This window comes from Sparus aurata, chromosome 3 (genome assembly GCF_900880675.1).
Source record: "Sparus aurata chromosome 3, fSpaAur1.1, whole genome shotgun sequence".
NCBI classification, from domain to species: Eukaryota; Metazoa; Chordata; class Actinopteri; order Spariformes; family Sparidae; genus Sparus; species Sparus aurata.
Window position 1 is genome coordinate 8771773 of NC_044189.1, and position 144179 is coordinate 8915951.

The 144179-nt window shown below is 42.3% G+C and overlaps 5 protein-coding genes across 6 annotated transcripts; 3 read left to right on the plus strand and 2 right to left on the minus strand.

Annotated features, from left to right (window-relative positions):
* Positions 1 to 922: 922 nt before the first annotated feature.
* Positions 923 to 13612, minus strand: clspn (claspin). The gene is made up of 24 exons (XM_030411515.1): positions 13354 to 13612; positions 12348 to 12465; positions 11433 to 11866; positions 11146 to 11298; positions 10854 to 10925; positions 10683 to 10755; positions 10419 to 10521; positions 9720 to 10300; positions 9416 to 9604; positions 9151 to 9314; positions 8879 to 9060; positions 8596 to 8648; positions 8239 to 8432; positions 7614 to 8151; positions 7099 to 7132; positions 6854 to 6935; positions 6634 to 6776; positions 6382 to 6543; positions 5799 to 5920; positions 5428 to 5555; positions 5167 to 5287; positions 4264 to 4340; positions 3236 to 3397; positions 923 to 1485 (listed from the first exon to the last, which is right to left on the minus strand). Exons 1-24 carry the CDS (start codon positions 13378 to 13380, stop codon positions 1360 to 1362), a joined length of 4038 nt encoding a protein of 1345 aa, XP_030267375.1. The 5' UTR covers positions 13381 to 13612; the 3' UTR covers positions 923 to 1359.
* Positions 13613 to 15051: 1439 nt separating this feature from the next.
* ago4 (argonaute RISC component 4) lies at positions 15052 to 42693 on the plus strand. Of its 2 annotated transcripts, none has more exons than XM_030411516.1 (19): positions 15052 to 15246; positions 23509 to 23680; positions 23812 to 23932; positions 24491 to 24672; positions 25736 to 25872; positions 26818 to 26952; positions 28036 to 28123; positions 28305 to 28452; positions 28594 to 28713; positions 29547 to 29708; positions 32746 to 32894; positions 34048 to 34232; positions 34331 to 34490; positions 34808 to 34991; positions 35344 to 35487; positions 35753 to 35887; positions 35996 to 36097; positions 36830 to 37029; positions 38603 to 42693. In XM_030411516.1, the coding sequence occupies exons 1-19, from the start codon at positions 15228 to 15230 to the stop codon at positions 38709 to 38711; spliced, it is 2652 nt and encodes an 883-aa protein (XP_030267376.1). In that variant the 5' UTR covers positions 15052 to 15227; the 3' UTR covers positions 38712 to 42693. The 2 variants fall into 2 exon arrangements, with proteins under 2 accessions (XP_030267376.1, XP_030267378.1); XM_030411518.1 differs by having other exon boundaries at positions 32761 to 32894.
* A 2277-nt stretch (positions 42694 to 44970) lies between these two features.
* Positions 44971 to 47241, plus strand: cldn35 (claudin 35). Its single transcript, XM_030412908.1, has one exon. It carries the CDS (start codon positions 46125 to 46127, stop codon positions 46812 to 46814), a length of 690 nt encoding a protein of 229 aa, XP_030268768.1. The 5' UTR covers positions 44971 to 46124; the 3' UTR covers positions 46815 to 47241.
* On the minus strand, positions 47220 to 49880 carry airim (AFG2 interacting ribosome maturation factor). Its single transcript, XM_030412909.1, has 4 exons — positions 49402 to 49880; positions 48942 to 49121; positions 48745 to 48863; positions 47220 to 47597 (listed from the first exon to the last, which is right to left on the minus strand). Exons 1-4 carry the CDS (start codon positions 49668 to 49670, stop codon positions 47560 to 47562), a joined length of 606 nt encoding a protein of 201 aa, XP_030268769.1. The 5' UTR covers positions 49671 to 49880; the 3' UTR covers positions 47220 to 47559.
* A 57-nt stretch (positions 49881 to 49937) lies between these two features.
* On the plus strand, positions 49938 to 55323 carry cdca8 (cell division cycle associated 8). The gene is made up of 11 exons (XM_030412907.1): positions 49938 to 50053; positions 50380 to 50469; positions 51760 to 51888; positions 52099 to 52139; positions 52250 to 52325; positions 52492 to 52559; positions 52656 to 52738; positions 52835 to 52930; positions 53873 to 54002; positions 54244 to 54330; positions 54457 to 55323. Exons 2-11 carry the CDS (start codon positions 50382 to 50384, stop codon positions 54484 to 54486), a joined length of 828 nt encoding a protein of 275 aa, XP_030268767.1. The 5' UTR covers positions 49938 to 50053; positions 50380 to 50381; the 3' UTR covers positions 54487 to 55323.
* Positions 55324 to 144179: the final 88856 nt, after the last annotated feature.

Here is a 144179-nt window from a genome sequence, read left to right on the forward strand (position 1 = left end):
AAAACCTCGATGTCTCCCCACAAACAGGAATGAAACCGGTGAAATTCTCCGTTCTTTTAAATGTGTCTTAATGATCCAAGTTGTGTTTCACACTTGTTTCCAGTAACTTTGGTGTGTGAGACACTTTTCACTTTTAAACTGAAGTGGGATCAGAGGAAAAGTTTCATGATAAGGTGACAGAAGGAACATCATAGAACTCTTCTACCTGATAATAACAGCTGAAAAATCCTTTCTATGGTACACCGATTCGGAATTTTTAGAGTGGGGCCTCAGATGCCACCTAAACTGTAGCCGCTGTTACTAGCTCAGTTAGCCATGCAGCTAGCTGACTCTGCCTCAGATCACACTTGGTTTTGGATCACCAAGGGCTTTTTGGTATTTTCACTGCTAGAACAGAAGCTGGAAGGAGGACACAGGTGGCCTCTACGAACGTCATGACAGAAGCAAGAGACCGAAGATGCTGAGAGAGGAAGCTAAGAAGAGGAAAAGCGAAAGGGGCCGAGCAAGAGGCGAGAGCAACTCTCAGCGTGGCTTTTAGTTGTTGGATTCACAAAATAAGTTTTGAAAATAGAACTCAATACAGGAGAGAATGAAAAACACTTTGGCACAGTGATGTTTCGCAATGCAAAGGCATCTTAGTTTGGTGTGTTAGCATGAGAACATTTCAGAATCGACATGTAACAGAGTGCAGATAAGGCTGATAGGAATGGCAGGTATTTTGTCATAAAAGAAAGTCGTCAGTGAGAAATTTATGACCAGCAATCTATTGAATACTTCCTCTCAAAACCACACTTGTCATCCTTTAAACAGTGCTAGAGAAAATCAGGAAAACACCAACACTTTAAATACATATCAGACCGTTTACACGCCTCCTGACCAGCTTTAAGTGCAACTGACAAGAGAATACAGGAAGCAAGGAGAGCGATGTCTTAAAATACACTTTTATTTACAACGTAAAACAAATACATTTCAATCATAAAAAATATCCACTATCATTAACAACCAAATCAATCCTATTTACATGATAAAACATTCTTAGTGGACGTCTGTCAGTCCAGGCAGAAAGGATTAAAGATTTAGACACGAGTGAGCAGCTGATGTGTGTGTGTGTGTGTGTGTGTGTGTGTGTGTGTGTGTGTGTGTGTGTGTGTGTGTGTGTGAGGAAAACATCAGCAGATGAGTCAGTGGTGCTCTTAGGTCGCCATTTAAAGGCAATGTAAACATAGAAGTATCTGTATTTGTGTTTCACTTTATCATTTCTCCCCCTCCACCTTCATCTTGAAGTCTTATTGGTGAAACATTGGTGAGGTCAGTCAGTTCTGATGATGATTATTATCCTTCCGTTTGTGTGTTTTGACCTCAGTGGCCGAGGAAGTTGAAGATGCTCCTCTGGGGGCCTTTAGTCTGTCCAGCAGGTGTGTTCTCCCTGCAGACCCTCTTTGCTGCCGGGTTCACGGCTCCCACCGGCCCCCTCTTCTTCATCATCTGAGGGGCAAACACATCCAAAAGTTTCAGACAAATGCAAAACTGTACAAACCTGATGAGCACTAATAAAATGACATCCGGCAATACATGTGTTCTGTGGTTAAATTAATAGTGAAAACTAAATTAAATGCTGTTAATGGTGAATCCTGTGATAAGACAAACTGCCCAGCAACAGTCACTCCTGCATTTATACTTCATATCATCTAACAGGAGCTGTGGGCTTTGGCTCCATCTAGTGTCGTAAATGTAGAAGACATTAGGATTGATAATGTCACCCTCACATGACTATCACACTGAGCAAGATCTTTGGAAAATATTTTGTTTGTGTTCCCTTATTTTAGCACAGAGATCAGAGATGGCCAAAGAGGCACGACCAGAGCGGATTAGGAAACCAAAACATATGACTGATCATTTTCTACTCGCGCATTAGCTTCTAGAAATATGAAAAAAGTTTTAAAGAATGTCAACACAACATTTAGACAACATAGACTGAAGAGATGAGAAGGTAAAGTTTAGAGAGTTAAGTCGGCGGCGTCAGCAGCACCAGGAGTCTATTGAGATCAGCGCAGTTTAATTATTTTCACATACTCATGGGTTTAACATGCAAGCTGTGATTTGCAATATAACATCATTCCCCTCTTTCACTCACTATGAAACAATTATCTAATCATAACCATGATAATCATGTCACTGCCAGCATTTGTCACTTCATACAGGTTTTTAAGAGTCAACTTCAAGCACTTTAAAGGTACCTAAAACAAAGAAATTCCAGACTCTCAAAGCCTTTATCATCACATCTCAACTGTTACAACAAAGGAACTACAGTAAATAATGTTGACAGCAATACATGTATATCATCACTTTATTTATCTACTGGCTGTTTAATTAACTTTGTATGTTTTGATAGCTCACCAATTTTGACAACAGGAGAACAATAAATATGCCAACGGGATTATTTCATTTCTAATATTTTGATGTTGGGATTCCTTGAGAGCTTTCCAATAAATAAGGCATTTTTGAAGGAGAATATTCAAATGTAGGGCTGCACAATATGGCCAACAATAATATATTGTCATTAATTTGACAGATATTGCAGCTATGATATGATTCATGATAATGCGACATTTGTTGGAGTCTATAACCAAAAAACAATATGTTCCCTTTGATCTGGAGAACAAGATTTGTACTCTTGACGTTTTTAATTAAATATTTTGACAGCGTCTGCGATTTCAACTACATCTCAATATATTGTGCAGCCTCATTAGGATTCGAGCACAGCGGTATTCCCAACCTTTAAAACGTACGTATCAGTGAAAACACTTCATAGGAGTTGAAATGTTTTTTAAAGCCATATTAAAAACACATTTTTATAAGAAGAGTGTATCTCGGGAGGAGACTACTTTTACATCGTTTTTATACTTCTGTAAAGTTTTGGCAGACTTTCTTTCTTTGTCTGATATTTCATTGTTTTCTTTTACATTATTCTTTTATGTTCTGTACCCGTTTCTATTTTCTTTTGGTGTTATGTTATTGGCTTTTATGTGGACAGAATAACAATACATTCTACTTCGACCTTTCTTTGATGAGCGAACATCAATATTTTAGTGAGATAATATTTTTACAGAGCCCCTTGGTGCATTAAAGACATTTTGTATTTTCAGCTTTAAAATGTCTTCGGGGATTTAATGGTTTGATTGTGATGCTTTGAAGCTCGTTCTGCCTCTCTTCAGTGAGTCTCATTTCCCCTCACCTGTTTCTGGGGAGCGTCTGAGGTCGAGCTGTCCTTCTCGGGAGACAGAGTCTGAAACAGGAATCCTCGGCTGTTTCTGGGCGCCAGAGGATTCCCCTCTGAGATTGATGCCAGCTTCTGGAGGACGGAGTGAGGCTGACTCAGTAGCGAGCCTCTTCTCACCTGGCAGGGATAAATAAAACATAAGTCTCAGACTGACCTTGTTCACTTCACAGAGAATATGTAATGAACTTTGCTGGTTAAATATTTAAGACGCAAGTGGACAAAATCTCACTCTGCACCATTTTGGATCATTTTTAGTGAGGGGGTTTGTTTTATAGAAGTCAGTACCAAGCACAAAACTGATCTTTATGCTCCACTGGCCACACTAGCTGGCAGCTAAAGCTTTACACTTGACGGCTGCCTGTCTGAAAAATGACAATGATAGAGTAAACAAACCTTCTGATTGTAGTATTTTTTTTGCTAGGTATGTTACAACAAGAATGGGTATTTCAAAAGAAAACAATTTAAAATCATACTGAAAAAGGTCTCAATATTCAGTCGTTTTTATCCTTGGACGTGACCAGCGCTCCAACATCCATCATCAAATTCAAACATTTTCAAGGAGCATTTTAAAGCTTTTCCAGCAGCTAACATCAGTGGTAAATCACATATTATATCGATTTATACACTCAAAATGATTATTTCCCATCATCACATTAAAGAAGTTGTTATTGCTCAATTTAAAAAATGTTTCATGATGAAAAAGAAAACAGAACACGACTTATCGTTGCATTTTTTCCCTGTAAAACAACAGTGAACACTGTCATTTCTTAAAAGTGTCTATTGATTACCAAATGATCTACTAATATTACAGCTAGGATTGCAAAGATTGAATGTTTGTCTCAAACTGGCCTGAAGCTTAAAATGATGTGACAAAATGAGAAATCCACAATAAGTAACTGACCACCTATAATATAAACCAAGTCAGAAAAGCAAATGAAACCAAGATTCACAATTTGTAATTATTAGGGGTGGCAGTGACGTACCTGTAAGGGCTGTGAGGGTTTCTGGAAGGGGTTGAGAGCTGCTGAGGTCTTCTTCTCTGGTGGTGCCACAGGAGGTTCTGGTGAGGAACAGTTGGTAAGTTAGAAAACAGATAAAAAAGAAAAGGTGCTCCCCTAAAAACTGCAATCGGGAAAATTGGTGACAACATTATCAACCTTTATCAGGTTGTTTTCTGTTCAGTGATTCTGTACATTTGAATGAAAAAGGACTTTCAGACTTTGTTTTGAAAGTGAGAGGAGTTCAAGTGGTTTAAAATGAACTAACTTCCTGTTGTAGAGCTCTGTTTATCATTTGGATCTGAGGATGTGAAGTGGCTGCTGACATCAACTCATTAATATAACATGTAGCGACTCTATATTAGTCACATTTCTTTTTTCCGGGAACACACAAGTGCCACAACTGCCGGGAAACAAACGCTTGTCGTTTAGCAATGACAGTGTTGGCAGCACTTTCTGCTCTGTGTCCGGGTTAGTTTAGTTTAGTTCACTGGGACACATGCCAGTGTTTTGTTGCAATCGCAGTGTTTGAGTGCGAGTGTGTGCGTGTCTGTTTTATCTCCTAAGCTCTGCTGCACATCAGGTGGAGTTACCAGTGGCCTTCTCAACCCTCAGTGCTGAGCAGAACAAGAAGCACAACACTGAGTAACTAAGACTTTAAAGACAAGACGCTGCTAAAAATCTGTGAACTGTTAATCATACCTTCACCTTCATCTAAAAGCTCAAATAGTTTGAGTAGTTTCAGATTAAGACATGCTCCAAAACTTTCAAAAGACCTGCCTGGTGTTTGTGTTTTGTTTCCACGTATTTGTTTGCTTTCTAAAACTATTATTATAACTGGACGAAAAAAGAACACAGACTTCTTGTGAGGCCTCGAATCAAACAGACCTTTTCTCTGCAGAGTCTTGGCAGTGAGCTTCTTGGCCAGCTTCATGAAATGACTGTCCTCCTCTCCAATCTTCTCATCATCTGCATCCAAATCTTCCCCTTTCTTGGCGCTCTGTTCTGACTGAGAGGAGAGACAGAAAGGAATGAAGACAAAACAACAACAACACCCCCAACATCAGAGGAGAGGGGACAGCTCAACCACACATAGACTTCCATTAATGGCTCCTCACTGTTCACTGTGTGCAGGTCTCTTAATATTACCTGTTCTCTGAGCCACTGTTCCCTCTCCAGTCTCTCCTTCCTCCTCTGGACCTCAGACTGGTCCACGTCATCTTCCTCCTCATCTTCCTCGCCTTCTGCTCCCGTCCCGTCCATGTTGAAACCATCATCTGGAGGAAGAAGTTAGAAAAACTCAATGGTTTGTTGGAAGTTTAGTAAGGTTTGAGGAATATAAAGACAGGATCTGATAGACTCAAAGCTCAAAACATACACCTCCTAGCCATTCTTTTTTTGATTTAAAGCCAATTCCAGATGCTTTAAGCTCCCAGGATGAAATTACTTGTGAAAAACACTGTTTTATCCTCCATTTTTCTTGTAAGTTTCCAGTATGTGTTTTTTGTCTGTAAACTCACCTATATTCTTCCAACGGAAGCGTCGAGCTCGTCCCGGACCATCAGAGTGCAGGTCGCCATCAGCGAGGTAACGCTCCTGGTAGAGCCTCAGACGACGCTTGTCATCATCCATTATCTGCTTCCTGTAGGAACATTTCATCTCAGTTTAAAAGATATCCAAGTTTAATTTTAACTACAGGACATTCCTGTTTCGATTAGAGCAACACTGGAGGAAACTCTCTGACGTGTATTAATGCAATTTGAGCTCGAGACAAACCTAAAGACCAGCTGAACCATGCAGTGGATAAACCACACATCAAAACCCATTTCCAATAACATGACCAGATTTTTAAAAGTCTTTGACAGTCATAAGGAGTGTGAACCTTACGACTTAGTAAAAACTCTTGACAACACGCTTAACGACTGGTCAGTAACTACTAGACTCCAAACTGTAGGCCTCCTGCAAACTCCCAGGGAACTCCAATTCTGATGTGTTCTTGTACACCATTCGTTTTCTTTTATGTATTTACTGGTTATACAGGTCTCCAAGTGTCAAATGTGCTACTGAAGGAAAGCACCAGATGGAATAAGATCCATTACTCACATGTGGATCTTGTTGACCTGGTCCTGCAGCTCTTCATCAGAGGGGAGCTCTTCAAGAATCTCCTCTTCCTCGTATTCGCTCTCTCCGTCTCCGTCCTCATCGTCGCTGCCCAGGTCGCTGCCTGACAGCTCGGCCTCCGAGTCCAAGTAGTCAGTCAGACGCCTGTGAACAGAATGAAGAAAACCATTTAAAACCCTGTGTGGCAGCGTGGATTTACTCCTATGTAAAAGTTACATTTGATTCCACACTTACATTTTCTTCTTCTTCTTCTTCTTTACCCGATGGGATGGGAACACTCCCTGCATCTCCTCCTCCTCTACATCATCGTCATCCTCCTCACCGGCTTCAGCCTCGTCCCCATCTTCATCCTCTCCATCATCGTCATCATTGTCCTCCTAAACACAACTTATTTGTCACTTGCATTATAAAAGACACACTGAGTGGAACCTTAGTAGCTATGTGTTGATCTTACCTGTTCACTTTCGACATCTGACAGAAGTCGGAACTCACAGTCCTCTTCCTCCTCCTGCTCTTCCTCCTCTGGCTTCGTTTTACTTTATACAGACAAAAGCACTATGAGAATCTTGCAATTTCATACAAAATATTCAAAATATTATGACTTCACGACTTTATGAAAAGGAGCTGCTGGAGTCAAGAGAAAACAAAGAGGAAATATAGATAAGACGTAGGATATAATCCAAGTTCTGTGTACCGTACCTGTCTTTTCCCTGCGAAGCTGAACGAGCAGAACCTAAAAATGGGAGCAAGAGAAACAAATCTAAATATTGTGTAATTGGAGGGAAAACAATTAAAAAGAGATGCTCCAAACACTCTCAAACCTCGAAATCAAAATGTTGTTAGACTTTCATACGTCCTTGAGCTTCCTCATAGTTAATAGGCTCTTATTGACAATAGAGCTGTAACGATTTGTCAGTCAGTTAGTTGCTCTATTAATCTTCTCATTCAAATAAAAAAAAAAAAAAACCTCTTAAATGTGAGGATTTGGAGTTTTTCTTTGTCATTTATGAGAGTAAATAAAGAGTCTATGTTTTGGACTGCTGATTGGACAGAACAAGCCATCTAAAGCTGATACATGGACTTTGGGAAATTGTTATTGGCATTTCTCACAATTTTGACATTTTATAGACTAAACGTTTAATTGATTGATCATGTAAATAATTTCCAGTTGCAGGCCTACATAAAAAATAAGGGAGGTAGCAGATTTTTTTTACCCGGACTTGGAAATTTCCCTGAGCACAGGCCGAGCAGCTGATCCATGGTATTATCAGATTCTTCATCCTCTCCTCTCTCCTTACTCTTCTCCATTTCCATCTGTTCCTCTCCAGCCTGTGTTGGTGGAAAGGCTCCCGAGCACAACCCGAGCAGCTCATCCTCCTGTGTAGACCCAAGACCTTTGGTCTGACTCGAGCTGCTCTCCGCTGTCCCGAAAACGCCCGAACACAACCCCATCAGCTCCCCCATGTTGGCATCCATTGCGTTTTCATCCAGGCTGTCCAGGATCAACTGTCTCTTGTGAGAGCGAGGTGCACCGGGGCGCGGCCCCACATTAAGGAAGCCATCTGCGTCGAGTAACTGAGAATGGGTGTCGTCTTCCAGGGAGAAGCGACCTTGGGAGTCTCCTCCCAGACCAGGACCAGATGCTGCTCCACCCAGAGGTCCCGAATCTGCTCCTGGAGATGGAGGTGCATATAGGTCTTGGGAGTCCTCGACAGGGAGGCAGAGAGAGGGCTCGGAGAGTTTTCCTGAACTCTGAAGGGAAAAGAGATTAAAAATTAAACCAGTTCATTTTGAAGAAAACAACAGTAATAAAAGGCTGAAATATTATTTTTATCCCACCTTGGAGGCAGAGCCGAGGAAGCTGGGCCTGAAGAGGCAGGGCGATGGGGAACGGAAAATGGAGGAGTTGGGGATGTTTCTCCCTGCAGAGCGCTGATGACTGACAGGCTGGTAGGAGGTTATCATAGATCCTGCAAGCTCGAAGCTGCTGTTGTGGCTGTTATCCTTCACCAGGGACAGAGAGTCGTCCTCTTCTAGAGAAGAAAGGGATGACAGAGTGAGAAAAAAAACATACAAACTTTGCAAAAGTGTCACATTTTAGTGGAGCAGGTATTGTCATCACGTAGTGGATATACATTAGTCTTTGGAGTGTAAATAGACTTTGATGAACTGAGTGGGGTCTTTCACTTTACTCACCCATTTTATTGCTGCTGTCCTGTCCAGAAGGACCAGACTTTCTTACACCATCACTGAAAAGATGAACAGAGCAGGTCAACCTTTAATACCTTTTTTATTCAGAGTAAACATACAGAAAATATAATATAAAAATGTGAAGCTACAAAAATGACTTCAAACAAATTTGGCAATGATTCAATGAGTAATGTTTTCACACTTCACAGATTACTATTTAGGAAAATAATCAGCAGATTATTGATACTGAAATGTTCATTAGTTGCTTTAAAACTCAAGTCACAATTACCCTGTGCGAGAGCAGGAACTGCCCGGGAACAGCAAGAGTGTGCCATCTGTGCTAATGGGGTAAGGAGTGGGCGAGGGTCCGCTCAGTGCTACAGGAGAAGGGCTCCTGACACTCTGGGCCACACTGCCTTCCTCCTCCTCTTCCTCTGCCGCACCATCACCTCCCAGTAAGTCATCCAGACCCTGGTAAAAGGGAAGGTGTGTTTGATGTGAATACACCGAGATAAATGTGAAGATGGTTGTTCCAAAGCAGCAAGAAACAAACATTCTGACCTCTTCTTCCTCAGACTCATCTGTCATATCTTCCTCCTCCTCCTCGTCCTCCCCACATTCTTCATTGTCAAGGCGATTCAGCTCGGCCTTGCGTGCCCTCTCCTCCCGTCTCCGTTGGGCCATGGCGAGCTGCAGGCGCTGCTTCAGAGTCAGCAGCTTCTCTCCTATGAAAAGATGAAGTTAGTCATGTCGGGCAGTCAACAATCGAAATTCGCTTATTTTTGATAATCGCTGCCCTCTGCGTGCACGTCATGTGTATGCATACCTGGTTTGGTCACCACAGGCTCCTCTCCTCCCTCTTTAACAGTGACAGTAACTGACTCAGTGTGCAGCTCTTCCTGACCGGATGGCGTGCTGTCTTTACGGATAATGTTAACCTGCAATGTCCGTTCTCCCTGAGGACGCGTGGGTGCCTTGACATGACGAAGGAAGCGGTTCTTCAGGGCCTCCAGACCTAGTATAAATAAAAAAGGTAAATAAAAGATCTAAATGCAGTAGTAGATGGGTTTATTCTGACTCATGACACATTCTTTCTGTCAATCCCTTGTTCTAAAACTTATAACACTCACCAGGGTTGAGCTCTGGAGGCTCAAGTCGAACAAAAGCTCCATCATCTGGGCACAATTTAACGACAGGTGGGGGGTCCAGTCCAAGCTTTTTAAGCATGGCAAATTTGTCCTTCTTGGGTTTAGTGTGTTGCTGTGGTGAAGGCTCAGCTGGATCAGTGCTCCCACACTGAGTGGCTAAAGGCTCATTCACTTCCTCAGATTTCGCCTCTTTTTGCAGAGCGTCAGAGTCAGACGTTACTGCAGTCTTGATTTGTTCTAAGGATGCAGGAGAGGTTTCTTCTCCAGAGTCAGGTCTCACTACCGCATCTGTTGGGAGCGACTCCTGAAGACTCTCAGAGAGATAAAGCATTGGTCCAGATTCCTGGTCGGGATCTAGACTCTCAGTTGCTTCTTGGGCCTCGTTGAGTCTCTCTTTCTGTGGGGATGAGGTGGCGGCAGGATGATGTATAGGCTGGATCTGAGTGGAGGACAGATCCAGGGAGGGGGATGAGTCTTGCTCTGTGGATGGCTGCACAGGCTCACTGGGTGGATCAGTGGGAGGTGTCGGTTTCTCCAACATCACGGCTGAATACTTTGTGGATCTGAAGAGAGATTTTCATTCATTAGTTCTTTTATGTCAGCCTTGAGTTTGACAGAATTAAAAGATGCAAAGGTTGTTTGAAAACAGATAGTAACATTCGGCTAGCTTTTATAACTTACTTCAACAGTGCCATGGCAGAACCCCCTGGACGGGCTCTCTTCTTGAAGAACTGGTCGATGGTCTTCGGCTCAGGGATGTGGTACGGCAGACCAAGTTCGGATTCTACAAAAGTGTCAAAGATGAAGACATAGGGTTAATTTTTAAAAAGGTCTGAACCACCGTTTTCAAGTTATGATCCATAACTTAATAAGCCTGAGGCTTAATTAGGTAGATCAAAAGAAGGAGTTGCTACAATAGAATAGAAGCGTTTCTTTTCAACTGACCTCTGACCAGCCTCTGGGACTCACTGTGGAGCTGCTTCATTGCCTCTTTGCTGGCTCGTGCAGCTTTCCTCTCCTGCAAACATCAAACACGTTGAGCATTAAACCACTTTTTGGCATTTCATATAAATCTGACAGCACTTATAATACATTTAAGAATCTTAAGCTGCATACCACACGGTGGGGCTTCTCTGCTGCCTCTTCATCATCCTCCTCCTGGTCATCTTCCTCATTCAGGAGAGGATCCTGCAGCAATTTTTAACACAGATTACAGAAAGAACTGTCTAGAAAACATCTGCAAAACACTATTCAACTGTATTTCAGCACAAAATTTCACTAACATTTCAATACTTTTAACAAATTCTGAGACAAGGAATACAGAGCTGTTTTGATTTAAGAAATCTGATTTTTAGAAATCTAAATGAATAATATAAGTTACAAGAAAAAAACAACAACTTCTTTCTACCTTATGTTTTTTCATCCTCTGCTTGACAGCAGCTCTGATGGCCTCCAGAGACTCTTCTTCCTCCTCTTCCTCGTCACCCAGACCAGTGTCAAACAGGTCGTTGTCGCCCAGCGGACACCCACTGTCATTCAGAGCCCGAGCAGGAGGCGTGTTCTGTGGAAATGTTACAACGTTGTGTTCAAATATACAATAAAATCCACATACTGGATTCATAATCTATACAAAAATGTCCTTGATGTAACACCGTACGCAAAGAGTTATAAAAAGAAAAACATAGCTTTACTGACCTCGTTCGTTTCAGAGAACCGGTCTTTCTTCTTTTTCAGCTTTTCCACAGCTTTGCTACGCTTCTCCTTTTTCTCCCGATGCCTCTGACTCTTCTCCCTCTTCTTCTGCTCCTTCTTCGATTCCTTCTCCTTCCTCACATCCCCCTGTTGTTCTTCTATTTCTCCACATTTCTCCTGCTCAGGCTCACTGTCTTCGCTGTCAATGGGAGCGTGGCGTATTCTCTTACTTTTCTTTACTCCCTTCTCTTTACTATCACCCTTCTCTTCGGCCTCTCCGGTCTCCATCTCATCTCCACTGGAAGCGGATAACACAAGAGCTTCGGCCATGTTAACACTATCATCTGCAGCTGCGCCCTCTTCCTCGCTGTCACTGTCTCGGATGGCGTTACGATGTGGCTTTCTGTGAACTGTGATATCTTCATCGTCATCAGAATCTGAAAACAAAATAAGAATTTAGAAAGTCTTGTTGTTGCTGTTTATCTTTGTATTTATCTTGTGTTTCACTTTTGTTTGCTCTATTACTACCCAACGAAAGATATAACTTCAGTCTTCCTTTACCCTTAATTGTTTTCTTAATACACTTGTAACGATTCTTCAAAATAACTGGAGCAAAAGTCTTGTTATCTTTAATCTGTAAGCACATGCAGTCAGGTCCTTGAGACACCATTTTTGTGTTTAACATAGCATTTATTTTTTCACACAGGTCTATGTCACAATTTTTCTTTTAAGTGAGTATGAAGGATCATGTGCTGCCATTCAAATAGTAATGTGACTGTTGCATTCATGTTAAGCATTGTGATTAAGTGTCCACTAATTGCCCAAACTCTAAATTTACACACTCTCATTTACACAGCCAAAGTGCCTCAGTCCTGCCTGTCTGCGGCTGGATTGTCATCTATTGTTGTGTTACTTCACCTGGAAGCTCTTCTCCATTGTTGGCTGTCACCGTGACCATCTCCTCTGCTGGAGAGCCCATCCCGCTGTCTGAATCACTCTCTTCTGCAGTTTGGGGCACAACTGGGAGCCCTTCCGCCTGTGAACAATAACACAAAACAGAACTTACACTTTATGACATTTATTTTCTATAATACTGAAGCACCGCAGTCTGTTTTACTGGGGATAAAACACACTGGAGGATCCAAAGTTATACAGCCTTAATGTAAGACACACACTGCTGCCAAATATTAGATTCCAGGGCTAACTATTGTGCTAAATGTGATTAACTTCTATATCTTTATATTTTCATTAAATCCAAATCTGCTGGGTATCACTTCATGGTTAAAGGGAAAGACTTACTCCAACTGACTGTTGCTTTTTTCTAGGATATCAAAGTTAAAGTTTGTGCCTCTATATGTCAGAAAATACACGTAGGAAAAAAAGGTTATATCTCTGCAAAGTTATCTTTAAAAGTTATGGTTCGATTGTGTGACTTTCTGCAGGGAAATGGCTGTTAAATTACTGCAGTGGCGCCTTGCAATAAACCAAACAATGAGCACAAAACGTTAGCTAACGAGATCGCTTCCGTTGCTGTGTTTGCAGTTAACTTAGCTTCATGTAACACCAGCACACATAAAGAAAGACAGGAGACACAAGTGAGTCATCCCCAACATCATAATCTGTTTAAATATAAGATTTTAACAGTGGTCGACAAAGCCAAATGCCAAACTAACAGGCAGTTAATCGACGTGACCAGGCCAAAGCACAACCACCATTACAGCTGGCTAAACCTAACCGTGCGAGCTAGCTAGCTGGCTAACGCTAACAATATCTGCACCTAGCTTAGCACATTTAATTGTTTTGGAATACTTTTAATCTTTCTAGCCTTTCCCCATAACTTCTAACTAACGGGTACTTCATTGACAGCGTGTTACTTTCATGTTTGATAGACTTTCGTGTGAGATATGTGGAAGTGTTTCCTCACCTGGTGTTGAGAGAGGACGAGGCTCATCTTTGTCCGCCGGCTAGTTTACGCTCTTCTTGTGGAATAAACCAGCGCGGACAACTCTCCGTCGTATCTCAGCAGCCACAACAGACGTCGAGAAGTTAATGTCCGTGCGACAGAAGCTATTTCAGTCTTTTAAAGCACATTTATAAAGTGTTTAGCCGAGGTGCTCCTCTTCCTCCCGCCTGTTCCTACACACCGAATAGAAAATTTGATCTTTCGCGCGCCGTGACAGCTGGCCCCGAGTCCTTCCTCACCGAGGTGTCAATCGCCCCGTCCTCGCTCTCCCATTGGTGCATTTGGTAGCGTTTGTATCCGCCTGCTGTGACGACACAGCTTGGCGGGAGCTGATTTTAAATACCGGCGATGCTGAGGCGGGCGGGGCTGGAGGGTTTTAGCAAAAGTGAGTGTTAAGAGGGGAAATATCATCTCCTATCATGCATGAAGTCCGTAAATATTGTACTTGAATTTCTTGAGTTTTGACTTTATGGTCACAACCAAATCAAAAGATCTGTATGTTATTCCTACCACTGACCTTTCACCAAACTAATTCCTTCATAGGTTATTTCATTGTCTTTGCATCTTCTTCCTGATGCCTCCTGATCATCTCTGTGGCAAACACAAGTTGAGATACTAACACGTTTTGTTCAGCAAGATACTCTTCACAGAAGACTTTTGGAATTCTTGAAGCATAAATTAAATCACTAGAAGTTAAAGCTAAGGTTAGGCTATAAAAAGACAACATTGCCGTTGCATGATTAAAAAGTCACCACCACTAAGTGTCTTACACTACAATACATTGACAATAAACATCTATTCTATCTATTCTATTCTAAGCTCGATGAAAAAAATATTTCCATCGGAAGTCAAAATTATGAGATAGAAATGACGAAGTTACGAGATAAAAAGTCAAAATGATGAAGTAAAAATTCAAAATTATGAGATATAATGTTGAAATTATGATGTAAAAAGTCAAAATGATGAGATAAGATGTCAAAATTATGAGATATAATGTCAAAATTATTAGATAAAATCCACATTATGAGACAAAAAGTAAAAACTATGAGGTAAAAAGTCAAATTATGATGTAAAAAAGTCAAAATGATGAGATACAAAGTCACATTATGAGATAAAAAGTCAAATTATGAGGTAAAAGTCAAAACTATGAGGTAAAACGCAACAATTATGAGGAAAATATAGATAAAAAATAGATAAATATTCTCTATTATTATTTATTATTAATAATTGATCTCATAATTATAAAGGCAAAATGTTCATCGTTTTTTTGCCTTTACCTGACAGAAAATATCTTCCACAACATCCTCCTCCTCTGAGATGCCCAACTGTGTGTGTTGTCAGGTTTGGTTCTGTAGGAAAACATGTTTCTAAATCTCATTACACTAAAATTATGAATCATCTGTGATTACAATGATGGTTGTTGGTAATGTATTATTGACCCCCACTGATGGATTATTTAAGTGCTTTCATGATGATGATGTCTATTCATGATTTCCACTGTGTCCTGTCATTAATATGTTGAAGGCACCGCCCCCCCCTCCCGCCCCTCCACCGACTGCGATCATTAAAATTTGATCTACCAGTGCGGTACAGCAAATTACGCATGCGCACAGCGAGCTGCTAGGCTTCTAACTGGCGCATGCGCACTTACAAATCCCCAGAACCAGCAGCACCAGCGGTAGCTCAGGTCAGTCAGTCCAGTCAGCAGTCATCCACGCAACTATATATTCCCTTTTCTTAAATTAGCCACTTTAAGCTTCGCGATACCGCCCCCAATTTCAGCGTCGGTACGGAGCCGTCAGGCCGGGACAGAGACGGAGAGAGAGGCCTCGGCCATGGAAGCGCTCGGACCCGGTAAGACATTTAAAAAAAGAATCGAAGAGCCGTTAGCAGCAGGGAGAGCGAGCCGTGTGTGGGGCGCGTGTGCGCTAATGCGTCGCTTCACTGGGGGCCGCGGCTGCAGCGAGGCCTCGACGTCCTGACGGGAAAACAAACCGAGGCCCAGCCCGTGTGTTTGTGTATATGCGTCTGTGTGTGTGTGAGTGTATTTACACCGAGCGGGGAGCCACGTTTTCCGACTCTACGCGGACGGTTGGGGTTTTAATCGGGTATCCAGTCATGTCTGCGCGGTTTTATTTATCGGAAGCACGCACAAGCCCGTCGTGTCGGGGCTGGCATTGTGTGAGTGGGGATTTAACTAGGACCTTCCTTCCTCCTTCCTTCCGCGTCGTGGTGTGTTTACGTTGATGTTTGTTCGCGACGCGCTTTTTCTTTTCGACCACCTTACCTCGACCTCTTTTCGACACCGAAATCGCTCAATTCTGTCGAAATGTGACAAAATATCGCACCTGTGTCAAAGCCGAGGCACCTACAAAATTTTGTACCATCGCCATCAGGAACAGCGCGGCTCCTCGGGGCTGCCCGCGTCCAAGATGACAGCGATGGGTGGGAAAAAAACAACATAAACGCCAATAAAACACATGTTAGTGGCGTTGAACGAGCAGACGTGCGTGTTTTGCGGCTGTTTTTTCACGCGTGTGTGAGGCTTCCGCAGAGATGAATGGCGCTTTTTTTTTTTTTTTTTTTTTTTACAGATCAGATTGTGCGGGCCAGCTTCACACTATTCATCTCCTATATGATAACAAAGGCACTTATATTGCAGCGATGCGGTGATAAAGCATGCGGAGGGGGGTAACCCACCACACACCTGTACACCCACTGATACGATGCCTTTGTGTGGTCACAGCACGCAAAATGTATGTTTACCTCGTTTTCTTCTTTATATTTGCGAAATGCACCTTTACATACACGTGTAATTGAATGCAGCTTGCAGAGGAATCAGTGAAGCAGTTGTTTTTTGTGTGTTGAATCCAGACACATGCGCTAGAAACAAAAGGTGGTGACATTAGGGGAAAACGTAGATGCATAATTTAATGGGGGGAATTTGCCCAGCTGCAGTATTTAAAAATAAATATTGGACATATGCATGATGATGGTGTGTATGTGTGTGTGACTGCAGGAATGATTGGAGACGACAGTATTATACAACCATCCACAGGTGTGTCTGTGTGAGTATGTGTGTGTGTGTGTACACATGAGCCAAGACAGCCTTATTGTCACACTTAATCAGTGTAAACCTTGATGACAGCAGCTGCAATATGGCCAATTTTACCCGATACTAACTGATATTCACAATGTTTAATACATGCGTATAGAGTTTTGGGATTGCAGACTTTGATAATGATAAATGGGGTGTTTTTTGTCTGTCCAGCACCAATGTCGGGCCTTTTCCGCTCATAATAGCCTGCAGTAGCATGCATCTCTATGAGAGTCTTGTGCAACAGCTGTATTAAGTGATTTCCACGCCGACAAACAAGATCATGCAGTTTCAGTTCTTCAATCAGTAGAGTAGCATCAGGAAACTGTTGTCGTTTTGTTTTTGTTATTTAAACCTGATATTTTACATAAAATCCAATCCTGTATAAGTAAGAAGTCTTCACATTGCAATTCTTAATTAAAAAAGTGTCATTTGTTAGCTTCTTTTGGTTGAGTTGCACAGGATTTCTTTTAGACACCCACATACACACAACATGACTTCATTGTGGTTGGAAATCTTTAAGCAGAGCCCCCCCGGAAGGTTGTGATGAAAGACGAGGGTCTTCACAAAGAAGCTTGTTTGAGTGGTTGTTTTGATTCTTTCTCAGTTCATGAAGTGCGACTGTTCAAGTGGTGTTCAGATGCAAACCATGGGTACTAGAGCCCAACCAGTTGTCAAGTTTCTGGGGCAAATTTGAGGGAGTGAAAAATTCTGATTGGGATATTGGGCAATAAACACACTTTTTTTTTTTTTAAGTAAATCCTCAAATGTTGTTGTCAAACACTTCACGTGTGACAAAGATGCGTAACAAGGCAGGATATTTTAAAGTTTAAGAATACGATTTATTATCCAACATGATTAGAGCCCGACCAATATATCAGCCGATGTATGTTGTCTATCGCCCCATGTGACAACTTTTTGTGTCAGAAATCAATGCTTGAAGTGATTTATAGTTAAGTATTGAATGTAGTTTACTGCTTCAGTTCAGACAGTTAAGTTATTGTTAAATTATCTGTAGTTGTAACATATTTTGTCATGTGTATCAGTCGATATATCTATATCAGTGTTTTACTTCCCAATATCAGTTTTGACATCAACTCAAAAAACTGCATATCGATCGGGTTCTAAAGATGATATCAGGTCACTAATACTGTAAACCCAACTGGAAATTTGAGCAACCACAGGTATCTTTTTTCAGTATTCTAATCTCTGACATAAAATTGTAAATATCAGTGTGTAACAGGCAACATATACACGATACAGATATATCTTTGATAGGCCAATATCAGCCGATGATATGCCATAGTTGGCAGAAATTGAAGCGGCACGATATGGCAAAACAAATGCCATTATTTTGACAGATATTTCAATATGGTTCACAGTCGGTGAGGATTTTCATTTTTAAGTAATTTCCACTAAAAAAAAACTGTTCAAATCACGACAATGTGATATTTGTTGGTGTTTTTACCAAACAAATATGTTTTCTAACATCTGGAAGACAAGTTTTGTAGTGCAAGGCATCTGTGCGACAGCACTACAGGACCTCAGTGACGTCTTTGTCACACATCATACATTTTTATCAACATTTTTTGATGTTGCACTCGGATATTTTACGATTTCCATATTATTTTGAATAATTGTGCAGTTTTAGCACACAAATGGTCACAGGAAAGACGTGTATGTACAAGTCAGGTCACACTAGGTGGTGTGAACTGAGGCAAAGATGAGGCTACTGGAGTTGGAAATGTTTCGCCGTCCGTGAGAAATACGTAATCATCCTGAAACACATGTCTCCACTTAGTGAATATAGAGAGACGGGGGCAAACACAATCTCTGTGTGTTGTGTGTTATTTCACCAATCAGCTGTACTGCCAGTCATAAAAAGCATCCGTTGGCTGATTAACATGGACGTCACAGGTGAAATATTGCTTGAGCCGTGTTTTAACTCGGCTATTAAAGTCAAAATAAGCTGCTCCTGGTGAGTGAAATATTCTCTACACTGAGGGTGGGATATTCCCTCCTTGTGAATGGTCTTTTCTCAGTACTGCTACTTTTCCACACTCGAGTGTTGTACCTTAATCCAGGTGATTTGCTGGTGTGGGCGTCAGTGTGCTCCCTGCTCAGTGCAGTTTGTCTCTGACTCATCACCAGGCCAAGCCATCATCCTCATGCTTAGCTTAAGCCCAGCTGTCTCTCTGCTTGATCACACGGTGGTTACCAGGGACACGCGTAGCATTAGTGGGCGCCACGGTGCACGAGTAGCAAACCGTTAACTATGAATATGAGTGCACCGCTCACGATATATTATATTAATGGCTATAAAACATTGGATCAGTGAAGAGATAAATCAGGAAGGTGATAATCTTTGTGCCGTGTTGTGTTTCTCCGTGAAGATGCTGGTGGTCCAGAAGGAGCCAAGCTGGAAGACGCACTCGGACTACTTAAGGAGCAGAAAGACTTGTTGGCCTCTGGTGTGTCTGTCATTTTCTGTGCCAGGAAAAGCTAATTTCACTTCCTCTGTGACTCAAACTAGATGCAGCTCTGTCTGACTTGGAGAAGAAGCAGAAAATTATGGAGGAAGCATGCTTGATGGGTTGTTTAAATTGGGGCCTGCATGCCACATTTGATAAGTCAGTATCGGACCCCTTTGTGTGATATTTTAGCTCAATTTAACATGTGTTATTGATTAGTTGTCCTGTCAGAAATCAGACTTTTCATGCCAAAAATTAATACTCACATACTTCAGTAATGCACAACAAGGACTGTGTAAAACAAACCATTTGCATAGAAATGATACATTTAAATTAGATTAAAAAATACATTTTATTAATGAACACTGAAATATACTTGTGGCATTCATTTAGATGACAAAAATTGTCATATTTATAGCTTTCATTCTGTAGTACTCGGAAATGTTGGTAGGTCGTGATGTTTTTCTTGAAATTTCTCATATTAAGAGCTTTTTGTGAATTTTTCATGCCCGCTCCCCTGAGACCATCTTGTCCAGGTTGGGGCACAAAAATATCCTCATTTACATGAATTTAGGCCAAGCTGTGTGTTTTTTTTTGTTGTTTTTTTTTTGCTAAGAGGCGGTATAAAATACTGAAATGACCTCATGTTTACCCAAAGCACTACTCTTGTTCCTTATTTCTGTACCAATCCCTGTTGGTTTTTGTTTCCTGATTTTGTAAAAAAAGATAAATCATTTACTTGATTTCTACAAGCAAAAAAGTGTAAAGGCCAACCTGTCTCTGATTTCAGCCTCTTGAAAGGAATTTAATGTGTTTCTATTTCTGAATATCTTTTAGTTTTAGACTGTTGCTCCAGCAAAACGACATTTGAAGAAGTTGCCTTTGGCTTGTCTTCTCTGTGTTTGATGTTTGACTAAATGTTCTAATCAAAATAATCCTTGGTTGCAGCCCTGCTTTTATCTTCTCCACTGTTTGTGCCTTCACTTTCAATCAGCCAAATACATTTGTAGCCATTCCCAAATTCACTTGTTGCCATTTTGGTTTGCACGGATAAAATAAGCAGAGACGTTGCTGAATGAAGAAACTCATTTAGAGCTGAAAGGACTGGTATGTTTATCATGCAGTTTATTGAAGGGAAGTTAATCTGCAACTATTTTGCTAATCAAATTAATCATTCCAGTTTCCCGTTTGTTGGAATGTGTTGCTTTTCTTCATCTTACGTGATAGTAAACAGAATGTCTTTGGCTGTTTCTTTTGGCTGTTGGTCAGACAAACAGGCAATTTAAAGACACCAGCCTCGGCTCAAGGACTACTTTCTCAAGGACATTTTACGCAGTCCAGTAATTGAGAAAATAATTGTCACCTGCAGCCATAAAAACCTTGTGGTTTGTGGTGTTGACTGTGGTAAGTAGTGGAGGGAAAGATGGGCTCGGGCATCTCATGTTGAGACACACATTGCTAAGTGTAGTAGTGTGGCAGCTGAGGAGGTTTATATATAGGTACCGCTCTGTTTTTGGTGAAAGTGGGAGAGGAAGAACTCGAACACGCTGAGCCTCTCACACATTAGGGGGTGGGCGATCAGGCCAGAAAGCAGTATCACGATCTATTTAATCTCAATCATTATCCACAATTTAAAATGCACTCAGTGTTCTCAATGTTTTTTAAATGGCCTGTAGACCATAGCTAGCTTTGAGAGAGCCTATGAATTTCTCCATTTGTACCATTTTTAAAACAGAATACAGCATTAAAGATGGTTCTTTTTTGATGCAGTGTAGTCATGTTGCATTGTTTACAATTCGTTGCCCAAGGAAGAAGTAATTGGTCCAATCAGCGAACACGTTTCTTTTGCTATATTGCTCTTTTGGGTTGTTCATGTGGTGCAGATCTGCTAGCTAATAATAGGACATTAAAAGTAGATTCCTAAATGATTAACGCTATCTAAATCACTAAATGAACAGAAAGTCAAACACAGGCTTAAAAGTAGTTGCATTTTGTTCCCTCAAAGAGGGTTTTGAAGGTAATGAATGGCCTTAAGTGCAATTTAACAAAGTATTTTTTTTAAACAAAGATGCCAAATGTTCTCTGGTCTGTGCTTTGCCAGGTTGAGCTGCTTTTGTCTGATTTTTGTATCCTTGTAAACGTAATATTTGTCGGCTTTGGCTTGTTTAAATTTCAATATTAAATCGATTATGAAAACAATTTTAAGTTGCAACATGAATAACCTTGTAGTCATCTTGTGAGATCGGATGAAAAAGGTTTTGACCTGGCTTTGTGCTAATTGTTGTGATCATAGTTGGCAGTTGTGGTATTATAGCCCGATTATTTGTCCATCCCATGTACAAACAGTGGACAGTGTTTCATGTAGACATATCTTCCTGCTTCTAAAGCTCACTGCACGCACCATTAACACAATGCACCAAAATGGAGGCAAATGTCTGCACTTGAATTGCTATTGAATCGCAGTGCACTTGAAATGCTTTACTGTGGTTGTGAGACATAATGTAGAATAAGAGACACACACACACACACACACACACTCTGTTCAGCTCGCAGCACAACGTAGAACTCTCGGTACGCCTTTTGTTGCCATCAGTAACAAGGCCAGTAGGACAAAGTGGACTGAATCATCAGATGATTTAAATCCAAGTCGTGACAAAGAGAAGCAGACGTGCAACAAATAGCTTCTCATGGGACGTAGCTTGAAACTGTATCATATTGGTGTAAAAAATAAAGCTGAATGATGGTATAGTCAAGCTTTATTTGTATGATGGAGGAGGAGGAGGAGGAGGAGGGAGAAGGGAGAAGGGGAGGTGTTTTGGGGCCCAGGCTAGATGAGGGCATGTTAGGGAGCGTGTTTTCAGGAAGCGATGGGGAGGGTCCCGATTGTCCGTGCTCTCGCGCTTCACTTGTTAACTGGAGCGTGTGGGTGCATGGAGTTCAGGAGGACCCCCACAGTCTCTTAGCTGTCAGTTGACAAAAGCATTGAGCAGCCTCCTCCAACCTCCGTCAATAACACCAACTCAGTGTTATTTTAATTTCATTTATATATGCATTTCTTTTCCTCTCCATTACGAGCTCAGTCTGCTTTTGTCCTGATGTAATTCAGCACAAAGATGATTGTTCTTGGAGCATTTCTCTGACGCTTTGTCAGAGATCAAATAAAATATGACCGACAGAGCAGCCATCACAGTGCCTCCTTCCCTCCATGTCAATGTCAATAAGTAGTGTTGTTATGTGAGAGGTCCATTGCAGCCTGAGGTCCTTTTTTAACTGTTGGAAAAACATTACGTTCCTCCATTGACTGCACCTTTTTTATGCTACCACACCTGCTTTAGTTACCTGTGTACACGCGCGTGCATATCCTATATAAGATGCATGTGTGTGGCGTGTACTGTGTGTAACGGTAATCCCAGACTCTGTGCAGCACCCCTCCATATGGCCCTGCTGCTGTCTGTCTGAGAGGAGCTCGGTCTTTGTCTCCGCATGAGGGGTGGGCGCCCCGTGTGTCTGGGTGGAGCTGGGGGGGCGGACCGACAGATAATTGGAGGTCATTGTTTCGCCAGCCCCTTGTTGACCCATGTAGGTCAGGGGCCGGGGTTGCCGATCAATCAACGAGTATATGCGGGCCTGAGAGGCCATTTCAGTGCATTCAAGCAGGTGTCACTGATGAGATGGTTTGCTACAAGCTTGGCGTTACGCCGCGCACATTCATCTTTATGATTTGACATGTAAAGCAAAGATAAGCGCCACCCTTTTGTTCACATTAAAATTGAATGCCAAACATGCTTTATTTGAAGCTTGAACCCATGAATTTCTTTAGAGTCTGATGACTGAGAGGGAGAGAGTGGCTAATGCAGGATTCAAACATTTTGACATGAATAAATATGCTGATATACTTACCCAAAGTAGTGACTTGTCAATAAATGTCCTTATAATTAGGGATGCACGATACGGATTTAAGCAGATACCGATATCTGTAACATGTACTTCTCCTGGCTAATACTGATAAATTAGCAGATTAATTTCACATTTTCTATTAAAAAAGAAAGTTTATAGTCTGTAGTTCATGCCCATCTGAGGTTAAGAGAAGATGGGATGTAGTGAGCAAAGTGGCAAAGGTTCTAACAAGATTTGTTAAAACTTGCAGGCTTTCTCTCCTATTCTGTGAACTGCTGTAGAACATGTATTGCACATTGTAATTGTGTGGTCTTCCTCTGCAACTTTGAAAAAAACGTTCACGTCTGCGACCACATGTTTGACTCTCATACTGCGCTTGTTGCTTTTCTCGATCTTCTCTGTATTTATTGTTCATTCTCAAACCAACTTTAAAGACGCATACCACCACCTACTGTGTCAGAGTGTGGAGATGCAGGGCTCATATTATCTGCTCCTCTAATTTGATGATATAAAGTTCCCAATATCGAGCTAAGAAGATGAAATTCCTATTTAAAAACTCTAAGGTGGTGGTAATTCACATGTAGAAAGTCATGTAAGTACTTGAGGCAGATTTTCACAGTCCAATCACTGTCCTCTCTCTCTTCTCTGCAGGCCCTCCTGCCCCGACCTCTCTGTTTCAGCCTCCGCGGCGTCCCGGCCTCGGCACGGTGGGGAAACCCATCCGGCTCCTTGCCAACCACTTTCAGGTCCAGATTCCCAAGATTGATGTCTATCACTATGATATCGACATCAAGCCTGAGAAACGGCCTCGGAGGGTCAACAGGTAAATCAACTGGGCCTGAAGGGTTTGAGCAGAAAAGGAAGCATTTTGTTTTACTGTAGTATTATATTGCATGATCCCTTTTTGTTTCTGTGTATTTTTTCGCTTACAATCCTTTTGTTTCCGTCTTGTAGGGAAGTGGTGGACACCATGGTGCGGCACTTCAAGATGCAGATCTTTGGAGACCGACAGCCTGGCTACGATGGGAAGAGGAACATGTACACGGCACATCCACTGCCGATTGGAAGAGACAGGGTTGGTATTTCAAAGACGTGACCATGTAATCAGCTTGTATGCAGATTAATTTGTGTCTTCTTGAAAGGTCTGTAAATGTTTTTGTCATGTTGGAGAAGGAAAGAGCTGTAATGGATTCATAAATGGAACAATAGTTGGCATTTGAAAACTTAATTTTAGGAGAGCAAATTTGTTATCTGTTTAAAAAGTGTTTCATTGTGAAATATTAATTTAAACGTTTTCTTTGGTTTTCCTAGTTTGGTTTTGAGTAATATAAAAACAACCATGCCTGCTTTGTTTAAAACAAGATCTGCATTCATGGCAAAAACCTTAATTGCATGATTAAAAACTCATGATTATCAGACTTTCATTCACATTGCAGCTTGTGCAGTAATCAAGTTTTACATCAGAATGAAGTACATTTTCACCCAGTTTTTGGCCTCTTGGTGCTGACTCATCTTTTTGTCATTTAAAAGTCAAACTGACTCACCAAAGACTCTTTCTGTGCTGCTGCTCTATTTCAAAATCAACTTTTTCACAAAGTACTTATTTCTCATCTCTGTTCTTCAATCCCTCCAGGTGGATCTGGAGGTGACCCTGCCAGGCGAGGGGAAAGATCAGACGTTCAAGGTGTCTTTGCAGTGGGTGTCTGTGGTCAGTCTTCAGATGCTGCTCGAAGCTCTTTCAGGTCACCTTAACGAGGTCCCTGAAGACTCCGTTCAGGCTCTGGATGTCATCACACGGCATCTGCCTTCCATGAGGTACCCACACTCATCACCTCTGCCTCTTCACGAATGCACATCTGTTGACAGTTATTGCTTTTCATTTTTTATTTGTCTGTATTTCTCAATTTCCTGCTGTCTTGTGTCATCCTGATCAAATCGTATTGCACAATATAATTGCACTGTTTGATGCCCTACTCTGGTCCAGTAATGTTTGATGTGCAACACTCTAACAGCTGAACCAAAAGACACGCCATTCCTGACTTATCTGTCCAACTCCTAAATTAAATTTGAAATGTCCTGAATTTGATTTGGATATGACATCACACCAACAAATTAATAGCTTTCTATGGGTTTAGTTTCTAAAGTTTTCCTCCTGTGCTTTGGTTCTAAAAGGTTTGACAAACAGACTAAAAACAGACTAATTAGTATCATAAATTGGCTGATTATAGAAAATAATCCTGTGGACAAGTGGTGTAACGGAACTTGTTGTAGTTGATCCGTTATCCGTATGCGGATCAGCACGCGTGTGAACTGTAGTTTAATTGCAAAATGTAACCGTCTTAATCAGCTTAATTGTCTAAGATCTTAACAGACAATCCATGGAATATGTTCTTCCAGCTGGTAGGCACAACAGTGTAAAACAAACAGATATTTGAATGAAGTCTGGTGTGCAAACCAGAGGGCTAGTCTAACAAAATGATGCTCGTTGGCTTAGCATCCTAAAGTGCTTGTTGAAAACTTGATGGCACATTTCTTTGTAAATGAAATAGCCTTAAAGTGTGGAAAGTCAAACAGACATATTCTAGAGGTTTTTAAAGTAACTCTACCTACCTCTTCCAAAGTCAAAAGACACTCAAGTTGTCACTGTCTGACGGCATGTTTTTACTACAGCTACGGTAAAAGGAGAAAAATAAAATAAATGGCCTAAGGGTTTGTCAGTAATTTCATTAAATGTCATCTTTAACTCAAAACGGTGGTGCAATCCAAACCTCACCAGTTGTGATCCATTGCAGGACTCGGCATTTCAAGAATTGAGGTGCTTTGAGTGGTGATTATTTGAGTCCCTTATTCGTCTGCTGTGTTTTTTTTTAATCAACAGGTATACTCCAGTGGGGCGTTCATTCTTCTCCCCTCCGGAGGGCTATTACCATCCTCTGGGTGGAGGCAGGGAGGTGTGGTTTGGTTTCCATCAGTCTGTCCGTCCTGCCATGTGGAACATGATGCTCAACATCGATGGTAAGACTTGATTGGAGCTGATCTACCTCAGCTGTGATATATTACATTCACGTACATTTTTCTGCTTCAGGGTGATATTTATTGTGGGTGTAAAATGATTAGAAGAGTTATTATGTCTTTATGTTGTGAAAAACAGGTTTATTTACACCATCTGCTGCATCCTTCTTTGTCAAGACTTTAAGAGTTGTACATTCCCTGTTAAATATGGAAGCTGGCTTAAGAACTTAATCTTTTTCCAGCCAAAAAAACTTGAACCCGTCTCAACTTTTTGCTGCACTTCTTTCCTGCTGTCAATCTCACGATTGCTATCAAGTAAAGGATGAATTCCTCAGAGATATCAGATTCCTCCCTCATACTGAAATATTATAAAACAAGCAGAGTTATGGAATTTGATAAGCCTTTAAACTCCTATCTATTATTCAAATCAAACTTCCAGGAATGCATAGTCTCTCCTTTACCTGAAACTAAACATCCCCAACAATGCATACATTGGCCATTGCAGGTGTGCATTTGTCTTTTGTCTAAACAGCAGTTAAGTCAGTTGAAATTGTAAAACTCAGTATTTCACAAGGCGTTGTTGTGCTAAAGCCAGTTCCTGAATCCAAGAGTGAAGCAGTGGTTAAGATGTATTCTATGAGACGAAGACAGTAAACTTACTGTCATATGATTAATAAACACAACATCTCATGTGTTATCTGGACATAAGTGGTTTGCATACTTTGTTTGTATCCACTGATACTGACAAGTATCAGTGTATAGTTAGTCTTCTGGAAGGTTTTTGAGCAGATGATAGCAGCTGCTGATGAGATAAGGATTTTCATTATGGCTTCAAGAAGGTGCTTCAAACCTTCTTTGATCACTGCTTCAGCCTCATTGGCTTGTTTTTTATGTGTTGTTCTATGTGACTGATTTGCCGAATAACATCACATCTATTGTACCCCTCAGTGTCAGCAACTGCTTTCTACCGTGCTCAGCCTGTGATAGAGTTCATGTGCGAGGTGCTGGATATACAGAACATCAACGAACAGACCAAACCCCTCACCGACTCCCAGCGTGTCAAGTTCACCAAGGAAATAAGAGGTGAGCACTCAATACCAGCAGTAATGTTGACATTTACCAACCAGCAAAGCCAGACTAACATTAACAGACATGCACACATTAGATACACAATGTCTGTGAGTCACTGTGTATCAGATTCACCAGAGAGATTACAGAAAGTGTGGGCCTGAGGGCTCATGCATGTTGTAAGAACTAAAGAATCTACACCCACTGCTGACACGTTATGCTGGATACCCACTGCACATACACAAGGTTTGTAAGGGTGCTGGAAATCCTTGAAAATGCTTGAATTTGAATGGCTGAAAGGTTGAAATGTGCTTATAATAATCACCTGTTTTGAGTGAATTGTCTCTATTAGCGTGGCCAGGTTTTATAACTTGAAACATGTGAGGCAAAAACTTGAAAATGCTTGAAATCGTTTTGAGTTTATATGCATATGTAATTTACCTCAGCTCTAAGGTGTTGGAAAAGCTTGAAAACCCTTAAATTGCTTGTATTAGACAATTGAGAAGGTGCAGGAACCCTTCATTTCTACATCAATGCAGAACACCGCAGGATTGTGTTTCTGCCTTTTGTACAGAAACTAGGCTGTCTCAAATAAAAAAAATACGACCATGAGATTCACACACGTATTCATGACGGATCTCCTCAGTAGACCTGTGCTTTTTTCATGAGTCAATTTTTATATGCGAGGGGGGAAAAAAAAATATTATTCCAAGTGGCTCCAGTCTCTGTTTGCCCTCTTCAGTTCGGTTACACAAAGAACCTCCAGATAACCTTGTAAGACTGAATGGCATTTTTCAGATTTGAACCATACTCTACATTTTCTTTGACACGTGTACGCTCTCTCGTGTCTGTTTTTAGTCTGCGTTTTGAGACGGGTTGTGACAAACGTGTTAAGAGGAAGCTGCAGAGCTGAAACACCATGAACCCAATTGTCTGCCTTGTCGGCATTTAACTTTATCACAGTTCTCAAAAATGTCAGTAAAGTAATGGAGAGTGCAATTTTAATTCGCTCAATTTAATGATGTCAAAATACAAGATTGCAGTTGGTCTTATAATGTTAATGTTTCATCACATTATTTTTTGCATGTATTTAAACAGGCTTGAAAGTTGAGGTCACACACTGTGGTCAAATGAAGAGGAAGTACCGTGTGTGCAATGTAACGCGCCGACCTGCCAGCCACCAAACGTAAGTGCCATTCACTCATCAGTTTGTTCACCCTTTTGCATCAGCAAGGGAAACAATGTAGGGTGTTGTGTAATGTACCAAAAAGTCACAACATAAGCTTTTAAACAATTAACCTAGCTTTGGTTATATTTTCCTCTTTTGTTTTGCACAAATTTCGCCGACACTTTCCATTTCTTCACAGGTTTCCCTTACAGCTTGAGAACGGCCAAGCCATGGAGTGCACAGTTGCTCAGTATTTCAAGCAGAAGTACAATCTACAGCTCAAGTATCCACATTTACCCTGCCTGCAAGTAGGGCAAGAACAGAAGCACACCTACCTTCCCCTAGAGGTGAGAAAGAGGCTATTCTGATGCATGAAAATCTTTTAGTTTTATATTGACCAAAAAAAGCCTTTTCATCTCCTTTTAATCCAATGCTGTTTCTCCAATTATGTGATTCGTAATGAAATGTTTCTTCTGCTCCTCCTGTAGGTCTGTAACATAGTAGCCGGCCAACGCTGTATCAAGAAACTGACAGACAACCAGACATCCACCATGATCAAAGCTACAGCTCGCTCAGCCCCCGACAGACAGGAAGAGATCAGCAGACTGGTGAGTGCCGTTTCCCTCTCGAGGTGGCAGCTGTAAGGCTTTCCACATTTGATATTGCCATCACAACCTTAAACGCATCAATTCACACCTTGCATTGCATTGGTCACAACATGCTTCTCGAGTGTCGTCTTGTGATCGGATATCACTTCCCATCTCTATATGCAAATGTACAAATGCATCACTTGAACTAAGAGATGCAACATTTTAAACACAACGAAAGACATTTCTTCGTGTATAACATTTGCCGAATTAACAAGACGGACTAATTAGTTAAGACTGTGCTGTAGATAGCACTTCACAGAGATTATAAAGTTTCTCCTAATGCAGCAAAACTCAAATTTGACCTTTTTAAGGGAGTCTGGGGAGTTCTCCACAGACGACAAAAAACTGGCCTGTATTAGTTACTGTGTAAAATCTGACGTATTTACTGTCAATAATGTTTTCTTTCATAAATGTTGTGTAAATGGTCAAATCGGTGTGTGTTGGGAGGTTAGACACACTTTGACATGGAGCAGGCAGGCTGGTACAGCTTTGCCTTGACACAATGACTCTTTTGACATGGAAAGAAAAAAATAAATGTTTTGAATTTGATGCCAAATTTACATGAATGCTAGAATGATTTAGATTTGCCAGAATGATTTAGATTTGGTATAGCTGTTTCACAAAGCTTGTCCTCCCTCAGCAACTCTTAAAATCACACAATTTGTAAGGGAGTCTGGTGATAATGGGGTGAAAAGTTCAGTGGTTAGATAGAAAGCTCAGTCCCATTTTTGCCTCATTCCTTTCTTTACAATTCTAATTACATCATCTGCCCTTTACTTTCTTCTGCTCAGGTCAAAAGTAACAGCATGGTCGGGGGCCCAGACCCTTACCTGAAGGAGTTTGGCATTGTGGTGCACAATGACATGACGGAGGTGACGGGCCGTGTTCTCCCAGCACCCATGCTACAATATGGGGGCCGGGTGAGTACAGACACCGGAAGGGACTGTGGCAGGGTGAGTACTGGGGCATGGGCTGCACTCTTGGGGGCGCAAGCCAACTGGGGCCGCACAGGGTGGAGGGCATCACAGTGTGGATGCTGGGACATGGGGGCAAGATGCAGGTTGACTTCTGAGAAAATTTGAGATTTAAAAAATTATTGCTGTTTCAAGCTCATGCTTTTTGACTAAATGATATAGAGTTGCAAAGTGGGAGGAGGTATTTTGGGCACCTTGTGGTTGTGAAACAAAAGTCCCATTCATATCCCCCATAGACCATATTAGATGACTCATAGTTTGAGATTCTACGGCTCAGATGGAAATCACATTCCCACGGTTGAGTCACCAGGATAGAGGATTTTGGAGCGTGTTTACTTCTGACATATTTACGGACAAAATAAAGGAAAACAAGCCGTGAAATTAAAGGTCAACTTGTACGTGCATTTCTCAATAAACAACACAAATAGTTCAAAAAAGGGTGTAGACAGACTGAAGCCACAGCGTACAATGCCTGCCCTTTTAACCATCCACACAAATGAACAAATGCGTTAGGGTTGCTTTGAAAATAAAGTTAAAAATACCCAGAGCCCTTGAGGAGAGAGGGAGAGAGTTAGCTGCAAATACCAGCAGTACTAACTACAAACTGCCAAACATCGTACTTCTGTCTCTCTGTATTCATGCATTTAAATTGCCCACTTAGAACTTCCTGGAACTATCTGAAGTCTCTGTGAATCATGTGACAATCAGCATTTTGAACTTCCATTGTCGCTACTCTCTCTACTGAACGGCTCTGGATATATCAAACCATGTATTAACCACAACTCCCAAGGTGCATTTCTGCATGGAACACCCAATCACAGGGTTAAATTCTGATAATACAATCAATGTAAATGAAGTTGTTATATAATTTCAGGTAAATTTTAAATGAATTCAGCATCTGACGCAGTGCTTTGCTCTCAGCTGCACCGACAAAGGGTTTTAAACAACTCTGATTTGTGCGTCCGACTGGCTTCTTCTCCCTAGCAACAGTGGCTGAGGCTCATGGGTATTTTGAGCGTTTGAGGAATTCTGAGTGTCTGCCGTGCCAAACTGATGGGAAAAAAACACGACTTCTCAGAAATTTTGTTGTTCGCCATAACAGAAAGCCCAAAGGGCGTCAAATTATCCTGATAAGAGTCCCCTGTTTCTATGTTTAGTAGAATAGAGGATGACGTATAAAGGAAAAAAAATCCAATGGGGGGAAACAAGTACAGAGCTACAACTCCTCTGATTTTGCATCTCTATATCGATTTAAAGCAGTTAATTCAGGTGCTGACTGGATGTAGCATTTAACTTGAATACATGGACACCTATAAAACCTGGAACTTGCCCTGAAGTATAACCCTGCAGTGAATCTTTGCGGTCTGTAAAGTGCATCTCTTTAAATACTCTTCCTTCACTGACACATCTTCTTCTAAGTGTATAAATATGTGAGTGCACGAAGATGAAAGCTCGGCCTTTCAACTGTTATATTCAGTAGAGCATTGGAGTGTTAGTGGAGGAATTTGAGATGAGGAGCAAGTCACTCCAGACTGCTGAGATTCATCCTCTGAATCTCAAATCAGCTGTTTAGAGAAATCTGATTGGACGGTACCTACGGAGGATTTTTGTGCAGGTCCTGAAAGAAAATCATTTGCACCCAACTTGTCAAGAGAAGACATAACTAGGTGCATTTTTCTTTCAGATATTATTTAAATTTCTTTTACATAAATACATGTATTTTACTCCTACATTACAGCCTGGATGTTAGGCATAAAAAGCTGATTTGGGATTCAAGGATTGTGTAAGGAGAGTGAATGTGCTGCCAACAGGAGATAAGACTCGGAGCCACCCAGCATTAACGTTGGTCTAAAAGACTAACTTTTAAAGCCCTTGGAGTCAATGTGACTTTATCTCTCATCTGAAAGTGAAAAGGTTAATATAAATACCGCAGGTGCTGAAATAAAACACCCCATTCAGAGGCAGCGAATGATGCTGCAAGGATAAGATGAAACTTTAATGATCCCTGTGGGGAAATTTGGTTCAGTGTATGGGGCAGCCTTTTCTTATACTCTCTGCTTCATTTACGATTGTGCTTCTCTGAAATGCTCTTATGTGCCGGTGCCAAGCTTAAATCCCTTTATTGGCTCCCCGAACTATACGTTGGTTAATTTACCCAAGATCCTATCACAACAACTCTCTCTTTCTCTGAACGGTTTGGCCTCTTGCCTGCTGGGATATCGGGTCTAATTGGCTTCCTCCGAAATGCCTTTAAATGTAGACCGCAAGCTTTTCTCATTCGAATGAATCGAATGCGCACACCTTCCATTTTAAAACGACATGATGGTGTTTGTGGACACAAAACTACATCCAAGTATTTTATAGATGTGTGGGATGGGGAGAAGCAGCAGCCTATTTCAAATGAAGCATGCATGTTGATGAGGTTTTCATATTACTGACAAACCTGTAAGTCATGTAACTGTGATTATTTTGAAGTTATTTTATTTTAGACAATCTTACAATGAGACAGACGCTTTTAACGTTTCTTTACGTCTAGCTCTTGTGTAGTTCATTGTGGTCACTTGTTTTAGAGAATAAAAGCTCCTAATGGCCTTTGGCAAATCTCGTTAACTTAATTGAAAGCCACTGCTCTTTGAATTTGTATTCACAACCACGCTTGAAGTGGGAGCACTCACCTAATGATGTGCCCTTGAATAGATAGACTAGACTTGTTCGTTGTTCTGTCAGGACTCCTGATATGGGAAGCTATAAAACCAAGAATAATGTTCAAAAGACGTCTCCACAATGCTGAGCATAGAATGTGTACATCCAGTTAAGATGACCTATTTAATGAACAGAACATCATTACAAAGTGAACAGTTTTGAATGTATAAAACCACTTTGAAGCCTGTCAATGTTTAGAATTTGATATTTGTAGGCATTGTGTTTGTATGTGGTAGAAGAATCAAATGTGTGGGTTGGACTGTACTATCTGTTGTATTGGCTCATCCAATCGGTGGGTTGACTAAGAGAGTAGGGACTCTCTCCGCAGAACAAAACCGTGGCCACGCCCAATCAGGGCGTGTGGGACATGAGAGGGAAGCAGTTCTATGCCGGCATCGAGATCAAGGTCTGGGCTGTGGCCTGCTTCGCCCCACAGAAACAGTGTCGAGAGGACCTGCTCAAGTGAGTTGTGGCATCAAAATGTTTTGAGTGTGTACGAAAGAAGGATGAGGGATCCGTGGCTCCAGGTATGCTGATGTCAGTCCCGCCACACTAAAGTGTCAAAGCATTGAATATGTTCCTTGTTGGATGATGTATCCCACTGACCTTCTTGATCCCCGGATATTTTCCATAGCTTCCACCCTGAGGTCCACACTTGTGGTTTTCACTGACCCGTAAATATTAAATGGCCTGTAATGAGATTTACTTCTGACATTCATGTCTTCCTCGGGAATAACTTTGGTGTTCCCTTACATTTTTCTTCTAGCCAAATCGTGCATATTTTAAATTTGTACAATACTTGAGTTTATGATTGAATATGTGCAGCCTCAGATGTGCCAATTGGCAATTGTTATGCAAACACATCAAACCACATTTTAAACGTGAAAAATCATACCATTAACACTATTATTTTGATGGAGTTGCGTAAATGTTCACTACAGTGGACACCGTGCATCAACGGATAAAACATGACTGTTGGATCCTCTCATTCTGAGAAAAACACAGTGGACGTTGTGCACCAGCGGATATATTCTGCTTATTAGGCCTACACTTTGATTCAATTTGAAGACCATGTAGATATTGCTGTCTCATAGAACTAAGTTTAGATTATGTATTTAATTTAAATAAATAACACAAAATAAGGCAAAATATACCCCGTGGTGCATTTAGTCAGTCGACAGATTTGTTGTCATACACAAAAACATTTATTCAGCTGAGAAATAATTATATTTCCTGTCTGGTTTTCTGAGAATAAAATGATTTAACAGTTATTCTAGAGGGACTTGGTGCATCTCCTCTTTCTTCTGCTGTTTTGAATTTATGATGCCATATCTGGAAATGACAAGGAGATACAAGATGAAATTGAGGACAAGGCTTTGGGGGTTCTGCCATTTGGTGGTTGGGACATGGTACTCCATCTTAAAAGGTTAAAAATAGCTTTAAAATATAATTGTACCCTCACAGAGCAGTTAGTGAGGCTGTAGACACTGCAGTGTCTGTAGTTACAATGGTCTTTCATATGTTTAAATAGATGTTTTATCCCACTTTACATTTAACTTGATTAGATGTTGCTACTCATCCTAACGCTGCTGATTTGTCTAATGATTTTCAACAGGAGTTTCACTGACCAGCTTCGAAAGATCTCCAAAGACGCCGGGATGCCCATTCAAGGCCAGCCATGTTTCTGTAAATACGCCCAAGGAGCTGACAGCGTGGAGCCCATGTTCAAACACCTCAAGATGTCTTATGTAGGTCTGCAGCTGATTGTGGTCATCCTGCCTGGCAAAACACCAGTCTATGGTAAGAAATCCATAATTATAAATGAGGAAAAAAGGTTGAAGCTTTTCAGACATGACGATGAAATCTTAATCTTTGTTTGTGTCTGTTTTCGTCTGCAGCTGAGGTGAAGCGGGTGGGGGATACTCTCCTTGGCATGGCAACCCAGTGTGTGCAGGTGAAGAACGTAGTGAAGACGTCCCCTCAGACCCTCTCCAACCTGTGCCTCAAGATCAACGCCAAGCTGGGCGGCATCAACAACGTTCTGGTGCCTCATCAGAGGTCAGAGTGGATTTTGTTATTGCTCCGCTGCATACCAGAAAAAGAGTCTGGAATGCTTCTTGGCTTTGAATGGTGTTGATTGGTCAGATGTTTTCTGAGTACAAATGGTCCTCTGGTAATCATGTGGTGAAGACCAGTAAAAGTTTAAGTGATCATGTGAACAGTTTCATAAAATATTTTATTTTATTGGAATATATTTAGTGTAATCTTGGATCTTTTTTCACACAATTTCAGTTTCTTCACTGATAAATAATGATTATGCACGCCTGTGTTGTAAAGTCTTTTTTCTGTCTTTTGTGTCCCTGTCTGTGGTTCAGGCCGTCTGTGTTCCAGCAGCCTGTCATCTTCCTGGGTGCAGATGTCACACATCCTCCAGCGGGTGACGGGAAGAAGCCGTCCATCGCTGCAGTAGTGGGCAGCATGGACGGCCACCCCAGCCGTTACTGTGCGACAGTGCGTGTCCAAACATCCAGGCAGGACATGTCGCAGGTAACATCGACTGTATGTACATTTAAATTTTCCTTCTATTGACAAACTGTGAATTTTTAACCTGTATTAATTGTGTAACTCATTTAGAATTTGTCTTTTATTCAAGCTTGAATACATAAATTTGACTTTGATTTATACTTGGTATTAATAATTTGAATCTGCACATGGACTTGTTGGTAATCTCAGACAATTGTAATGAAGTAAAAAGTACAATATTTGCCTATGAAATGTAATACACTACATGTATAAAATGGCATAAAATGGAAATACTCAATTACCTGAGGAAAACACTGAAATTCCACCACTGGTTTTAGACTTCCCTCCTGCTTTTTGAGTCTACATCAGTTGTTATTGTCTGTTCCAGGAGCAACTCTTCAGCCAGGAGGTAATCCAAGACCTGACCAACATGGTGCGAGAGCTGCTCATCCAGTTCTACAAGTCCACGCGCTTCAAACCCACAAGAATCATCTATTACCGTGGGGGTGTGTCAGAGGGACAAATGAAACAGGTGAGAGAATTTAGCAAATTTCTACCAGTTGTTTTTGTGCTTGTGTATCTTATTTCTGCAAAAATGTTGCCATTTTGTGATTTAATAGGATGGAAAAAGCAGCTGTGGTTCATTATGAGAGGAGTCTTTCAAAACTTCCATTTAAAAATGAGTCTACAAATCATCAAATTAAACAAATATGTGAAACAAACTTTGGAAAAATATCTATGCAGTAGATAACCATTCATCTGAGTTTGATTTTATTTTTTTGTATTCTATCTATCAGGTCGCGTGGCCGGAGCTGATAGCCATCAGGAAGGCATGCATCAGTCTGGAGGAGGATTACAGGCCGGGCATCACCTACATAGTGGTTCAGAAACGCCACCACACTCGTCTGTTCTGCTCTGACAAAGCTGAGAGGGTCAGTAGGAGTTCACTCCACTAAGATATGTGGTATTTAACCTTCCTCTAGTTGTACAAGACTGTACTGTGCGAGTCTCAACATTATTTTATTGATCACTGTCTGCAGGTCGGTAAGAGCGGTAATGTCCCAGCAGGCACTACAGTGGACAGCACCATCACACACCCGTCCGAGTTTGACTTCTACCTGTGCAGCCATGCTGGAATTCAGGTGAGAGAGTGATGCTCACACACTTGACAGAGATGAGGTTTGAATTTGTACTTTTCTCACCCCAGCTCTCCAAGTCTCTGGCAGATTTACACCAAAATATAGAAATTATGGTCACAACTCATTATTTCAGCGGAAATTTTCCTCAAGGGTACGGCAATTTTGCTCCATGGTTACAGTGATAATGATGGGTAATGACTCTAAATGCCATGATTTGGATGCTTCTTTGTCCTATTTTTGGCTGTTATTTTAAAGTGAGACGCTGACCACAAACAAATTCAAAAAATGGCTGTAAATAGTGAAAACAGACGTGGTATGTGCACATTACAGCATTTGTTTCTTGCTCTTAAGTTTTGCTGTAAGAAATGTTCTGTCTTGTGTACGAGTGAGTTTGATACTGCACTTTAAGATATAAAAACTCCTGCTTCTAAAAAGACATTAAGACCGATAAAACATGCCGCATGCTGGTTTGTCAGATTAGCCAATTAGTGAGTCTGTATCACAAGCTGTTTGAGTTTTCAGACGTAAGCAGTGCATTTAGCTATTGTGAATTGGCTCGTAGTGTTCTGAAAAGGGAGAATTAAAACATCCAGTGATGTACTGTATCTGAAAAGAGCCACTGTCAGTCTATTTCTGGAAATGATTAAAAGATGGAGGCTGTATGTGTCATCAAGTAAATGTAGTGCACATGGCATGATTAGAAATAAGAACATGCTGTGTTCCTTCTCCCCTCAGGGAACCAGTCGTCCCTCCCACTACCACGTCCTGTGGGATGACAACTGTTTCACTGCCGATGAACTGCAGCTCCTCACCTACCAGCTGTGCCACACCTACGTCCGCTGCACGCGCTCCGTCTCCATCCCAGCACCGGCCTACTACGCCAGGCTAGTGGCTTTCCGAGCCCGCTATCACTTGGTGGACAAAGACCACGACAGGTGAGGCAGCACCGGGACTCTGTGGGTTCAGTTCAAGAGAAACAATTGACGTAACCCGTCTCTACCTGAGTCGGATCAACCTTGGAGCGTTGTATTGTCACAGCTGTCAGGAATTAAACGAACACCAATTGTGTTCCTTTGGTGTTGTAACACATGTTCAGATCCCAACTTGCCATTTAAAACAGAAATTGCACAATGACACAAACAAACTGATTGAGACAGCACTAGACCAGCAACTAACTAACTAAAGTGTTTGTCAATGGAGTCTGGAGGCTTAAGAGAGAGCCATACAACAGCTGTTTCTGGTTTAACAAAAAATATTTTATTCCTTAACAAAGACGGCGATCCCATTATGGAACCTTTCCATAATGCTGTCAGACACTTGAATAATCGTCTGAGTCTGTCAGTGTCAGAACCACTTTAGTTTCACTTAGTTTTGTGTTGAGTTGTAGCCACTGCAGCCTGTTTTCATGGCAGCAGACTACGTTGATCTACTTAGAATGACTAATAGAAACCAAAGTCTTGAATTTGCAGAGACAAAAATATGTGAGAATACAACACAAATGTAAAGATATTCGCCAGAGAATTCCACGGAAGAAATGTGATGCACCTTTACTTTCCAACTCCTGAGTTCTGAGAGGTTAAAAGTATTATTGACTATTATTGTCAATAGTGTCTTGTGGCTTTGTACAGCGATACAAAGTCTGTTTGTGGTTTGGCTAAAAGGATAATATTCTTTTACAACAAGGTCTGTCTCTGTGTGGATCCGTTCCATAATGTTGTCAAACACTTGAAATAACAATCTGAGGCTGCTGGTAGCAAAACAAGCACATTTATTGGACTTCATATGACAGGCGCTTCGTGTCTTCAAGGATTATGTTGCAACCAGTCTACTGAACTGGTTCCAACACCTTTTGTACATATTAGTCATGTAGACATCAAAACGTGAAAATACAACCCATATTCAGAAATGGATGCCACTAAAATCCCACACGCTGGTCTTTTAAATGTTTCAAGCTTCTGTGTTCCGAGAGGTAAAAATTGATATTTTTATGAATGGAGTCTGGTGGCTTTGAACAGAATGTTACAGCAGCTGTTTCTGGTTAAGCACAAAGGATCTTATTCAGTGTCTGAAAATATTTAACTGTTTCTAACTACAAATCATTAGACAACAACATACATGACAGTATGACTGGGTCTGAAAATACCAGAATTGTCCTTTTTAAAGACCCTCTTTGTCATTTGTATTTAAAAAAAAAATAAAAAAATAAATAAATAAATAAATCACATAATAGAATGTGTACTGTATTCTGGTTTGTATTTATTTGTTGAGCTGGGTTTCTGGTCTAGTTTTTTTGTCTCAGCAAGCACTTTATTTTTAAAAGTGATAGTATAAAATAAAAAGGCCAGTAGAGGCACATGTTTTTCCAGAGGCAAGAGATTAAACCCCTCACCCAACAGAACACGGCTCATGATTCCTGTTTTCATCCCTGCACCCTCGATTTCCTGCATTTTTGTGATGTGATATCTTCCCTGACAGTCAAAGTAAACTCTGACTCTCTCTGTCTCACAGTGCTGAAGGCAGCCACGTGTCGGGTCAAAGTAACGGACGGGACCCCCAGGCGTTGGCCAAGGCAGTTCAGATCCACTATGATACCCAGCACACCATGTACTTCGCCTGAGCTCGCGAGCACGTCAGCCAGTCCACCCGCGGATTCCCTTTTCTCTCTGTCTTTTTATCTCTTATTTGCCAGTCTCTCTCTCTCTCTCTCTCTCTCTCTCCTCTTCCTTCACATCTCTTTCCTTGTAGTCTGTCTCTTTCTCTTCACACTCACTCTACTCATTTTTCTGAATCTGCACCAAAGCGGCTCTTGGACGGGAAAAATCTGCTGCGACTCAAAGTCCAGCAGGTTTTTGTTTTTAAAGGAACAATCTCCAACCAGCGTTCCCAATTGAGCCGCCTTTCAAACCAGCAATCAAGCACTGCGAACCCTGAGGGTTTCCAGTGTGCAAAAGAAAAAACAAACCATACACGCATACTACAAGTTGAGCCATTATTTTAAGTTTTTTTTTCTATTTGAATGTCTGCACTCTTGTGTTTTGTAAGATACACTGAGCAAGGGAGTGGATTGGCACAGTCTGTGTCAGCGCAGCTCTTTAGCTCTCCCAGCTAAGCAGGACTCTTATCTACTTTTACCTCAAAGCCCCTTTGGGCAAAATCTGTCACAAGGTCTTGGGTTTATTGGGTGGTGGGGAGGGAACTCTACAGGAAAAGAGACGAAGGGGAGTCGACCTTTTGAGAATGATATATATATATATCTATACATATATATATTTTCCTTTTTATGAACGTGTGTTTTAACTTTTCTCCTTTACCGTCTTTTACAAGCGAGGTGACCTGGGTGTCATGCCCATAAACTACTTTCCTCCCATCATAGCGAAGAATACGCAAGTCTTTGTGAGTGAATGTGTGTGTGCGCGCGTGTGTGTGTGCGTGTGTGTGTGTGCGTGCGCATCTCTGTATATACATGTACTGCTGTATGAGAGTGTGTTTGTGTGTGTGCGCATGTGTTTCATGGCAGGCCACTGAATTGTAAAGGGAAATCAAGGAGATAACTGCTGTAAATGCCTCAGATTTGTTGTTTTTATATTCACACATACAGTACATATAAGCATATATTTACATCTATAGAGCAACTCTGAGACATATGACTTAAACAGGCCTCGTGGAGGCTGGTGTGGGTATTTGTAGCAGTCCTGGTTTGCTTATAGATTGAAATGTTTTAAATTGCATTTCACTGCGAGCGTGAGTTTAGTGGGATTTGCACCTTTGTGCCTCAGAACTCCGTTTTAATCCCAGAACAAAGGTGATTTAAATCATTTCAAGTGTAAGTGAAGTCAGGTCTGATGTGTAGCAGTAGTAACCGTGGTCTGGCCTGTGACTGGCTCAGCATTGGGACCTGTTAAAAAGGCAGAAGGCATTAAACACAGAGCATGGTCTTATCAACCTTGCTTTCTGTGTGAGAAGCAGGATCTTATTTTTCTTTGGACCTGATTATCTGAAAGATTATATGATGACACGGCTGGACGTTGCTTTTCTTTTTTTTTCTTTTTTTTTTTGTTTTCTTTTTTTAGTAGTTTCAAGGGCCGGAAACCAACGTAGTTTTTTGAGGTCTCCCTTGTTAATACTGGCCAATTCATTGCACTGACCCGGGACGCTAGGCAAGCAACAGAGGGCACTCTCAATCTCTCGTACCTTTATGCATTTATACATACGAATCAACAAAGCAGATTTGTAAAAGTTTAATATAAGATGTTTTGTGGTTATCTTAAAAAAAAAAAACTGTTGTTTAGAATTAGTAGTTTACCATTGATGTTGTTGTTGTTATCGTTGTTGTCAATGTTGTTACTATTGTGATGAAATTTTACGGTTGGCAGCAAAGCCAGTTATAGTTACTAGTGCGACTTCAGGAATAGACTTCAGTTGTTGAGCTGCAGGTTTAACGGGGTTAGAGCTTTGGGTTGGAACTTTTTTTTTTTTTTTTTTTGTAGCATTCTGGTTAATGGTGAGAAGGAGCAGTAGGCCCCAGGATGGATGAATTCATGCTTCCTCTGTAGGTTTTTGAGGTAATGTGTAGCACTCCGACTGGTAGGACAGATCTGCCGCTGTGTACATCACTCAGGTGGTTTGGATCAGATAGATGGAGACAATCAGGGATTGTAATCAGAGTGAAACTAGATTAAGGGATTGGTTAAAAAACGGTCTGCGAAAGGCAATGAGTTGAATTTTTAGACTTTTTAAAAACGGTTTCTATTCCTCTGTGTGTATTTGAAGTATACCCATCTTAAAGTCTCTGCTATTTACGGTGTTTGTTTCATATTTTTATGCATTTTTAACACTGGATTAAATGAATTGACAATAAGCATAAGCACTGCCCTTGGACCCCCTGTACAAACACTCAGCACACTGTCCACCATGAAATCCGGTGGCAGTTGCACAAATGGTGCCCCCTGGTGTTGGAGGGAGAGTTTTTGGAGGTAGAGGTCGACGTGCACGCCTCATCAGGGGGGGACAGCTCAGTGGAAGCCCTTTTGTAATAAACCACCCGTAAAGCAACAGGTTTACTATGAAATGAGTTTGAGCACCTGCCTGTTGGAGGCGTGGGCGTTGGCATCGGGGAACAGAGAAGAAGGAAATGAGGGAGCAGCGGGGGGGGATTGGGAGGGTGTCGTCGTGGCATTGCATGCAATAAGTTTTACTCTTTGCAGATCAATTTTTAAAAAAACGTGCACTAGTTTTACCAAGCCAAGCGGGCTGTGATTGAATATTCATCTGGCATCTCTAACGGGGAATGATTTGTTTTATATCCTTCACAATATTAAACTCCAGTCAGATCAGTGATCACTCCCTGTGTTTTGTAACATTGCGAAGCAATATTAACCCAGTTCTAGTTTTCAAATGTGGAAAAACAAAGCTATAATTCTACTCATTGTGGTTGTTGGTCTACTCTCGCAAATTGTGTCTCTGTACTTTTTTATTTTTTTGTTATTTTTAGTTTATTTTATTTGCTTGTATCAATCAGTGGGAATGTGCATTTGGTGGAATAGTTATGTAGGCTTTAGACAATTTTTCTTTTTAAAGTAACAAAATGTAGACTTTGCTCGCCTGCATGCCAGAGTATTGTCCTTTTTAAAAAGAAAAAAAAAAAGAAGAAAAAAACCTTTTTGGAATCATATTTATTATGAGAAAGAAAAAAATATTAAAAGCTTTTTTTTGGTAAATGTTTATCAATTTAGTGGGACTGTTTTAGGCTAGCAATATTTGTCCAGTCTCTCTAAGATACATTTTAACGATTCCTACACAAATGTCAGTAATTTGGGAGGTACACTCTGTTTTCTGAGGCAAGGGGGGATCGGCTCTTTGCGTCGTGTTCAAATTCAAACGAGGTACTTTCTTCAATCACGGACCCGTCAAAGACCCGGCCCCTCTCGTCTTCCCCAGGTTACTGTAGCGAGCGTCCATTTTGTCTCCTCGTTCCTGGTTTGTACCTGTGGCCACGCCTCTCGGTGGGGGCTCTCCTGTCACCATGGCATCAGTGGAGCAGGATTACCTCTTTTTAACCTTTTTAAAAAAAACGATCCATAATTCTTTCTGTGCCCCGATAGAAAGAGAGCATGAATTATTTTTAAATTCCTCTCACTTTGATATATTGTTATATCTTAACGGATTTGTAATTTGACATTGTGTATTGTGTATTTTTATTTTATTTTGTTTTTTCCTTTTTTTGGTTCCTTATTTTCGGGGGGTTGTTATAGCTCTGCTCTGTTTCTTTTGTTGTTTTTTTCTGCTAGTGGTCTCTGAAGCTGTGTGTGATTGTCTAATAGCAATAAGAATCACAGAGTTGGAACATTCCAATTTCTGTGAATGGAACGTTCCGATTCTGTGAATGAACGTAGCCCTTTCTGAGCGGTTGTGAGGGCGGGGCATGTTCTAGCCCCGCCCCCCAGCAGAGGGCCATTCACTCGCTGTTATTGCTATTATGTGACATGTTCAAATACCTTTTTTTTCTTTTCTTTTGTTTTTTTTTTTTTTTTTTTTAGCCTGCAGGGAATTCTTGTGTTAATGTGCAAAGTAATAAATTGGTATTTTATGCCTATAACACATCTGGTGTGTTCTCCTCATTGATGACAGACGATATGTTGAAAACTTTCCTCACAGAGCTGGTTGAAGGATTAACACCAAAGCCTCAACGTGCACATGTTTAGTCACTAGATGGCATTCTTTACCCAAGTAAATGAGGCCACATGATCACTTGAGAGCAGTAAAACATATAAATGATCTGCCATATTTCCTCACCTCCACACTTTTAAGAACAGCTGATGCTTTTTATCACAACTTATTTTCATACAATGTGAAGCAAATTTCCTTTTTTAAAGGGTAAGTCCATCAGTTTTACACATAAAAGTGCGCTTACATGTCTTGGGGAGAACTACGTATGTGGAAAAAGTAGTATAAAGCCTTTAGTGGCATGTAGTCTGATAAACTGCCTTCATTGACATCACTTAGTTGCTAAATTGCATTGTGGGTATTGGAGGCACATTATCAGATTACACGTAGCTTTCTCTGGAGCCACAAAAGGCTTTAGTACTTCTAATAAAAGGTAGTACTCCCAAGACCTTTTTTAAACACTTCAGCATGTAAAATTATTGATGCTTACACATTAAAGGATATCTCCAACCAATTTTACAGGTAGATATTCAGTAAGTATATTACATTAAGTCCAGCTCGTCTGTCACTGGTGCTCTCCCTCTAAACTCTAGAGAGCCAGCCAGGTGAGAAATAACTTTATAAATCAAAATACAGTCAGAGCAGGTCCTCACATAGCTGTTCAATATTCAGTAGCGTGAAAAATATCTCTTATGATCAATTCTATCTACTAAATATCTAATGTAAGTGGACTACTACCAGCAGTCCACTCGCACACAGAGGTTTCAGGCTTAAGTCAGAAATCGCAGTGCTTCCCCTACTTGATGCTTAAAAAAAGTGATCCACACGACATCATGTACTATGAAAGATTGAATTACAAGAGCAAACTGTATAAAATGAAAACTTGAATAACACACTTTTATTATCAGTATTTCAGAACATTTAGTTGCGAGTAAACTTCTGTTGATGGCCGACCTTTTCATGGAGGTATTGAGAAAACAAAGAATTGATAAAAAAACACTTTATCTTGCATTTTCCATATGTGTGTTAATATTGACATCAGACATCAACATTCAAGTCTTGACACAGTTTTGAAATGAGGTTTTTTTTACATTACTTTTTTATGTCTGTAAGGCACCACTGAATACCAACAAACCCCCATGTGGTGACATGACCACAACAACATGGTGTAAACAGCTCAACAAGACTCAACCATTCCTCTCTTTATAACCAAACATCAGGCTGCCTGGTGTAACCTGTGCTGTAACTTCACTACAGCTCTGTGTTGTGCCTCTACAGGCAAACACCTTTCTGTTTGCTCAGACTGGTCGGCCATCATTGGTATGTGTCACCTTCCTCTGCTCCCCCCCTTTTGTGTATCACCCCCTCTCCTCTCCCGTTTCCTGTTTCCCCGGCCGGTTGTCATGGCCACAGTTACCAAGGAGAGCGGAGGCTACAGAAGAAAGGAAACCTGAACCACAGATCTTGATGCCACGATATTTAATTCATCGGCACAGTGGCACACCAAGGTTCAGTGTAATGCAGATGGAGCGAGAGCGGCCTCGGATAGAGGGGAGATTTCTGAATATGAAGACAAAGAGCTGCTGTCAGATCCTTCTGTTACATTCAGGGGCTAGGGTTTTTTTTCTTTCTTTCTTTCTTTCTTTCATTGCTCCTTTGGCTGTTTATTTAACAAGATATTAATAAAAAATCATAATAAACCTCCTAACACCAACCATGTTTCAGCAAGAATTTGTGGAATTTGTTTGAAATGGAAGAATTCTGGGTTTTCAGGGATTTCCTTTGTCTAGGTGACACTGTTTGCGATCACACAACACAAGTGACTTTTATTTTTCACCTGTGCATTTTTCTGCCCCCTGGCTTTTCAGCGTTTTAAACCATCAACGCTGTTAGGGAAGAAAAAAAAAACACACAAACCCAAATGCCTCCTTTTGTGAGGCTGTTTCTCCCTTTTCACTGCAGACAAAAAAGAGCCAAGTGAAAGCTATTTTTTGTGAAAGCTCCTTTAAAAACACACACGTGCGAGTTTGTGCGACACAAAGTGTGTAATCCTCATTGTAGAGGCCCCCCCCCCCAATGTTGTCTTTGTGTTAACTGATCCATCTACGGACAGCTCTCCATCCTCGTCCATCCATCCCTCCCTCCCTTCTTTTGTTGTCTCACCCTCTTTTGCCCTCCTACCCTCCCTCCCGCCCGCATCGCTGGGGGATTTTTTTTTTTTCCTGGGGTTCAGTGTTTCTCTCGCAGGTTTGACTGTCAACAACCGAAGATGGAAGGGAGTGAACCGATGCTCTATTTACCCAGAAGTCTCATTACGCAAACCTGATTTGTTATTTATACCCTCATTGGAACTGCACTGACCCATTTGGGCTGCACCGGAGGAAGCGGTTTGGGGGGGGAGGGTGAAGTCTGAAGTGGCCTCATCAAGGCTTGGACCTCAGCGCCGTTTTATTGTCAACAAGGAGACACTTCAGGCAGCAGCAGCAGCAGAAGCATCTGATGACGAGTCCTGCCTGCTGTTTTCCTCTGGAAACCTGCTCTTTTTTTCGGGATTAGAGGCACAATTAAGCCTTTAAAATCTGCTCTGGAATAACCTCTTTTGAGCTGACAGGATGTTCGTTTCATTTACTCCACGAGGACTAAACACTGGATTTCTGTCAACCAAGAGGTAAAAAAAAAAAAGCTATCGTGTCATCACTATTTTCAACCTTGAGGTGACAGGGTACACTCACAGCAGCTTCAGTGGCCTCGAATCCAAGTATCAGGTTCTATCGGTCTGATCCATCTCGGTAAGGCTACACCGAAACCAGGAGTGTGACACTGACAGGACTCCGCAGCTCAGCAACAGTTGATCCAGAGCTGAAGCCAAGGAGCCACTTCCTCAAAGAAATTTGAAGAAAAAAACCTGGCTGAGATCCATTTCATTCACTGGGCCCGGAACGCGAAGCCCGATCGATCCTGCCTCTGCGGGGCTGCCACAGGTGGCTGCACAGCTATCGGGTACTCAATAATGCATTGACTCGAGCTCAGGAATGGAAAGCAGGAGAAAGTGTGCGAGCGTCTGACGCTTTTGGAAAGGTGGACGACTGCCGCGAGAAAGCCAGCGATCGCTTCTGGATAATCGAGGACACGAGGAGGTGAACAGAGCGAGCAGATGTTGAAGAGGAAGAGGAAAAGAGAGGAAAATGGCTGCTGAGAAAGTGACATTAGGGCAAAGACTGTAGGAAGCTTGACCGAGGAGTAAAGGAAAGGGGGGCAAGTAAACCAAAGGAGTGGACTTTAAAGACTAAAAGAAACTTAGAACATTAGATATCCCATAAGAGGCGCCCGTTGCAGACAAAGAAGAGGCGCACAAAAGGAGGTCATCATGGTGAACACTGGCATGCAGCTGATCAGCTTCACCTGCGCGGTGACTGGCTGGATCATGGCGATCGCCGTCACTGCCTTGCCTCAGTGGAAGGTCTCGGCCTTCATCGGCAGCAACATCCTGACCTCGGAGATCAAGTGGGAAGGCATCTGGATGAACTGCATCTACCAGACCACAGGTCACATGCAGTGTAAGACATACGACTCCATGCTGGCCCTGCCCCCGGACATCCAGGCCGCCCGCGCCCTCATGTGCCTGGCCATCTTCATGGGCTGGCTCTCCTGCACCGTGTCCTGCTGCGGCATGAAGTGCACCACCTGCGCCGGGGACGACCGCCGCGCCAAGGCGGGCATCGCGCTCTCAGGCGGGGTTCTCTTCATTCTGACCGGCCTGTGCGTGCTGATTCCCGTTTCCTGGACCGCCAACACCGTCGTCCAGGACTTCTACAACCCCAACGTGCCCTTGATGCACAAAAGAGAGCTGGGCCAGGCTATTTATCTGGGCTGGGCGTCTGCGGTCATCCTGATGATCAGCGGAGCCGTGTTGAGCAGCACCTGCCCCCTCATGGAGAGGGGTGGCCGGTACCGCAGGGGCTACATAGGCCGGAGCTTTGCGAATTCGCCCGCTTCAGCGCCTGATCCCCCAAAACCCATCACGTCTAACAGTCTACCTTTAAAGGAGTATGTATAAGAGGAGGATAAGGAAGTGTTAAAGCTGTCAAAAACTCTGATTTTTCCTACATTAGCCCTGTCTTAAGTTTTAAGTCTGTGAACTTTGAGCTATAAATTGAAATCTATATATTTATGAACATATTTAACGTATATTTTGCTTATTTTGTATATCTCTTTGTCATGTTCAACTTGTATTCTGTTTTGTTTGAAATTTTGACTTTTACTGCACTGTAATTTATGGTAGTGCCTGAAGAAAGCCCATTGCCTATGATGTCCAATCATCAGCATTCACAGAAAAGTATGACTGCTACGATGGCTCTTATGATGGCCTCTGTTGTGAAGATTGCGGTGATTTCTCATGCAGTTGTTCTCCGACGATGTCATTACCTCGAGTGTGCCTACATCGAAAGTGTGAAATAAAAACAAGTTTGTCAAAGTGTGCTTCACAAACTCTTCTACAACGCTCTCTATCCTTGTCTGTGCTGGTTGTTCTTGAAAACACATTTGGTTTGGGCAATTCTGACCACCACAGTGATGCAGTGATTTTCATGTCATCAATCAAGTGTGAAATATCGCCACAGGGTCCTTTTTTTGTGGAAAAGAAAGCATCTTCTCCATCCACAGGAATTGCGTCCATCTGAGGTATACATGTACGTCTATTAACCATCCCGCTCCTCTCGTCGAGCCTCGTCGCTGAATGCGGTCAGATTCACAGGATGGATCGTGGTTCCACTTGAGTCCACAGTTGCTTTTTACTTTCTTCACTAGGACTTGATGAAGAAGGAAACTTTGCAAAGTGTATCTGAAAGAATACACAAAAAGTCATTAATTTTTCTACAAATCTTTGGCACCATTTATTTAACATGCACCCACAAAACTGACCAGGGATGTTAATTGTTGTTAAGAATTTAACCGGTTTAAAAGGGATTAACCGGCAATCGGAGGCGGGCACAAATACATCAGAAAGTATCTTTCTTATCAAACATATCAAAATAAAATAGTGGTATGAAATTTTTTTTTTTTCTAAAAATCAAAATAGAAGTAAAAACATGTAATAAAACTAAAAACACATCCCACACAAACTGATTTTTTAAAGATTTTAGCCAATTAGTATAAAAATAATACCTGAAAATGGAAAAAGTAACATTTCTGATTTCTAATAAAAGGATATTGCTGTCAAAACTTCCCACTGAGGCACAGTCTTTACATGACTTCACATAGGTTGGACTATTATCCACGGTAATGAAAGAAATTTAACCAAAACAGAATTGCCTGAAAAACCCAAGATGAAGTGTCAGTTCCTGATGGTGGCGAAACAATTCTAGTGTGGGCCATAACAAATGGTTCTTAAAAGTCACACAGTTTTAAAGGTCCCATATCACACTCATTTTCAGGTTTGTACTTTCATTTTGGTTGTCTACTAGAAAATGTTGATGAAGGTTCTCAGTCATCCAGGTCATTCATGAATATAACACTACTTGAAAATGTTTACAAGCTTAAGTTCAAAAACACATTACTCATCCAATACTATGAATTGCTGCAACACCTTTATTCACCGTCTTCACAATGCTCTTATTCAGTGCCTGTCTTTTTAAGACCCATCTCCAGAAACGCTCAGTCTGCTCTGATTGGTCAGCTCTCACAGGCATGAGAAAGCTCCGCCCACCTGTGTTTCTGCATCAGCTGTGCAGGTGTTTTTACAACCACAACTGTCCTAGGGAGCAGTGACTGTATATGTTGTGTCGTCACAACCTTAGGCAGGATTTCATGGCTTGTTTAAAAGCACAGTTTCTGAATTGTTGTGCTTAATAAATCCAAACAGACATAAAAAATCTCACTTTCCACCATATGGGACCTTTAAACTGAATTAACTTGTCATATGTAGTAATCAGTTATTTGAGGAGAGTGACATGTCAGTGAAGGTATCAACATTATGTAAGACATTATACCTGTGATGCGGTCTTCTGCACTAGGAGATTCAAAGGATTTCCATCTTTTTGGAGCAGACTCTAAAAGGGAGAGATCGTCTGCTCTCAGTGTCTGCAGCAGAGTCTTCCTCCTCAGAAATCTGAACATGACTTGAGGAAAAACAGACCCTGAATAGAAGGAAAACCCAACCCAATGTGAACATGAACAGAAAGGATACTGTTCTCGATAGTGCCGCTCGGCGTCCTGCAGCCACTCCAGCATGTCAGAGAGGGACGGGGCGGTGACCGAGCGCTCGGTTACTGTGAGCAGATCCAGACTGTCTGTGTTCTCCTCGTAGAGCTGGAAGACTGCAGAGACCTGGTTACTGATGGAGTCTCTGACAGACTGGAGAGAAGACCTGAAGGGAGGAGGGAGGATGGATAGCATAGGTGAAACATCTTGTTCTAAACTTTTCTTCACATGGAGCACATTACTCAATAACTGTGTCCAGTTAAATCATCACACAAAAAACTGAGTGATAACCAATCACATCAGCTAAATGCCAAAAAACAGAAGTCACGTTAATGTCTGTATTACAGCACATCTCATTGAGGTATTGAGAACAATCAGAGAGGTGAGTCTATGCATCATCACTACAGTTAAACAATTTAACAATTTTTGCTTGCCAAGCTACTTACATCTTCCCATTGAGTTTGCAGAGCACTGTATCCGTGGCTTGTACGAGCTTGAATCGCAGCCGTTCCTCCAGGTCAGGGAAGTCTCTGAGCGGTGTGTTGGACAGCTGGACGTTGGAAAGCGCTCTCCACTGCTCTGCCAAATTCCCGAGAGACACCATCAGAGGGCTGCACTCCGCCAACACGTCACTCCATACTTTCTGATTGCTTTCAAGACCCTGGAAGCTTTTCCTCAGGGCTTGATGAAGTGATAGCAGGGCGGGTTTTGACATTTCAGGCGCTGATTTTCAACATAAGTTGAGCAAAATATGAAAACCACGCGTGCTAAATAATTGGATACTTGTGTTAAAATTATTTCGGTTCTTTTTCGCGCAACACGACCCCTTAAACGGTTTCTGTAATCCTTCAAAGTGTGGAAGCATCCGCTGCTAACGTGATCACATTGCTACCATGTTGCCTGGACTTACTTCCGCCCTCCTGATGTAAACACTGACGTTCTGTGCTGTGATAGGTCGAGAAACCTGTTTTCGTGGCGTAAGGCAAAAGAGCGCTCTGATTGGCTCACTGTGCGTATGGCCCCTCCTCGCGCGGATTTTTGAAAACGGCTTTGTAAAGGAAGGTAGTCCGGTGTCCCGAGGAGGAAAAACATTATCAGGTATTAAAATGTCGATACAATACTTCTCGCCACGGTAAAACGGGAATATGAGAGAGTTGTGTTAAATGTGTGTGTGCGTGAAGGAAACTGTCAGTAAACAAGTTAGCCAAATTGCGGAGCAAGCTAATGGTCTGGCTAACTAACTAGCAGAGCAAGTGACGTTAGCACTAACTGTTAGCTTGCTAACGTGTTGGCAGTTTCTTCTTAAAATGGTGGATGGATACAGTTAGATCCTAAAGCAACAACGTGTAAGCCGATGATATAACTACAGTTTTGTATAGTGTTGATAAATTGACTTGTATTCTGTCCTTTTCCTATCCATGCAGACATGGCTCCCAGGAAGAGAACAACCAAACGGAAAAACGACCAGAAGTCGGCCAAGCTGGAGGCTTTTCTTCAGGACTTCGACAACGAGGGTAACGTTAACTATCATTTACTTATGTTTTAAGAAACAGTACACTGCAGTATAAACACATAAACTTGGTAAACCAACTAAACCAATTTCACCGACCGCCAGTCCTAAGTAAGCTTGCTGTATGTTACTGGGCCATGTTGCCAGATCTCAGGGGACAAACAAGCAAGCAGGTCTATGGAACAGGCGACTTTATTGTGTTTGTGTGTGTGTGTGTGTGTGTGTATACACATTTGTTCATGTTTAACTGTATTTACAGTCTATGCATGAAGTACAGGGTTGTATTCTGTGAAGTATCAAAAATAAAAAAGTTCATATTTTTGGCCCCCCAAAACAATCCAACACATTTCATTTGACTTTTATTGCATGTCCATGCACATTCATATACTATATCAAGTAACCATTATTACCCATGTAAGCTGGCACGTTGAAGAAGATGTGCATGATGTGCATGCATTGCCCATTTCCCTTACAGTATCTGCAGAGTGCCTTTGTAGCAGCTCTCACTTAAGGTGAAATCTAGCTCTTCAATACAGCCTCTTTCTCTCACCCTTCCTGTATATTTTTCCTGAATTTTTCGCCCACTTTGTCCCTGGCATTGTGCACCAACTAGCTGAAAACCTTTCATAAATTGTACTGTTCTGATTTGAAAAGTCACCTGTGTATGTGTTGTGCATGGGGAAAGGGGCCTGAAAAACTACGAGAGACAGGTGACGGAGCAATACTTGAGAATGATGCCCAAAAACAGGCCACCCACCACTTCCAATATTTGTTAGCAACTCTACAGAAAAACAAACTCAAAGTCACTTATAACAAGTGGACTTGGAAACCCTGGATATACTATTAGGACTATACCATCGGTGACCCCAAAGTATGAAAAAGGGCCTTTCAAAATGTTGTATTATTACAGAGGGAGACACATTAATTGGCATTTGAGAGTAAAGAGATTAGAAGGATACAGAAATAAAACTACCAACGTTTACTTCATTTGTGTGTTGGACCCTTTCAAATTGGTTGCATTGTGACCAAGACACACACTGAGTCTGACATTGTATAGCTGCAAAGTGAACACATCAGTGTGCTCTGTAATGGCAATACTCTCTTTAAAATATGTTTGACCCTTATGTACAGCAATTTCTTGTAACTTATTGGTAAACATCGGGTGGGGGTGGGGGGGTCGTGCTAATTATAATCAGGTTGTGATTATTACTGCTCAATCATGTTTTGTAATATGGAGCCACTTTGGACTATCTGTCTGCTGGCATGAACGACAACGGCTGTTATGTTTTCACAGTGGAGACAAGGGTTGTACAGCTGAAAGAGAAGATCAACCAGCTGCTGAAAGATGTTGACAACAGCTACAACATGGCGCTCATTAAGCTCCCCAAGGCTGTCAGGCAAATGTGCTGGCTGGAACATATTAGTAAGTTGACACAAACTCTCACTCAAACCCCCAATTAAATATTGCATGTATGCCAAAGAGGCTTCTTCTGACATTTGGACCCAGTCTCATAAATAAATAACAGTTTTTGTTTTATGTAACATTTGAACATTCTTGAATAAGTTTCATGACTCCTTAGGCATGTTATACGTAGTTGTCACTAAATGAAAATCATGTACCGTCCCTGTGTAGAGCCTGAGAAACCAAAGTCACCAGAAGTGGATAACACAAAGGTGAGTTGAGGATCTTTCTGTCTCATTTCATAATTTGCAGTGTGCCAAAAACGATGCCAGAATGTCTTTGGCTCACGCGGTCACACATTTTCTGTGTTAAACATTCACAGAGAGAAGAAGAAGTGGCTATTGTTAACAGCATCATGGCAGAGGACCACGCAGTGCTTCTTAAATCAGTCAAGAAAAGTATGTTAAAACGATTGTTTTCTGAAAGTATTCTGAAATGAAACAAGACTATAGATACAGATTAACAAGTCCCAATTCTTATATCAAGTCAGGCATTTCATCTTTAGTAAATGAATAAAAGGTAGAAGAGGATTTCATAACATTTATTCTCTCCCTGACCCAACAGCCACAAAGAAAAAGGGTGGAGCCAAATCCAGTTCAGAGGATGAAAACACCCCGAGCACAACAAGGAAGGTAATGTCAAAACACAGCTGAGTGTTTGAGAGCATCATTGATCATAAATATACATTCAGTCACTGTACACTACTTAACTGCTTACTTCTAATTCAGGCGAGAGCAACAAAGAAACCTCCAACTACGTCAAAGAGAGCAAAGGCTCTGTCCGTCAACAAGCAGAACGCCTCCATCAGAAGGTACGACCGCTCTTTTTCTTTGTTTGCTGCCTATTTACATCTTTCTCATGTTCAGTTGCCTGATAGCATCATGCTAACGTGTTTGCCTGAATTCAGATCAACCAGGAAGCCACTGGTCACGCCTGCCAGGAGTATGCTGGATTGTTCTATGATGGGCGCTACCCCTCTCGTCACCCCACGCTTCGACCCAAGGTTAGCAAACATTATACGGTTAAAGCTCCACCACTTCTGCTACTCTCACTGTCTCCGCAAAAACGGATGTCTCATCCGTTGTAAATTGGGAAAGGATTTATGATGTTCTTTGCCATTTAGGTTAATACAATTCTGGAGCCAGAATGAATTTTGGCAATGCACATTTCTGCAAACAACGGATATGAAACGTACTTTTTTTTTACATTAGGATCAGTTTCCCATTTTATGTTGTGACTGTTTTGTTTTTACTCTGGTTGGGTTTAGGCACAAAGACCACTTGATTAGAGTTTGGAAAAGATGAGGTTTTGTTTCAGAATACCTGTTTTGGTCACCACAAACACAACTGAAAATTATCCTGAGGTCTCCTTTGAAATATGCAGTGGTGTCACGCATACACATGTTGAGATGTAGAACTGGCTTGAAAGTCTTGTCGCCTATATTCACCACCATCTCCTTGATCTCCCGACAAGGAAGTCGGGTCGTAAAACTGTAGTGTGAACGTGCTATCACACATATATTAGAAATGTCAGCATGGTAGCCTACGGATGACTCGTACAGATATAAACATTTCAGCAACATTTTATTCAGTGACCTGGCTGATAAAGCAGGGTAGTCTGCTGATTGGGGTTTAAATTCTCCACCCACATAAAGTGATTTTTCGTCACTTTATGTGGATGGAGAAATTCTACAGAGAGATAGGTAAATACTTTTTCAGTTGATGGTGATAAAAGTATTTAAAAATTGTTAGAAAAAACTGTATAGATCCGCAAGTGGATCTGTATGAGTTTTACATTATTTGGGCACCGGAGGCTAGTTCGCTTAGCTATCTCTAGTGTTCAACTCAAATAATTTACTCTCTTGGATCTTGTATTTTTTCCAAGTCTGAGCTATAATACACAGTCAGGCATTCATGATATTCACCACGTTGCTTCATCTCCTCAGGCTTCCCAAGACCCCCGCTGTGAGAAATCCCCGCCACAAGGAGAGAGTCTACAGCATTTCGGTCAACGGCTCTCCCATTGCAGCAGGAAATGAGGACATTATCATCAACGTCCCCATCGGCAACGGAGAGGTGAGCGCACAGTTAGCTGGGCTCAGACTTGTGGATCCTATAGAACAGTATTTTATCACATTGTTTTTACCAGCAGTGTCAGCATCTAAAAGTACTAGAAGTATTTTTCATCTGTAATCTTTGTGTTAGATCTGTATTTGTTTTTGCATCAGATTATTGTGTTCATTTATTCAACGACAATTGACAACACTTTGGTGTAGGCTGATGTATTGACCTGATGTCTTGTAATGTGTTGATCCAGAGCGTTCAGCTCCTGGCCAGTCAGATGGACTCGGTGGACCTGTCGTCACTGGACGAAACTGCTCTGAGGAGCATTCGGCTGCTGCAGGTATATCGATCACTTGTATAGGACAACATTTTGTGGAGAAACTCTTTAGCTCCTGTTCAGGTGTGAAATATTTTGTGCGTGATTTATTTCTCATCATTTCTTTCTTTTGTTTTTCCTTCCTGACAGAATCGCCTCACAAATCTGTGTGGGATCTGAGTGACCAAACCGTCGGCTGTCAACATTACTTTTAAGAAATGTATTCTTGTATTTTAAAGCTGTTTTTTCTTTTTTCTTTCTTTTTACCTATATGTGAGATTCTAAAAGAGTAGGGAACTTTTGAAGTTTGGTCCTCGGAGCTAAATTTCATAATTTGTGTGATTCTTTGTATGTACAAAATTGCCTATTTTTCACTGTATCGTTTTGAATATTTCCTGAACATCCAAGAAACCCTCAGGATACTTTTCAACATTTATTAAACTAGTTGTTGCAGAATGTTCACAGTAATCAAATTAATAACTCTAAATATATATATTTTTTACCCTTACAAAGACTCAAACATGAAAACACTTGTTTTCCTTTATTTCTAACCAACCTTTGATGTTGTTTAGTATTCATATTTTATTTTATTTAATAGTTACTGTGTAACTCAATTTTTATGCAGGACTAAAACACTTCTAGATCTGACAGATTTAAGAAAACTTAGTGAAGTAAGAACAAGTTGAAAATGAAAAACCCTCTATTCAGGTAAAAGAAGTATTACTAGTTTGATTACTGTAAAGGTTCTGCAACAATTATCTGAACTTATACATTTTGAAGATCATCATGATTTTTGAGACGCTGAGTGAGTTGTGTGAGTCTGTAATTATTCTTGTAGACGAGTCCATCTTCACCTAGCTGTACCTCTGCATGGGGACCAGTAGGTGGTAGCATTTCACCACAGAAATGTCTGGAGAAGTCAGATCCTCTGAGTGTTGTCTTCTTCCTGTGGTTGTAACCCGTCCTCAGTGATAAAACTGTTGCTCACCTGACAAAGTAAAATCTACTACAGTAAAATCTGTTTGTGCTCTGGCTTCTTCTTCAGCTTCTTATGATGATGATGATGATGATGATGATGATGATGATGATGACTTGTAATCTTGGTGTTCATTCTAAGAACCATCAAAGTACTAAACCTGTGGCAGCCCCGGCCCTTTTGCTGCATGTTGTCTGCCCAATTCCTAGCCTGTCCTATTAAGATAATGCCAGAAATTCAGAAAATAATCAAACTAGAATGGTACCTAGTAGCGGCCCAGCAGGTTCCCTTTAATTCAGTCAAGCCTGATCCAACATCAAACTCTATAGCAGCGCTTAACCATATTTCAAGCTTGTTGCTCTCACTCACAGCCACATAAATACGCCTGCTTTTTCATGAAGATCCATGAATTATTCCCTGAGAAATTAACATAACTCCAAAAATGCCCCATCGCTCAATGTTAAAGAAAAAAATTCCTGCTTCTTTCTTTTTCTGCACAGACACACACACGCTCCATCCAAATCCATTCAGTGGTTTTTGTGCTATCCTGCTGACAAACCAGCCAAACAACAAATAGACACGGGTGAAAACATAATCTCCCCGATGGAGGAAACGTGGTTCTACAGTTGCTACCAGTGATTCCCACTCCGCTTCTGTGTGTAACTTTCTTCTATAGGTTAACACAAACTTGATTTTGCTTATGTCAGAAGTTCCTCCTGTCCTTTCATGACTTTGTTTACACAGAGGGACATTAGCGGGTCATGTGACTTGCTGTTGGCAGGAAGTGGCAGCCTGTCCCGCTGCTGGCACACAAACCTGCACTCTGACCTTCGGGGACATCATAATGCTGCCAATTAGAAGCTTGTTAAGCTTCGTTAGGCCTGATGAGCTCGTTAAGGGTTTCCACCTGGGATGGTGAACTGGGTCAGACCGGGCCTCACCTTGGGCCCGTACAGACATGCAGAACTCTTTGCTATTCCTGCTGGATTCTCATGCATCATATGCTACCCAGCCACGGCATGGGAACTCTGTGCCCCCAGCTCAAACCGGGCCCGGTCCCATCCATCTGTATCCATCTTTAAGCGCTTCATCATCTGCTGTCTCTCGCTGTGCAAACTGTGTTGCAGAGGTAAAACCCAAACTCCGGATCCCTGCAAACGACAGATGTTGTGGTCAGCGGTGCGTGCAGTTCAGCTCCCTCGTTAGCGGAGCACTGAGCCCTCGCGCACCTGCTCTACATATCATAGAATTTTCCTAGTTTTGCCTCTGAATGGATTGAATCCTTTTTTTTTTTTTATTCTCTAGGTGGGTGGAAAATTGCCATTTTGCACGGATGGCTTGGTTTTCAGTAAGCACGCAGGCAGCGGCGCAGTGACAGGTGCGGTATGGATGGGGCGGATTTTGAGGTCACAGAGCAACACTGCTACATAAATCATCCGCTGAGATGTTCAGGATGAGGGACTGGAACCTGAGATAGTGGGAGGGAGATGCAGTACAGCTTCAACACTTCTGTGTAGTTTCATATCCGCCTGCTTTAAGGCAGTCCAAAGAAAATTAGAGATTTATAGCAGCGCATTCCTGCAAAAGCTGCATTCAATAGTACTTTTGAAATTACAATAAATCACATGGCTGCATGGAATGTGTCGTGTATCTCGGAGTGATAAATCCACTGAATATTAATGAGCTCAACAAAGTGGTTTAGTGTCTTTCAGCTCATTGTTTTGGTTAACTCATCAAAATCCATTTTCATATGCAGCACGGCAGACAGATTAAATAACTAGCTGGTGAACATCATGTGGCATTTAGTTGCTGTAAGAGCCAGAAATGCTGAGTTAAAGATATAATATGTGGAACAATTCTGGATTAGAATGTCTAAAAATGACAAGAACTTTGTTTTTTTGTTGAGTTGTGTACTTAAAATAGTCCAAGTGTTTCCAATGTTCACATGAGGGAAATCCACGAGTGTACTCGAAATAATGGTGCGTTAATTTTGGTAGCCTGTCGCTATAACTTCCAGGAGAGAGTCGGTGAGTCTGGAAGGAAGTCTGCAAATGTGTGAATAAAACTAAAATATTACCTCAACCATGAACATTCGAGTCACGTCCGTAGATTTTCATCAACAATGATGGTTGTTTAATAGTGCGTTTGATAATTTGTGTTTGTTCACGTAACTTTGCCCCAAACAGCCAGTTCACCTATCTGTACATTAGCTGCATGCTAGCAAGCAACATATAGTGAGGGTGTGAGTATCTGTTTGTTTGATTCAGGTCAACTCTCACTAAACTCAGCACTCACCAGAGACTTCTATTCTCTCTGTAATGTTACGCTCATGAGGTGAATTACATTTCCCCCCTGCGTCAGTCATCAATCAGCCTTACAGAACGTAAAAACCTGACAACGGATGTCACCTCCGCTGATCACTGCTGCAGTCGGGTTGATAAATAGGAGTGAAGATAAATCCACTTTTTAATCCCAAAAGTAATTTCTGATCTCTTCTTCTGTTGGTAAACACTCCTGGATCAGAGAGGAATCAGAAAATGTGACTCCAGGTGTTTATTCCTCCAGAAGTTCCGGCTCTGCACTCGACTCTCTCCTTTTGAGATAGCTTTGTTGCGCTAAACAGTGGCTATGCTGCTAAGCGAATGAAAATTGCTGTTTCCTCAAGTGAAATTATGGATTCCTCCGAGTTAGAACTTTGAAAAGATTTGGGATAATGTAAATAACTAAAAGTGTAGTTGTTCATAGACATTTTGATACAGAAATGCAACATATTACAGTTTATCTTAAAGCTTCCTCAGCGTTCGATGAACCATTTCTTTATCCCTTTGTCTTGTTGTTCCACAATAAGCCCCCGCCGATCCCTTCTCTAACCTCGCCATCCCTCACACTCTCTCTCATTTTGTATTCCCAAAATCTGTTATCATTAACACAAGTGTCTGATGCATGAATGTGGTGTATTTCTCAACAAAGCTGTTCCCTCCCCAAACTGCTGGATCCGTCGGTTAATTGAGCCCCCAGACCTGGGGAAACTGCCAAATTTCCTGCCAAGACGAATGAACCTGGCAGAAGCATGTTCTCCTAGAGAAATTAATTCTCTGGTGCGTCGAGGCCTCCTATAAATCCCATCCGTCAAGCGCCCCGCTAATCGATTTATTCACATGCCCACACCTCCGTCTGCCACTGTCTCTCATTCAATTCATACCGAGCCATCCAGGAGGTCAGGACTCATCTTTCGCTAAGTCGGTTTGTCAGCATAAACCACAAAAAAATGTCACTGAACGCTTTGTTCTGTCCGCTTCGGTGATGGAGAGTTAGGTGGACGCGAGCTGACGGTAAAGTGAAGTGACAGACGGGAGGAAGAGTTAAATGGGACTGAACGGCCCCCACATGACGCATTCTGGGCATGTGTTCGTCTGTTGGCCAGCAGGGTCCTGATGGCGTTTTGATGGGCGGCCCCTCTGTCGCTCAGGCACCCTTGATGATGGGGCGGGGTGGAGAGGAACATCTGCTGCCAAAAATTCCTGTGGAAATTAAGGCCTGAAAATAACAGGCCGGGGGAGAGGCAGGAGGTTAATGCCATTTGCTGATTGCACAGAGATAAACTTTTGCTTTAGAGGCCCCTCGGCGGTTCTGAAATACAGACATTTGTGTGAGAGACGTGGCAGCATTTGTTTGCGCTGGGTTTCCAAAAGAAGTTAGACATGAAACCTGTCCTGGGATTCAAGACAAGTACATACATTTCTGGATGGCGTGTGTATGAGATGTATTGATTTGAGTGACTGTTAGGATTCTGCAGATGGCGTGGTGCAGATGGGACGAAACACAAAAAGGAAGAGCTGTCGCTGAAGCCTAGAAAATGCAGGTTTAAATGTTTGCCAATGGAGCTGAAACTGAAATTTCAACCATAATTAGTGAAAAAGGTGTAAACATTGGAAGGAGCTGAGGTGTGACTGGATTATATGTAATAACGATGATAGTTACGACGAGGAACTTTTAGGTGTTTATGAAACAGTCTTGTGATTCCTCTGATGATTATAAATGACCTGTAACAGCAAATAAGACCATCAGCAAAGGCCTGACTATTGTTATTATTCTTTCCTGTGCTCAGGTCCGATCACATACATTGCATATAAAATAACGTATAAATACATGACCTCATTGTGATCCATCCTGTCACCTGCTTCCAAGACAAATGCACTTACCACTGGCACGCCCACGCAAATATCTTCACAACAGATCAGACCGCTTTTATCCAAAGGTGTGACCGCAAGTTCCTCAAAGTCACTTAAAGACTTACAGGTTGCTGTGTTGTGTGTACGCTCTTAAAGGGCCGTGTTTCGGAGATCTATGGCACGTTCACCTAAAACTCAAGATAAGATGATCAGTTGTTTCGGAGAATGCTGCAACACTGGTTTGCTGGGAAGCTCCACAAATGCTGTTTGGACTACGAAATGTGGAGCTTTTTTTTTTTGCACCTAAGCAAATGAGCATTTTGAGAGTCAAGGGCACAAACCTACGCTTTCCTAACAGGGCCCACCACAGCCTGCATGCAGAGGCTTTTAATGCGGAAAGCATTAATAGCGTCGGCACTCTTTTTTTTTGCGCCGTCATTCATTCCTATGCCGGACCCGGCTGAAAACAAGCTTTTCTTATTTGGTTAGACGAATACAAAATGCAAATATCAGGAAGGGGCGAACAGAGCAGGGATAAAATAAAGTGAATTCTCACCCCATTCATTACCTCCTCCAGAGAAAGAAAAAGGAAAGTGACCATAAAATGAGCGCGGGAGCAATGGCCAGGATTGCCTTTGAGAAATAATTAAAGCCTCTTTGCAATGCTCCCCAGCCTCCGGGAAAAATCCCCGTCTTCTGTACGGTCTACAATTGATGTTTGGTTTACCAGCCTCTCTGTATAAAGCAGACCTTCAATAAACTATATCACCCTATTTGTGAGAGTAATACAGCCCAGTGCGGTCCTCAATTAGGTATAAATGACACAGCAAATTGGAAAATTAGGAGGAGAGGGAAGGATAATGTGCTGCAAAACAGGCTAAAAACCAATTCATTAGGAGGCCAGGAAGGAAGGAGACAAAGGGTCCGTCTGTGTCCTCCAACAGAAGAATCCCACTTTAAGTTCAGACGCCTTCCTGTTCACCTTGTCACATGCTGATCTTATCCCTTAATATGACTTATATGTATGGTGTGGAAGCCAGTGAAATCCTGCTTGCTAATGCAGCGTATTTTCCAAGAAGACAAACGTAAATCGCTGCAGAAGATAATACACAGTGCTGTGAAAAAACAAAAGGTTACCACGGGACAGCGATGGCGAACACGTGCTGCTCGCTGAGCTGCCATAATGCTGCTGACAGCTGAGACAGTTCAGACGGCTGCGAGGCTGAACGTCCTTCAGCTGGATGACCCCGTTTGAGTTCGCCGTCTCTGCTTTGCTGTAGTTTCCTTTTTATTGCCTCAGAATTACCGCTTTAGTACAATGAAGACTGCTCATAAGAAGAAGAGAGGTCAGACTCAAGAAAAGCTATTCAAGGGCGAAGTACCTGTGCACACGAACAGAGCTCAAACTAGACTGAAATACATACAATACAGCATTTTTTCTTTCCTCCTGCTCACTAAACAATGACTGGAAAGTGGGACCTGCGAGTTAAAGGTGCAGAGAGTGATTCTGGAGAAAAGGGAGTTGATTTTTTGTTTTTTGAGTTCCACTGATGTAAAGGACTGCTGCGCAAACTCTTTAGTCTTGTTTTAATGAGCAGATTCTAAATGGAACTATAAGAAATGTGAGTCTTTGGTCAATAGCGGAGCTGTCGTCCCACCCTTCCACATCATGGCTCGGTTGTTCAAGTTACAGTTTGAACGGGGTGAAATAAAAATGAAAAGCCGAGCTGACAGCTTCTCGTTGAGTTTTTTTTTTTTTTTGGGAGCTCTCGGTGGTATTTTCATTGACGGACCAACAAATGAACGGAGCCGATGCTCTCTGCGCGGAAGGTTTTTTTAGCTTTGTTGCATGAAAACACGTTGTAATACTTCAGATCACATCTAAAAGTCCGCATTTACTCTCACGCTCTGCAGCATTCATACAACAGGTCCCTTATGAGTGATTTTACAGGATGTGTTCACAAACCTGTGTGCCTCACCTATACGAGCCACATGTGTAGCGTGTTTGTCTTTAACCATCTACCAAAGACAGCTGCTCTTGAGGCTGTCTGCTGCCAAGGCGGTCAGCCCTCAAACAAACCTCCTGCCGTCGCTGCGTCTTGTTTACTCGCTGAACATGGCGCGGCAGCGGCTCCCCATCCAGGTGTGCACCCTTGATTCTGGGCACAAAACAACGCAGAGATGAAGTTAGCTGCGATTATATCGGCGCCTTGAGACTGCGATCGCACACACACATACGCATACACACACACCGGCTCTTGGATCATTTGAGAAACACCTGTCTCTCTTGGATTCACGGCAGGCACACCGAGACGATAAATCAAGTTGGGGGGATCAATTTGTCTTCATTTCCAGCCTCTCTTTTTATTAGATGCAGTGGTGAGTGATATGATTAGGACGGAGCCTGCTTCAAGATCTGCCGAACAATGGGCCCTCATTCTCCACTTCACATAACACACGTTACAAATTTCAGAGCGTGAAACAATAGCGTCTCTTCACAGAAGAGAAAAGGATGTAATCTTGGTAATTAACATCCCTTTCTATCACTGAAATGTGCTGTGAATATTTAATAATTCTTTGCTTTTCAACAATTCTGCTGATGGCCGGGCTCTTTTTTTTTTCCGTCACCAGTGAGACGAATGAAACAAATCTCATGCAGTAAAGTTTTTTTTTGAGTCAAGGAATATACACTGTTATTTTAGGGTGGATACTGTGCTTGTTTTTTGGACACATTTGTGGAAACGGCAGCTACGCCTCCTGTCAGGATAAACCCCTCCCCCTTTCTGTTTCCCCGCCCCTTTTTTGTGTTCACCTGTGTCCCATCAGGTAATCACCCCTCGTTTATTAATTCCTGTCTTCCTGTCTCATCATCCCTTCATGTGTTTCCTGTTTTTGTTTCCTGATTCCTTGTGTTACTTCTGGTTTGTACTCTTTTTTGCTTCTGTTCTTGGATTTCTTGACTTTTGTTAGCCGTCTTTTGTGGCTTCTATCATTCGAATTTTGGATTGTCTCACTTTTTGTTTAAGTTACCTGCCTTCCTGCCTGTTTGGCTGACCGCTAACAACCCACCAACTACAGTGATGTACCAACTATCTTACGGGCAGCTGTTGCTCAGGGGGTAGGAGCCAGCGTCTTGTTATTGGAAGGTCCCTGGTTTAATTCCCCTGGTCTGCATGTCCAAGTGTCCTTGGGCAAGACACTGAACCTCAAACTGCTCCTGATGTGCTGGCCGGCACCTTGCATGGCAGCCACTGCCTACTTTACTGATTCCTCTGCAAAATGTGTTTAATTTCTTTTTTTTTAGATGAGCTACAGCGATTTCTTGTACGAGTGCAAACTTAATAATCAGAGACGATAAAGCCCTGCATAAGCCAGCATCTGTTTCAATGTAACTGAGAGAATATAGTATTTGTGATAATAAACATTAACACCATTGTCTTTTTAGTAAACAGCTGCACTGCAGATAAGGAGATCACAATGAGGCAGAAGTTGAAGGGATGGGTGAAAACAGTTTGGATCAGGCAACTTTTGAAAACTCCTTCATCGTCCTTTAGAAAGCAGTTTTTCTGGTACAAGTCATCCTGTCAATAAATCTCTCCCCATGAAAAAGAGGGAGGTGTTTGACTTTTTTTTCACTTTGGGTGTTTTTCAGCTGAACACGGCGCACCTATTGATTCAGTTTCTTCCTTCGTTACGGTTGTTCCCTCGCTGAGAGAGATTGAGAACGAGGGGGAATGAAGGGGGATGTCAGAAGGAATTTTAATAAACAACGCCTCGCTCGCTTTAAGAGTCGGTCAGAACCTGGACAAATAAGAAACCCAAATTGTCGACTTTCCACTGGATGTAAATGAGAGAAGTTTTTGTGACTTTCAAGACTTTGAAACTGCGGCAATTGATTTTCTTTTTTTGCCACCAAACAAGCCGAACATTTTAAGTGTGCTGGGGGTATTTTATGTAGATGGGAGCACGCTGACGGGCTGGATTCAAACCGGGGATGGTTGTATGGTTCTGCAACAGAAGAAGCAACAGGAAACTTTTAGTCAGAAGAGAAAGATTTTTCATTCATAAACAAACTAAATAAACAAACTTAATAATGAAAGATGTCTTTGTTTTTATGACTGAATGAACAAACTGGCCTTAAAAGACAACACAATTTCATACTGGTCTACTTTGTTTATTTGTTGCGGACCCCGCCACCTTTCTAGCTTCAAACAGTGTTCTGTGTGCCGTATTTTCCTCTGAGAACAGCTTGTTTACTCAGTTATGGAAAAAAAATGACATCTTTGTTTTATGACCTCATTAATACTGTAAATATTAAGTTTTAATTTCTTCTCCAAACCTACATAGTGTCTCTTTAATATCATGGAAAAAGTCTATAACATGTCTTTAACTCGGTGTACATTTAAACCTGCGTGAATAGCAATGTACATCTTCTCTCTTTGAAAATAAAATGGATAAAAAAGGAGACTGTTGAGAATGTTTCGGCTTGAAAGACAGAGTTTTGTTGCCACAAAGACAGCCGCGAAGTGTCCTGACAATTGCTAAAATAACCAGCTTTTGTGGGTTGAAGCTACAACAACTTTTTTTTCCAAACTTTGTCTGTCTGAGGGTTCAGACGGTTTATCAAAGCCTTTCTGATGAAAAACTCTTACTGGACACAAGAATGATGAGAGTGGAGTCGGACAGCAGAATAAAATGTTGGATGCTAACGTTCCTGCAAACCACAGGTACGTTCACATTTGCACGTCTCACACATACAGCACATACCATATTGACAACATATGTTTTTGACCTAACTTTAGTATCCGGTGGAGTTAGATTAGAAGTCTACCAAGCTAGTGTCTGCAGTTTGAGACTGCGATTTTACATCTGTTATGCGAAACCACTGGATATTTTTTGACGAGGGACCATAATGTTTTCAACCTTTCCAAATGTTGGATGATTTTAAGGAAACCTTGAGACAATCTCCTGCCTTGTTTGTGGCGACAAAGAATATATTTTCGTCAAGATGTCGGGACTGTGGCAACCAAAACGGGCAATTTTGGCCAAAAACACAATCTTTTCCTGACGCTAACCAAGTGGTTGGTGTACCTAAACCTAATCAGATCATAAGCACAGTGGTAGTTGTCACAACAATTGAAAACTGAACCTAAAGAAGCGTTAAGTTGCATAAAGACGTGAAGTTGAAACACATCCACAGTTTGCAGGAACACTGGCTTGCTGAACACTTGAGGTGATCTGCAGAGCTGAGTGATTTATCTCTGTGGGTTTCATCGCTAAAAGGTATTCATGTGACACTGTTAATATAAAAATATTGATTCATGCAGATCCGGCACGTCCGTACACTTAGCACGACGAGCGAGTTTACAGGCCTACACACACAAAAACACACACACACACACACACGAGTGAAGACAGGCTGCTGGCCCATCACTCTGCCGACGTGTCTGTGGAGCGGAGTGAGTAAAACGCTGACCTCGCTGTAAGCAATGCCGGCGCGCTGTTAGCAGAGAGCCCGGCTCCCCTGTCATGCATCACAGGGCTGTCGACCTCCAGACCTCGGCGTCTGTCCGCTCAGTCGCAAAAATGTGCAAAGCGTTTTTAAGTGCTCGACCCACAAGTCTCTGGTCGCAGGTGCCCATTTTCCTCGCCTGTTTTTTTTTGTGGAAAACATTAAATTCCGGCAGAAGCACATCATGCCTGTTAAGTTGCTGAGTTGCTGATTTTTTTTCTTCTTCTCCTCCTTCCCGCATAATCAGTACATCACATTAACAGTGACGGGTTGGGTGTGTTAATTTGAGTATTCTCTCCTCTGTGGCCTCTAAGAAGGACAGCCGCCTCTGATGGAATGGAGTGCCGGCAGCGTCCCAAATGAGCGGATTCAACAAATGGATTTGAAAACCTGGCTCGAGCCGACATTTCCTTGCATTCACACGACACTTGTAGCCGCGCTTTGCGTCTACAAGGTGATTCTCCATCTCCCACGTGTCCGCTGTTCCCTTCAAAAAACAACGCGGCGCTGCGAGAACATGTTGGTTATTTGCATCACGATTGTTTTGTTTTCTTTTGACACGACGGCGTCGACAGATTCAGCGTTCCCCCCGGCGTGCTATCTGAAGTTTCACGGTGATCATAGCCACGCGGAGCTTATTCAAACCGACTACACCGTGGCTGCACCTGCCAACGGCCTCACTAATACAGCAGCTCAGCAGGTTTAACACAGATTATTTGCTGGTATCCCTGCCGAAAAAAAAGATCCCTTCTCTATTTTCCCTGTTCTCTTTTCACGAGAGCCGACAGTTGACATGCTCGGCTTCATGTAGAACAAGCTCTCATATCCGCGCGGCGGAGCCCGAAAGAATCAAATCGTTGAGGAAAAAGTTGAAGTAATCTTTTTTTTTTTTTTTTTTTCTCATTTCAATTTAGCTTTTGGGAAAAGGGGGGTTGTGTTGAACGGTGATGTGATTTAAATTGACTGAGGATAGCGAGGTCTCTGGCGTGTCCTGCTCAGAGGCTCTGCTCATCTCTCTGCCTCGGCGCCGTGCAGCCAAACTACAACCGGATCCATTTCTTAAAAAAAATCTCATTCTGTGTTTTTGCCTCTTTTTATCCAGCAGCACCCGCTCAAGTAAAATATAAACGTGCATTTTGGTTTGAACATTACGAATGAGAAATGACCTCACAGTTTCTATTCCTGCCGTTCCTTTATCGAAAGAGGGTTTTTCCGAAACGTCTGGAGTTATATCGTCCAATGAATAAGAGCAGCACAGCGTCCCTCTGTCTGTCTGTCCCTCCTCTGAAACATGTTGGTTTTTATTGGGCAGCTTCTGTTGCGGTGATTAGCTGTGACTTATTGCCTCAACTGTTAGTCTTGCTTGCCTTTTTTTAATTTTCTCACCGTGGAGTTTAAGATCGAAAAGTTCGCTCAGTTTCTACCTGATGAAGCGGAGGCCTGTAGCTGTACATCTGGATCACCTGTAGTGCTCACATCATCCTGCACCATGGAAGGTGCTCGACGTCTTCCTGGATCCATATGTTTTTCTCTCCACATTGTAATTTGACTGCTCCTATGTCTGTTTTGTATCTGTTACCTGTCTATACAACCTGGAAGAGAGAATCCTCTGTTGTTCTTCAGGTTTCTTCCTTTTTTTCGGAGTAGTTTTTCATTATACCCACTGTGAGTCTAAGGGTAGAAGGTGTCCTATGCTGTCCTGGGTGAAGAAAGATAGACAGATAGATAGATCGATAGATAGATAGTCTCGCTCTGACATCTTGTGAGGTGGGCTGTTCCAGTCGGTGCTTCATCTAGATTCACAAAACTAGTTTAATACGCAGCAATGACTTTGGAAATTAATTCTCGCTGGCAGTACTTCTGGGCAACCTCCCAACTCCCATCTCCCGACTCTGACTCGTATAGCCACGTATCCACCCACATGTAGGAGCACATTTGAACAACATTTTCAGATCATCAGCAAAAAGAAAAGTGTGAGTGTATGTGTGTTCTCATCCTCTGTTAGGCAGATATTCAGCATTTGTGCAAGACAAGCAGCAGGTGGCGGCAATTCTCTCGTCAGGAGAGATGTACTAAAAGGGATATTCCGGCGTAAATTTAATCCATGGTCTGACACAGAGTAAGACCCCCCCTCGAGAGATCAAGTTTTCCGACCGCTAGCTTATGTAGTTTTAGCAACCTCAGAAAAGAACGCACGATAGCAATACACTGCAGTCTATGCCTCTAACAAGAAACCGCCATCAAAAAGCCACTCATATCCACAAATAATGCTCAGAACAGCACCAAACTTCAGCAACAGTACAAACAGGGACCCAGCACGTAGTTCGAGGCATCAAACATCTGCTAGCTTTGCCAGATTTCTATTGAAAAGACAACACAACTCATCACTCTCCTGCTGCAGCTTGCTCGTTGCGGGGAAGCCCTGACGAGTCGATTACCGAGTGCTGTTAGAAATGCTCAGTTCCGTTCTTTTCCCTGTCAGCTCTCGATAATAACTGTTATAAACTGGTAGGCAAGACACATATGAACTTTGATTGCATTTCCGTGGAGTAATAATCATACATTTTCATTCTTGAGCTGCAGAACTCTACTGCACTGTACTCGACTCGTCATGGCTTCCCCACAACGAGCAAGCTGCTGCAGGAGAGTGGTGAGCTGTGTGAAATCCGGCAAAGCTAGCGGATGTTTGATGCCTCGAACTACGTGCTGGGACCCTATTTGTACTGTTGCTGAAGTTTGGTGCTGTTCTGAGCATTATTTGTGGATATGAGTGGCTTTTTGATGGTGGTTTCTTGGTGGAGGCATAGACTGCAGTGTATTATTATTGTGCTGTCTTTTCTGAGGTTGCTAAAACTACATAAGCTAGCGGTCGGAAAACTTGATCTCTCGAGGGGGGTCTTACTCGGTGTCACGGTGTGTTAGACCATGGATTAAATTTACGCCGGAATATCCCTTTAAAGGTACAATTTGTAAGAAAAGTTTGTTTTTGAGGCCCATTCCCAACTTGTCTACTCTGGGGTTTTAGGACAGGTCGGCCAACATCCCAAAATTTCAGTTTTTTTTTTTTACGAATTGAGCAGGTTAAACCTCAAATGGTGGAAGAAAATAATAGAAAATACTGCATGTGTGTTTCATGAATTCATCTGAGGAACGTTGCGTTACATCATGGTGTATTGGCTGAATATGTTTCCATTTAACTTCATTGCATTTTCTGTTATTGACACAACAAGATCTCTCTTTTATTTTGGGGTCTTTTGAGCCTTTATCTGACCGGACAGCTTAGAGAGTGACAGGAAACGGGAGGAGAGAGAGTTCGGGAAGACATGCAGCAAAAGGCCAAGAGCTGGATTCAGTTGGACTCCCCCAAACACAAAGAACAAACATAGATAGATAGATAGATAGATAGATAGATGCATGTTTGTGTGGTCTGACTCGTATGAAAGTGACTGACTCCCACCCAAAGATATGGAGCTGACTGGAAAATAAGTTCTTAAACCGATGCAGCACGTCTCCGCGACCTTGCTCTCGAGTGACGGGTCGTTCCGCTCTCCGCACTAAGGCACCGCGTCGGAAAAATTGCGAACGAGTAAAAAAAAAAGGCCGAGCTGGGAAATAAATCACTGCCATATTATCACATAACTGCTAATAAGACACAAATAAAAAAAAAAGTAATTTCGGGGGGCATTCATCTGTGCCGACGAGAAATTATTTAAACCACTTGAGGACTTGATGTTACAGAAAAAGGAATTTTCCGAGAGCCGGAGAAGTATTTGTGTATTGATCGGAGGCTGAGCCCTATAGCAGTCACTCGATCGATACGTGTCAGGGCTACAGTATGTGAACAGGCACATTAGGTGTCAGGCGGAGGTAATGAAAGGAAACTGTTTGCTGTCAGATATGACCTTATTACCGAGGCCGAGTTTAGATAGGTCGACATGTCTGCAGGTTATGAGTTAAGGTGTAATCATTAATCGTAGCTCCGCCTGAAAGAGGGGGAAAAGCAGTTTTACTACAGGAAACACACCTTTATTACACGAATAAATGCACTTTTAATCTGCTGATGACACATAATCTTGTTACAGGGGCACAAACAGGGTTAGGTGCAGCCTCACGTCCACATTTCTAAAGTAAACTGAACAGAGAAGAGCTGATTTCTGATTTGTGGCCTCAGGATTACAAAACAATATTCGAATATTGCTCGCAAGCTATTCTTTGCATGTATTTTATAACCAGGCGAATGAAAAATCTTTCATATGATGTATTCCTTACCTTGCTCCCATCCTTATTTGTCTCCAATCCCCCAGTATCTCGGTGGCAATATTACACAGCTGAGTCTATCTTCGAAGGAATCGAGGCAATAAAAGCTTTTATTTACCCTCATCTGGAGCACACACCCCAAAAAACTCCACCGCATAATACAGACGGAGACACTTTCAACAGGCAGCCGGCAAAAGGTCCCGTCTCCTGGCAGGATTTTCTTCTTATATTCGTTTATTAAAAAGTCTTATTCCTTGTCACTGTGCATTGAACATTATTGCGGCAGATGTCTTGGAGGCAACCGTCTCCCACGAGCCGCCGCAGCTAATGGAGGGAAGGCATAGAGAAAAAGAGGGAATGAAACTTCAGGTTGCTAAATCAGGTCTCGCCTTTGACCACTTAATAATGAAAAGCAATTACAGGCAGGCTCAGCAAGGGAGTTAGTTTTTTTTTCTGTCTATTTATCAAAGGACCCCAGTTGTCCTGGATCTGTAATGCATGCTGTCAAGGATAGTTTTGAGCGTTACTTTTCTGTTTTGGAAGTTTCACTGTATTCAGTCTCAGGTTGCTTTTTTTTTTTTCTCAAAGCGTCTTTGTGCAGCGATGATGTTTCCTCTGTTGGTTTCTTACAAAGAAACAGACGCACAGTCACGTTTTTTCCAATTTTAAAAGGACTTTTCACTTTAGTTTAGCCTGTTAACTAAATAAAAACACATGTTTTCATCTGTCAACATTTAAACAATGGGGGTAACAACACCTCGGATTTCGAACATGACTCCCAGCTAATCAAAAATAGGTAGAGGTGGAGCGAGGGCGGAGCTGAAGCGAGCTCCAAACATTGACTTATTTCCGCTCACTGGTTGAGAAGCCAGAGTGAAGATCAATCCAGTTTTTATTCTCAAAGAAAACTCTGTTCAATCCTCGACCCCGGGTTTTTATTCCGCCAGAGGGTCAAGGCTCTACCGGTGGCTGTCTCCACCAGAATTTTAATGGTTTATCATGTTCACCATCTTAGCTTATTGTGTAAGCATGCTAATATTTGATTATAAGCACATTTGCATTAAAAAGGTAGAGCTAAGTCTAACGGGAATATTATTATTTTTGCAAATTTGTGATAAACCAAATAACAGGACGGACAAACAAATGTCGACCTCATGGTGTCGTTTGAGACGGAGTCATGATGAAATCTCTAGAGTCAGTAGGATTCATCCTCTGGAGATCAGGAACGTCTCTAAAATAATATTTCAGCCTGGAGTAAACCTCTAGCATGACGGGGGAAAAAAGACAATCCTGATGAGAATTGGTACTTTGTGTTGCGTTTCTGATTCCACCACTAGAGGGAGTCGATTTTGGTGTAAAGCCCAATTCTGCCCCCAACTGGTGACGTTTACGGTTAAAAAGTCATTCACAGGTTAAAAACATCATCAGTGAGCTGTGAGGACAACTTTGGATTTGGAGATGCTTCAGGGCTCCGCAGAAAGATCAGAGAGTTCGTCCTTAACACAGACCGGCAGCTCTGCAAAGAAAGTGGGCTGCAGCGTCGAAGCCCCCTGGGTGACCTGTGTGTAGCACCTGTCTGTAGCCCTGAGTATATTGCGTCTATAGTCATTAACACTAAGGCGATAACTCCACCTGGCATTGTGTTAAACTGTACTACCCCTGCTGTTATCGCTGCGAACCTTCGCTGCGCTGCATAAATATTTAATCCCACTGTGAGAGACGCCCGGGGTTAAAATTCTTGGATGAGCGACTTATGGCAGACGGAGCTTTTGGCATATTGCGATGACGCGAGGTGACCTTGTTGCTTTTGGCATTCCTTTACAGAGATAAATACATTAAAAAAGTGAAACAAGCCACTAGAAATCGCGTGACAGCCACCTCGGCGTTTCCTGCGAGGTGTGATGGATGGTGCGAGCCCCTCGCAGCATGCCTTTTTCTCGAGCCTTCCATGGCGGCTCGCTGGCGAGGGTACGTTGTGAGGCAGCATGTTGGGATGAAGGTCATTTGAAGCTGAAGTGTCTAATTTACTGTGTGAAACACGAGTTAAACTGAGCTCTTGTCAGCGGAGCAAAGACAATGTAAAAATGCTTGCAGCGCCGCGGCCTGTGGTACAAACCACCTATCAAAGACTCAGTCTGCAGGAAGGGAACAACACCCCCGGCTGATGTTCATCCAGCGTGCCTTCCACACAGCAGCAACATGCTTCGCTTTCTAGGTTACGCCTCTTGAACTCAAACACACGCTTTACCTTGATGGCACATCCTCTGTGAAGTCACAAAGCTGCAATATAAATAGAGACGATCGCAGTGCTCGGTCCCACCAGAGGCCTCCGTCCGAATATAACCTGCAATTTGGTCCCTTGAAAATATCTGTTATCGCAGCCTTTTATTGTCCTTGGACTGTTTCCGCGAGTACAGCCCTTTCTTCCCCTCTTTTAAGCCCGGATGACTGGGACCCGTGCCCTTCATGTAAATATCCCCCCGCGACGCGGTTTCAGAACAAAGAGGAGCCGTATCTGGTGAGCTACCCTTCCTCTCAGCCTCGGGTTGAGACGTTCCCAACGGGGCCAATCTATCACCACGTGATTTATCGGTTTTAGAGTCGGGAGGTGTAAGAGAGATTGAAAAAGACAGAACGTGAAGGAGCGGAGGTGGGAATGGGAGAAAAAGGAAGTGGGGAACGACTGTAAGAGAGATACGCAGTTTAAGAATAATAATCAAATGTCTATCTCCCCTCCATAAGATGCTACCGTAACCTCTCATTCGTTACCGTTGATGATGAGCTTCATTATAAATGGATCAACATCTTAACGTGCGACTGTGAAGGAATGACTGCTGCAGGTGAAATGCCAAACGGGCCTCACATTCTCAAAGTTTAATTGTTGATGGCGGTTTGATTAGTTTTATAACATCACATGCACTAATAAATAACATTATCTAGACAGTCAGCGATAAGGTGCTAATGAGAAAGGCTTTCACCTTTTGAATTTCAGTTTGTTTTATTTTTTTTCATTTATTTTATGTTGTGACAATGTTGTGTTCATGCTCTGGTTTAGGTTTGAGGCACAAACACCATTTAGGTTGAGAAAAAGATTGTGTTTCAGCTTAAAATGCCTGTTTTGGATGAGCAGTTCGTCTCGTTAAAAACACATGCTATCTGTCGCTACAAACATGGCTCAAATTGTCCCAGCTTCCCCTCAAAAATATCTGTTTTTAGTCACCTGAAACATGTCTGGAAATTGCCCCAAGGTCTCCTTTCAAACTTCTCGTGTCTCATGTCTCAGCATGCTCCTAAACGCACTGTGTAGTCTTTCTGTAATCATAAATACAGACAAAAGATGTAAGAAAGTGTCGTTTTATGTGCTTTATATCTCAGACATTGCAAGGATAACAATCAAAATATGTCCTTCCCCCCCATCTCCCCTCTTATCTCATTTTTGCAAGCTGAAGTAGGTAAGATTAGCATCTTTAGTTGAGAAACAGAGGGCATTTCTCTTGAACTAGATGTTCCCTCACTGCGAGTGCATTTGCTCTCCAACTCTAAATGCAAACACACTGGCAGACTTCAGTTTATATAAACACACTCAGAGCAGCAGTCGATACCGTCGCCCACATAATCTGCTGTCCTTCCATCCTGACCTCCTACACAGAGTGCAGACCGCCCGGCTGTGACCCAGAATGATGGCGGCGCTGCTATCAGTCCCTGTCAGGCCACACAGTCAGGCCCGTTTCCACTAAATCCCAGTCAATCACTGGCCTCTGTATCACTGCTCCCAGATGGCAGTCAGCACCTCAGAGCTGTCCCAATCCATCATACGTCTGATTCCGTGAGGCGGGATGTGTTAAAGGTTTTGTCGCGCTTTTTACTGCTCGGCAAACCCACAAACCTGCCAGAGAACAGGTTAGAGGTTACTCTGCCTGGAGCTGGTGACCTCTGACCCGGCCCACTTCACTGTCCATTACTCAAAACTACCTCTCACTAGGCTATATAACCTCTGCTCACCCCCGATGTTACATCCCCTCTCGGCATGTTCTATCTGTCCTTCTAAGTGCCTGCACATTCAACCATTCACACACACACACACTGTACGTACACATTCTCATACACACTGCTCGTTCAGCCACTGTGGTGTGGAATAAGTTTTTTAATTTATTAGAGAGAGTCAGTGGCATAAATAATAAAATAGATGTGCAGAAGTAATTGTTAGCAAAGATGTTCAAATGGAGATAAACACTTAAAATGCATTTTAAAGAGCAAGTGCATTATTTAACGGGAAGGATGTAGCCAATTGGTGGCACAGCAGGGCGGGTCAATGCCAAGCAAGGTAGCGTGATCTAAAATAACGCCGCTACAGCAGTAGCAACTGTATGTCTGCTGACTGACTGGAGTGTAGTTTATAATTAATACATAAAAAATATATATTTAAATAACGGCTGTTACATAGTGATGCACATAATTTATGGAAGTAAAGTGCTCGACTCCAAACCAAACGTTTCTGGCAGGGAAGGAGCAGTGTTGTCTGTGAGAGAGAGTTACTCCCTTTGGCGTACATGCCCATAAATGTTACACAACACAATAAAGGAAAGGCAAAACCCCCAAAAGAATAATATGACCTCTTTAAGAGTTTTTTGTGCATGTTGTATGCCAGTTTCAGTTTGTTGAGACCATATTTTTGATAGGAAAACAGTGAAAAAAGAGTTTAAACACAACAAAACTACTTAGAGCTAAGGAATATTAAAGGAAACATATTATGCTCTTTTAAACGTTTATGATTTTATTCTGGGTTACGATTAGAGGAGGTTTGCAAGCTTCAATGCTCAGAAAACACATCAGTTTTTCTCAAACTGAATACAGCTCCAGCACTGTATCCCCCTCTGTTTTAGCTCCTGTCTCTTTTGCATAAACTATAGGTACTTCTTTAGATAATATGAAATGATTGGTTATCATATCGGTATCAGGCATAAGAAGCAGGTACTTATTGGTTATCGGTATAGGCTGTAAAGAAAAAAATCAATGTTGTACATAGACAGAGCCAGGTACGCTGATTCTCCTGCTTCCTGTCACCGTGCCAGGCAAAGAAAACAGGCTGCTGGTCATAGCTTTAAATTCACCGCACAGAGAAAATGAGTTGTATCGATCATCTCAACTTACTCTCGGCAAGAGAGCAAATAAGTCTATTTCATAACTCCAGCTATCCATATTTCTATAAATCTTTTACAAATTCTGGTTAAGCACAAGGTAGCGTGGCTGTGTCATTTCCATACGAACAGTGAGAAGTTATTCTGGCTCCATTACTCGTCGCCTCGTCTGTATATATGAAGGCATGAACCAATAATATGAGCAGCAATGTAACACATAAGTGACGCCTAAAAACATAAAAAAATATATAAGCAGTCAACCTACACAGAAATGCAAACATGTGCAAGTGTTGCATGCATTCATGAACGCGCAGATTTTCCATCAGCGCCTCATATCATTAACCCGGATATGAAGGTCCCTCTCCTCAGGCCATTTATTATTTTAATAAACGACCAACCTGACCCTGCTGTCACCATCCTTCCCCCTGTCCCAGTTCACCACATAAATATCCCTGGAGTCGTGCCTGCACACAAACACAGGAAGTAAATCATCTGTGAGTGAATAAGGTTGGGGACTGATGGCCTTTCAACTTTCTCTGACCTTTTGTTTTTTGGGCAGGTTGCTGTAAGGGCGTCCTCCTGGGAACTCGACGCCCTCTGAGCATGAATTAAACACGGTCCCATAATAAGACGGATAGGGGATACAGAGGGATGTGCGGGGGAATTTTTATTATTAATTGGATTGGACGGTTCTCCACGCGTCAGCAAAATGTCTGCGTTCCTGTCGTCTCATTACTGTCCAGCTATTTCAGCAACTTCCTCCAGATGCTGGAAGTTTTCCGTCCTGTTCTCTCGCTGTCCAAAAAGTTTGTCGGAGATGATTAAAAGGATGTTTTACCTAAACAAATCAGTTCTGCCAAAGTTTTAAAGCTCTTTTATAAACTTTTTTTTGTCAGTTTCAGAGTTGCTGTGGGGCTTCGGGCTGATTAAAACGCACGCTGGTCTCCTGTGGTACACCTGAAGAACCTTCTGCTCTTTAGCTGAATAAAATAGGCAGTCTGTAGAGTCAAGTGAGAACAGGCTGGAGTTAGAGAGACACAGTACATGTAGAATACATTAGCTGATATATGAATTAATCAACAAGTCAAAAAAAAGAGAAAACTACTTGGCACAACAAGCACAAATGCCATCTAATTTGTAGTTTTAGCTTCTCAAATGTGATGATTTGAAAATGAATTTAATATATTCAGAGGAGTAAAATTTAATTAAAACGATCAACAGAATATGAAGAAAAACTGTTTTGATGTCATGAAGTCTGCGTATTGTGTTGCAGAGATATCTACGGAAGTTAGCATGCTAACTAGTTTATGATATCTTATACTGTTATTGTGATACGTGGCTATATATCTCCTTAGATTTTAGATGTGATAACATCGCGGCACGCCAGAAGTGTTTTCTTTTCCCTGTTTCAAAGGTGCAATATGTAAGAATTATAAATAATAAATAAAGTAATATATAATAAAGTAGACAATAAAATAAAAAACAGACAATCTCAAGTGTTGTACTGTGTACTGTGTTGCAGAGGTATCTTCTGAAGTTAGCATGCTAGCCAGCTAGCCCCGTCCTGTCCCAATCCAAAGCTCCTGTTCTATGCAGTGTAAACGCTGACTGGCCCCTGAGCTCCAAACTCTTACCACTAGCTGCATGGCTAACTGAGCTAAGTAGCTACAGTTAGCAGCAGTTAGCGGTCACACGGTTGATAAACTGCCCCCTATTTGTGTTGAGTATGAATTCGACAGGTGGTCAGTTCTTACATATTGCACCTTTATTTAGCTGATTAGTCAGTCAAACAAGAAATGATTTAGTTGATCAATAATGAAAATAAGTTAGAGTTACAGTACAGGCTGTCATGTAATCCATGTGAGGACAACGTACATGGTGGACATGCAGTCATGTCATTAACGGCCTCCCTGTGGGATGCAAGGTGACCCAACAGCCGTGCAACAAAAACCATCTATGTAAAACTTCTGCTGTTAATGTTTATAGTACTTTGTCGTGCTGTTGAACTACAAAGAGGGACTTCTTTTAATTCGTCTACAAAATTAGGGGAAAAAGCTTGCCTGGTATTAAACTTATAAAACTACTTGATATATCTTCTGTGACGTTCTACACAGCATTAATCTCTACTGGAGCATATTATTGGTGTTTATATTGCAACGTTTATATATTCAACATGTTCTGCAGTCCGTTACGATTGGGACTACAAATCACTTGATGTTTAGCCACACAAACTCAACTGATTGAACAAGTGATTTCACCTGGTGCATTTTTCAAACCTTGAATAAGGTGTTGGAGCTTGGACACAGTTAACGGATTCTTACACAGATTGAGTGTGTTGAGTGACTTTTCCTTAAAAATAAAAGTGGGTGTAGTAAGTGGTGACTAGCGGCTTGGTAGCTAGCTAACAGCCATGGAGGAAGAAATGACGAAGAGGGCTGTCAGCAACAACCAAGCTAGAGTGGGACCTATCATGACATGGCTGTCAAGCAGATCACCACCACACAGCGATGGAGATGAGCTTCAACCACAAAAATGTAAGTTAGTGTTAGTAAAATGTTCTATTTGTATGTCTACTAGCTGGTTTTGCTGCTGATGGTTAAATGTCCTGCACTGCTTGCATGCAGTTGTGGTTATAGTCATTATGGTTAGCATCTCAAATGTTGCTTTTCTTGGTTATTCCATTCACCAGTTGATGGCAGAGTCATGTATCTTATACATGCATCAATACCGTAATATATAGTATAGACTTATCCTGTAGTGTATGTGTTTGTTTTCTAAGAGGATGGATGAGAGAAAGTCGTGTGTGTAAATCATGCATTCACTTATTTAATAATATTTGGTGAGGAATTTTAGGTTTTAATGTTTAAGAAAATGATATGCTGCACAAAGGAGCGGTACTCAGAATATATATTTGTTTATTTTCTTGTTGTAAAACCACTCTACATGCATTATACCATATTCTTCTTTTTTTTTTAGATAAATTGTCGTTGCTTCCTCAGTTTTTGCTTTTTTTTTACCAGACCGTAACGCTGATAAAAAGAGCATAAATTGTCTTTTCAAGGCGTGAGTATTGTGCTGTTACTCCGCCCCGCCATCTGTACAACAGTTACAGAGGTGGCATGGCGGGACTGCTTGGTTCCAGCTCTGATCTGCCAGCCGAGGTAGTAACTGCCCGAACAGAGGTGAGCTGATGTCTGTGTGAAAGTGTAAGCCGGCAGCGCTGAACAGTGGTGTGTCGGTGTGATGGTGTTCACAGTCTGACAACTAAACAGATCCTTCACTCATCACGTAGAAACGAAATATTCCCCACAATTCAACCCACAAAGCAAAGTTACAGGACGAAACAACAGTAATGTGGTAGCAGGTCGTGTCTCTGGTAACTTATATGTGAAAAAAAAGCAGAATTTGTGCGTGGTAAAGTTTTTGTCATCCTGTCTGTCCTGCTGACTCTTCTCACACTTCTACATGGAAATGGCATCTGTGATTATGACGTGAGTTTTTGCAAAGAAATGTTGAGTTGCCTTCCGCTATTGTGTCGTTGTAGTTACTGTCTTTGGCAAAAAACAAACAACAAATTTAATGGGGAGAAGTCACAGTGACCCGGTCAGCCCCTCCCTGCCCCCAGGAAATGAACCATACCTCTCCTTCAGACGGAGCTCGCCATTTACTGATGCTGATTATGTAAAAAAAATATATATGTTTGTCCCATTCTGCAATACATGGTGGGTTAGGAACTCAATCACAACACAATATAACAGCATCCAATATGATGATGAACAGTTTGCTGAGTCATTTTTAGATTGACATGCTGAGAAACACGCTAAAAAAACATTGCACATATCTCAACGTTATGATGTGTACTGTCAGGCCTCTTTTGGTTTCTTCAGCGGCAGCATGCTGTATGAAATGACACGCTGGAGCGGCTCTGTGTCGCGGCATTACTTTGGTCCTCGAGTTTTAAAACCGGACCAATTTTTATGGCGTACTTCTGCACAGAACACTATAATCTTCCGTCCCGACCCGCCAGTTTCACTGCTCGGCACTAACAGGCCTCGATTAACATACGGACGAAAGACAGCGTGAAACTTTCAGCCTAAAGAAGAACATGATATTCTGCGTCGAAAATAAAGAGTGTAAAGCTGAGAATGTGTCAGTTGGAGACAAGATGTACGAGCGTGGAGTGTAAGGAGGATGTGTTGCTTTTTTTTTTTTTTTTTTTCAGAGGACATGACAGATTGTGGGAGTTGTGTGAAAATCTGCTGCTGGAGTGTGAAGATCCATAGCTATAGTTGAGATTCTTTTTTTAATACAATAATACAACTTTTTACTTCATTATACTAATGCGGTCTCTGTAAACAACAGATGTGATTTGTTAGAAGTTGTTGTCTCGAGAGGGTTTTCTCAGCTGCGCGCAGACACAGAAGAATAAACGGCCTCATCTCAAAATTTTGCCTCTTTTATGAACGTATCGGGGGGGAACAAATGTAATAGGCACCAAATGTTTGAGGAGTCATTAAGTGGCCCGATCACAAAAACTACATAAGAAGAACAAAGTAAACAAACGGAAGAAAAAGGCCTTCGAGGGGGAGAGGAAGAGAAGTTCTGTCTGTCCGATGTATTGATTTGCATCAGTACAAAACGATTTATTACCTGCCTGTTGGTCTCGCTGCAGTGTTACATCAGTGTGTCTGAATCATTCATAGCGCAGCACTCAGTCCATCTTCAGTCGCAAAGCCTGCCAGCTCTAACAACACCTCAGATTCTTCCCTTCTTCAGCCTGAACAAAGACTTTACTTCCTGTGAAACAACCCCTGACAGCTTACTGTCTGTCTGTTACTGTACAAAAAAAGAAAAACTGTACTTGAAAATAAACCACAATCCACCCCTCCTCCACCTGAGTCGCACCTGCCCGTCTGACCTCGACCTTTTTGATCTGCATTGGTGCAGGAGCTTCGTCTTCTCTACGGTATCAGCTGTCTCGCCTGTCTCACTACGAGACGAACTCCTCACCTCTGCCACGAAGAAAAAAAGCACCCCTCAAGTTTGTCTTTGGCTATTTTTTTCAGAAATCCTGATTAGCTAATACATTCCTCTGCACCTGAGTAACACCTGCCCGCCTGACCCCGTCTTCTTTTTATCGAGCCGCCCACACACTCGCTCAGCCCGTCGGTGGACGGAGGGTGACAGCTATCTGCTCGTTTATTCTTCATCCTTCCATCACGGTAAGGAGGGCAGAGGGCACCGGCGTCGGCATCCGCGCTGTTGATAAATAAAGAAAGGCAGCTTGTCTTTCTGTCCGTATCTCTTGAAGCCCACCTGAGGACTTCTACATATGTATCTATTGATCTGCCTGTCGGGATGTTTTCGTGCTTTTCTTGACTTTATCAGTCCGACTTTCAGACCCTGCCTTGCTATCTTTCATTTTTTATTATTTTTTTTTTTTAGAGATGCACCGATCGATCGCTCTGTTTTTTGGCATGACCGGCGACTCGCCAATCAGGGTCAAATATATCCGACTCCTCGTCACTCACATTTACACGCACGCTGCCCGAAACTCCCAACGGAACCTAAAAAACCCATTTCTTGTCCTCTGCTGCTCGTGCGTTTCAACACAGATGTCAACGCAGATGCAGAGCAGAGCGGAGACAGAAACATTGCTTGAGTTGACAACAAGGCTGAGATAGATTTTTCGTTCGGGAACATTTAACATCATAGCCAAGGGTTATGAATTCTAGGTAACGTCAGAACCAGAGCTGACTGCAGTACTTGATGATGATAAAACAGCCTACAGGTTTGAGGTGAAGCAGGGACAATGTCCTGGTCCTTAACACCTCTAAAACATAATAAATGATCATCGACTACAGAGGAACTAGAGGCAGAGTACACAGTCGGAAGTGTTTGGATGTTCCTGGGAGTCACCATGTCTACTGACCTAACATGGACCACCAACACCTCACTGCCGGTAAAAAAGGCCTGACAAAGGAAGCTGAAATAGGTCAGACTCCCACAGAAACTGCTGCTGAACCTCCACAGGAGCACAGCTAGAACGATGCTGAAGAACAGCGCCACAGTGTGGTAGGCCACAGATCAGACGTGCATCGCGTGGTAGTGGTGCCCCAGCGCATTGTCGGGAAGGAGCTCCCACGACTGGACACCATCTTTGACGACAGATTTAAAAAGAAAGCAAGCAGCACAACCAGACACAACACACAACCGCGGCCAATCCCTGCTTGACCCACTGCCGCCTGGCAAACGTTCCAGGTCAGTAAGATCCAGGACAAACAGCCTGAGGAACAGCTTCTATCTCAGAGCTGTGGCCTTTATCAGGCATAAAGTAACTCAAACAGAATCAAACATTTATTTGTCTCTCCCTGTCGAATACTGTACATATTTTTTTTAGAAATCATGTCCCAGGAGGTCCACTCAGGGGGGGCGTAACTTTGGCTCTCTACGTCAATATTGTGTTCAGAACTTTAAGGTTAAGGTCAGGACCAATGTTTCTGATTGGGTCTTCTAACCTGGGAGCCTTAAAATGTCAAACACAGCCTCGCACCTTTGTTCATGGAGCCTCTTGTGGTTTATTGACCTTTTAGTTGGGATATTAGAATATTGACGTGTGTTTTTCTTGATGCATTGTCAATTTTTGCTTGACATGAATGAAGGATAACAAATTACTCAATATCGTTCTCTTTAATATTATTATTTTTTCCTGCTGCGGTGCTTTGTTGGGTTCCAGGAACTCTTTAAGATTCAAACCACAAACTGTTTTCTAACATTTCAAATGTTGCTCGATCGCACTCCCTACATCCTTTATCCCAACCTCCAAACAACATTCCTCCTCTATCTCATCCCTCTTCCTCCCTCTTCCCTCCTTCCCCCCATTTTTCCTCTCGTCTGTCGCCACCTCCAGACTACTTATTTACTAATGATGTGCTGTAAACGCTTACTCTTGTGTTTTTTCGCACCCCACTCTCCATCTCCCCTCTTCACCTCTCTCCCCTCCGCTCCCTCATCCCCCGGCACCCACCCGTCCTCCTCTCCCCAACCCCTGACTCCACCTCCCCTGACCCCCCTCAAGGTGAAACCTGAGCGGCTTTAATTGGCCGGTATCAATTAAATTCTGAAAGCACAAGAACTCACAGGGGACATGTAAGTGGAGTTCGCTCCAGCCTAGTTATCTCCGCTTCCTCCTCCTTCCTCCTTGGACTCCCGGACCTCGGCAGGAATTGATGTCTCTCGCTTCCCCTCTCCAGCCAAATCTTCCCTTTCATTACATAGCCATCTCTTTCTCTCCCTGTTCCCGCTATCTCTCTCTTCCTTATCCATTCCTGCCGCCACTTTTAAATAGATCCCCGCGGCAGTGACTGAGCCAGGCACGGCCTCCATCATGGGACCAAGAGGAGGCTAATGCCTTTTTAATGAGGCCTCGGCCACAATGTGACACAGTAAAGTGGCAGGAATCGGTGGCTGGTGAGCCCTTGGTCCAGGGTATTTATCACCTAAAACCCTCTGATCCACTGTGCCTGTGGGATGGAGGGAGGAAGAGGGAGGTAAACAGAGAGTGGGGGAGGCAGGCAGAGGTTGAGGAGGAAAGAGAAAGTTACGGAAAAGCCGGATAAAGAGATGGAGAATGGGAAGTGGAAGGACACAGAAGAGTAAGAGCCAAGTAAAGAAAAATGACTGGTCTTCGAAAGCATGCATTCCTTATTTCACCCTCTTCTCTCCCCTACTACTCATCATCTTAAGTGGCTTGCACATGTTACGCATCCAACCACTGATTGCCCCCTGGAAGCCGCATAATGTGAAATCATAATAAAAGCCATAATGCTTCGACAGTAATTAATATTCCTCCATACATATCGCAGCAGAGCCCGGGAGAAAGGCACCGAGAGTAGTTCGCCTCCAGTGAGGGGAATTCACATTATTATATTCCCACTTCATCCAATATTAATGCCCATTGGGCTCAGTATTCTAATATGAGTTCTAGTGAAATGGCCTTAAGTGGCTGAATGGCAAATAAGATGGATTAGCAACAAAAGAAAAACCACCTATTTCGTTATTAACGCGGATGATTGAAAGTAATGGGCAGGATAAAGGTGTGAAATCAAAGAACCTTTGAAATATGAACTGGTGGATTCTCCTTTAACTCCACCGGTGTGCTCACTTAGGACTTCAATGACGATCTAATATGGCTCCGCTCCACATAAAAAGAGTGTGAGGTCCAATAAAACGCCTGTTGTAAAAAAAAAAAAAAAAAAGGTCCATTGTAGTTACTTTCCAGCTCTGAAGCGGCACCAAACGTTCTCTCACACAACCTGTTCATTGCAATTCCTCTGCAGTTATATTTCTTAAGATATTTTAATATATCAAACCCTATATTTAGGTGCTATTGAACCTGTGGATGCTGTGTTTTTTTTTTTTTTTTTAGCAACAGCCATTCAGTGTGTTTTAAAATTGTATAACTGCCTCTAAATGTCATAGTTTCATTGTTATCATGAGTCTGACTTTCTGTGTTGGACTCAGACTTTAAACTGAATACCCACGTACTAAAGAAATTCACAGGAAAATGATATATTGCTGTACTAAATATAGGGGAGAAAATGCCAGATATTTTCCCAACCTGATTTGTCTGCATGCTGATGAATATATTTCAAGCATATTTCTCCCCCTTTACTGCAGAGAGCATCAAGTCTCCCTGGTAGTGTCATTAACAACATACTATTACTCATATTGTGATGCAGACATATGATGCGGTTCAAAATGTCCACAAATGTCCAAAACATGGATTCTACGTAGTCAACTGCGTACAATTAAAGCATCATCTAACTGATTTGAGGTGGGACTCTACAGTAACTTACAATATGATAAGATTTACGATGTGTTGCATCCTGATACAGAGAGTCTGTGATGATCAATGCTTTGCAAGACAATCATCCAACTATAAACATCGATATCAGTCTAATAATAATAATAATAATGTGTTGTTCATTGAGTTGTGGGGTCGATTTAACAAAATGTGACATGCAGTAAGATGAAACAATGTCTAAAAAAAGGCCAAACTGCAGAACAGTTCTGGAGTTCAAATGTTTAAAGGAAGGATACAACTTTCATGGCTCAGGGTTTTTTTGTTGAGTTATTTCCTGTTTTATTTTGTAGTTACATCCTCATGTGTCTTCTTAGGACTTTCTACTTCCTGTCTTTGTCTCTTTCCTGCCCTTTTTCCATATATTCCTGTGTGTTTAAGCCCGTGTTTTCGTCCTGTGTTTCCGCGTCAGTTCCTCAGCCTGGTTTTCTCCTCGTGTTCCTTGTTTCACCTAGTTTGTTACTTTTAGTTTCGCTCGAGATTTTAGTTCTCAGTCCTGTTGTTGCCTGCCTCTGTTGTTTGGAATACAGCTTAAGTTCATTAAAGCGCGTTTTTTGTTACATCTTCCTGCATTTGGGTGTTTCTTTGATGAACCATGACAACGACTCTGGCTATCTAAACTCCTTTGTGTAAATTGAGTTTATAGAATTGCAAAGTCACACTGCCAGGGGAATCTGTTGAGAGCCGCGGCATGTTTTAATAAAAACATCGATATTTGGCACCAGTGTAGCCATAATCGTATCACAAGAGGAAGCGATATGATATACTGCTCTATCCATATTTTGTTCTGGCCTACTAATCGGCCAGCCACAGCCTCAGAAATGTTAATTTTGAGCGGATGTCGATATTTCATTTGATAGCCCTTATCAGCTAATATCCATGAAGTGCTGATCTTATCTTGGATCCATAAATGGAAGTGATGCCAGTGGCGAAAACCGATGCAGTGCAGTTGGGGAAAAAATGCTTAGTTGTTGTTGGCTTCTGTATCCTGTCAGCACTGTTTGACTGTGCTATAGATATATAGAAGTTGCTCTTAATCTGTTTAATGTCTGACATAGTAGCTGCTCAGGGCTGCAAGTATTAATAAAGTCAAATCTCAAGATGAGAGTAACTTTTAGCCAACAGGCAGTTTTTGATCACCCAAAATGTACATACCCTCCAACTTTACACCTTATAACGTCGCCATAAGATTTCTCCTACGCACCAACAAGTTTATATTCTATACAGTTATATCCTCTAACTACTAAAATCCAAAGCTCCACTCCCTCTGACTCCTCTTAATCTCAACTCTTATTCAACTTAAATCAGGGAGCTAATTGATTAAATTAAAACGAAATGAACTGAGTAACCTTCACAGCGAGGACATAAAGAAAATGTTTTCACAAAGCGAGGCGCCACGCTGTTACTGAGAGAGAAGCAAGTGGTGCAGAAACAAAAAAAAGGCCAGGAGGGCGAAGAAATGGCCTGTGACAGTTGAAGTTGTTGGTGCAAATCTCGATGTGAAATGACTCAGCAACGACCATCAGGATGCCCTTGAGCAAAGCGGTGAAGCCGCTCAGCGGTCGACAGTAGACTGCTGTGATTGTATTAGAGGGATCGTAGGTGAGAAAGTTTGTAAATGTGCTGCTGGGAGAGCGATGGAGAAAAGAAATAAAAAGTGAGGCGTGCATAGATGCAGCGCTGTCGCTCCACCTTCCATCGTGCTTTCTGAGGGACTGAGAGTACACTGATTTAGATTCACATGCGAGGTAAAACCAACTAGATTAGGTTGGCGCCCTAAATTTGTCTCAGACTGCCGATTACATTTGCTCCAGCTAGAGTTTTAAGCGGCAGGGCGATCCCGCATGAGAAACCGCTGGAACGCCGTCTGATGTAAAATGAACCGTACCACGTCCTCACCCGGCCAGATAGACGGTGTTGGTATTGGTTTTTGGATAAGAAGATGTGCCCTTCAGTTTCCCGCTGCAAGCGTATGTTCCAGACAGTCATAAATGTTGTATGAGTCTGTGGAGGGCCTGGGGAAAGGAGAGGAGAGGAGAGGAGAGGAGAGAAGGGAGGAAAAAAGGGAGGAAGAGAGAGGGGAGCACAAGTGACTAATTGGTGGCGGTTGCAGAAAATAGAAGCAAAGGTGCTCGTCTGAATTGGATTCAAGGCCGGGAAGTGTGCGGCGCCTCTTTAATAAGTCGGTTTCTATGTGCGTGTGTGATTTCCCATGTGTTGTCACTACAGTTGCGTGTGTTATTTTGGGATTCAAAGACTCCTAAATGATGTTGGCCTCCTATCAGAAACGACTGAAATGTTTAGACACGACTCAGATATGAAAGGGAGCCACAGCGCGACTCCTCCCGAATCAAAGAGAGTTTCATCAGCTTTGGACTGCTGCAATGAGCGTTTGAGATTGTGTACGGTGTGTGTGTGTGTGTGTGTGTGTGTGTGTGTGAGAGCGCAAGGACATCAAAGTAATGATCTGCCTTGCATGACCATGTACGCTGCACGCCGCAGGTTTAATCAGCCACTCGGAGGCTCAATAAGTTCTGCTTGTAAATTAAAACAAAGCTATTTACATCCATTTACAATTCCGAGCAGCTCATGGATTTCACAACAAGCTCTCTGATTTACCCATGGAAGGCATCAATTTATCTCAATTTGTTCAGGTGCTCATGGGCTGTTACTGGGCGGTCCATTTTTTTTCCCCTTCTTCCTTCTTGCTGGAAGTGTGACATGTTTGGAGAATCGCTGAAAATCTGTTTGGACAAAAGCCTGCTTGCAAAATCCAGTCATATTTTTATTTGAGAATTGAACAAACTGTTGACAGAAACAACATCAACACAGTTTTTTTTTTTTTTTTTTTTTTTAGCCCTTCCATGCTTCCAAATATTTTCCTTTTCCATGTTTTCATTCAGGGCTGCAACTATCACTGTTATTGTTTACATAATGGATCAATCTGCTATTATTAGTTGTCGATTAGTTGTTTGTCAGTGTTTCCCAAAGCCCAAGATGACGTCCTCAAATGTCTTGTTTGGCCCACAACCCAAAGATCTTCCATTTACTGTCAAGAACCCAGAAAGTATTCACATTAAAGAGGCTGAAATGAGAGAATTTTGACTTCACATCAAAACAGAGGTGCAGCATTCTAACAACTGAAGTAGATGGGGACTCGTTTTAAATCATAAAAAACCTACTGGAAAAAAACATAAAGTGGCTCCATACAGCTGGTCTGCCTTGATTCGAGTTTACAGAAGCCTTGAAATCCAAATTGACTTGAGAAGACGTTATTTACATCTCGACACACGGCGGCGCTTGTGCACTCACTTCAGATGGGGTGCGTGCTAACGCTTTTAGCTTAGCTGCTACAGGGAAGACTTCTGCTCAGATCATGGTGCACAAAACATCTTTTCAAATGAATTTGAGATCTCGGGGTTCCTGGGGACCTCGATGACACCAGACAAGCTGTGTGGAGCCAATTTTCATTTTTGCCGTTTTAAAGCAAATCCTCATCTACTACTTCAGTCGTTTAGGAGAATGCTGCAATAGTGTTCTGCCGTGCAGCTCCACAAATGTTTTGCGGACTACGAAATTTGAGGGTGAGAAGATTGTGACTCATTTTTCATTTTTGGGTGAAACTTCCCTTTAATAGTTTAACAACTGATGGATTATTTGATTAATCGTGACGGATTCAGTCACAGTTTTTCCTGAAGCCCAAGATGTCGACCAACATCTCCAAAACACAAAGCTCTTCGCTTAAGTACAACACACCAATGTTTACCTCAGTGTACTCTCTCCCTGCGTGCCTCATCAGTCATTATTCTAAATTAATTGCTGGAAAACTAGAAGGGGGGGTGAAAAAAAAAAGCTGTATCCAGAGGCGGAAAAGTCACCAGTCTTGGCAGAAAACAGAGTTTCTCTCGGCGCTGATGTGAGGCAGTGATGTATACGATGGCTTCCCTGTCATTAATCAGACCGCGGCTTGTCTCTCTCTGGGATGGCCCCCAGTCCAAGGCGCCCCGGCCCCCCCTGGAGGGGCCTCGGAGGGGGCTCAGCGGTGCTCCCCCTCTTCCTATCTCCCTATCCTTCCACCCTCCCCCACCTGACAGCTATCTCCCCCTTACCCTGCGCTCCCTCCGGTGATGAGGCTCTCCCTCAGCGGAGGTGCTAAAAAAAGGGGCTGGTGGGGAAGCTGCAGCAGAAAATACACAATGAAAAGGGGTATACAATAAATGGGAGAGCAGGAAGCAGGAGATTAAGGAGATAGGAAAAGGGAAGAAGAAGAAGGAGAGGAGGAGAAGGAAAGAAAAAATGGAGCTGGAGCAGGGTAGGGTTATCAGGGTGCTCCTTTCTTTGTAATCCCCTCGACTCACCCCCCTCCATCTCCGTTTGCTCCCACAGACAGAACACACTGGCCTGTCTTTAACAAGGCGCCTGTCCTTGGGAGATTTCTCTCATCATCAATCAACTGCAGCCGGGAAGTCACACAGGGCAGAGAGCGAGCAAGGGAGATTGAGAGAGAGGGAGGCGGAAGAGAGGGAGACGGAAAGAACGAGAGAGACGGAGGTAAAGGGGGGAAGGAGGGTGAAATTGATTTAATTAAGAGATGGAGGAAGAAGTGAATGAGGTGAAGGAATACGTTTCAGAAAAAAAAATTCCGCGGCCGTGCCTCTATTCCTCATGTCATACACCGCTGACAGCAGACTCATTGAATATGAAACAGCCGCTACGTGCAGGGCCGCGGCACAGCAACATGTTGTGGCGGAGCGCGGTGCACCATCAAGGCCGACGGTGTTGCTTTGGCTCCTCAAACATGCCAGGTAAAGGAGCGTTCCCACTGATTTATAGCCCCGCTACATGCTCCGCTCCCTAATCTTCCGCTGTTGTCGCGGCTGCTCCCGTTTGACGGTCGAGCCCAGAAGAGAGCCCAAGTTTTTAACGTCCTTTTATTGCCGTACAGTCGGGCCAGTGGAATTAATTGTCTGATGAAAAATTACCCCCAGCGTTTACAATACGTATTACAAATTACAAACAGCCATTGTTCCGAGTGAGGTTGGACATCTGCCAGCATGAAAGAGATTGTTCAGGTTTGGGAGAGTTCTGCTTCACTCCCCCAGCGTCAGGGAAACCTCACTCATGGATGCTTGTTTTTCATGAGATTGGCACATTTTAGCTTAATTGCTAAAAGATCATTCGCCGATATCACCATGAAAATACATCAAATGAAACTTGCTATCAAGCTTCCTGTTTACAAGTGCTTAGCCAAAGCACCGGGGAGAATACCTCAGAATGGTAATATAAGGATGTGATGTTGTCACCTGTGGACTTTAAGCTCTGAAAAGAACCAAAACTGACACAAAAACGCCCCAAAAAAACAGTTTTAACCATCCTGAGGTGAAGGTAAACCCAAAATCCCAGATCTTTCTTTATCTTTTACTTTAAAGCATGAGTATTCAAAGTACTTTTACTTACTGTAAACATGTAGAGTGCTCCTCTGAACAAAAACTCTCAGTCCTGCTGTGGTTAGCTTCGTTAGCTGTTAGCTCCTTTAGCCAAACTCACAGCGGGACTTTGCAGCCCACCAGCTGCTAACGGCAAACTAGCTCCTGGTGATTACTACACAAAGTTGTTGTTCAGTATGTAACATTGTTAGAGGTATTTGTACATTACAAGTGTGCTGTACTCTACAAAAATATCTTCACACAGCAGCTCCTAAGACAGGGTACTCACTGGATGTGGCAAACTTCACTAACATGATCAGCTGACCTCGCTGTGTTCTACATTCATGACCGCCGATGTTAGCTTCAACAGAAAACTTCTAACATGGTTCATAATTGCTGTGAGGCAGAAGTTACACTCAGCGTGGGTCTGGTCTAGTTCGTGTTTCCCAGTAATATCATAAAAGCTGGCACGTGCCCCTGAACTCTCAGAATACCAGGTGAGGTGTTCAGTCTCTTCATCGATGCAGAATCTTCCGTGCCGGCATCACGATGCGTCTCACAATCGCAAAAAATGTCCAGGCCTCGAAGCATTTGCAAACAAAAAACAGGCCACGTCCGTCGTCGATGGCGAATTTACTACCTGTGGATTTTAACGTGTCCTATTTTTCTCGTAGGTGTTGTGCGAGTGGCCTCCCAGTGATGGTAACTATAGTAACAGCATGCGAACACGCGCTCCATTGTAGTCAGTGCTCGGTGACGTTCGTTAAGTGATAATTATATTTATGCATACACAAGCCAAAAAAGAATCCCTTTTGTTGTGGAGGCGTCATGGGAAAGATCGCTGTTCAGCCCAAACACATTTTCTGTGGCGTAAGAGACGGTGGGACGCCGTTTTTCCTGAGGCACCTGGTACATGGACATGGGGAGAGGATGAAACGTGTGTCCTGTGGATGCAGAAAGTATCATTTGTGCTAAGCTGTCCACATCTTTTTCCATTATCTCTCATTATAAACAGAATAAATGGTACAATTTATCCCTAAAATGAACTGCTGAAACCATTTTTATAAGTCGGCTTGCTTTCTCGTGGTCGGCCAACAGCTTTTTCCCACTGTATGACCTGCATTAGGACATTTGTCAAACACGGTCGATCAATCACCTGCAATTGAAAAGGTGCTGAGGCTACACACACACACACACACACACACGCGGTGGTCATGTGTGTAACTCCACTCTCTCTGTCTCCATTAATCTCAAGGTTCCTCTGTGTTGACTGACAGCTTGAAAATTACCACTAGAGACAGAAAACAGACTTGGCTGTGTGTGTGTGTGTGTGTGTGGTCGGCTGCAGTGGGTTTAGATGCTGAAAACACGCCTCTCTATTTGTGACTTTGATCAGTGAATTATTACATACATTGCATCTCCACTGTTGCCATTTTACCTGAACACATTAACATAAACAGTTCTTACGAAGTGCACCATACAATCCGCCGGCCGGCCGAGACTATCAGCCCGCACAACAAATTGGTCTTGCTCTCTCGTGTACGCCTTTTGTAGGTGTGTGTGCGTGCGCCTGTGTGTGTGTGTGTGTGTGTGTGTGTGCACATCTGCATACACTCCACCCACCAGTGTATGCTAATCAGCAGCCATAATGTCCTGTCAAGGGAAATACATAATAAATCAATTTTGGTTTGACTTTGTAGTGAGACGGAGTGTTCTGGGAGAAAGATGAACTAATGCATGAACACACACACACACACACGGCTCTTAAAGCAGACAAGTGATGTAAAGCATAAATTATTTTCTCTTCTCGCCGGCACATGACAACCAGCGAAACATCCATCCATCATCTTCACGTTCCTCTCGTCTCTCTCTCTCTGTCTGTTCCTGCTTCTATTTCCTCCTCACCCGGCTCTGTCTTGTTTGTCCATGCCCGTCTGTACTTAAACCAAGCCGTGTGCTGCCTCTCATCTCTCCGTCTGTGTGTGACTCCACCTTTTGCCAACGAGCTCAGGCTGCCGTCCAAAGCACGTGACTCGCAGCACACCGAGGAGGTATGGACGCGTTCCCGAAAGCCTTGTTTTTTGGATCACGTGATCCGTGTAGAGATGGAGATCGGGGCACGGCTTTTGAAGCTGAGCTGCAGCTGATGTGGGGAAAATGAGAAAAGAGGGACGCACACACACACACACACACAGACGCAGAGAGATGTGCGGGCGCGGCGTTCTTTTTTTAACACTCGCACACTGGCACGGACACAAGCGACGGCCACTCACTTGCCACAGGCGGGAAAAAAAAAAACTGATGGAATTTCATGCCAACTCCAGAAGCGTCTCTTTCCCGTCTTCAGGCCGGCCAAGGCAAACAGAGCATGTCACAACTCCCGCACTGCCTTCTGCGAGTTCATTTTCATGACAGCACCGTCTAATTGCTGAGGTAATTAGATTAGGGAAGGCTGTGTTAAAAATAAAAGTCTCTCATGTTTCCCAGCACTTTCGCCTCGACGGGTACGAGGCGTTTGAAGGCGACATCCACGGAGGCCGACAGAGTGCTGCGCTCTCCTCTCCTCACGCTCGCCTCTCTCTTCTCCTCTTGCTGCAGGGAAGAGAGGCACTAAAGAGAAACTTCATTTCACAGAGAATGTTCTGCTCGGGTTCCTTGGAGAAACAGAGAGGTCAGGGTTCAAAAAGTCCACTCTTTCTGCGGGGAAGTTTTGAAGCGAGGATGTGTAAGTCCAGAGGAAAGGGATTTTGATCATATCCAACAGCAACCCGCCTCCAAGGAGAGAGACGCTTTACTTCGTCTGTGATATATATTTTAGTTTTTTTTTTCTTGTCGCCCCGGTGTGTGTGGGTTGTTGTGTGGTTCCTGTTTGTATAGTGTTCGCATCTGAGCTGTGAGACACACAGTATTGACAAAATGTATTTTTACCTCTTGACTGCACCCGGAGTCTTAGCGTGGTGCGCACAAATTAAAAATGGTTATATTCGGCATAATAACCTCCACGCTGTCTGCAACAACAGATGACACGTTAAAACCACAATATCTGCATTTTATTTGTTTGCACACTTTTTGAAGGAAACTCAAAGTTAAAGCATTACATTTGTGTTCATGTGCACAACATGGGATGTTCATGTTATTTAGGAATAGCATTATGAGAGGGATTATGCATTTTTTGAGCTTATAGTCAAGAAACAGGAAACGTATTTAGAGAGATGGGTACAACATGCCGGTGACAGCGGTGACATTGTGGTCTTAGAGTAACTAGAGCTGCAACAAATGGTCAAATAAATCCGTCAATCAAAAGAAAGTTGATTGCCAACCATTTCGTAAATGTTTTAAATCTTTCCTAAAGCAAAAATATTGGCCATTTGCTGGTCCACCATCTTGAATGTGAGGATTTTATACTTTTCTATTTCATTTATGATAAATAAAGAGTTGTTTCTTTTTTGGACTGTCGGTTGGACAAAAGAAACAATATGAAGATGTCACCTTTGTGAAATTGTGAACTTTTCACGTATCCGCTGCCCTCCACTCAGTCCTCACAGACATAAATAAAATATTTTTGAAAATAATACTGCTTTTCCACTGAAATTAGCAGGTCTACACCTGTTTTTAAATGCAAGTCAAGCCTCTAAAAATCGACTATTGACCCCATTCCCACTTCCAGCAGACACTTTAGCCCGAAACAGTTGTCACAAAAGAGAAAACAACAACATTCCCATTGTGAAAAGTGTCTGTAAATGGTGAATAAATTCTTCTTTGGCTTCAAAACACCACTGAGCAGCTTTCACAGTAATGATCGAGGGTCCACCTCCAACGCTGTGTCCAGTAATAAAACTTTTATCTGCATCACAAGTTCCTCCTGTATTAAATCGCCACCACCGGATGTTGATATGGCACCATCTCTTTGCATACCTGAAGTTGGGATTTTCACCCAGGTCTTGCGTTTATATCAAAGCCAAGGGGATAAAAACGCGGGTCTACTGCGGGGTTTTACGGGTGTAAATGCAGAGATTACACATTCCTATTGCACACAAAAGCTTGATCTTGTCGAGTTTAAGTGGTGTTTTTTAACAAGTGAAAAAGTGCTATAATAAAAGCTTCATCAGACTATTTGTTGACTTCAGCTCAGCATTCAACACAAATGAAAAAGAAACATTACATGAATACAAGAGTACAGGAAAAACTCTGCACCCTTTTAATCTCAGAAGCCGCTCTCAATTTGGTTGTAATAAATTGCCCCTACTTAAACAGCCTGGGGTAAAACTTTTTTTTAATGAAATCACAGTATTCTTGTGCTAAGCAACAGACATATCTAATGAATGGGTTAATTAGCTTACTAACAAAATGATCAAAAGGCAGGAATGAGGTCCTTAATGGGCCGCATTCAGTGGAAAAAAGGTCTGATGTAGGCGCTGTGTGTGCTCCCATGGGTTTTCCCCTTCAGTGTGTTGCTCCTTTGCATACGTGACGGATCCGCGTCTGTATCTACTCCCAGTTTTTCCTGAGGTGCGAAGGCATCTGAATCGATCGTGTGAGTCTCGAGCTTGATGCCTGGTGATTGATGGTGTGAAGGTGATTTATTAGTCATGTCCGAGTAGCAGGCAGCAGGGGGAAAGCTCTTTTGTCCCTGTCTTTTGAGGGCCTCGCTGCTGTTTTTCATTTTGTTCGCTCCCTTTCCCAGCACAGCTCTCTCTCGCTCTCTCGCTGCTATTGTCGCCCTGCAGTGCCCTTTCAGATCTGGCTGTGAAGTTGCCTTGTAACGAGCAGCACTACATCTCAGATGTCTTGCCCTCATACAGCGACGAGAGTGTCATTCTATGGACAGAGACTAAAAGAGAGCCATAGGCGGGCGAGCAACAGCAGTCTTTGTGGTGTTTCCGTCCCGTTTCCTTGCCCTTGTCTCATTCTCCGTCTGACTGGAGGCCTAATAGCTCGCTAATCACAGTCATCAATAGGTAGCCCTGGAATGAGCAATTTCCTCTCAATCAGGTTTGATGGGGAAAACGTCAAGAGGGACAGAGGGATGAAGGAGGAGAAAAGCTCTCATGCTTCTTGTATCACGCTGACAGCTAGCAGAAGTGCTGAGGGCCTAGCTGTAAATGGATTGTGACTGCTCATGAGTGGCAGTGTGCGAGGGACGGCAGGTGATAGTTTCCAACCGGCTCATCAAAGTTCAGACTTCAGTACCAAAGAGATTTAGAAGTAGTATCAGTGTAGGTTAATACCTCCATAAGACTTGTATAGCTTCTGCTGTTGGCTGACACAGGAATGAGCCCTGAAGCCCAGAAATCACGAGCATATTTGCACGGTTCTGTTGTCTCAAAGTCAACAGGGTTTTAATCAATGTGTTCTTGGTAAATACCTCAAATAAAGTCTGTGGTTAATTTAAGCCTAACATACTTTCCTACTTTGTTCCATGACGCAAAATACCTCAGTTAATACCCGACGTACGTGGTTGCTAACAATGTACTCGGGTACATCGTCGTCACGCAGAACATGGAGACCCATCTTCTCCCTAGTTCATCTTTGCAGGCAATAAATGAGTAGACGAATTGCAAACTAGTCTCTAAACTGGTATATTGATCAATTTATAGTAAAGCGCGTACAGTAAAGTGTAGTAAGATGTTTAATAGGGGTGATGTTGAAGTCATGCGACCGCGATGCGAGTAAAAATCCCATGTACTTCTTGAAGAGGGAACCAGGGCGATGCTAACTTCTGGATCAGCCTACAAAAATGACCGTTGCTCTGCTGTAAAATTTCTGTTGTAGCACAAAAAATACAAAGTAGTTGAAGCTGCTGGTCTTTTATGTTTCCAGCTGTCTCGTTTTACAGTAAGGCTGTAAAGATATTGATTTCATGCTTAAAGACTGGGAGATCCACGGACAATGCCTGGATTTATAGAAAAAAGCAGTCTTGGATTGCTGGAGTGCGTTGTGCGAAATTACGGATTTCCAACAAATCCAAATAAAGAGCATGTTGGACCATTGAGTGTTTGGACTAAGTGGAAAGAAGACCGTGGTGATTAAGTTGAGCAGGGTTTATTATAACAGGCAAATCAAGAGGAGAAGTTAAGGGAAAAGACACAATGGAGATGTTCAGTTGGTTAGAGTTCAAAAATACAGAGAAACTTTAGAAAAAAGGTGGTTGTAATGACTGCACCCCACAGGCAAACTGAATGATACTGAAACAAACACTTCAAACAAGTTGAGGCTGAAGAACCGGGCTTCAAGTACTGCGGGCTGATGAGATGAAGTTGATCGCTACACCCAAACTAATCTCAGACAAGAGAGACACAAACACTGGAACACAGAGATGGAAAAGAACTAAACCTGGAGCCTTGGTCAAGAGCGTGATGGAGCAGAATACAGCTGCTGACGTTACCGTAAACTCTGCCAGCAACATGGACCGGCTTCCACACAGCGGGGAGGTTGTGGGGATTCTTTCACGTAACATGAAAGCCCGCAAACTAACGTGGGAAGTCAACGATGTGTTCTTTGGACTTGGAGTGCTAAACAATTGCGGGTTATTTCAAAGCAGACAATCAGACTTTGAAATCAGCCAGTTTTTGTCTTGTGTGTGTCAGGCCAGCTTCCACGCTGATATGCTTGTTGTATATTTCTAAATATATGCTTTGAGCTGCAGGGATGGCACTCTGCCTGGAACCAGAACCGCTGCCTTTTACTCATCGCAGACTACAGATGAGCATCTCTTCCCTCGCGACTGAGACGATGCACGTATCAACATATGATCAACGATCCGATTCGTGACATATCTTAGACTGATGCTGCCCGGTTTCAGCGTGTGCCTTGACATAATGTGGAATAATGTGATGTGATTCAATAGAGCATAAACAGTTCCATTTTAATTCTGCTTCTACATCGGTTTTGCAAGAAAAGAAATCCCGTTTACAATAAATCAGCAGAATGCAGCTAAGCGAGAGAAAAATTCATATGGGCTCTGTCGCAGACTATTTACAGTGTAATTTATTATAAACCTACTGGAAATTTCTCAGCAGATAGAAGAAAATCATTTTGGTTAATACTTTCAAATCAATCCGGTGAGACTTTTTTTCAAACATGACATTTAACACCACCTCTCAAAGGAAAATGGGACTAAGTTGGATGTTTTGAGGTGGTTATTTGTGGTGCAAATCAGCAATGCCATCAAGCAAAGCCAGTTCTCTGAATTGTTGGACAAAAGGAAGTAGAACTAGAGGTATGGAAGATGTGTTTCCTGACCATCGCAGTCTTAACTTTCATCTCAGAAAATCACAGGCAGGTTGTGGTTCTGTAGCAGGGAGTGCTGCGGTAGTTAGGCCTGGATTGGAGCAATCATGAAAGATGGCGGGGCTTTCTACCTCACAGAGGAGCGGTGGCCGCCACTTCATTTGATGAGCATCATGACTGATCCAGACAGCATGATTAGCACTCAAGGCCTTCTATACTTTAGCCGTGCGGAGATCTCGACAGGCTGTTGATCCGTAGGAGGCAAGAAGGTAGACAGAGCTTCGGCTGCAGTCGCACACCGTCTACTTCAAGGTACTCTATTCATCGTTACACAACACAGGGTTGCGTAACGAGAAAGAAAGTCTCGCACAATTACAGAACACATGTATAGTTGTTAATGTAGAAATACAGATCAATACGTAGAGCATCTTTTGAGTCTGCGTCAGGGTGAACGTGAACAGCAGCGGCAACAAGACGGAGATGATAACACTGTTTCATATCAAAATGTTGGACATCAGGGAGACATCGATGTTATAAACACTGAGACCAGCTGTAGTCCTGCGCTCCGTCTGCTCAGAACATGATCCACAACAGCTTGATTGGAGATGTTGTGGTGGAGACTGACAGGACTCTCTGGGCACAACAGTCTCTGATTTCAAGCTGTGTTGCTGGTTTCCCCTCTTCAGTTTAACTTTCTGAGACACTAGCATGAGATGTAGCCAAAACATCGGCTCAGCTAGTTACCGTGAAAAATCTCAACAAATCTGGTTTAACCAAATCATGGAAGTTGAATTTTATCAACTGTCAATATCATGCAAGGTAGCGCGAGAGGGATTTATACTGTGTTTTTAAAGCTGGGTAAACTCTATTTCACAAGCCAGAGGAGGGAAAAAGAACTGAAGGAGGATGGGATCACACCATCGTTGGTATTTTTGTTTTCTTTTTTGCAGCAGAACTGGAGTTTCTCGTGGTGCAAGACTCAGTAGGTATATAGCTCGACAGTTATGAGTAAGTGTGTGTGTGTGTGTGTGTATGTGTGTGTGTGTGTGTGTGTGTGAGAGAGAGAGAGAGAGTGTTTGTTCAGTGTGTATTTGAAGTGATGTAGGAGAGGTGCAGTGAAACCAGCAGGGAGTCTTGACAGGAACTAAAAGGAACAGTGTTCTCTCAGACATCACATGCGCGCACACACACACACACACACACACACACACACACACACACACACACACTCAACTCTAAGTCCACAATAAGACTTTCTCTTAAAACACTTCAATACTTCTTTCTCTCACTGAATTCAGTTCAGCTCGGTGAAACTTTGTTGACATAATGATTTGGTCAAAATAAATAAAAAGGCCATATTGCATCATTACACATAAACAATTAAGTAAAAACTATGGACTGATGAACAGTTCTTGCAATTAAGCACCAAATTAATGACATTAATAACCTAGAAATGGCACTCAGTTGACCTTAGGTATACACCACCCTAAATATGCCTGGTTTTATTATTCAAGATCCATCCACTCTTCTATGAGAAATAAACAAAAAATGTCGGAAAATGCAAGTTAATGAGGTCTATTCTGAGCCGAGACAGCTCCATCATCCAGGTGCGTCAATGGATTTGGGTGAAGACAGTACCACCTTGGCAAAGTTTAAAATGACTCATAAAATAAGCACAGTAAGTCTTGTTTATGATAAGAAGTTTTTATATTCTAAGAAAACAGGAGATTCTCTGCTATTAAGCTTGTAGAAACGTGGAACTGCTTAAAAAAAAAAAGGCATATTTTCAGTTTCAAGTGCTCCGATTTCCTTTTTAAAAGCATCACCAGGAGCAGCTACAGGTGTCAGGAAAAGGTTAACTAACACCAGCTGTGCCGGTCGATTGCCCACTTGCATCAATTAGGGCTGATGATGTCAAAGACCGAAACTGTTGCTCCAGATTGAACATCCGTTCCAGACGAAACCACGAATAAACAGCAGCAGGGTTCTCCAGTAGCGGACATAAAACTTCTCAGAAAAGCTTCTGAGGAGCAGAGGTCGTTCTCATGACTTTGACAGGATTCTCTCACCGTGTATAAGCTTGTGACATCATCGGCCTAATTGATGCAACCGAGCAATCAGCTGGCACACCTGGTGTTTGTTAGCGCTTGTCTCCCGGCAGCTGTACCTGCTCCCGCTGATGATTCTGATGTTTGGGGGTCAATTTGGGGAGATTTTCTAAGATGGACTTTTTAATTTTTTCACATTTCAGGCGCACCAAAAATTAATTACACGATTTGACCCCCCTGTCTGCACCCCGTCCTGTCCCCTTTTCTCTGTTTAATTACGTCTGGCAACCTATTTTAATAAACAACTGATGATCACTCGGGTCGGTTTATTAAAAATTTGTCAGGGAACAAGGTTTTTTAAATTTCAAATAAATCAGGGGGCTTGTTAAACCGGTCTTTCAAGTCCCTGACAGCATTTAAGTTTTTGAACTGACGGCATTTGTTCTTTTTCGGGGATTTAATTAAGTTGGATAATTATTATTTTATTAATTTTGTCCAGTTCTTTTTATTAAGGCACCTGTTCTTCTATTGCACATCAAATGCACTGTGTTGCTTCTCACATTTCAAGAGGCGTCGTCGGTGCCTACATCTCTATGGTCCTTTACACTCCCATGACTTCTTTGAACCTCCACCTTATGTTGCTTTTTCCTCTTATTCATTCCTCTCTCTCCTCTGGTGCATCTCTCCTGGTTGGTATTTATGAGAACTAGTGGCGCGATTAAACACAACAGCTAACACAACAGCAGACATGACTCCACTGAACAAGCCAAACACTTTTCCCCATCGTCCTCTCTTATACTTTCTATCTCCCCATTCACCTCTGAGCTGCATGTATACCCCCACTGTAATCCTCTCTGACCTGTTCACCACATCTTTTCCTCTTCCTGTTCATTTGCCTCGGGAACGCACCTTCGACATTTCCCTTTTTCACTCTCTGTTCCCTTTTGTTGTTTCATTCTCAGCTGTCAGTCAGACTGCGGATCATATCTGAGAAGATCAGTCGGCGCTGGAAAGAAACCTTGAACAGAAATCTTTCTGGTAAGAGCCGCTTGTGCTATCATGAGGTTGATTTGACTGGATAATGACTGGCTGTACCGTGAGACGAGCATATAGAGCAGAACAAGCATGGGGCGAGTTTAATGCTCCACGGAGGCAGCTGCAAAAAAAGACTGCAGTGTGTTTTTGGCCTCGTCTCATCCCTAATGAATCTGTTCTTGCATGATAAATTCTTCTCTGTGGGATGGAAAGAGTCTGAAATGCAGACACATTCGATCACTGTTAGCAGAATTGACAGATTAACAACAGAAGGAGTTGCAGTCTTGAGTTTTCAGGTTTTTACTTTGACCTTTTTGATCCTTCGTATGAGGATGCAGTTTGCTCGGCGACCCATAGAGGGCGCCATTTAACTGCACAGTGTCAGACAAGCATGACCTGGCATTATCTAAGCACATGATACAATGTAGTCCCACTCTCTGCCTCGCTCTCACACACAGGACACACACACACACACACACACAGACACACACACACACACACACACACACACACACACACACACGAACGCCATCCAGCCTGTCATGCCCCGGCTGCAGCCAGCCTCCTGCTCTCAGGGAGGGAGTGATGAGCAGGATGAGAAAAAGTGATGAGAGGCGTGTGGGAGAGTGATGAGCGCTGGGAGAGATTGGCTCGCCGGCAGATGATTCGAAGATCATTCTGTCCCCAGAAATAGCTCTCCAGTTACGAAGGTTGTCTGAAAGCATTAATAAGTAATGAAGGACCAGCGGCCCGTGCTTCACAGATGCATACATGCGCATCTTTGTGTGTGTGTGTGTGTGTGTGTGTGTGTGTGTGAATATTTTGTTACAAAACAACCTTGTATTGAGGCTTTGTGACGAATGTGTGTGGTGTTTTTGGATGTGTGTTCGATCTAATTGGATTTTACCTTCTGTTTTGTGTGCATTAGCTTAAATGACATTGAGGTGACTGAATCTCTCTTTATATCTAATTAGATTTGAGTTAGAAATAGATTAGAAATGAGATGATTATTTTCTCTCTCAAATGTTGGTACATGTCTGCGGTATCTGTCGTGTCCACGCTTGGCTGGTGGCCATATCTGACTCAAGAGCTGTTCATGTCAGATGCCAAACCAGAGGAAGCAGTGTAGATGTTTGGATGCAGGCAGTGAGAAGCTAAGCGGGTCTCCTCACTACCAGCTTAAGTCATCCCTATCTAAATTCCCACATTTAAAGCAACCTTTTGTAGGTTTAGGGATCTAACCTTTTATAACAGAGAGCTGGTCCAGTGCCTCCTCGACAGGCACAAACTCGGGATCTAACAGGTGGCGCCCAACGTGGGGCCCAAAGGATACTAAAAAGACAACATCCACTCCAGCTACAGTCAGTTCATGTATCCGCTGCTGTACTATCAGACTACAGAGCAGCTGCTTTCTTCAGGCTGTGAGGCTCCTCAACTTAGCTTTGCATTTTCCAATTCACCCCACAAAAGTGTTTTGTTTGTATTCTTCTTCTATGCACAGAGGAACTTAGAGCCTGTCCACACAAGCCCGGATAATTTTCCAACCATGAAGTTATGTTCCCTTTTTCACTGTTCTCACCACATGCAACCGTGCTTTTGGAACACTGAAACCGTGGTCGTTTGAAACCGGAGTCCAGGGTGAGGTTTTCGTTCGATTCGGGTTTCAGCGGTTGCGTGCCGATATGACGACCGCGATTATTTCCATTGCTTACGTCAGAGCTGAGCGCGTGCCTTTGTAAATACTGCACGCACAACAAAGAAAAAATCGCAGAGCGTAACGACAGTTAGAGGGTGGTTAGAGGTTGTTATCTAGCGAGAGTAAACGTTCGCTTCATAGGCTCAAATGGACGTGACAAAGTTGTTGTTGTTTATTGGCTTGCTGTCAGCTGTGTTCGGCTGTCATGTCCAGCTGCGGAATTTTATTTAACAAAACCTCGGTTGCAAAATAACCTGGTCTGGTGTGGACAGGGCCTTAAACTAAATGTTTTGCAACCAGTTTTATTAAATGAATTAGCCATGAAACCTTGCTAAAAGACCTCGAGCTACATCACCACGTGTCATTGTGATCGGCACCGCACCCAACCCTACATCAGACCATGTAAAACAAAATCCAAATAGTCTTTTTTAGAGGCCTCCATATGTTTTTTTTCGTTTTGTTTTTTGTTTTTGTTAGAAAGGAAAAATAATTGCTTATATTGTCCAGACCAATCCCCAGCTGGGTGAGAACGCAGCTCACACTGTTCCTCTTTACATTCATTTGCTGCCAGAACTCCTACAGTTTGTAGGTCTTTTGTGTGGTGGCCATTTTGCATTTATCCCTAGTAAACACTCAGTTTAATTTGACTGGGGACTCGGCATGGCACAAATTAAATCAACTCCCTGTGTACAATCATTTATTTTAGAAGGACAGAGGGAGCAGCCAGTTAGAATAATGTGGATAGATCGTAAATCTGCCGCCAAACCTGACTGCAGAGCAGATAGCCGAAATGATGTAATCTCCAAACTGTCATGTTCCTTTGTCCTCTGCTGCATAAAGAGATTTCATCTGAATCTTAGTGGGCCGACAGAAAGGTGTATTTTGCAGACCCTTTTAGTTCTGATCGCTCAATAGGCCAGAGCACCTGGACGGCACTAATAGATACAAGGCTGTAATTTGTCCTCTGAGTTAATCAGCCCTGAGTGGGAGAGAAAAAGAAGGAGGGCGAGAGTGTGAGGGAGGAGAGGAAGAGTAGAAAAAAATGTATGGATTTAGTAAGTGAGGAAGAGAGAGAGAGAGAGGGGAGTTAATCTGAGTTGTTTTACAGGGAGAGGATGGCTGCAGAGAGGAGAAGGAAAAAAAAAAAAAAAACCTGGGGAGAGAATAAATCCTTTGTGTTCATCATGCACGGCCGGTAATAAGCCATTTTTCTTTTAACAAATGACCCCCGCACCCTGCATAAATATCATCTTACCCACACGAGTGTCGCTTCCACTTTATCTCCTGCCAGCAAGAGACACACGTGGGGGGAAGAGGAACGAGAGAAGGTGGTAGTGTTCATATTATCCGCGGTGGAAAAAGATGAAGGGACACAGGATGCATATATAATAAAACTTATGGGATCAGACAACGATGGGAGCAGCCGCATCCCAACAGATGTGGGCTGACGGGGAAGAACATTTATTATAGTTTCCCATGTTTGGTATCATAAGGCAAAAACAACAGATTCTATAAGAAGTAATGTAGCAGTAGTGGAGTGGGTCGTCATGTAGCAGTTGTAACAGTAGTAGCAGCACGTGGTGGTGATACAGCTGTGGCTCAGGAAGTCTCATCGGTGGTAGTGGTGGTCACTGGTTCTCCGGCTGGTAGGAGTTGTAGCACCAGTTGTAGTCGGTAGGTGGTTGAGGCAGGAGGTAGAATGAGTCATCAAGTAATCAGAAGGTCACCGGCTTGATTCCTGGTAGTAACAGCAGCAGCAGCAGTAGTAGTAATGTCAAGGAAGGTCAGGGGGTGATAGTAGTGTCGGGATTAGTGGTAGTAGCAGCAGGCGGTGGTCATCGCTGGTTCCCCGGCTAGTGTTTGGGCTGGCGTTCTTGATTCTGGAGGTCTGTCTCTGCCCCCCCTGCCAATCACAGTTTCCTTTTGCAGGTCATGACAAGTCCAGACTGTTAGAGTTGAACACAGTTTATCTCTCAGGCGGGGCATTTGATCATTTAATTGAGTCCTTAAAGTCGAATTTCTGGGGTCAGTAGACAGGAGGGGTAGGCCAAGGGCAGATTGTCCTCTCATTAATCAACCGCAGTTAGAAGAAATGAAGAAAAGCAAAAAAATATGTAAAAGTAAATATACTAAAATGTGTCGCTAAATATAAATCACCAGCAGTTAATGTACCAGAGTGACCTTCCCAAGTAAAGTCTGTGAGGGTAGCAACACGCCTCTTCTCTTAGACTCACCACAGTTTTGGTTTGAACGTGTTTACTGTGTGTGTTCGTGTGAGGATTTAATGGTTTCACTTGTCAGGCAAGAGTATTATTAAGCGCGTGTGAATACGTACCGTCGTACAAAAACATCTCGGTGAGCAGACTGGTATGTTTCCCATCTTCCGCGTCCTCCGGAGACGTTCTCAGCATTAGTCCTGCAGTTTCTCATAGCATCTCAGCACTGAGCCTCAGGGGGGGAAATGCTTCATTGTTCACGATGATAGAATCAAAACACACAATGATGATTCCCTGTCATGTTTCCCATTGTCTCTGTGATGTTCTCTTAATGCCCCTACAACGCTGTGACTGTTTCCCGTCCCTGCAGGCAGGAAGGCAGTGCTGTGGCTGCAGAGCTCCAGATTGCACGGATTCTATACTGAGGATTACATGTAATGCAATTACTGTGACACAATCACAGATATTGTGACTGAAATCGGCAGTAAATGCTGGAAAAACAGCGTGGCCATCAATGGTTTGGTCTTATCTTCCACGAGCTCCCAGGACATTCTCAGCATCAGTCCTTTGAGCTTTGGTTTACTGACATGCTGTACACATTCAGCTGAAGCATATGGTCTTTAGAAATGAAATTCTAAAAATGTAGAACAATGCATATCCTGGGAATCACGGTGAGAAGGGACGATTTCTTTTAATCAGCGGCTAATGAGGAAAAAAAAAAGGGAAGTCTTTGTGTTGCCATCCAACAGAATGCATTGTGGCCAATAAAAGTTTTTCAGCTTTTGTTTTGAAAAGAAGAATGTTGTTTTGTTTTGTTTTTTACTTTTACAAGCCTGGTGAAAATGTTGCCCATTGAAGGTTGGTTGGTTGTTTTAAACATAGGACATAATTAGTATTCGAGACTGTTTTCTGCTGGAGGCTATACTATGCTGATAATCATCTTGAATAATATGAAGTATAACTTCGCAAAGCCTGAGGTGACAAATTCAGATGCTTGTCTGACCGACAGTCTACAGCACAAAGATGTTAAGTTTCCTTTTACATTTTCAGAAAAACAACACAACATTCAAGAAGCTCACACAGAGGTTTGGGTGACATTGTTGCTTCAAGAAATGAAGGAAACAATTAATATTTTAAAGGGACAGTGTTTAATATATCAAGTATTTATCGCCATCTAGCTGTGAGGTTCTACATTGCAACACTCCTTTGCTCACCCCTCCCGTTCTTAAGGCGTTGGAGACGTTCCGGAAGCTACGGTGGCCCTGATGGACAAAAAACTCTATATGGACTCTTTCCCAACAGCGTTGAGTATTTCTACTGATTCAAGTAATGAGGTAAAGATGTAGTTAGTTATTAAGGCTATAAAACTAGAGGTTCCCTCTCAGTTCCGCAGTCAAGCTGGCTCTGAGCGAAAACGCATTTAGCCTTGCTACGTATTACCACGTAGTACTTTGTGTCCCTCTCGGCAGTCCATAGTTTTTTTAAAACCGGAAAGACATGGCGGCCTCCATAGAGCTTGACCGTGCTATGTATATTCAGATAGGTAATTCTTCGCTCAGGAGGATAAGTCAGATTGTTGGCAGACGTAATTCTACACCAATGAGGACTTACTTATGAACGAAGACGTTGAATTGAGTTAATAAATTACTTAAATCGTTACACACTGTCCCTTTAACAAAAAAGCTGTAGAATCTTTCGAACGACTGATCGATTGTTTGGCCGTATAGAACAACTACCAGACATGCTTTAAATAGACATATATATCGTCCACGTTTAACGAACCAGTGCCTGCTTCTCCTGCTCGCCCTCTCACAAATACTGCAGAACATTTTGTCTATTCCGTCCACCTTTCCCCGCCTGGATGTGGAGCGGGGGCAGCGTGCAGAAATCGCCTGCGCCAGGAGTGACATTGACGAGCGCTGCAGCACCACGTCTCGCTGAAAAGTTGAGAATATTTTAACTTTGACGTGCATCCAACAACTGCTATACAAACACGGCGGGCAGGCGTATGAGAGAAGTGCATGCCAGGAAGACAGACTGGAAAACAATACATTTTTTTCTGGAGACACGGTGTGATCGGCTGCCCAGTTGAACTTTGTTTTTCGGCATATTCCAATTCTCGACGAGCAGGAGCGTGATGCTTTTTTTGTGGCCGTTTTGTGTTTCTTCTGTGGCCAGTGGGTGGGGGCTGCTTTGCCTTCCACACGTCAGACTGGCATTAACTGCTGTCAAGCCAAAGCGAGGAGCTGATGCTGGAGTTGGACGGCCTGCGTACGTAGATATTTTTTCAAGCAGAAATCTTTGGCAGTTTGCTGGGATGAAGTTTGCGAGATGAGCGAAAAAAAAAAAAAAAATAGGCCGCACATGAACTGAAACCAAACTTTTTTTTCAGAAGTTTATGTTTGAGGTGTCTTGGCAACATCTCACAAACAATATTAGGCTTTTTAATATGCTGTGGATTAATTTGTTTGGCGTATTTCCCACCAGACATTTTGGCTGTTGATGTTTTCATTGGCATGCTGGCTAATGTAAACCCTGGATATGATTTATGTGTAATTTGTAATCACATGATGTCAAGCTCATTAGCATTTGTTGTTGTTACTAAATGCAGACACTGATTGCGTGGTAATCTGTAAAACCAGGAGCGCCATGATTCTCCAAATCTACGATTCAATTAAACTTTCGATGTTTGTTGTCAAACTTTGTATTTGCTAGAATTGCATCTGGATTTGTTCAGGTCAACATTAAAGGCCAGACAACTTTCATTTACATTTTCAAATTCTCCTTAAAAATGATAGGGGTACTTTAGAACAACAGCTTGACTTTATCATGGTGGCTTTTTTGCAAGTTGGTGTCGTAAATAAACATTCCAGACCAAAAGAAATTACTACGATTTTTGCCTGAATTTGTTACAAAGTTCGGTTTCTCAAAACCGTCCCGAGTAAACCATCTACCCAAGCAAATCAATAAAGGATCTCTGAAACACCTCAGATGCTGTCAGAGTCACTGGTCAGTTGTGGGGTTCGATACTGCCTCTTTAATCGTGACACAACCCAATCTCATGTCGTGACTCGAACTTGATGTCCTATAAAAGCCGAACAACACACGAGACATGAAAAGACAGAGTAAGAAAATGCAAAGAGCCTGCAGATTGAGAAGAAACAGCCGCCACGGGAGACTTGTAACGGACATTTTTAGGCCAAAACAGGCTGCTCGAGGGGTGTGGTCTCATAATGTCACATCTCACACATCAAAAACAGCAAAGTAGTGACAAGTGTGGCTAAAACAGACGGAGCGGTGGGAGCGGGACAGAAAAAGAGAAAAAGTCGGAAAAATCGGAGAGAAGCCAAAGAGACAAGGAGTGGGACAGAACGAGCTATCATGTCTATCTCTTGTCTTTCGAGAGCGGCAGAGAATCAGACTAAACTTTAAATGACTCCGCACTCTTTTCAGTCAGCCGCCGTCCCAGATCGATGCGTTAGTAGGCTCACGCACACAGTGAAGGCAGAACAAGGGGAAGAAGGAGTCAAAGACTCGAGTCTGAGAGCCATTCAAATAAGCTGCACTCTATTTCACCCTCTTCGCCGCTCGTCCTTGCCTCCCTTTTCATTCTCAAATGTCTCTTTCGCTTTTCCTTCTTCATATACATATCTCCCTCCCTCTCTCTTTACCTCGTCGGGTGCCTGTTTCTCTCTTTTACCCCCTTCGCGCCCTCTCAATTTTTCAGCTTTCAATTTCTCTCTCTACCCCACAATTTCCCCACTTTCATGATGTTTTTTTTTCTCCTTCTCCCACTCTCCATATTTTCCCTCTCAAAACCGTGTGAGATTGGGCTTTTTTTTTTTTTTTCTCCTCTCCCTCTCTCACGAGTGCGCTCCGTAAGTGCCGCCGAACGGTGTGTGTGTTTGCGTGTGATTGCTTGTAGTCCATTCATGTGTGTCTAGAAGCCATCTCACAGTCGGCTCTATTCAAAACAATATTCAGCGGCGGAGGTAATTTCATCAGTCGCTCTGTGGTCCAGGGGTCAGCGCTGATTCATACCTATTTTCCGTCTCTCTAGCCTCTCTCGCTCTCCTTCTCATATGCTCTCATGCCTTTTCACACATGCCCCGACGCGTGCATAGACACATACACGCCTATATCAGAACCTATATGAATATGTAATGGTAACTCAGGGGCCATACTTTTCATTTTCACATGCAGGAGACATCTACTGGGACCTGCTGCAATATTAGTCATCACCAGCGAGAGCGAGAGTGTTTTTCGATGTCACATTCTATTCACTTATGTAATGCGCCGCATATGCTGCACAATATGTTACCTCGTGGTACTTAACATTACAGTTTAAATGAATGGTTTGTTAAGATCGGAGGCACGACCAGCTGTTATTCTGATTTATACTGGCAGCCTTGACATAGCTGTGATTTGCCCTAAAACCAAAGTTTTTTTCCTCTGTTGACTGAACCATCGATCGATGAATGATTATAATTACTCCGGATACAAAAATAAATGCTGCCTTTAGGGTTTCATGAACGTTTAGTTTATTTGGTGGGAAATAAATCAGCTTTTGTGAAAGAAACTGCAGCAGCTCTCACATGATGAAGCTAGAACAGCGCTTATGTTTAAAAGAATTGACATTTGACATGTGCCAACTTTAAACATAGCAAGATGAACATATGGGGCTAAACACAAAATATAAGCCTGTGACTCTTATATCCACTTTTATTTTGAAGTTTTGCCCTCATGTCCTCCCTTGTGTGCTTTCCAGCCCTTTTTTCTGTGTTCACCTTGTTTGTCAGTCAGCCCTTGTGGATACAGTCTGATTGCTCCCCGCTGTCTTTGTCAGTTCATCTGGTTTGTTATGGAATTAAATTTGTTCCAAAAGGAACAAACAAAACTTCTTAAATGTCAAACAAAAACAGGAATTTGAGAGAACATAAAACTCATTTCAAAAATAAAACTTAGAACTTGCAATCAAATAATTTGTCAAATAGTGTAAAATATTGGTCTTTTACTCTTCTAATAATGCATTATTTTGTTTACGGTTCCCTCTGCTGGTCTCTCTCCGCTCAGACTTTTGCGCTGACTCTCAGCTTTGCGGTCTCTCTGCAGCTCTGTCTCGTCTGCGCTCCCTGACTTTTTGTTTGCAGTTTTGGCACAAACCTCTCGGGTGGGCGGGCCTTTTCAGCAGAGCGTCCCCATTGGCTAATTAGTTGTTGACTGACACTGCTCAGTACCTATGTGTAGATAGCTAGCGCGCTAAATGACCCCGGCTTTAAAACGGAGAGAAGAAGAGATGACGACGACAACAACGACAATGAAGAACAATATATGTATGTCATAACTACTTACATTTCATTAGTTTTTCTTGTTGCGGGTTGTTACTGTTGTTCTTCATTGTCGTCGTCATCTTCTTCTTCTCTCCGTTTTAAAGCCAGGGTCGTTTAGCGCGCTAGCTACCTACACATAGGTACTGAGCTGTGTCAGTCAAAATTTAATTAGCCAATGGGGACGCTCTACTGAAAAGGCCCGCCCACCCGAGAAGTCAGAGAGCTCAAACGAGACAGAGCTGCAGAGAGAGTGCAAAGGTGAGAGTCAGTGCAAAAGTCTGAGCGGAGAGAGACCAGCAGAGGGAACCGTAAACAAAATGATGCATTATTAGAAGAGTAAAACACCAATATTTTACACTATTTGACAAATTATTTGATTGCAAATTCTAAGTTTTATTTTTGAAATGAGTTTTATGTTCTCTCAAATTCCTGTTTTTGTTTGACATTTAAGAAGTTTTGTTTGTTCCTTTTGGCACAAATCTAATTCCATAGTTTGTTCCCCTGTTTCCAACGACTCCCTGTGACTGCTGGCGGGAATCACGTTGTTTCTGGTTTGATCACGTCATCACTGGTTTGTGCTTTGCTTTTTGGTTGTACTATGTTTAGCTTTTGTGTTTCTACTTCTGTATTTTGGCGTTTTTGCACTTCTTGGCTTTTGGATTATACCAGTTTTGGATTTCAGCTGTTTATCAAAGCTTGTGTTTTTGTTCTCAATCCCATTTGGGTCCGCACAATTTTCTCACCAGTGATGGGACAGAAAACTAATGACTTTGTCTCCTTGAAGCACAGACCTGGTGCAAGTAAAACAAACAAAAAAAAACACTCCTACTGGTTCCCTTGAGTAAGAAAACAAGGTTTAATTCCTTTTTACCACCATGCTAGGAATAATGCAACGCTTATTTCTTATAAAGCCCCTCTTCCCTCAGAAAGATGAATTCACTGCTGTTTTGCTTTTAGAAATCTTTATCTCTGTCAGGGTGGCCTTTTAAACAGAACATTTTACCACCAGCGCCGTTCTCTGGCCGCTGCCAAATGTCTCCCCGCGCAACATTCTCGCTCGAATCAATTCGAGCAATCTGGCCAGCTGATATTTTGTATTGACCTTTTAACAAGAGATTCATCACAGATCACTTTTCTCTGCCCAGTATCACCCAAGGGAGCGCTCGGCAGCGCTGCCTGGTCCCGTCCTAACAGCCACTCTGATCATGCTTTATACTGTGATTACAGCGCGTCAAGCCTTTTATCGGATGAAATACGAGTTTGTCACCATAAATGCTACCTTGCCACTCGATCCCTTAGTGCGTGCACTGTAAAAAAAAAACCAGAATGTAACAAGAAAATTGCAACCTGTGTTCAGCAATAGTGTTTACCCAAGTGTTAAATCTACGTTTTCAACACAACAGTCCTTTTATATTGAGATCACATTTCTCATATGCACCATCCAACCAGGCAATATGTGTACAATTATGGTGTAGGTGTTCAATATACATATAGTATTGAGCAGCATATCCTCAATTCTTTGCATAGAAATACCTTCAATGATTAATGGGTTATTAAAACAGCTGCAGACTTATATTCTGTCTGCTCTATATTATGTATGTCTGCAGCTGCATGCTATTACAGTATAGCCTTGCCTTTACTGTATGGATGAGGTAAAGAAAACCATTAACGAAAGGTGCGTTGGCGGCATACTGATGAGTATTTTCTACAGCATGGGCGACAGCTCCCTCCTCAGCACAGATACCATTTGGATGTATCTCACTGGCTGAGATCCCATCAGCAGTGTGAGCCAGCTCTCCCTCACAGGTCGTCTGGCAGATCAGATCATCTCCTCATCACAATGCACCTTGCGCTTTTATGTATTTTACCAAACGCTGATATGATATCACGGTCGAGATCTCAATTTAAGGGAAGCCGCGTCAGTTGTTCTAAAGCTCGAGGTGCGCTGGCAGGATGAAAATGGAAAAGATATCAGTTTGTGATGTTGTTTACTGTGCTGTCTGTTTCAGACAGAGATACTGTGGATGCATGATAATGTCGATGCATAAAAATACGTACTAAACGGATCACTGTCTTTGGATTTTGTCTAAACAAGCAAAGTTGGCAATGCTCAGATAGACATTAGCACTGAGAGCTCAACAGCCAGGATCTGAGATGGTGTAGATGTGACACTGTGCAGAATTTAATACTTCTTTGCGGGAGGGTTATACAACTCTTACAACTTTATAAATTAGAATTACCAGGGGTTCTGCCTGGATTTGCATGTCTTTTAACTGGCCATTTTAGGGATTTATCAGAAGATGTTAGATGTTTGTTCACAAAAATGTTGAACCAAGATGACCGTAGACTTCTTGAAGAAAGCCGTCTTGCGGTATACATACATTTAGGTTGTGTCGCCGCTGTGTCAAAAGTTTCCCACCGACCAACACTGGCTGTAGGAGCCTAAATGCAGTCTATTATTAATTCAACTTCATTTGAATAACAGACGTTTACAGGAATTAAGTGGAATTTTTTTTTTCTTCATTTTTTCATGTTGATATTCTCTCAGTTCCTATCTGCAGTGATGCAACAACATAACGTGTCTTTAAATCTGTGGATAATGACGTTTAAAATGTTTATAATCTCTCCTATATTTCCATATAAATCCGTATTTATCCATATCCATATCCATATTTTGAAAGTAGATAAACTATGATTAGCATTTCCTAGTGGCTGAGCAATTTTATTTTGACATTTTTCTGTGCAGTCAGGCGAGGGGAGAGTGGAGCCAGACTGTTTTTGGACCTCTAACTGTTGAACAATTCTTTCTTTAGTCAATAATAACCTTGAAATGAGCAATTTTTATGTACTGTATTTTCTTTTGTCGGTGGAAAAATTCAGTGGAAACCTACACGGGTGTTGCCAATTACACTCGGCTTCTGACCAGTGACTCTCACTATCTGCATTCATTTACTGGGCATTTCCTACAGCTGTAGCTTCAAATTAAAAGCATTTATAAAAGCATTTAACTGATGAAATGTGAATTGACTTTTATTTTGAAGTACGCTAACCACAGGAAATACAATGTGTTTGTCAGGGAATGTGGCACTTACCCCTTTCATTCATTCTCAGCATTGAGAGCTGCTGGATGAAGAGCTGCACACCTCCAACTTCTCAGTGAGGTAACCAACTCCTTTCCCCGCAAAAACACTATCAGATTCCCTCTTTGTATCGTGTTTTAGAACCAAAATATTTCCAAATAATTGCTTTTGCTTTTCCATTTGACAGCGAATCCTCTGCAGCCATCTTGTCGGTCAGCTGTCCTAACTCTTGTCACCTGATTAGTATAAAGTGACTCCTGTGCCGTGAGCTGGTGGGCAGGTATGTGCTCTAAACTTTGTCAGCCAACTTAAATTTAGATTCTATACCGAAAAAAAACAAGTCCCTTCTTTCATTTCAGTACCTCAGATGGAGAGATCATCTTTTGTATGGATTTTCTGCACACATACAGATGGCCTCATCCAGGCTCATGATGGGTCTACAGATGTCGCTGTGTGAAATGCTGCAGACTTAATACATTTATAAAGTCGTCTGCAGTGTATATACCGCTGGTGTTTAACTCTGACACTGCATGTGTTCACTGCCATACAGACTCTGGGTCAGCTTACAGCATCTAGATGTCGAGCATGCGTAAAATATACATTCTGTATGTTGTTATCAGCGTCTTTATGTTCCGCCTGGCCCAAGGTTAGATTTATTACACAATACATGAATCCTACAAGCTGGTAGAATCTCCTCGCCTGTGGCTGTACATCAGATAAGTGACAGTCAGGTCAAAGCTGCGTGTGTGTGTGTGGGAGGAAAAGAAGGGAAAGAAGAAAACACAGGCTGGTTTTAGTCTTGTTAATGTAGTGGTAGGAGGAAGTAGAAGGGAAGTGGAATTAAAAGCAGTTACGCGGGATGAAGAGCAACAGAGAAAATCCAGGAGAGCTGGAAGAGGATTGGAGATAGAAAGTTTTGAATGCTTACTTCGACTTTGTTATTGAGAAACTGTTTTTTTTTTTTTTTTTTTGGGTAAAGCAGATGGCTCTAAATCGTATGATACCCATGAGCCTCAGCCGTCAAACTACAGTGATGGAGATGAAGCCGGTGAGAGTTATCAGAGCTGTAGCAAATATAAAATGCTTTGTGTTGATTTTTTAAAATTTATTGTCATGCAGTTTCTTTACTAATGAGTCACCTGTTCATCCGAGCTTTGGAGAAGCTCCATTTATCAACTACCCGGTGTTATCCCTGCAAAATATTAACTGTTTTTTTTTTTACTTGAGTAATCACAAATGCCCAAAATGCGTCCTCCTTGGTGCTACTTTGTTAGACCTGGCCATAGAAAATGCATCCTTTGGACGACAATGCGATATTTGCTGCTATGACAAAGTCCGGCGTAATAAGATTTCGATGCGGAGGATCATAAAATAATGGAGGTAAATGGAAAGAGCGTATCTAGGTGAGGCAGCAAAGGAGGAATCAGATAAAAGAAGAGGAAAGGTCCAGACCGAGAGGAGGAGGAGGAGGAGGAGGAGGAGGAGGAGGAGGATGATGGTGTGCACGGCTACTCTCTCAGCTCATGACTTCCCCTCTGCCGGAGGAGGTCAGCGCTATCATCACGCGTAGAGGGGAAGAGGGTTACAGATATGAGGGAAGGAGCCCTCTCTCCGTAATGGATTAATACAGACCCGTAGCGCCCTGCTTTTTTTTTTTCTTTCTCCCCTCTCCTATCATTTCTCCCTCCCTCCATCACCTCCTCCCCTCCATCTCATCTCTCCATCTCCCAGACAGTCGTTCATCTTCCTCCGTGTGCCGCCGCTCCCATTTGTTCTCTCCTGACATGGCCTTTTACCTCAGATCCAATTCCCACCATTTTAATCGAGACAAAATCACATTACGGTGGGCTGCTGTTCCTGCCGGCCCGCCTCGGCGAGCGTTTGTGTGCGTGTGTTTTTTGTGTCTGAGCGTGTGTGTATGTGGTACCACCATTTTGTGTTTGTGACTGGGGCGTGTCTACCTGGACATGGCCGTCTTTGTCTTTTGTCTGCATCTATCTATCTGGCCTTCTGTAGACGTGTGTGTGACAGTTCATAGCCAGTTTTGTGTCATTATCACCCTGTGTTTTCCGCTTTATCCACCATTTTCTTTCTGCATAGACAAGTGTACATGTCATGCCAATAGAAAGAACAGATTGAATTGAAAGGGTGCAGGGAATGAATATCTGCCGCCCATTTTATTTCTCTAAGAGATAGCTTTTGGCTGCATGTACGATGACATCCTGCAGTGTCAATGTTATCTGATTGGCTTCAGAATCTGTGTGCATGTGAGCTTTTTTTGGGGGGGGGCAGTTTATCTCTTCTACTCCCGTATCATCCTACTATTCTCTGGCAGAGGAATCAACAGAGAGGAGACGAGAAAGGGCAGGTGGAGGGAGAGAGAAAAGGGGAAGAAAGAAAGAGATGGGGGGGAGTCTCGGGGGCGATCACTGTTGTGCTTGTGAGGGAGGAGACGTCGATATGTTTGAGTTTATCAGAGGGAATAAGAACTACTTTCTCTCTCTGTCACCTGATTTTCTCCTCACCTGTCCATCTCTCATGTAACCTTCCTCGCCGTTTGAAATGTCAGTATCTTGATCACCTTTGTCTGCAGCCTCCTTTGTTTTCTTACCAGAAAACTTGGGGACAGATATTTATTTTGTGAGTGGATTTACCTAGAACCTCCTGAACTTCTTGTCTTTTTTCAACCCCAGTTTGAAACTGTAATAGCGGACTTTTTGGCCACTTGGGGGCAGCAGAAAACAACTTCTGAACACACTGACATATCATCACTTCTGAAGTTGATACAGGATCCGCAGTTACAGAGCAATATTTTTTAAAATTCATTTGGAGTTGATGTAATAGGGATGGACAATCTTGCCTTCATGTGATTTGATCCTTTTTATGTTTATTTTTACTCCAACTGTCTTGAGTTTATTATTTTAAACTATCTGTTCTACTTAATTTATCTATTTTATTTATTCCATTGCTATTATTTCGCCAACTTTATTCATTTGCATCATCACCTCGTTTACTTCAACTATTTCATGCAATTTGATTTTTATCGTCCTTTTGTATTTGTAATTGTATTCTTGCTTTGTTTTGTCAAAGCACTTTGTAAACTCTGTTTTTACGGGTGCTATACAAATAAAGTTTAATATAATAATAATAATAATAATAATAATAATAATAATAATAATAATAATAATAACAATAATAATAATCATCATCATCATCATAATAATACTACTACTACTACTACTACTACTAATAATAATAATAATAATTATCATTATTATTGTTATTGTTATTATTATTATACTTACTAAATCTGCAAATGACGATGTCCACAGTCAGACAGGGTTAAAACAACCTTAAATGCTTAATTTCTGTCACAGTGTCACACTTTTTTGTCATTCAAGTTTAAGGACTGTATAATAAGACTGTATTTAATGTTTACTTACCCACTTTAATGTCCCGTGTCTCATGTGAGCAGGTGTGTTTACCAGTTTACCTGTACATGTTATCATTTGACTCCTGGGGTGAATGTGGATGAAGGGCCGGGGATCTCATCCGCACTTGTTTGAAAATCAATGAACTGTAATGTGCAATGTAATGAAAACACATATACATGTCCGTTTGTATCGTTGTATACGCATATTACATTTGCGGCGCCAAACAGCAGGTGTTTGTCACACTGTTTTGTGACAGCAATCTGTTTGGAATGAAAACAAGATGAGTCGTCTGAAAGATGTATATTTTTTTTATATTTGTAGAAACGACATAAGTATTTATGTGTTTTATAAAAATGTTAACACAGATCTACAAGTAAGAAAAAGCATGAACTAATGAACCACAAGCACATGATACATTGATCATACAGAAGAAGAAACTCCAAGTTGACTTTTGAGGCCTGTTTGCTGCTGGTAAATAAAAAGAAGAAATGCAGGTAAAACAATAAAGAGCTTGTGGATTACAGTAGTAAGAGCTGACACTGCTTGTGTTCTGATCTGTGATGGGATGTAGCATCTCAGTGTGGTACTCCCTTGTTTTTGCTCTCTGTAGGTGTGTAATAAGTGTAAATATATAAATATTTAAAGAGGAGAGGAGGGAGAGGAGTGATTTGTTGCCTTTTTTTTTTGCTGAGGCTGCAGTCTTGCCCAGGCAACAGTCAGGGAGGTGCTTGACACACACTTCTGCTCAAGCACAAAGAACACAGCTGCCGGCGTCATTAACAGGAAGAGCGATTCAAGCTCAACAGACACGAGGAGCGTTGTGTCACGCTCGTTGCGGTGAGGTGATTGACAACAAACTCGTAAGCTATGCAATTGCCTTATTTCAGATAAAGTGAGGTAACAAAGGTGATATGCAGATGTTTAAAAAGGGTTTGTATCGTTCTACAGTCTGATCCATGATCCAAGGGGCCAATTATCGCAATATGAAAACAGCTCCTGAATGTTTACAAGAATCAGGGTTGTTCCGATACTGATACTGAAAATGCACACGACTCTACGCACACTTACATTTAGGGCATTTTTCCAAAGCGACTTAAAGTAATTCATACACACATTCATACACTGATGATGTGCATTGGTGGCGGCCATGCAAGGTACCGACCAGCACATCAGGAGCAGTTTGGGGTTCAGTATCTTGCCCAAGGATACTTCGACAGGCGGACCAGGGGAATCGAACCAGCGACCTTCCGTTAACAAGACGCTGGCTCTACACCGAAGAGCCACGATCTAAAAATCACATAATTGATTTGTTAGAAATGGGATCAACCTGTACACAGCCTATGTTGTACCATCCCTATCAAGGAAACACACACTGTATTTTGCTGAGAATAATCAAGGCCGATATTTAGCATTTTAGCTAACTATTGGTGTGTGTGTGTGTGTGTGGCAGATGAAGTGAATTAATTTGATGCATTACTTGATGCTCCGATGCAGCATCCTCTCTCTGTCTGCAGTCGGTGTCCCGCCCACAGCACTCTCTGATTGGTTACGCTTCACAAGTAATAGCTTACTCATTCGTAAAAATCGGAATCTGCAAATCAAGTAGTTACTAAAGTGATCAAATAAAAGTATCAGACCAAATGGAATGAATCAAGTAAAGTAGCTCAAATGCGTACTTAAGTTCAGCAGCTGTGTTGACTGTAGTTACATTCCGTCACAGATTTTTTATTACCTTTGCTACGGTAGTTGTGTTTTCATCCGTGTCCATTTGTTGGCTGGTGTGTCAGCAGGATTACACAACAACTAGGGTTCAAAAGCGACAGAAAAACAAAACATTCACAAAAAGCAGAAGCATTTGTCAAACAAAACAGTCTTCTTATTCATTGAATGCAAACACAAACATGTTTGTTACTTTCCTCTTTTGTACGGAGAGGAAGGAGGGGGGATAAAACAACGTGACCGGGCGTCCCGCTGCTGTGTTTTTGTCGAGTCGTGATAAACTCCGAAGACTTAGTCCGTCCGAAACAACTTGGACGCTCTGCGGGGCGCCACGCGCAGATTCATCTCTCCGCTGAAAAGAGGGGGGACGGATAATGACGAACGAGAGCAGCGAGTGTCCTCCCGTCGCGTCGGGGTTGTGAGAGTTCTCAGAAGACGGAGCGTTATCTGCAGCGCTCATTTCAGTCGTTTTTCTTTTTTTTTATACGTAATGCATATTGTGTTCTTTCTGCTCTGAAAGCCGTGAAAAGAGCGGGAGCTAAATGAGCGCGGGGAGAAAAGGAGCTCTCTTGTTGTGATTAGTCTCATCCTGATTACTGAGACTATCTCTATTACACTCCCCCGCCACACGCCTCCAAACAATAGATAATATCTCTCTGATGAATGAAGTGGAGACACGACCCCAGAGAACGAGTGTCCCCCAGTCGTGTTTACCCAGTTGGCGTCTGTAGCACCCTCTCCTCCCTCGCTGAGTTAAAAAGCATCGATATTATCTGTGTATTAAAAAGAAAGTGAGAAGGAAGTAACGCTACAGACGGAGGGAGCGAGTGCCCTCGTCTCGTACTTGTAGTGGTGTCCTCAAGCTGAGGCAGTCTGTCGGCGCAGCTTGTAATTGGATGAAAGCTTTAAGCCCGTCGTTCAGATAAGAGGGCGGTTATGTAAGATTAATTTAGTGATACAGCGCTTCAAGAAAATTGGGGAGATTGATATGAACGGGAAAAAAAAAGGAAAAAAAGGGGAAAAGTGCCCCAGAAATGACCACATTTAATACGCGCTCCCGAAAATAGCAACTCATCTCCGAGTCTCTGCAGCCTTTTAATAAAAATCTCTTGAGTAATGCAAAGTGAGGAGGCGGTGACTCCACCGAAGAGAAAAAAAAGAGAGAGAGCGAGCGTGGGATGACTCGCAAAATGATTAATGAAAAGACAGGAAAAAGTTAAGAAAAATAAATGGGGACGCAGAGAAAAGGCTGCGTAATCCAGAAGATGTGACTTTTTATGGTACAGCCATGTGACTCTAATGTACGTATGTGTGTGTGTGTGAGAGAGAGAGAGAGAGAGAGGCGACAGATAGGATGAGAAAGGAAGAGCCCTTATAGAGCGTACTTGTCAGAGTTACTGTTTGTGATAATGAGTCTTAGATGAATCTCACACACACACACACACACACACACACACACACGGTTTAGCCCTTCGCTAACTCAGGCCTGTGAGCTGCTCTCTGGCCTCCGTGGATTTGCAACTTGTAATAAACTAAGCTGGAATTTGAATGTAAACTTGATGAGGACTGGCTTTGTGTGGCGTAATGTGATTGTGTTAAAGGAACAGTTCTGCATTTTTGGGAAATATGTTCATCTGTATTTAGCTTAACTTTGCGTGAAGACAGGCAAACGGGCAAAACCTTTGGATGTATCAAGTAGAATCTGGATCAACGCTGGATCCATGGAAGTTGCTGAAAGTGGAAGATGATGCCAAAAAAAAGGACTCAGTCCTGGTTTAGCCCTTTGCTAACTTAGGAATCAAGCTTTTTATAGTGCTGCTCTTTTAGACTTTCAAAATGTTATTGCCATTGGGGTCGTTTACACTGAAGACGTTGAGTCCCCATCAGTTAAGTGGCCGATTTTATACCCATCAGCTTTAAAAAACAGAATCTGTTAAAAAATTTGTGATGTTAAATTTTTTTTTAATTTCTCCTTGTAATAAGCAAACTATCCAGTCTCATCCCAATGTTGCCAAGATACAGAGTTATAATGTCAAGCACTTTCAAGCACTTAAACTAAAATCCAAGCACTTTTCAGACCTTGAAAACACAACATTAACATTCAAGCACTTTCAAGGATTTAAAGCACCCCTACGAACCCTGACACTGAAGACGTTGAGTCCCCATCAGTTAAGTGGCCGATTTTATACCCATCAGCTTTAAAAAACAGAATTTGTTAAAAACATCCTAGAAATATCTCACACCAAGAAATGACAGCAAATGAGATTAGACAAATTTTGAGGTGCTATAATACAATTTTTCCCCACCTTAATATCTACTCTGACCTCATGTGGCCTTGTCATTACACTGCAGGGGTTGTGATGTTAAAAAAAAAAAAGTATCCATCGTGTAACAGCTGCTTCTTCAAATATGTGCTTATAGGAAAAGGTGCAATTACACGAAGACTGGCACACTTCTTTGCAGGGCAACACATTTGGTTTATGGCTGTTCAATACATATATATTGACCTCTATAATTTCTGGAGACAGTGCTGGCTTCAATATCAACAGTTTCGAGTGCCAGGGATGACAAGACGTCGTCTCCAATCTTTAGTTGTAGCAGGAGAGGCCAGACAGATGTAATGTCTCAAAAACCTGAACACAAAATAAAATCAAAAGTGAAAGTTTAATTAAGCGAAAAAGTTAAGAGAAACACGGGAAACACAGAGCCCTCACACATGAAAATTTGAATGTGACGTTTATTTCAATTATCGATTTATCTGCCGATAACTTTACGTCATAATTTCCTAAATTGACGTCTTCAGATAGCTTCTTTCATCCGACCAAAGAAAAGAAGCAAACCCTTCACCAGCAACTGCTGAAACTCAAAATGACTAAAACACTTCACAATAGTGGACAATTAATGTTCTTTCCATCTATTAATCAATCAATTTTGTAACTGCTGAAGCTCTAATGACAAAAACAAGTGTGTGTGTGTGTGTGTGTGTGTGTGTGTACCCCTCTTTAACTGTATAACTGTGTAACTGGTCTGTTATTGTCACGTACGAGTTCATCTAGCCTCTTCCCGCCCTCCCGTGACTGTGTGTACGGTGTAACCTATCACTGTCTCTATCTGTATCTGTGTGTGTGTGTGTGTGTGTGTGTGTGTACCTGTACTCCAGGCCCTCCCACGAGGTGGCAATGAGAGTGAATGAGCACTTCCTCCCCCGCGGTGTCCGAGGGGACCAGCATCTGTCAGTGTGATGCACTCTCCACTGGTCCAAACTCCATTACCCAGTGTCCTGCTTCTCTGTCACTGTCGGCAACCCTCCAAGCACCCGACACACACACATACAATCACATGGTCAGCAGCTGCAAACACAAGCACGTTGGCCACACACGCACGATACGGGTGGTTGAAAACGAGGCAACACGCGGACACAAAACGAACACTTGAGACCGCCGTTTGATGAAGATTACACTCTCTCTGCCGTCCGTCTATCTCTGTGATTCTCCTTCACTCATTCAGTCACTCACTCATTCACACACACACATACACAACACACTCCCACACACATTACCTTGACAAGAGCTCATCGACGCCCCTCTCCCTCTCTATGTTTCCACGAGGGCTCCCCGTAATGGCTGCACAAGCACCGAGAGCTTTTTCCACAGCTACTCGTGCGGCTCTTTCATTAACGAACACACAACTCTCGGTTTTTAAAAAGCCGAAATTCTGTTTTATTGCGTCCATGAGTTTAAAGGCCTTCACGCTTGCCAGTAAAAATGGTTTGAAAAGTACGTGAAATGGGTCTTTCACAATGCTGAAGTCTTAATAAAACGACAGCAAGGATTTATTTCAGATTTAGATGGATCTGTTCTGTCAAGATTTGAGGGATTCTTTTGCAGGTCTCACAGCCCCCCTCTGGTCAACAAAGTGTTTTCTTGTTGCTCCAGTCGAACGTTTTCGCTAGAACGGTTTTGAAGCTGATCCACTGATAACAGACTTGAAGTGAAGTCGGGGGCATCTTGTGTCCAGCAGTTAAGCTTGTGACTGAAACAACATTTGTCAATTCGCATGTTTGATTTATTAGTTTCCGGTGGTAGAAGGTCAAAGGTCAAAGGTCACTGTGGCTACATGGCATCCCATTATCACAAACGCAAATCTCTCTGAGGAGATCGGAGGACATTTCTTCAAACGTGGCACAGATGTCCACTTAGAGTTTAGCTTGCAAGGTCAAAGGTCACCGAGACCTCACAAAACACACATCAGGGTTCGTACACATTTTTCAAGGTCAAATTCAAGCACTTTTCAAGCACTTTTAAGGGTCATTTACAAAATTTTCAAGAACCTTATCTCTGGGGTAAAATGCATATCTACAGGAATATATATACTCATGATTATTTTTTTTCACTTTTTATCACAATTATGTACATTGTATTATGCTGTAAACATCTAAAATGATGTTTCATAATAGCAAAAACTTTAGAAATTAAAGGAGAACACAAAGTTTTTTCCAAAAAAGGGAAGCCACTTGGCGTTCTTCAGGCACACTTGAACTGAGACAAAGAGAGACCTGAGAGCACCCTGTAATTTTCTTTTTTGCCATAAACTTTTCTAAGCTGTTCGCTCATTCATCAAAGTTTATTAATATTGAACGTGTCATGAGTCCAAATTGCATCAAATTCACCTTCTCCTCAGCCGTCCTTCTCTATTGCTACCAGACTGCATGTGTGATGATTCACACACACACTGATTTTATTTCTCCTTGTAATAAGCAAACTATCCAGTCTCATCCCAATGTTGCCAAGATACAGAGTTATAATGTCAAGCACTTTCAAGCACTTAAACTAAAATCCAAGCACTTTTAAGACCTCGAAAACACAACATTAAAATTCAAGCACTTTCAAGGATTTCAAGCACCCGTACGAACCCTGACACATTGACCATTTTGCAACAATTTATATGATGGTTACAGCAAATGTCTAATATGATGAAATGATGAAGTTATGGCATTTTATATGCAAAAGGTCAAAAGGTCATCATACAAAAAATGCTCCCGCCATTTTTCAACACCTTAACTCAGGAAAGGCAACTTGACGGGCGCATGGAGGAAACTCTCTCTAACTAACATCACTCTTTTTTTAGTAAACGTATTTAAAATTCCTAGGAGAAAATTAGGAGCATGAAAAGAAAATGTCGTCAAATGCCCTGAAAAAATATTAACGTTCAACCCTGCTGTGCTCTGTCCTCCTAAAGTAAAGTCATTGTGAGCATCTGGGATTTAAGTTGGGATTAAATTGTCACGCCATTGCCGTGACATTGTGCCACAGCAGCGGATATTTCCAAAAACCCTGTCGTTAGCATAACTGGTTATAGTCGGTCTTGTTGCTCATGTTCAGCAAAATGCACTAATATCATCGAAAGCTGCTTAAAAAACCGACATAAGAGATATTTTTTTGGTGCACATATTTCTTGAAAATGACTCTGACCTCTTCTATCCATCCGGCGAGGTTGTCAAACGACTCCGAGGCCTAAGTCCAGTGTTTCTAATCCACTGAGTCTGACAAAGACAAACATCAGAAATCTGTCAGACGGTGATAGAGAGGGCTGCACAGCTGTGTGTGCAGGCGTTTATTTGTGCTTCTCCATGACAGACAATCCCTCGTCTGATGTTGTGCGAGTGAAACTAAAACGGGTGACACGGAGACCTTCAACCGGCGACGGCAGGCGTTTACTGTACGCCATGAAAATGAAAATGAAAAGTAATTTGTACAATGAGCCGACTGTGGTTTTTGAAAACGAAGCTTCAAAATCTATTTTTTTTTTCCCTATTCTTCTTTTTTTTCAGAACTTCTTTGCTTCTGCCTTCTTTTGTCTCTGCGTTTTCATTCTGTCAGTGGAATGAGATTTTATATCGGCCATATTCCTCTAAAGCACTTCAGATAAGTGTGTGAGTGTGGTGAATCGCATTGAATTAACTACCTGAGTGAAATGAATTAGGGCATGATTCTCATTATGGCGGCCCGTTCTCTCTCTCTCTTTCTCTGTCTTTCGCTCCGTCTCTCCGTCTCTTTCTTTAACCTACTTCCAATTTTTATATCGTCCATGTCATATTAAAACATTTAACAAAGATTATGGTAATAACCTGAAAGCCACAGCGTCTAAGTGCCTTCAGAAGGATCTGTTTGGTTTCTCTGAGAGCGCAGTGACATTGAACTGTGGGGAAAAAAAACGCAGGAATATACAGCATTCTGAGATTCAGTTATATTTTATATTTAGTGATGTATGCATGTTTATTAAGTATTGTATCAAATATTTACAGCGCCAAGGTCGACTTCCCAAAACGGATAAGTGGTATTTGAGAATAACACTTACCCTCAGTTGCCATTTTTACTATGTACACATTACTAAAACCAATATATTATAATTCAGCAGTTCTCCCTTCATGAAAGTTAATGTTCAGTTTGATGTTCTGTTGAGCTGACACACGTTGCTGATATAGACAATCCTCGCTGATCTAATGATGACATCAGTTTTACAAAGATGTGCCTCATAAACAAGAGGGTGGCCATGGCTCAGGTTTAGAGCCAGCCTCTCGTCATCGAAAGGTCGCTGGTTCGATTCCTCTGGTCTGCACGTCCAAGTGTCCTTGGGCAACATACTGAACCCCAAACTGCTCAGTGAGGGCTGTCGAGCTCCACAAGGCATCACAAGCAGACGTCCAGAGATTCTGTTTTAATTACCCACATTTCATTCGACGTGACGTAGAACTTATCATGAATGTGTAAAACAATTACTTCATTAAGATGTTAATTGAGCTGTGATAGAGATCATATTCAACCACATCATGACACAGACATGTGGAGAAGTACAGGCTGTAGAGGGAATCAGAATGCATTTTATTGGTGAAGTCGTCGGGCCCTCGAAGACACATGTGATGGCAGTGAACACGTCACAGTACGTATGACGTGCTCGGTCCAGAGCGTGGACTTTGGCCCATATGTTCTGGCCCGAATGCAACGTAACCTGGAGGACAGTTAAGGTGGCTCATCAAGACCTTTTAAAATGATGTATAAAACGTATTTTAGCCCAAGATGTCACTTACGCTCCTTGTGCTCCAAACCCTCACAATGTTCTCAATGCTCGTGTTCATGTGTAGAGACCCTGGTGATACTATGAGCAAAGTTTCATGTTGTGTCGAGCCTTCTTAGTGTTTTAAAAATAGCGATTTTGATGCTAACATAGTATTTGCCCCTAGCAGTCCCATTGAAAATGATTTTGACCCAAAAACAAAAATATAGTCAATCTTAAAAGTGGCGCTCTCGTCTTAATTATGCTTTTAAACGAAGGTTTGACCTGGGTACATTCACAAAAAGACCCTAGGTTGCATTTTGGCAAGAGTTTCACTTTAAAAGCATGTTCAACAAAATATTAAGGATGCCATAAAGTCACATCTTTTGGACTGTCACAGTAGAATCTGCCCGGAGTCCTTCTCAACAGTCCAGCAGCATTAAACAACTCAAACGACTCCTCCAGAGGCTCGTATAGGCAGCGGAGAGAGCGACGAGGAAAAGTCTCATTTTTCACATCACTTTATAATCTGCTCACATACGGGCAATAAAAAAGTGATTAATACACATAAATTGCTACAAAGTGAAACATAAAGCCCCTTTAACAATTTCAGGATTATGGTTTAAGTTGCACCGAAACAACATTTCTGCAGGACTTTAACTGAAAGTAATTAAAACCCATTTATGCATATATATATATATTTTTTTTATTTCCCCTCATTTTCAAGCAGCTGATCTCTTGTAGCTATACAAGCAGAATGGTAGAAAATGAGAATGAAATGCTCAGAAGAGGACTTTGGCTGACATTAAAACAGAGTGGTTGGAAGGTAGAGATGCAGAGGTCAAGCTAATCTGACTTTCAATCTCATTTCACCCCTCCGACAATTAGACTTTGATGGAGGATCTTATTTAGAGCAATTTACAAAACAATGAGTCAGTATTTCAGCTCAAGGACACTTGAGCAAGGAAATAAATGCTCACAAATGGCCGCACATTGAGTATAACCGGTATAAATATGCAGACATTTCAGTTAAGAGGGGCAGTTTGTTCTGAATATGAGACCAGAAGTGCTCACACGAGTCAGAAATCCAATTACAAATTTGCGTGATTAAGCGCGAGTTAGCGAAGTTTCGCCAAGTGCCTCGCCTTCGTGAAAAATTAAAAGCACACACGGGCATTAAAGGCCACTTACTTCCTCCTGCTGAGATCAGAGTTATTTTAAATTTTAAGTCACGGGACGGCCTCAGCTGCCTCCCCGCCCTCCCCACTGTTTAGCCTGTTTATGTCGTGACCTATTTGTAGTGATGATCAGTGACTCGGTGTGAGCGATTTATCTGCCCGCGCTCTGTCACTACAAAGCCGGATGTTCCTGACACCTGCTGCGGCTGTCGTCCACAGGTTGACACATGAGGGAGCGTACGCCACGCGCTCGTCTTATTATACGCAACGCCGATGCGTTCACAAAGAGGAACGCAAGGTGAGTGAATGCATGTAAAGCAGATGTGTGTATTCTACTGTACAAGCACACGTGCACACACACACACACACACCTTGTTGTTGAGTGGTGGGGTGACATAAACAGATTGGTCCTGCCCAGCACTTTAGGGAGGAGTGGCCATTCATCAGCCTGACCTCGTTGTGGGGACAGACACACTTAATACGATGTGTCCTGTACACACACACACACACACACACACACACACACACATTTACACATGCATGTACGCACAACGATATAGGTTTCATTTTCAGGAGTAGGGGTGACGTAATGGAGGCAGAGGTTTGTCGACCACATACATGCTATATTCTTTTATGAGTTCAGATGAAAATGTAACAAAACATTAAATATTTTTCTGATGTTCTACGTCGGTGTCCATGGGTTAAGTGCCGAAATAATGCAGTCTTCCTTTAACAACCTCAAACAAATCGGGTGACCTTTGTCTTGCTTTAGCGGCAAAACTTGTGGTAAAATGAGTCTTGGGGAATTCTGGTGCATATGTGAAAAAGAAAAAAAAGAGTTGTGGCTCCAGAGGAAGCAGCACAAAGCAGAAGCTGCCTTATACTTCTTCATTATTCATCATTTTGACTAACAGGGCTGTAAAATAATTGGTCATAATTGTTTTTATTAGTTTTCATTATTTTTTATGATAATGAGAAGGAGGTTGTTTGATAGTGTTTAACATTCAAAAACAACTCAATCACAATAACATTTAACAGAGAGGAGAGACTTACAGATATTGCATCTAGAAGGACAATGACTGTGCGGTCAGTTTTCATGTCAACACTCATGAAGCAGATGAATGAAACACACTGACATTTTCACATCAACCATTCAAAATAAAGTTAAAATAATTTGAGCTCTATTGATTCGCTGTAGCCTGAACTCAAACGTTTCACTCCGTCCACAAAGACGTAAACTCGGCGCTTGCTTGAGTGTGGCAAGCACGTCAAGCTGGAGGAAATCCCACACTGCACTTCTTCAGCACCAAAGGCAAGGCTACTTAAGTCAACAAAAACCTTTAAAATAAAATCTCAACGTTATCAAAACGTCATTCCCAATCACAGCTTCAACCAAACTGTTGTTGGTTGATTGGCACTGTGGGTAATGTTGGCGCGGTTTTTTACAAGTATGAAGACAGTGTGGAATCAAAAAGAGGATTTCTCCGGTTCTGCTTTCATGATTTTGATACTTCTTTTGAGTCCAACATTGTTCTCGAAGCATAATGCCAAATTGGCGGCTGGCTCCCCTAATGCGGGGGTGTGCAAAAATAGGATTTTGAAAAGTAATGAGGGCATGTCCTCCCCATCCCCGGTGGAAATTACAACCCCGAACATCCATCAAACCTTCCGAAACTGCAACACGCCCCTCCCCCCTCCTTCACCTGTTAATTCGGGTCTATTTATTCATCACCTGTCGCCACTCCCTCACTCCGACAGCAGCTAACATTAATGATGTTGGCATAATGCGAACGAAGCACTTCATTGTCCTCCCGCCATACCCTCATCCGCCTGCTCCCCCTTTTCCATCTTTATTCATTTATGCCTCTTCCCCAAAGATGCATATTAATACTAATGGCGATGATGGTGCAACAGGGAGAGAGAGAGAGAGAGACAGCAAACTGGTCCGGCTGATGGGACGGGGAGAGGGAGACAGTGATTGACTGGGAGAGCGCTCGAGAGAATCAGAGGAGGAGAACTGGGGGATGAGGGATGGATGCAGGGCGGAGGAGAAGAGGAGAGATCAACATGGCACTAATTGTTTCCTCTGCACCCCTGCTGAGCCTCGATCAGCCATTCATCACCCCGCCGCAATCGGTCCAGCACCGACACTTTGGCAAATGAGGCCCTCCTCTCGGTCCATCCGTTAAGACCGCAGCATAACATAATGTAGGTGTGTGTGTGTGTCTGATCCAGAGAAGAAGACAGATTACGTGTGTGTGCGCCGAGTTTTCTGGATTGTTTCGAGTGAGCGAGCGCTTGTATGACATACAAAGAGATGATAACGTGTTTGTCTGCGGATGAGTTTCGTCTCTCTTCCTCCCGACGGTCGAGGGGGGAAAAAAAAAAAACCCAAACACATTTTTCATTTTCCCTCTCGTTTGGGGCGACACCATCAATCAGCCGTGGTAAATCAAACGGAAAATCATCGGCGAGGGCTTTTTCTGCATGATGCCGACGCTGATAGGCACTCTTGTATGAAAGGCAAGCGGACGTCACGCGGGGAAATTAAGCTCTGAACCACGACACTGTAAAACACGGCCTCCAACCTCATTGCTTTTATTAAACAGCGGTAAGGAAGCATTCTAATAAGCAAGTGAGAATTAGCTTAGCTCCAGCGCCGTGGCTGCCAGCTGTGAACGTCTGGGGAAATGAAAATGTGACAGTGAAAAATCAGATCACACATAATAGCTGCTACCGCAACTTGACAACCAACATTACTGCTTCCAATCTGCACACTTAGAAAATACCTCCTGTAAGAGCACATCGTCTTTAACTCATTCATATAACGTACAGGCAATCATCAGAAAATGCTAGTAAAAAGTTTATTTGTCCTTTCCTTTGACAGAAAGCATTTTTTTCTGAAGCGCTCAGCTACATCTTGTGGCCTTCCTCACCAGAATCGCTGATTCAAGTCGCAAAATTGTGTTTTTCTACAGTTCCGACTCGGAACCGAGCACCGGATCTATTCTCCAGAGCCGACAATCAGACCTCGCCCTCTCACACGCTCCCTGACACCTACGCGACTACATGCCCGTGTTACATGAAACTCCACCGAACGCGTCCCATCTTTGCTTTCATCATCCCGATGCAAAGTGCACCCCCCTCCGCATGTGCCTGCGATCCAGCCCTAATTTCATTTTCACCGCTCTAAATTAATTACGGCGCACGCAGAGAGGAGTTTATATATTTATTTATTTATCGCTTGAACATCTAAGAAATTGCATTAGATGGGATGAGGTGGGCCCCCTGGGAGCCTTTTTCTCGCAAACGCCGGTTGATTGTTTAGAATTGTAATCCGCATGCGTTCATGTGGCAGCGCGGCATTTTTCATTAGGGGGGCCCTAAATTAAGCCAAACGTCTTCTGGAGACAGTAGACTGGCTGAGGAAGGGAGAAGGAGGAGGAGGGTGAGGTGTGTGTGAGACAAAGAACACGTGCATTTGTATGTGTGTTCGCGTATACGTGTGTAGAAGTATGTGAGTGATTAATGTGCAAATTTAATTACACAGGGTACAGTACAGGCTTTGATTATCCGCAGCGAGGAGAACGTATAGACAAGAGCCGCTGGCGGGAAGATACAATGGCATCATGGGAAAAAGGAAACGAGGGGGGGAACGTATAGGCGTACGTTTGAGATTGTGAGTCCCCTTCAAGTAGTATGATGGTGCTGATAATCACCCTGAGCCTATAGTGGAAGGCTTCTTTTTTGACAGTGTGAGTCTCACTGATGCCCGTGGTGGTGTTGCACTCCGTCTCTGCAACATACAGGATCTACTGCGAATGACTTTGTGGGGTGTGTGTTCGTGCCGGGCGCGCAGTGTGATTGCATATTTGTGCGATGCCTCCCTGTTTATGTAGATGAATCAATAATTCCTTGTGATATGATGCCGTGTGTCGGAGTGTAGCGCCTCTGGCTTTGCCTTTGCCGGCTTCCTGCTGCGGCGCAGGGCGTACCGCACTGAAGGGGAGGACAATAAGCTTATCAGGCCAACTGATCTCTCCCGTTCCCATAATCCACTTTGTCTTCCCCTCCTTGGTCTGATCTCAATGCCTTGCCAAGACCGGGTAACCTTGGTGCCGCTGTGTTCCTGTCCGTCAAAGAGCCTCGCTTTGTCTTTTTTGTCTTAAGTGTCTATTTATTCGCCTGTTTATCTCGGCGTGCCAATGTTGCCGTCTCCCCCTGGTGTCCCGGTCCGTCTTTATGCCTGTAAGGTCAAAAAACATCATGGCATTAAAGACAGATTTCATTTTCTGACCTGAGTCCTTCTGTTCTCCTTCCTATCAGATATCCTTCTTATCCAGGTCTCTGTAGTGCAAAAAAAAAGATCCTTCCTTTTGAGCGACTTAATCAGATGTCCTGCCTTTGCATCACAGACTGCATCTGAGGCTGGGCGATATGGCTGAAAAATGTATCATGATAAAATACTTCATTTCAGGCAATATAGATGATCATTTATTTTATTTAATGAAACTGAAAATAAAAGGTGGAATTTAACCTCCTTACTTTAACGTTGGTGGTTGGTGTTTCTGCAAACTAAGGATATGTTGAAACTTTTTTTATGTTGCAGCTTCTTGTTTCTTTAGGTCAAATTTTCAATTTTATCCTACGGCATGGTTTGCTTATGCTCCAGTTAGGTTTAGGCAGAAAAACCACTTGGTAAGGTTTAAGGTAAAGATAACGTTTTGTCTTAGAACACCTGCAAATGTTGCCACGAAAGATGAGGTTGAGGTTGTCCCAACTTCTCGTCACAAATACCGTAATTTCCGGACTATAAGCCGCTACTTTTTTCACACGCTTTGAACCCTGCGGCCTAAACAATGATGCGGCTGATCTATAGATTTTTACGGGCTAACGGCCTCCAGGGGGCGCTCTAGCAGGAAGCGCAAGAGCGAGACAGACAGGTGGAAGAGATAATGCACAGAGGAAGACGCTAGTTTGATTGGGTTTTGAACAGTCATTTTGCGCATGCACACTCCCTCATCATGGAAAGCACACGAAGAAATGCATATGATGCAGCTTTTGAGTTAAAGGCAATTGATCTGGCTGTCGAAGAAGGAAATAGAGCTGCTGCATGTAAGCTTGGCATAACCAGCCGTTTTACTGCTGTGTTACTGCCGTGTAACAGGCACTGTTCGGAAAAAAGCATTGTCATGGCGCACACACTAAATGACGAACCTTACGGAATTCAGGCATTTATGTACGAGCCGGAGTCGGAAACCGAACGGGAGAGTGAAGAGGCAGAGACGGTGGAAGAGACACGTTTACAGCAGGACGTCTCTGAATGGTAAATTCTTTTTTTTCCGTCTTACTTTTCACACTCGTGTTTTACATGTAAGACCTGAGTTTTAATGCTGGTGGTCACGATGTATGGCGTGAAAATGACAGAGAAATAAGCAGATTCGGCGTGCTCACTCTGGCTGAGGACGGCTGTGAGCCGATGTTTATGCAAGTAGCCTCCTGTGGTAACGTCACCACAGGAGCAGAGTCAAAATCTCGTGCTTTAGGAACGCGCACTATTGTGCGCTATTCCTGTTCGGAAAAAGAGCCAAAGCGAAAAAAATAAGCCACTTTCAGACTCCAGCTTTTCAGGCAAGTTTCAACAGAGGTCCAACAGCAATATGCATGATTTAACGAGAGAAATTGCGATTTCCGGGTGATGACTCCTTTAATTAAAAATCAAAAAAATCTTTCTGTGTAAATATCTCATGTTACATCATGGACACCTGTGGCTTATAGACAAGTGCGGCCTATATATGTACAATTTTTTTTTTCTTTTAAAAATTAGTTGGTGCGGCTTATATTTGGGTGCTCCCTATAGTCCGAACATTACGGTATTTTTGTGATGCCACGAACACGGTGGAAAGTGCCCAGAGGTCTCGTATGGAATAACAAAGTAACGTCGTGCTCATGAATGTTGAAACACTGAGGTCCCTCGTCAAAACATCCAGTAGTTTCACACTTACAAATGCTGAAACACAGATATGAACTGCGGTCACTGACTTGATGGTCTTCTCACCTCTAACTGTGATGACCTGCATGCTGGTAATGTGCTGAATGGTGAATGGTTCCCTTATTGCTATTGATGAAGCGTCTGTTGCTGGAAGATATCGACATTTTTATCACCCAGGACTAACTGGAACTGATGATTATTTTCATTATTGATTAGCATGTCAATGATTTTCTTGATTAACCAATTTATTTGTTTGTAAAGTGCCAAAAAGTAGAAAAGAATACTAATTATAGTTTCCCCTTTATAGCCCAAGGTGACATACCCAAAGACAAAATGTCCCAAACACGACAACAGAATGTTAAGTCAATCATATATGACGAATGTATTAATCAAATCCTCACGTTTAAAAAGCTGGAAACCAGAAAATCGTTCTTAATTTGCTTGAAAGACATTGATTGACTGATTGTTTTTAATATGAAAAAGAAAGAGGGGCAGAAAGAAAAAAAAGACGGAAAGAAAGAAAGAAATTCATGGATAAATCATTTTAATGAGGTGTCACTTTCATTAGTGGATGATCATTAGAGGATCCTTTAAACATGCCGACACATTTCTAACAGAAAACAAAACCATAAAAGAAAACAGAAACCGAGCTGGGAATAAGTACATTTTCCACCAGCCCACTGGCAGAATTCATCATTAGTCTGGAGAAACACCAGATCTCCAGACATCAGATGAAATGACTTGTTGAGGAGGACATTTTTTTTTTAAACATTTTCTATTTTTTTGCAGTGTATTGAAGGCGGTCTCCTTGGCGTGCCCTTGTGTTTAACAGTGATGAGGTTAGATTTATGTGCGCCTCTCAGGCACACGGCCGACGCTATCATGTCATAAATTAGTGGCCGGTCACAGCGAAGAGATGATGCACCGGGGGGGGGGGGGAGCGAGCCTTGTGTACACATGCTGTTGGTTTATCATAATCACGTCTTTATCCACCTGCTCCCGTCGTCCTGCCATTTTGTCTTTTCCCCCTCCCGTCCTTGGCTTTATCGCTTGTTATCACTCATCCTTTCCTTCAATATTCTCCTCTACCTCCTTTCCCTTCATCCCCCTCCTCCTCTGCCTTTTCCCCCTCCTCCCCTCTGACCTCCCCTCTCCTCCCCGCTCTGCGTTTGAAGGTGTCTTTTGTGCAGAGATGAAACCGTAGCATTGACCCGTCTCACCGGAAGGCTCTTTATTGGCTTTATCAGCATTATAAGGCTCCCGGAAAAAAAGACGGACGGGGCCCCCGGAAAAAGCGAAGGAGGAAGTAAAGATGAAAGAGAAAACCGGGGGAAAAAAAAAACAGGGTTGAAGGAAATGGAATGTAAAGAGGGGAAGGGCGGGAACATGTCTGGGTATTGGCGTGCGATTGCATCAGTGTGCGTATACATGAGTGTGTGTATACGTGCGCGTGGATGATTTAGGGAACAGGCGACAGCGGCGGGGGACTGATGCAGCGTGCTGCGGCTGTATTTGTATTTGGCAACTGACAATAGATAAAGCAAATGTAGCGTGCTATCACTCGCGCAGAAGTCAGGAGGGTTAAATATAATAAGCAGCTGCGCAGAAAGGCCGCATCAAGATAAAACCTATTCAGCTTGTCGACACACAACTGCAGCGTTTCTCTAATTTAATCCCAAATCCTCCTTCTGTGATTGTTTTTTGTTCATCATCCCATCTTTTTGTGCTCGGATGCGGCTGAATTTAGCCATGCTCTACTTCCATTAAAGCTTTTAAACTCAGGAGCAGGGGGAAAAAAAACAAAAAAACGAGTGGATGTAGTTGCTCACGGTAAATACTGGATATTAATAACCGTGCAGAGCGGAGTCGCAGCTCCACAGTCGGATGAAGACACCTTTCGTTCCCTTCTTTGTGTCTCTTCTCCCTGCGCCACTCGTCTTTCCCTCTTTTTTCCCCCCTCTCTTTCTTTTACTGTCTCCCTCTCTCCGCCAGCTGTAAGAGATAATTATTTCCAAACAAGCGGTCCCCTGGGTGAGGCCGTATTATCCAAAGCTGCCTTCATTAAAAATTCCCGCAGCTGCACGGACGTCTTCGCACTGCGGTGAAAGGAAAGAAAGCGAGGGACATGGGGAAAAAAAAGAGAGGGAGAGAACAACAGGAATCCTACCTGAGCTGGGGACTTTGCTTGTGTCCTGAATGAGACAACAAAAACGGCATTAGGCGGAACAAAAAAAAAAAAAAAGGAGAGGAGTAGTTAATCAGCTATAGGAGTGGTTAATCAGGTGTGGTAGCGTGACATATGGCACACATGTCTCCAGTGGGAGCCATCAATATGTTGAGCCACTGTTTATGTCCTTCGTCCCCCGTAATCGTTCCAAATGTCCTTGCGTGCTCGCCGCAATTACACTCAGGCGAAACAGCACGTGCTGCGGCGGCGGTGCGGGAACAACTCATTCTGCAGGTGGATTTATGACAAATCCGAAATGACAAGATAAAATGTAAATGTGAATATACAGCGGCCCGGCCTGCAGCCATGTGCTCTCACACACACATGCTGACGTCCGAGGCTGTAGCAAAGAAAGGAGCAAGCTATTTACATAATAGAGTTGGACAACGCGTAGCGTAAAGGTAATGCGTTCCCCCCCTTATGTCAGCATAACCTCACATACAGCACGAGTCGGTGACATGGGGTAAAAGATTGGCGTGTCTGAACTGATTTACCTGAAGACGGTCGGTGTGGGGTTTAACATGAGGCAGAGCAGCAGCACCTATAAAGCTACTGTGAGAGTCCTTTTTTTCTTTTTTATCACCAGCCGCCTGCTGAATATTTCTCTCATTTCCATTTTTATTTCTGATATTTCTGTTAGCTGTTGCTTCTACTGTGATCAACCAATACAGCACACTTCATTAATATCAGCGTTAACTGATTCTGATGCTGCACATTTAGGAGCTGAAAGAAGCTGTCAGCACAACTCTTGCAAGCGATACCTTTTTAAGTTGATATGGTGAACAAACGGATGAACTAACAGTAGAATTTATTTGCATTCATGTTGGCAAATACAAGTCCGGCAGTCACATTCGAGCTCTGCTTTTGGTCCCCACCAACTCCTGAGGGAAATGTCAGATTCTTTAACTCTTACAATCCCCACTATTATCACCTTCACAACAAAACAAGCGTGAATATCCGGATTTTAAAGGCGGGTCGAACCCCTTAAAGTGGGACATGTCTCTTCTCTCGGGAAGTCACTGACTGTAGTCACTTTTTAAATTCATTTTACTTCAGTCTGTCTTTCAAACTCAACGCTGGTCGGGCACTGCTTGACAGAGACGAATAGGAAAGTATAAACGAGCCAAAGGTAACTTCATTCTTGTCTTATCATAAATAAGCCAGTCCACCTGGCTATACCCACGTTCCCTCTTTTTTTTCCACTATTTATGTATCACGACTTTCTGTGTACTGGCACCCTTTCCATTATTATTGTGCACGTCCCCCTCAAACATCCCGAATCCACTACAACAGCATGTTGTGTCTTCACAGCAGATCTGAGTTGGAGCCAATAACCTACTGCAGAGTCATTTAACATGGGAATGAATGCCGATTCACGTTGACAAAGACAAAAGCCAGATGTTATAGTGGGTGAAGGTGGTTGTTTTTTGTTTTTTTTTTGCCCAGTGTGAAGGGGCTAATTGTTTACCAGCTATTTGCTAATGTTGTTTGCCATTTGGTGCTGGGCAGGTAGTCCAGAAGGTGAGGCCCATTAGAGCTGAGAGAGCGAAGCAAACACAATGAGTCAAAGTCGTGAGTTTGTGGGCCGTAAAACCCAAAGAGCTGGAAGAATTTAAAACTTTTTGTAAAGGCGAGAGGAGCTGAAGTGTTCGAAGTTAAATTCCCTGTGGGTCAATCACTTATAGTCGTCTTTGTTACTTCAAAAATATTGATTATCGTTAAGAGAGCGAGTGTGATGAAGCAACAAGGGAAACATGTAATTTGATACCTGTTTTTAAGATTGTTGTTAATTGAATACTATCTATTGTATCCTAAATATTGGGATTTCTTTGTGATCCATGTTTATTATAGCTCTTTTTCCAGTTAAACGTATTACAATTAACTTACGAAGTACTAATGCTTCTATAAGACCAACATACAGTACACAATCAAGACCATCAGCAAGAAGATGGGCTATTGCTGAGTAATTAATAGGTTTTCTTTATGTCTGTCACCAGATCAGTTTTTCTGACATATCCAGGTTTGATATTTAAAAAAAAATAAGGTTGCTCTAAAGTCTGGTGGTACAGCATGGAAACAAAGTTCAATTTGTTTCACCGTTGTCATCATTTGTCTGAAGCGACTGTCAGATTTCCACAAAACAACGAAACTTCCCTGTGATAGCTTTCAGAGGTCGGACACAAAAACAAACATCGCACCACCAGAAGACTAACTCGAGTCAAACCATGGGAAACGGCAGTGATGTGAAATTCAAGCAAGACGTTCCCTCAGCTTGTTGACTTTTACTCTTTTGCCCAGCCATGCACATCTTCTACTGATGCTGTCATTTTTCTTGGAGAGGACAGTCTCAAGACTTCTGAAGGTCACCGGCAGCATGGTTGGACCACTAAGCAGCAGCAGCAGCAGCAGCAGCCACCAGTAAAATCCATTGTATCCGCCTGACTTTGTAAGCGGATTTCAATGACAAACCCAAGGTCATCTCCTACCCTGAGATCTGACAGGGTAGAAAATCTTCAGAGAGGAGGAGGAAAGCGTCAGAAGCTCAAGGCGGCAGATTTAGCTGAGTGCACAAAAACCAGTGGATCAGAATCTGGATCAGCTGCTGTCCAAGGACGATGACTTGTGGTTGGGAAGTATTAATATGAAAAACTGTTAAATCCTTTTATTTTAAAATAAGACCACATAAAGAAAAACAAATGAAAAATGATTTATTTATTTTTCATTCGAGTAATAAAATAGCTTTTTAGAGGAAATGGTATCAGCGCTACTCACGACTCCAAAAGTGTGTCACCTGATGTGGTTTACTCTCATGCAAGCAATTATTTTTGAGAAAAGCAGCCAGGACTTCTATTCAAATGCTGGATATCTCACCTCGGAATAAAACCTGCTTCATTTGCAAACTGTTGGTAATTTTATTTGAATATCTGCCCTTATCCAGAGAGGAAAAAAAACAACAACCACACACCTGCAGACACACAAAGCCGAAGTAAACCAATAGTGTACCAGAAATATCCTTTGTATTTGTGGAAAAGGTGGGAGGGGAAGGGTAGCACGCCCGAACACAAACGCTGCAGCTGCTTTTCCAAGTAGTATTCAAGCATTCAGTCCTCAAAACACCTCACTCAGTACAGTCTCTCACTAACTTTCTCCACATCTGAAACAGTTTCAGAATCCCCCCCCCCCCAAAAAAGAAAAAAAAAACTAAGCTAAGCAGCTTTGAAGAAGTGCAGAAAGTTTTTTTGGGGTGATTGTCTCATAGTTCAACTAACGGAGAAGTCGACAGCTCTGTGCCATCCACTGCTGTGTTTCATGAGTTTACTTTTAGATACACTGTGTCGAACCTAAACTGATTTCCATTCTGCGGCAGATGCGAGAAATTCCCAGATTGCGGGTCACAGTCGTGACCCGTAGCTGTCCAGATGGACGAGTTCAGGGAGGGAGGCGAGGCAGACTGCGCCAGGGAACATCCAGTGTGCTTTACATGAAAATTAAAAAGTAAAGACAGAAAGCAAAAAAAAAAAAAAAAAAAACCCTTCTCAACCACAACAGACACACAGGAATATGCACGCATGCCACTGAGTACTTTAGATGCATTATGAAGTGTTGTAGAAGAAGGAAAAAAAGAAGAAGAGGTGACCATTCATCATTATGGTTACTAAAATAAACAGAGGGTTAATGTGTGTTAGGAAATCATCACAGTAAGGTAAATAAATTCTTCACATTTGGCGCCAAATTCCTCTTGGACTCGAGGATGAACTGTAGATGTTGTTGGCAAAGGTCAAAGTCACTGTGACCTCATAGCATCCCATTCTTGTGAAAGCCATATCCCAGGAACGCCTTGGGGGAATTTCTTCAAATTTGTCTCCATAAATAAATAATTATGCCATTATATGCACTAAAAATGACATTAAATATAATAAAAAAAACGGTTTGAATGACGTGACAATAAAGCAAAGGTGTAAGAAATGTGTAACAATAAATTTTGAAGTGAATGAATTAATAAATACAATGGAAAATTAAAAGGGAAGGTAAATAAATAGTTGAATTAATACGAAAATAAACATACAGAGGCTAATTAAAGCAAAAGTATACATTTATGTAATATTTTATTAATTAATGCCTACATTAATTTTCAAAATTAGGTATATTTATCTATTTCTTATTCTGGCATTTTTATCAATCATTTTCCTACCCAGCATGCACTGTACATGTAAATCAACCTGATGACATCACAGTGTGTGTAATGAAAGGTGACTTGAGTGTCTTTGTTGGTGTGTATGGATTTTTTTCCCCCCACTCTACCTACAGATGGAGGAATGGTGCAGCGGGGCCACCTGGGCTCCCTCCTCATCCTCCTTCTCTTCCGAGAACAGGAAGAGAGACATCTACTGCAGATGAAAAAGAGAGTCGAGTCAGACGAGAGGTGCTGTGGGTGGGTGGGTGGGTTTGAGGAGGGGGAGAGCAGCAGGGGGAGAGAGGCAGGGAGTCAATAAGACAGGAAAAACAAGGCAGGAGAGAGGGGTGAAGAGGGAATATGAGAGAACAGGGAGATGCTGAGACAGAGGTGAGATTGAGTGAAGAGGGGGAAAGGGGAACGAGAGTGTAAATAGAAGGGGTGAGGAGGAGAGGTGGGGGGGAGGAGGAGAAGAGGGAGACAGGCAAACAGTAGACAGGACAAGTTGGGAATAGAGAGAAGGGAAGCGAGAGGCGTTTTAAAAGGAGGTGGACGAGGTGTGGATAAGCAAGGAGGAGGAGGAAGAGGAAGAGGAGGAGGAGGAGGAGGATGGGTTGTGGGGTGAGGTGGGGAGAAGCAGACAGCAGACGGTGTGTGTGTGTTTGTGTGCGCGTGAGAAAGTGTGTGTGTGTGTGTGTGCGTGTGTTTTGGGAGAAAAGAGAAGAGAGTCCGACACAGAAGGGTATTGCTGCATAAGCAGTCTGTCCAGCTGTCTCGGCTCCGAAAACCGACGGAGACGAGTGATGTCAGGGCTCCGCTCCTCAACATCTCTCTCACTGCTCACACTCGCTGCTTCACCTCTCTCTTCTCGCTCTATCTCTCTCTCTCTCTCTCTCTCTCTCTCTCTCTCTCTCTTTCTACAGCTCCTCTTCCTCACTCCATTTTATTGCCCCCTCTCTCTTCTGCTGTTTATTGGTTTATTCATGGAGCGTTCGGATGTCGAGCAGTTAGTATCAAAGCTGGAAAACGAGGCCTGCATGCTCATGAGTGTCGGCATGCGTGTGTGTGTTTATGTTGTACATACTCTTGAGTGTGTATTTCTGCTTGTGTGTGTGTGTGTGTGTCAGTGTCTTTGCCTGAAGGCATGCGTCTACATTGTCTTATACTGTATTTCCATGCGGTGCACTGTGTGTATCCATGAATGTCATGGGTCTAAAGTGAGCCATTTGCATATACATTTAGGTGTTTCTATGGCTCTTTTGTATAATGAAGAGACGAGCTGGCTGATGGCAAGTAGCAGTTGACCAGATAGGCACATGTTGCACCACGCAGAGGCGTTAAATTGGTTCTGGGACAGGAGACTGTACTGATTTCACCCCGGAGGAGGAGGAGGAAGAGGAGGAGGGGGGGAGCTGGTAGGAAAAATGCTTTATGTCTGTAAATGATGTATGTAAAGTCACAGTGGGAGCTTGTGTCTCATTTTTTATGTCACTGTATAGAAAAGCAGACATAGTACATGTCACAACAGTGTGTGTGTGTGTGTGTGTGTGTGTGCGTGAGTTTTCATACATAGTTTACAAAAAAGAAGTCCTCCAGAAGACTCCCAAAGGCCTTTTTATAAAAACCTATATGTTATAGAATTAAAGGGTAACTCCACCAATTTTAGAAGAAATCCAAACTCAGATTTTTTATATTTACAATATAAATGAGGCAATAAGACAAACCCAGACATATTTATTTTTTCAATAACTGAATAAACAAGCTGTGTGGAGAGCTAAAATATGGTCCCCAGAACACTGTTTGAAGCAAAAAAGGTGGCAGGGTCCACCAAATCATACAAAGTAAAACAGTATGAAATTGTGTCGTCCTTTAAGGTCAGTTTGTGTATTCATTCATGAAAACAAAAAGAGTATATTTATTTAGTTTATTTGGACATAAATAATCAGCTAACAAAGATCTTTGTCTTCTGTTTAAAATGTCTTCCCCAAAACTACATAATGCACCTTCAAAGTTTGTTTACAAGTCTTTGAGAGGAGTACTGCATTTGTTAAAAAAAGTAGTAGTATAAAACCTTTGCGGCTACAGAGGAAGCTGTGTGTAACCTGATAAACTGCCTGTGATGTCAATGTCAATGTTGCATTTTGGGTAATGTAGGCATTTGTTTGCTAGTTTGTTGGTTTGTGGACATGATTACACAAACACTACTGAACAGATTGCCACGAAATGTTAATGGAGGATGTGTCTCGGCCCAGAATAGACCCCATTCATTTTTGGTATCGATCTGGATGAACAGACAGATCCACCATTTTTTTTCTCTTTCTTTTACATTGCGAGATTGGAATTTTTTTTTTTTTGATAACCAAACTTTGTCATTATCCCTCATCATCGTCGCCGTAAGCAGAATTAAATGGGTGTCCGACGAACAATGCGAGAATATCGTTTAAAATTAGTGATATAAAACAAGTGCATCATGAAGAATAATTGCTTCTATTTCCGTCCCTAACTGACTCTAATAATATTTACCAACACGATAATTGAATATGACAAATTCAAGCTGAAATAAATGTGTGAAAGTGGGGCGCAATATGGCAGACAGATAAGAGGACATGCAGTTGTGATAATGGATAAATTATGAGCTGGTAATTAAATAAACGCTAAATGTTGTTGTTTTTCTCGACAGCTCACAGTTATGAATATTAACTGTAATTCATTTATGCTGATAACAATCTTTTTTTTTCTTTCTTTCCATCTTTAGATGTGGTTAGATTTATTGCACCCAGAGAAACAAGCTCCACCCTCAGCTGAATATCAGAGATGAATCAAACCCACAACCTCATCTCCCCCATTCTTTCTGTTCTGTGTTCATCCATATTGAAATGCTGACCGAGGGCCGGCTGTGTTTACTGTTATTTTCTAGACCAGTGGCATTCGTTTCCTTTCGGTACACTGGCATGAGAAGTAGTGTTGTCTCTGGTGTGTGCCACCGTCCTCTGTTTTCCTTTTGTCTCCGTGTCTATGCGAGTGTGTGTGAGCCAGATACGTATACATTAGACATGCATTCTCGCGTTCAAGTATTGATGTGTTTATATGTGCGGAGGTGTATGTGCATGCTGTGCGAGAGTGTTTAGGTGTGTGTGGATACGTCTCTGGGTGTGTGCCGCTGTGCAGCGGGAGGTTTCGGGCCCTGACAGTTCCAATAAACATCAGCATTAAGGCAGAACTGAGCCCGGAGAGTGGAACACCCATCTTCCTCTCAGCTCACCGCCGTCTTCCTCTCTCCTTTCTCTCTACACTTTTCTTTCCCTCCCTTTTTCTTCTCTTGTTCAGGAGATACAGAAACGTCTTTAGCAGTACACACAGGGTAGTATTCCTGAGCGTGGCGGAAGGCCTTTATGTGTCAGGAGAGATTACTGATAGAGCCGCAGCCTCCTCTGGTTGACATGTCTGCTAGCTTAGCTTTGCTCTCCTGGGTCAGCCTTGTCGCCAAGCATAACGCTGCTGCTGCCCGGTAAAAATGCAATAAATCAGATTTTTTATGTTTTGCTTTCTTTTTTGCACCTATATGAAGAATTTAGTTCAACCATGATATGATTTGTAACTTTCCTGCCCAGAGTTACCCAGAAGGAAGGGAAAGGGAATCAACATTTTTTCATTTCAGGGAAAGAACCCTCTGTATGATCTTAAGTCTAGCAGAGCAGCATGGCTTTTATTCAGAATCAGAAGCAGAAACAGATTTATTACCAAGAAGGATTTTACACCAACGAGGAAAGGTTTCTAAAAAGGAACTGCTGAGATTTCAATCAGTGGATTGATTTGGCAAGAAACAAAAGTAGACTGATAAAAGAACAGTTCATCCCCAAAAATCAGAACTCAGTTTGTGACTACTAACCACCCTGTCAGTCAACACTCTGTTGCCATTAAAGGGAATTTTTCTAATGGACCAGGAATGGCCTGTTACTGTTGGCTTGATTTAAAGGTGCTATTTGTAAGAAAAGTTAATATTTGAGTCTCATATGTCCTACAATCCCAAAGCATCCCTTTTTGACGAGTTGGGAACGAGACTAAATTTTACTTTAAAATGAATAGGTATCAGTTACAAATTTAAGGAGATAATGAGGTGATATTTCACTTCTAAAGCAGTAGTACAAGTGTAAAGGACAATTACTTTGCATAAAGTTCTAATAAGGATTAATTCCTTAAACCTTGCTGGCCTGCCAGACTTTGTAAACTCATACTGTGCAACCAATCATTGTTCAAACATTATGATCTGAATTAATGGACAGGAAGCAAAGATTATTGCAAAGTAGTATTTTTAAAGGAAGTACTCAACCAGCGGTGGAATCAGGATGTTTGAGGATTAGGGGTGAGAAAAAAAAAAGGCACTGACTGTATGCAGTTGGACACCAGCGTGCAGAAAGTCTCTCACCAGCTATTTCAACAGTACAACACTGTGAATCAAAACTCCAACCAGACATACAATTGTATTTTTTGTGGGGGAATCATGAGGCAAATTTTGGAATTTTGATGCATTTGCAGTTATTTAGCTACCAAACTTAAAGAGGACAAAGTGACATAACTATGGCATCAAAGTTGCTGTGTGGTGTTCTCTTGCAAAGAAAACAATGTTATTTCACTTATTTATACTTGATTTCATCTGCGTAATTCCACTCTTCTATACTTTTATGCATGTTGTGATTATTTTGGTTAGAATGCCCTGCAGAATGGCACTCCGGCGGCCGGATGTAAAAGTTAGTTTAGAGCTCCGTTCCTTCACTTTTCCTCGACAAAGCCGTTAGCGTAGGTGGTCCCAGAAAATTTTAAACACCAGCTTGCCTACACTCCGGGCTACCACCGCCTCCTTGTTAAACATGAACAAATGTTGTGCTGATGTTCGCTGTCCTACATGTCAGAGTTGGCATATAGCACAGCTCCCCTGGCTCTGACTCACAGCCATATGTTGAGGCAAGAAGTAATGTCTGTTATTATGTTGTGGGATTGGTAACAGCAGCTGTGCGTCTCTTATCCTACATGCTTCTGAGCAGTAACATACTGAACACAGCAGACAGGTGTGCGTGGGTGTGTGAGTGTGTGTGTGCCGGAGGTGGAGAGTAGTGACATGTAAAGCGTTGACACATTCTCTAGCTCAGCTCTGCATCACTGCCATATGTTGAGGAAATCCACTGCGCAGCAAAAAATAAATAAATCTGAAACCGATTATTCAAGTGTGAATGCTGTTAACTGGTGAGTGTCGTGAATGTGTATATATATAATGTTATATAATGTTATATAATGCGCTGTGCTATTTTAAAGTGGGCTCGGCACTAACAGCGGTAACAGTGACACCAGGCGAGGCGGGTTTATTCATGAGGCACATTTAATGCACCCCGGTAAATTCAGTTTGAGCTCATTACACACTGGGAGAATATTAAAATCAGATACCCAATGATAATCTAATACAAAGTAGTATTGCGTAGATTTTTCATGGGGGTGAGTTTTTTTAAGCACAGTGTTATCATGGTGCTCTTGGGCCTTTTGTGTGTTATTAGTCAGTTATATTCAAAAGCTCCTGGCTAATTTACTGAAACACTTACTTTAATCATCATAATGTAATATGCTTTATTTGAAGCTCTGCAAATCATTAGAGTGCCCTTGGTATTATCCATTTTAAAAACATGTAATGTGAGACAAAAGGTGCAGTATGTAAGAACTGATCACCTGTCAAATTTACACTCATACAGCAAATAAGGGGGCAGCATATCGCCGAAGTAGCCGCTAACTGCTGCTAACTTCAGCTATAATCAGCAGGCTAGCTGCAGTTAAGGTCAGAAGTGGGAGTTTTGGAGAACCACAGACATGTTGTTGTTTACACCACTCGCACAGGAGCTTCAGTCAGGAATGGTCAGGGCTAGCTGGTTAGCATGCTAACAACAGTATGTATTTATCTGCAACGTCATAATGTCACAACTGTCTTTCACATTCAAATTTCTTATGTATTGTACCTTTAAACTGTATTTATTAATTATATTATACTTATTTGTGTGAATTGGTGTCCAAAAGTCTTTTATCAAAATCTCAAATATTGTCATGTAAACTTGGGAATAATCATACGTTTGAGAATCAGAATTCAAATTGTTGTTCCAAGCAAAGATGGGCTTTCTCAACATCAAATAATGGCTGAACTAAAAACGTACAAGTAATGCTGAAACTTCACCCAATGGCCAGAATAAATGTTAGCCAAGTATGCTTCTGCAATACCACAGATAAGTTAAAACTGGTCCCAACGCTCACGGATAGAAATGGTCTCACTCAGACTATGGTCGTCCATTTGTTAGGTTTATTATCTGCAGTAATGTCACAGATAAGTTGCAGAAATGTTAACTGCCATTTCTTCCTGTCGACTGCGCTGCTGAAACTGGATCAGTTAAATCCAAAGCACAATCAGGCAGACCAGAGAAGATCAATGCATCAAGCTGAATTCCCCTGGGTGATAGGAACTTCATCACAGACATAGAATTTGCTAAATTAAGAACTCAAGACTCCAATTAGCAAAAAGTGCTGTCAGAAGAGGCGGTCTTGTCGTGGTCTCAGAGGACGAGTAGCCGTTTGTGAACTGCTCCTCAGGAGATGAAACCAGGCCAGACGCTTAGGGTGGGCTACAAAATACCAGCTTTTCACAGCGAAGTCCTGTTTTCTGATGAATCCAAGTTTTTCTTTTTTTGTTTTTGCTCAAACTTGTGGAGTCCATGCCAGCTCAAATGCATGCTGTTTTTAAGGCAACAGGGGAATATAAATACTTTAAATACCTAAAAATTCATGGACATTAGTTTTTTTTAAAGATTCAACTTCGCACTCAAATTGTTGAGCTGATTTTCATTTGTAATGAAAAAATTTGTGTTACACTTGAAAAACAAATGCAAAACAGAAGAATCTTGCAAAGATCTCATGAGAATTTTCCACCAGTTTTATCTTAAAACCTGTCATCTGAATGTGTAAGAATGAAATCTTTCACTGACTGACAATCACTTGTTTTGTTGACAAAACACTGTTTTTCTCTTCCATCATTCCCACCGTGTCTCCCCCCTCCTCTCCTCCCTCCCTCGCACAGACAGCTGATGTT

Bases quoted from the DNA above. Each gene is read 5' to 3' on its own strand.
- clspn (XM_030411515.1), bottom strand. From the start codon at position 13,380: ATGAGCCTCGTCCTCTCTCAACACCAG. The intron at 10,926-11,145 runs GTAGAAAGAAGT...AAATTGCTGCAG, and splicing joins AGAGGATGAAAAAACATAAG to GATCCTCTCCTGAATGAGGA. The intron at 5,288-5,427 runs GTAATATTAAGA...CTCTCCTCTCAG, and splicing joins AACAGTGGCTCAGAGAACAG to TCAGAACAGAGCGCCAAGAA.
- ago4 (XM_030411516.1), top strand. The intron at 26,953-28,035 runs GTGAGCACTCAA...GTATTTAAACAG, and splicing joins GTTCACCAAGGAAATAAGAG to GCTTGAAAGTTGAGGTCACA. The intron at 28,714-29,546 runs GTGAGTGCCGTT...TCTTCTGCTCAG, and splicing joins AGGAAGAGATCAGCAGACTG to GTCAAAAGTAACAGCATGGT.
- cldn35 (XM_030412908.1), top strand. From the start codon at position 46,125: ATGGTGAACACTGGCATGCAGCTGATCAGCTTCACCTGCGCGGTGACT.
- airim (XM_030412909.1), bottom strand. From the start codon at position 49,670: ATGTCAAAACCCGCCCTGCTATCACTTCATCAAGCCCTGAGGAAAAGC. The intron at 49,122-49,401 runs GTAAGTAGCTTG...TCCTCCCTTCAG, and splicing joins TGCAAACTCAATGGGAAGAT to GTCTTCTCTCCAGTCTGTCA. The intron at 48,864-48,941 runs GTATCCTTTCTG...AGTCATGTTCAG, and splicing joins GAGCGGCACTATCGAGAACA to ATTTCTGAGGAGGAAGACTC.
- cdca8 (XM_030412907.1), top strand. From the start codon at position 50,382: ATGGCTCCCAGGAAGAGAACAACCAAACGGAAAAACGACCAGAAGTCG. The intron at 52,326-52,491 runs GTATGTTAAAAC...CTGACCCAACAG, and splicing joins TCTTAAATCAGTCAAGAAAA to CCACAAAGAAAAAGGGTGGA. The intron at 54,003-54,243 runs GTGAGCGCACAG...GTGTTGATCCAG, and splicing joins TCCCCATCGGCAACGGAGAG to AGCGTTCAGCTCCTGGCCAG.